A 144,179-nucleotide genomic window follows, 5' to 3' on the forward strand; every position below is an offset into this window, starting at 1 on the left:
ATTCTTCTATAAGAAACTAGACTCAATAAGCTTTAATTTAATATTTTATTCATCCTCTAATTCCATTTATATAATTTTTGGTGATTTTTCAAAGTTAGACTACTGCTGCTGTCCAAAACAGTTTTAGTGCAAAATGTTGATTTCCATTTTGTCCCAAATTTCACAATTCTTACAATTCAGTCCTTACTCAATTAACCCCTCAATTAAGATAATTTTCTCAATTAATATTTCCTAGACATTATAAGTTATTTCATAACTATTGAAATTCATAATTTCTACATAAAACTCTAACTTCAAACTCTTTTACAATTAGGTCCCAAACATTCACTTTCTATTCAATTCTTTCAAAAAAATCAGCATATAAACAATTTGAAGCTCTAATTACATGCCAAATCATCATATACTTCCAGCACATATTCATATCAACTTTCAATTTCTTTCATAGAATCAAAAACTAATAAATTCAACAAGTAGACGTAGTTGTAAAAGTCATAAAAACACAAAAATTTCAAGAAATAATCAAGAATTGAACTTACTTGAAGTAAAAATATAAAAAACCACCTTAAGGGAACTCTTCCATGGCGTTTTTTCTGATGAGAATGCAGAAAAATAAAGAGAAATCTAGATAATTCCACTTTAGTCCTAGCTTTATTAAGTAAATTTTGCAATTTTCTAATTTTTCCCTTAATTCTCCTTATTTTCTTGCTGATTTCATGCTCTTGCCGTCCAGCCCAAATATACCTTGGGTCTATTTTCCTTTTAAACCCTCTTTCTTTTATCATTTAAGCTATTTAATCATTTCCCACAATTTTGCATCTGATACAATTTAGTCCTTTTTGTTCAATTAACTATCAGAACTTTAAAATTTCTTGACGAAACTTTAATACTAACTTATTAACACTCCATAAATATTTATAAAAATATTTATGGCTCGATTTAAAATTCTCAAGGTCTCAATACCTCGTTTTCAATTCTAATTATTTTAGTATTTATTTTTAGTACACTATTCACTATTTCAAAATTTTTCCTAACTTCACATTTAACTTATGCTCACTAAATTAATAATATTTCCTAATCATTTCTCGGATTTAGTGATCTCGAATCATTGTTCCGACACCACTGAAAATTAGGCTGTTACACTGATACTCTGGCAATAACAGGTATAAGGAGTCCTTCGTTTTTGAACGTCCGGAGATGATTATTGTGGGCTACATATTAGTTTTGGTTTGAGTTGATGTTGATTGTCTCAGGTCAAGTGTATTTCAAAGCGAAAAATTACTCTGAGTGTTTTTCTAATGTTTATATTTTCCAACATCTTTTAATCTTTGTCATTTTTATATCGACAGATAAAAAGAAAAAGAATTAGGCGGAATTGAGCAACTTGAAGCGTTATATAAAAAAAAAGTAAATGTTTTTATTATACCTTGAATCTCATCTTACAAAGGGGTGGAGATTTTTTATATATAATTTATCCAATCAACTGGAATTGAACACAATTTAATCTAATTTGATCATAGAAAAATTAATGGTTAGTTTGGTTAAATTCAATTACTAGTCATTTACTAAGCGTACAATGTCAATTTACTTCATATTCTCCAATTGAATCATTCTAAGTCTCTATAGTTTTCAAATTTTGAAATTTCAATCTTAACACAAATGGTAGTCGTTAATCCATTAGTTGGATTTTTAGTAATTAATTTGTGGAAATAATAAGTTGACATGACATTACTCAGGTGATAATATATTTGCCATATTAGTATGGAAATAACAGGACTTAATGAATTTAACAATTATTGTTTGATGAGGACTAAAATTTTAAAATTTGAAAACTACAAAAACTAAAAATAACCAAATTAAAGTATATAGATTAAACCCACAACTTTTACAGAGTACAACGACGAAATTTAACCTAAAAGTTATTAATATTGGAGGATTTAGGTGGCCAATGTAAATGTTTCTTGGTTTGATATTTAAACCCTTTTAAAATAAAATTTTTAATTTTCATCCCTCAAAAATATTATAATTTTATTTCAATCTTTCCACCCAAAGTTATGTTCCTGGCTTCGTTCCTAATTAGACCAAAGTAATTAGCGAGAAAATGACTATATTATACATTAAATTACTACATATTGGAGTTACATATATATACACCATAAAACTACAAAAGAGCCTACTCTTCTATTTTTTTCATATCTTCAAATTACAGCTACACATAAACACTAACAACTCCAAAACAAGAAAAATAAAGAGTTGCCAACAGATTGATGACCAAAATTTAAGGCAATTTTCTATTTTACTTATTGGTATAACCACATTTCAAGACGTATTGAAGGAGAACTTCCAACTCCTCGTCACTTATGTACCCATCTCCGTTCCTATCAGCTTGTTTAAGCCCTCGGCCTGCTCGCCAACCCGGTAGACGAGAGCCTAAGCTAGCAAACGCATTCCTCAACTCATGTTTGCTTAGACGACCGTCTTTGTCGGTGTCGAAACGCTTGAATATGGCTTTCAGTTCGGTTACCGGCACGGGCCCTCCTTTCCTTAGGCATCGGCAAGTACTAGCCGGGAGATTTTTGGGTGTATCCTTAAAACGAAGCATGTTTTTGGTGAAATAGAAAGGAAAATTGTGTAGGGGAAGAATAGTTGCTTTGTGTTGCCTTAGTTTTGCTTAACTGAGATTATGTATATATAGAAGATTGATAGTTAATGAAAGTAGGGGAGAGCAAAGTTAATTTAGTATTTTTTTTATCTATCGGTTATCTGTTATTAAAATTCATAATCGAATCAATTAACTTAATCGACTTATATACAAAGGCGGCGCCTCTTAAAATGAGAAAAATAACACTTTTATCCTCTTTAAATTTTATAAAATTATTAGTAAACTATAAAATTGCATTTTAGCCTCTCAAAAATAATAAAATTTTAATTTAATCCTTTAAAAATTATAAAGATATAAATTAATACAATGATTGAATTACATTTTAACTCTTATAAAAATACATAACTTAATTCCACTTAAAAATTAATTTTTGGCTCACCCCTACTCTTATTTATATTAACTATTTAAATATATTTATAATATATAATAAATATATAATATAAGTCGGTTAATCAATTTAATCAACTTAACCTGTCGATGTTAAACCAATTTGGTTAAAATCATAAAGGTTGATTGATTTAAGTGTAAGAAGATGATTAATGAAGTTTATTAAGTATAAAAACCGATTAAATTGATCGACTTAGAGACTCAAAACGAATCTCGGAAAAAAAAATAATCATTTTAAAGTGATTCTCAAAATTTTTAGCTCTTTGAGACCATTGACTGATATCCTTTACTAATGTTGAAGAAATTTTAGTTAATTTTGCATCGTGGACTGGTAGATTCAAAGCAGAAGAGTGAGATAAAAGCCAATGGGAACTTTTGAGAGAAAATGATGGTTGAAAAGAAAAAGATGTAAATTAAGCTTAGTTTAATGCATTTTTTTATCTCTTTAGTATTAAACTTTTTATCCCAAAGGAATTTTTTTTGAGTGAAATGAAAGCACTTGAAAGGAACACAAGTGGGTTATTTTTGGAGATCATGCACTGATTCGATGCTCTATTATTATTGCACAAAGTTGTTCATTTTCTGTTAAATAGTATTATAACTTGGGAGCGAATGGGATAAGGAAGAAGTAGTGTTATATAATTATAATAAAAATAATCCGACTCAAAATCTGATCTGAGGTCCGTTATATAATTATAATAAAAGAAATTTGACCTGGGGTCCGGCCCTATATAATAAAATTCTACAAATATCTCAGGGAGATTGATTTCTTCTTCTCTACCTATGGACCAAAATCTCTTCCATCTTTACATTCGTTGATCCAATGTATCAATAAGTGGTTAAGGCATTTATTAGTAACCCAAAGACAAAGGTCCAAATACCTGATGTTGTTATCCCTTCCCAAAAAAAATAAAAAGAATATTATAAACTAGTTTTCCTTTATATCAATATTTAACAAATTTAAAAAAAATTAATTTTAACTATAATATGTAATTTTATAATTTTATTTTATTAAAAAAATTATAAATCTTTACAAATTAATTATATCCATATACCATATTTTTATGTCATTTATTTTTCTTTTATAATTATTTTTTCATGTCATGAAACCTAAGCTTGTCTAAAACAATTATTTATCCAAACAATAAAATTACAATTCTTAGTATTTTGAATTGATGTGTGGTGGGTGAAAAAGTTCAATGGGTGAAAAAGTTCAAGGATTGCAACACGGAGAGCATTCGTACACAAGACCATGTGGCACAAGGTCCTGGTAGTAGTGGGTCAAACGAAGTTTGTAATGAAGAAAGAAGAGGGGTCGAAGTTACTTATGTCGGGGCGTGGCCTAAGAGCTCAAAGAGGGCAATGGGGACATTGTCCTCCCCTAAAAAGCCATAGCACCCTCTTTAAAATGTACTTTATTATATTAAACCCTTTAAAGTTTTAAATTCTGCCCCCAAACCTATAAAAAATCACCAACCCCTTTTAAGGTTTAAAATATATATAAATATATTATCGAAACTTTTTTTTTTAAATCGGCTTTTTATTTTAAAATGAAAATGGGAGTCGCCACCAGTCCTTTTTATAAAGTGTGATCGAATCACCTTATAATATGATTGCTTTAATCAAAGATTTGATTTACTAAAACAATGGTTTTTTTTTGGTCTACAAAATTTAGGAAATGGGTTTGGGAGTCGGTTAGGCATGAGAAAGGATTAGCACCCTCGTTACGCCCAAAATTCGTACCTAATTGATTACTTGATGTCTTAATGTTGAAAATTAAAATTAAAAAAACTACAATCTCACTTTGCATGATGTTATTTTTAATTAAAATTACTTAAATAAATTAAGTTTAATGAAAAGGGGCCTTATTTCGAGTTAATTAAGAAGGAAAGATAGTATCTTGTAAGTTAAGACATGATCCCTCGAATTCTCGAAAACTAGAATAAATGTCATTTGATTGTTACCTAAATTTTCTTTTTTATTATTTTAAATAGGTTATTCAATTACTTCGTTTCTAGGGAAATGCCATACTCCGTAAGTTAGGAACACAGCTTCTCCGAATGCCAAAAATAACGAACATTGCCTCGATTTTAAATTTTTTTTATGCATTAGATAAAACAAATGTAACTTTTAAAATGAGGTATATTTAATTTATTTGGGCATAATGTAAAAAAAAATGATAAACATTGTGATAGCAAAATAAAATGGAATAATCATGTATGTAAAAAAAAATGAAATGGTGATTGTACAAGCCCAATTTTGGACCCAAACCCTAGCCCAATACATTAAAGAAAAAAAAGGGCAAAACCTAAAACCCTAGCCGTTCAACCACTTGCCCCTGTCCCATCCACTACCGCCTCTGCTCCACCACCGTTTGTCTGCAGCAACAATGGAAGAATAGATAGATATTAAAATAAAAAAAAGGAAATGAAATGGCTAAAAAAAGCCAAGCAAAACCATTGTAAGGGGGAGTTTTTTGGATGAGAAATAAAAGCAATATTTGATTTTAAACAAACAAGAATCAGTGATTCAAAGGCATGAAATAGCCAACCAAAAGAAAAACACTAAATCGGAAAATACATACCAAGAATCAGACATCTAAAGACCAAGGTGATTTCATTCTATACCTTTTCGGCTTCTTTCTTTTTTTTTATTTTTTTTCGAATCTCCTATTTGCATATATATTATAAATACATCAAAAAATATATAAGATAATATCTATAAAAAAAAGAAAAAAAAGAGAGAACTTTACCTTTTCCGGCAACCGTTCACGGTGGCCGGCGACTGTGCCTGCGACGGTGGAGCCCCGGTATCATGGTGGTCCGGCGACCAATCTCGGGCCAGAGAGGGGGCTGAGAGAAAGTGAGAGAGAGAGAGCATTCTCTGATTTTTTTTTAAGTGGGAAGTAAAATGATTTTTTTTGAAGATTTGTTGGGTTTTATAGGGTGTCAAAACGACGCCGTTTTGGCCCTCCGCGTAAAACGACGTCGTTTTGGGGTGGAGCGGGCCGACCCGTCCGGCCTGGGATCCGCGTGTTTTTGAATCGGATGGGTTATTTTCGCATTTGTCCCCTCCGGTTTTTCATGACTTCGCGATTAAGTTTTTTTAATTTTAATCTTACCCTGGAATTTGTCCCGCTTTTCAATCTGGTTCACGGCCACGTGCCACATTCTAAGACGGGAGGAATATTACATTTTCAGTACTTCTAAGTCGTGCTCATGTTGCAATTTGGCCGTTTCTTTTTTATTTCTTTTGAAATTCGCCCCAAAATTCGTTTTCGTTTCGATTTTCGTCCTTATTTTACTTTTTCTCCTTATTTTATTTTAATTTTAATATTATATATACTATTATATTTTATTATTATTATTAGATTTACTATTTATTAGCCTTAGCATTATTTTCACTTAATACTTTTATGTATATATATTATATAGCATTATTACTAGTTTTTTTTGTTTATTATTATTTTCCTAACTTTATATTATGTATACATTCTTAAATATTATTAGTTATATATTTTTATGTTATCATATATATACATGCGTCTAAGCTTATATTACATATATATTTTAAAAACTATATCAAGTACGTATATATTATGTATAGTTTTTCTTAAATATTATATTATATGTATTTAAATACTAATACTATGTATATATGTTTTCAATATATATATGTTTACGTACATGTAACGTTACTAATTTTCTTTTATTATTTTTAGTTTCTCCGGTACACATTGTCGTTTATATATTCTTATTATTTCTATATCTATTATTTATTAGTATTTTACTATTACTATTATTAGTATTATTTTTTAATCAATACTTATATGTATATATTATAAATATTTTAATGCTATGTAATGTGCATATCTTTAATGCTATATTATTCTTTTTTTTTTTTTACATATTGTCTTACGTATATTTTTAATAACCATATTATATATGTGTATATTTTCTAATACCACATTATGTACATATTATTATTATATCTATTTTTACCCTATTATATTTTATACATGTATACATATATACTTTTTATATATGATATTTTTTTATATATCATTATATTTATTATTATACTTATTGTTCTCACTATTGTTACTTATCATTTTTTACTTTTCTTATTATTCACGTCATTATTATCATTACAATTTTTTATTTTCTTTATTTTGTTACTATCGATATTAGCACCATTTCTGTTACTATTACTTTATTTAATATCACTATTATGATTTTTTTATTGCTATTATTATTATTTTATTTATTATAATATTTTATTTTTACTATTATTGTTATTATCATTACTATTATATTATTAGCACATTATTTTTATTATCTTCCTTATTAACATATTTTTACCTTTTAGCAACATTATTATTATTTTTCTTTTACTATTTTATATATCACTTATTTATTTATCGGTTTACTATTAAATTTCCTCTTTTTACTTATTCTTATTATTCTTGTTTATTTTTATCGTTTTTTATTATTTTTACCTATTATTCTCTTTTTAAGTTTCATAGCTTGTTTGCTTCTTTCATTTTTGTCATTTTTACTACTCATTTATCATTAGGCTTGTAAACATCATGATTTATGTCTTTTCGTCTTTACGAATTCGCGTTATATCATCCAATCCAATAATAATTCTTTCATAAAAGTAACATTCCCTATTTGGTAATTCGAGACAATCGAGCCCTAACTTACTGGGTTTCGATTTTTCTCCTTTAACCTAAATAACGGAATACTCTTTTAAATCGCGACATGAGTTTTGAAAAATGCTTATTCTCGGAGATACGAGGTGTTGTGCCCTAACTTACTGGGTATGGCATTTTGTTACCTCGAAATAAGATTTTTGCAAGTAAAGGCAATATTCGGTGTTCGAGAATTCGAGGAAACGTGCCCTAACTTACTGGGTTTCGATTTTCCTCGTTCACCTTAACTAACTGAATAACCTTTTGAAATACACGAATTTTTATATAAAAGGCAAGCTCGCTCTCGAAAATTCAAGATGTCGAGTCCTAACTTACTGGATGTGACATTTTATATTGTGAGACGAGAAGGTCCTTAACATTTGAGCACGTTCTTACAAAGAGAGATCGTATTTCAAAAGTCTTCCAAGTTTTCAATCTTCAACACTAAGACACTAATTAATCAACTAGGTACCAATTTTGGGCGTGGGTGCTAATCCTTCCTCGTGCGTAACCGACTCCCGAACCTGTTTTCTTGATTTACGTAGACCCAAATTGTTGTTTAAATAAACCAAGCTATTTATTAAAGACAACCACTTTAACGAGGTGACCCGATCACACCTAGTTAAAAAAAAAGATCGGTGGCGACTCCCGTTTCTTGTGTTCATTTTTGAAATCCAAGTCGATTCCCGTTTTTTTCAAAAAAATGGTTACGACAGTGATTTTAGTGTAATAAGCAAAAATAAAAAATAAAAAAAATAAAATAAATGAAGAAAATAAAAATTAGAAATAAAAATAAAAATAAAAGAAACATGTTGGTAATAACAATAATAATGTAACTATAATAGTAAGAAGAATATCGGTTTATAATAATAATAGTACTAATTATATCCTAATTATTATTATATTAATAACATAAAATAATGATAATAATAATAATGAAGGAAAAATATAAAAATATATAAATGAAGGGAAACGTAGATGACTTATATTTAAACATTGAAATAAATGGCACAATAAATAAATAAAAAAATTAATCGAATTAGGGATTAAATTGAAATTTGAGCAAAATTTAAGTCATAAATTGCAAAATAAATAAAGAAAAAGGAATAAAGGACCAGATTGAAAGTTTGGCAAAATATGATATCTGAAAATAAAAGACTAAAATTAAAATGTGAAAATAAAGAGGGACCAAAAAGGGCATTATCCCATCAACATCACACGTGTCCTTTCCAATTTGGGTCCACAATGGACGAGGGATTAAATCGTAAAAAAACAAAACAAAAGGGTAAAAATAGAAGCAAAAATACTAAGTCATAGGACGAAATTGAAATATGGCACAAAAGCGAGAGGATTGAAGTTGAATTAGCCCCTCTTTTTTTTCAGAAAACACTCAAATCCTAACTCTCGAGTCGGGTTGGACACGGGTCGCATTAAAACAATGTCGTTTTGACATCTGGACATTGGCCTGAAACGGTGTCGTTTCATGGTGCCTATTTAAACCCAAAATTTAAAAATAATAAAAAAATAATAAAAATTCATTTATGCTATCTTTCAAAAAAAAAACTGAAACCTTCCTCTCTTTTTTTTTAAATTTCGTCCCTTGGCCGGCCTTTGGCTCCGGCGAACCCCATGATGGCCACTGATCACCAGCGATAGGCTCCACCATCCCCGGTGGCCAAAAAACACCAAAAGACCCCGCTTTTGAGCGCTTTAACCTCTGGAGTCCAAATCTGAGGGAAAATTTCCCAAAAATCTTTCAAAAATCACAAAAGCCCCAAAAGCTTTCGTTTGTTTTTTTTTCTTTTTTGGCTTTCGAAAACCCTAAAAATTACCAAACCCTCCACCCACGGCGGCAGAGTGCAAGCGTTCTGTAAGTTTTTTTGAAATCTTTCTCTCTTCTATTTTTGTATTTTTTGTATTTTTTCTATTGCGTCCCTCCCTCTCTTTTTTTCAAAATACATCTCGGGCTTTTATAGCCGATTTTACAATATTATTTTTTCTTTTCTTTTTTGTTTTTGTCATACACTGTTTCGCTCTGCTACTTTTGTGTTTTCCTTTCTTTTTTACTGATGGTGTAGAGGTCAATGGAGGGGAGAGAAGAGGCGCATTTGTCGTTTTGGTGCAAGGCGACAGATGCGCTTCAGACATTGGGCAGCGAGTACACTGACGAGGCACTAGGAGCAGCGCCAAAGGACTGTGACAGCCCTATTCTGACCCTAGTCGGGAAGTGGTTTCAGGACCGCTAAACCAAGTCGCAGAAATAATTGAATATAATATTTTATATCTAAAATATGTGATCATGCATGTGTGAAATTTGAATGCTTTGATTTTTGTCAATTTGAATGTTTTTCTAAATAAAAAGGACTTATGTGAAAAGCTTTGAATATGTGTGTGGCTTATTTTAAGTGATTAATTATTGAATGATGCAAATAAGTGGGTTTGCATGTCAATTTGCCACTTTTAATGTTAGTGGCCGGCCATGATAGTTTTGATGAGCAAAATAAGCATATTTTATATGTATAATAATGAATTGATATTTTTTTAAGTAGTTTATTGATATATTCATTATTATATAGTTTATTGATAAAAATAAAATAAGAATTTGGTGAAGAAAACAAGAACTCATCTTTGTTTCTTCACCTAGCCGAATTTCATAAAAAGAAGAAGAGTGAAGGATGGTTTTGGGGACCATTCGGTCAATTGGAGGCAAATTTGAAGGTAATTTGATGTGGTTTTGTAAATTGTTGATGAATTTGTGTTTCTCTTTTTTTTTCTAGCGAAACCCACTTGATAAATTTAATTTTTATGAGGCATTTTAGATTCGGCCTTAGTGAAAATGAGTGAGGAAATTTGAGTTGAGGATAGAAGATAGTAAACGAATGTTCAATGGACAATTTGATACCAAAATTCATATGTTTATGAGCTTGTTTTTGGAAAGTATGTTACATGTGAGTGATTAGTTCATGAAGGGATTTTCGGTTATGTTGTTTTGTATGAGTAATGGATTGTTGAGTTCATGCTATTATGAATAAAATTGATTAATAGAGGCTTGAGATAATTAAATATGCATGTTGGTGGTAAGATGAGCATTCAGTTTTTATCATGGAAGCATAGGGAGCTTGTTAAAAGTTGAATTTTAGAAAAGTTAAATGTGTGTGTGCTTGTGCTAGTGCCGAATGTGCCTAGGGTGATTTAGCATTGAGTTTGGTGTTATATGAATTGAGTTTTATGGTTTTGGATTTTTAAGTGTTGTTAAATACTTTGAATAATATATATAAGTGGCTTTGATATGTGAAATTCGGCCAAGTGGTTATAAGCATGATTTTAGAAATTCAATGATATTCGGCCGATTTGAATAATTCATGGCACCCCAAGCAAATTAGTTTTAGATGTTAATAAATATTGAAATTATTTAAGCATATTACCGAATGTGATTTTAGTTAATGATTCGATTATGAGTGCTGATTTGTTTTATAATTAGCCGAATGTGTATATGTATACTATGAAGTGGTTTAGCTTAAAGAAAATTAAGGTGCTCGGAAGGTGATTGTCGTGGATAGTTTAAGTAATGGTAAATAGAATGAGTATGAATTTAGTGAGGACTTTGTGTGATAGCCAAATGTCTTATGAACTAATATGTGTGAATGGTATTTTGAATACATAAGATAAGATGGAATAACTGAAAGTATCATGAGTTAAGACTCGAATAAATTACTATGAATTTCTTGTAAATGCCGAATAGTGATTACATTTGGCTATGAAATTATGCTTCAAAATCTTGAATGTATTTGAAATCAATATAAGGAAATGGTATTTTAATAAATTATGTGATGAAATTACCGAATGAATTCTGAGATGAATTGTGGATTAATGTTAACAAGTAAGTGAAACTACTAATGTGATTAGGAAATTGAAGAAGGGAAATTGAGATATTAGTAAGTTCTTAAGTGTTTGAACTTTTGGAAATTTAAGAGTAAATTGTAATAGATCTGCTTGGGACAGCAGCAATAACGTGATTTTAGAAAATCACCATAAATTGTTGGAGTTGAGTTAGAGGCTAAAAAAATTATGTAATTAAAGCTTAATGACTCTAGTTTCAAATGAAATCAACGAGAACATATTTTGAATTCTTTACAATGAGAAATTTGATTCGAAGTGAATAGTGGTCAGATTAGTCAAACAGTGAAACAGGGGAAACTTTAAGACAAATCTGGTATTGATTGGCCAAACCAAAAATTTTGAAAATTTTATGGATGAAAGATATATGAGTATATTTTCAAGGAAAATTTACGGCACTTGATTTGGAGTTTCGTAGCTCCAGTTACAAATAATTTAATGACTGTTGCTTAGGAAGACAGCTTGTAGTGAATTTGTGATTATGTTGTAAACATTGATAAAATTGTTTGAGTTGCTTATAAGATATTGATTAAAACCATATGTGAATTTTGAATTGTGACGTTAGGAAATGATATATAAGTGATTTTGATATGATGAAATTGATGTACAAGATATGTATATGTGGTGAGGCCGAAATGGCTAATATTAAATGTGTGCAAGTTATCTGAAGGGCCTTTATGAAAATGTGTGCTACCTTATTTGTATAGTGAGGCTGAATGGTTACTTAGAAATGTAATATGGCTGAGTGGTTATTTAAATGAAAGCAAAGTATATGATGTATTAGCAAGTAATGATAAAAGCATTATCTTATATATGTGCTTGTGTATGTGGTGCGACCGAATGGGCAAGTGTGAAATGTACATATGTTTATGTGTATATAATGGGGCCGAATGACCAATTGTGAAAAGTGGGTATTATTACATATTTGATGAGGCCAAAGATAGTAAAAAGTATATAAAATAAATTGTGCTAAGATTGTATCCGGGCTTAAAGACCCGCAGGCTATATGCTGGAATTATATCCGGGTTAAATCCCGCGGGCTTTGTGCTGGTAATATATCCGGGTTAAATCCCACAGGCTTTGTGCTGGTAATATATACAGGTTAAATCCCGCAGGCTTCGTGCTGGTATTATATCTGGGTTAAATCCCGCAGGCCTAGTGCTGGTATTATATCTGAGTTTAAAGTCCCGTAGGCTTCGTGCTGGTGTTATGTTTGGGTTTTATACCTCGCAGGCCAAGTGTTAGTGAAATTGATAAAGTATATGACTACGAGATCCTATGCTAAGATGATAAATTGAACTCGTATTACACATTAAGTGATTCAGGTATGTGATATATATATTATATGTGAGATTGATCTGACGGGAATTAAGAATGTGTAATGAGAAGCATATGAAAAGATGTTGTAAATTCATATGTATATTTGTATATGTGTGCATTCAGTTATTATGCAAAGTTACAAGATAGTTTTCGATATGCTATTTAACTATGAATGTTGAAAGTAAGTGTGGGTAAGAAATGATACACTAGTGAAATTTGAAAGAATTAAAGTTAATCCGGAAGCTTGTAAATACTATGTTTATATGAGTTTGAGTATAAACGGAGTAAAATGATATGTGTTTGTGCATAATCAGCCAAATAGTATTGTACTCAGAAAGTGTTATGTGATTTCGAACATTTGGTTTGTTTTTAAGTTCAACTGTTTAAATTGCTTAAGACTTACTAAGCTTATGAAAGCTTACTTTGAATGTTATGTTTCTCTGTTTATTTTTGTAGATCGTTGACTCTTACTATTAGCTCGGGGATCGTCAGCACTTCGTCACACTATCTACTATTGTAGTAATCATGTGATTTGGGCTTAGCTTATGGCATGTATAGGATAGACTATAAATAGAATCATATTTTGACTATTGTATATAAGCCATTCGAATATGGCATCTTATGGAAGTTTACTTTTATAAGTTTTAACTTCGATCTTTGTTTGTGTCTATTAGTTATATAAATAAATGATCTTTTATTTAAGAAAAGGTTCAAAATTTTATTGTTCTGATCTGATTCCTAATTTCTGGTAACGTCTCCTTCTATTCCGGCGACGGTTACGGGATAGGGGTGTTACAAGGACACTTAAGGTTTCAGGGTTTTTGAATTAGTTTAGGTTATGGGCTTTAGACTTTGGGTTAGGGTTTTCTGTTTTAGACTATTTTGGTCTGATATTTTTTGTAAATAGACCTTTTTTAATTTGGACTTTAAATTTTTTATTTTATTTGGTCTTGGGCCCGGGCAAATTTGGGCCTTTACATATATTTTTCAAATCATAAATATATATGTGTACTTTAATTATTGAATAATTATATATAAAAGTTAATAGTAAAAATATATATAGTCAACAATGCTAATATAAGTTTGTCCCCTTAAGTCGTATTTTTGGATTGGGAGACCTAATGGGTTGCTTTTTGAACTCCTCTAACTCCTTAAAGGCAAGAAACTCCAAAGTGAGTCGAATAAAAAGTAACGAAGACTTTGGGGACCAACATCCAAGTGACAAGGGGATTGACAGAGAACCTTGAGGGGGTTTGCTGACTCCTTAAACTCCTTAATGGAAAGATTAGTGCTTTTGAGTATATAAGGGAGATGGTCCTAGGAAGCATGAAAGAGACGAGCAAAAAGAAAGTATGAGTGTTGAAGAAAGTTTGCAAGATTTAAGCCCAAGTTAGCTGTTGGAGGTCCTCGAAGCAAAAAGAGATCTAGTATCAGGCTATTGAGAAACTTTGGATGTTCCGAACTCCTCAAACTCCTCTTAGTGTGTGAGGGTATAATGGCTATGGTTCCAAGGTTACTTTGGGATGTGGGGTCTTAGAGAAATGTGAGACGTGACTTATGGTTTGTATGTGGCTACAAAAGCATAAGGACTCCTTAAACTACTTCTTGAACTTGAAAGAGGGGAATCAAGGTTAGCAAGCCACCATTATGACCCATACAAACTCTATAATCCTCGTTACCCCTATTATGTGACATACACATAGCATCCGCCACTTAGGTACTACATTGCTTATCCAAATCAACAAACCCTATCCACTTTCCCTTAGGCTTACCCTTACTATACTCTTGGGGAATAAACCTCTTAAAACCCAAACACCATCTCGTAACAATTTACATAAATGAAAGGGAAAATGAAGATTCTTGAGAGCAACTCTTTGCACAACAAAAATTGTACCAATAGTAACAAGAAACCAACCTACATACTGAGAAAATTATTAAAAAGTTGTGAGCAAACCAAAACTTAAATCTACTAGCCCCAACAAAAAGTGCAACATTAAGAAACTACTCAATCATTTTCTTCTCAATAATACATTACTATAAATCCTAACACACTCCCCATCAAACAAAAAGATGGTGAACCACTTAAGGAGTTCATATGTAGGTTTAGTGCGGCAACAATGAAGACTACGTTGGAAAATCATTTACTATGGATAGTAATTCATACAATTCATGTCTCATTTTGTTTTCTTCCACTTATTCTCAATTCATATTATGCAATCTGTTCAAAGTTACAGTAAGCTAGTAGAGGTACAGATAGGATATATAGAATAAGGGCTTAAATAATTTGTAGTTAAGTTTTGACTCTTCATCTATTAATTACAAAATTATTTAGTTATGAAGCCAATACACTAAAGGTACCAAGACTGATCTCCCCACTGTAGAAGCCCAAATTGCCCGGGCCCGATTATATCAAAACCCAACCAAACCTCTAAACCCACTAAAACCCTTAACCTATGACCCATTTACATCTACCCAAACCCATTACAAAACCCAAATATTAAACCCAATTCAAAAGCCCATTAAGTCCCCAAAAAAAAAAACCTAACCAAAAAAAAAACCTAACCCTCCAAAAAAAACCAAGAAACCCTAGCCACCTAGCCACTTTCCCACTTGCCCCATTTTTCCTCCCATTTTTGATATCCATTGTCTACCACCACCACCTACAAAATAGAAAAAGAAATAATAGAAAATCATGTAAAAGATGGCTATAAAAAGCCATTCAAAATCATGTAAGGGGGGATTTTACAAAGATTGAAAAAAAACACAAAAATCCCTTCAAATTTTGAACACAAAAAAAACATCAATAAAAAGGTTGCATCTTTTTTTCTTTTCCTCTTCTTTCGAATCTTTTTTTTTCTCTTTTTTTGTGTTTTTTTTCTTTCTTTATATATACATATATTGTTAAAAAAAATTTACCTTTTCCGGCCACCGCGGCGGTGGCCGACGACGGGCGGCGACCGACGATCGACCGATGACCGGCCCCCCTTGGTCGGATTTCCTTTCCCCCCTCCCTTCTCTCTTCTTTCCCCATTCTTTTTTTTAGGTATTTTATATATATTATGTATATATTTTTTAATGTCATTAGTTATATATTTCTTATGTATATATTCTTAAATACTATTATATACATATATATATATTTTAAATACCATATTGTGTATATATTATTATTACAAATTATTACTACTGCTAGTATTATTATAACTATTATTATATTAGTGTATATTTTATGTACATATGTATATATATATATTTTTGCACATATCATTATTTTATATTATTGCTGTAAATTTTTTATGTATATATTTTTTATGTACGTTTCTTAATATTTTCTTTTATTGTAGATATTATTATTATTACATACTTTTATTATATGCATATATATATGTATTTTTATGTACATATTATTATTTTATATTATTATTACCAAATATATCATTTTTCCTATTTTATTATTAGTACATGATTTGTTTTTATTTTGTAAATATCATTATTATTGTTATTCTAATATTCTAGTATTCCATGTTAATATTTTTCATTAATGATATCATTTTTTTGCGTCCTTTATCTATTTTTAATTTCTCACTTTAGGAATATTTTTTCTCATGTTTTAATTAATTTCAAAAATAAGGCAATGTACCGATTTAATATTAAGCCATCGATTTCATCGCTATGTTGGGTGAAATTCGTCGGCTTGTGTTAAAAAACGGGACACCCTTTCTAAAAAAAATCGAAAACTAAAAATTCTCATTTTTCAATCGGATCACGATTAAATATTATATTGAACTCGTATTTTTGAAAATCAAGTCAACACATGTTTATGATATACCAATTTTGGGCGTCGCGAGGGTGCTAATACCTTCCTCACGCGTAACTGACTCCCGAACCCCAAATTTTCTCTGGACTTTCATGTAGACCTTAATTTGGCCTTCTTTTTGTTTTAAAATAATTTTATTAGGTGTCCGATCACACCTATAAAAAAGGGTCGGTGGCGACTCCCTTTGTTAATAAAATCGAAAGTTGGTTTTCAAATGTTTAATAAATCGCCACAATTAGCGACCAAGCGAAACTAAATTTTTTTACGTCGCTACAGCTGGCGACTCCGCTGGGGACGCTTTTTGAGAGTCGAGTCGAATTAAACTCGCGTTGTCAAAATTTTCAAAGTTCCTTGTTCAAATTAACATTTAGTCGTGATCCTCAAATTTTTTGTTTTCAAAAAAATCATGCATTTGCATCGTGTTGTATATATTCTAACTTGTTTTATCCGGTTGTTTTTCAGCTTTAAATTTTTGTGATTTTAGTTTTGGTTTAGTTTTTTAAATAAAACGTAAAGGTTTGCAAGTTTCTCCCCATACACCGTGCACGTGCATTTTTGTTGCATAACATGAGCTCTATACCCGGGCTCCGTCCCTGTTAAGTGAAAGTAGATGCTACGCCTTCGTGAGTTAACTCGTTCCTCCGCACAGGCTAGTGAATACTTTCGGGTTACATATGACTTATGCTTTCGTGAGTTAACTTGTCCCTCCGCATAGGCATAAGTAAATGTAATCCCTCGAATTGATCTCGTAAGCCTATGATGGGCCATGACCGAGGCTCTGTACTAATTTTAGTAGATGACAGTGCAGACGATTCGAGTACCCATCTAGAACCAAAATCGCATATAGTGAACCATACGAGCCACCCAACTAGAGCCATGCCGAACCTCCGCTCGTTTAGTAGTCACCGAAATAAGTACACGGGAAAAACACATCTTACCTTCCATTTCTTTTACATTTGTGCTTTCTAAGCAAGGGAATCGAGTCCACTGGACCAAGTAGCTTAATTTGTTAGATTTTCCATAGTTTTCCTCTGTTTATATGTGTTGCGCTAACCAAGGTCGTTTGTCTATATTTTTATTTTTCATCATGCACCGAAGGCATCTTGTTAGGAAGGTGTTGATTAGAGATTGGTTGCCAAAAACGGGTTTCTAATGGAGGAGTCAATTATACGAGTGACCGAAACGTTGTGTACTACTCCTTTGATTAAGGAAATGCCTAAATAGGGGCTATTTTGAAATTAACACCAAATTTTTGCATATTCATTCATGACTGACATTCATTTGACATTCATCCATTCATTCATACATTCATTCATACATTGCATATCCCATACTCGGTCGCTGAAGATAAATATATAATTCGTAGTTGTAATACCACAAGACTGGAACCACGTCATCCGTATAAAACGCGCCGACAAACTAGAGTAATGGAGGCCGAATTCAATGAAAAGATTGAAAGGATGAAGAGAATTCAAAAGGAATTACAAGAGCAGTTGGCTAGGTCACAGCAAGAGACGATAGACTTAATGGTAAGATCACGAGAAGAATCGCTCGAACAGAAGGATCAAATGGCCAAGATGATAGAGATGATGTCAGCTTTAGTTAAAGGAAAGGGACCCATGCAGAGCCCTTACATTGAGGAATCTCGATCAAGAGTTAATCACAATCAAGACCCGCTCTATCCCCCCGCATTCACTCCACCACCCGCATATACAACACAAAGAGGGTATACTCAAGGGGAACCCACAGTCTTGGAACAACGACCTATGCCACCTGCTCCACCCACTAATCTGGGGCAAGAAATATTCGTGTCGAACCCAGGGGCAAGCCCTGCTGATCCACTAGTTCCAGATCTGGACGACCCAGCAGAGGTAGCCAAGTTGAAATTGGATAATCATGATGCAAAATATAGAGGTCTAGAGGAAAGACTCAAAGCAATAGAAGGCACTGAAGTCTTCTCCGCACTAGGTGCCAAAGAACTCAGTTTGGTACCTGATCTAATCTTGCCTCCGAAATTCAAGGCGCCTGATTTTGAGAAGTATGATGGGACAAGGTGCCCAAAAGCACATTTCATTATGTTCTGTCGAAAAATGACTGGTTATGTGAACGAGGATAAACTACTCATACATTGCTTTCAAGATAGTCTAACAGAGTCAACTCTTCGGTGGTACAATCAACTTAGTAGAGAAAAGATTCGATCCTGAAAGGACTTGGCGTCAGCATTTTGTGAGCAGTACAAGCATGTATCGGTATGGTGCCAGACCGTATGACATTGCAAATGATGGAGAAAAAGCCATCAGAGACTTTTAGACAGTATGCGCAGAGATGGAGAGACGTCTCAGCTCAAGTGGAACCCCCACTAACAAAAACGGAGATAATCGTTCTCTTTATCAATACTTTAAAGGCACCGTTTTATGACAAATTAGTAGGAAGTGCCACGAAGGATTTCGCGGATATTGTAATATCCGGTGAACTCATAGAGAATGCCGTCAAGAGCGGTAGAATGGAAGGATCAGAAGGCTCAAGAAAAGCAGCACCCGTAAGGAAGAAAAAGCCAGAAGCACACATGGTGGGAACTGTGAGTCGTTACATTCCCAATTCGTATCCTAACCAACCCCGACCTCGAAATTACCCACCTCTGAATTTCCATTATCCTCCTCAAACCCCTTACTACCAAACACCGCCTCTTTACTCTTCCTACCCTGTATACGCCACGAATAACCAAAGACCCGTCACCACATTCCCACAAAACACGGTACCCGCTCAAAGCCAGCCCAGAAATGAACCAAGACCAGTAAGGCCCAATCCCGAGAGACAGCAATTCACCCCTATTCCTGTGTCGTACGGGGAACTGTACCCAAAACTTCTGGAGAAGTAATTAATATCCCCCCATTACATGGCACACCTTAAACCTCCATACCCAAAATGGTACGATCCAAACGCTAGTTGTGCATACTATGCTGGGAATCAGGGGCATTCTACGGAGAACTGTCTTGCCTTCAAAAGGAGAGTTCAAGGACTCATTGATGCGGGCATTTTGCGATTTGATGGTACTGGCGGTACAACCGGAAATCCATTCCCAAACCACACCGAAGGGGATGTGAGCGCAGTAGGAGAGGAAAATGAACGGCAAAGTAGAAGATGGGTTTCTGAAATAAGAACACCTCTGCAAAAAATCTAGGAGGTACTAGTTGAAAAAGAGTTGCTCTATTGTCTTGACGGAGTATTCAAAGGAAAAGATGCAAAATGTCACAGTTTTTGTGAGCTCCATGGCGTTGAAGGGCACGACATTCAGTCCTGCGATGAGTTCAGAGGATTACTGCAAAGTATGATGGATAACAAGGAGATTGGGATCTTTTATAAAAGCGAGGAGGCCGATAGAGGAGAAATATGCGCTTTTGACAATCAATCATCAGGTTTCCCATATAGCACCGACCGACCGTTAATAATTTATTATGACGCGAAGAAAGAGCCGGTGAAGCCAAAAATGATAATCAAAGTACCATCTCCTTTCCCTTATAAGAACAATAAAACAGTACCGTGGAGATACGATGTTAATATTTTCACACCGGAAATTGGAAATTCCAAAGCCATAACTGAAGATGTGGGAGAGGTAGGTCATTTTACCCGAAGTGGACGGTGCTATTCTAAAGAAATTGAACCGGTAAAGAAAAGTAGTGACTCGAAGCAAAAAGGGAAAGCAGTGATGCACGAAGTCGAAGTCGAGTAAGAAATTCCACCCGTGCAAGAAACTAAAAAGCCTGTGAACGAGGAAGAAGCTCAGGAATTCTTGAAATTTATCAAGCACAGTGAATATAGTGTGGTGGAACAATTAAGCAAGCAGCCAGCAAGAATCTCAGTTTTATCTCTACTCTTAAATTCAGAGCCACATCGGAACGCTTTGCTGAAAGTGTTAAATCAAGCTTACGTAGCTAACAACATATCCGTTGAGAAGCTTGATAGGTGGGTAAACAATCTGAATGCGGACAATTTCATCTCTTTTAGTGATGATGAAATACCACCAAATGGTAGAGGTTCGGTGAAAGCGCTGCATATCACGACTCACTGCAAGGGCTACATAATACCGAACGTGCTCATCGATAATGGGTCAGCGTTAAATGTTATGCCATTGGCCACGCTTTCCAGAATACCGATGGATTTGTCCTACTTAAGGCCCTGTCATTCCACGGTAAGGGCATTCGACAGGACGAGGCGCGAAGTCATGGGAAAGATCGAAATTCCTTTAGAAGTGGGCCCTTACATTTATGATGTCGAGTTCCAAGTCATGGACATTACACCCTCTTATAATTGCCTTTTGGGAAGACCCTGGATCCATTCTGCTGGAGCAGTCCCATCATCCCTCCATCAAAAGGTGAAATTTATCATGGACGGTTGTTTGGTCACTGTCGAGGGAGAAGAAGACATTGTCGCATCTGTCTCTGCCGATGCACCGTACTTGGAAGTGAACAAAGACGCATTGGAATGTTCCTTCCGATCCCTTGATTTCGTCAATGCCACTTTTGTTGTTGAGGGAAACAGAATTCCGGTGCCAAAACTGTCGAGAAATACTAGAATGGGTGTCAAATTGACCGTAGGAAAGGGAGCTCGAGCGAGAAGAGGTTTAGGGAGATATCTGCAAGGAATAGTCAGGGCTTTAAAGCCAGTGTACCACAAAGCCCGATACGGTTTGGGGTTCTAGCCAGACATGCGTCAAAGAAGAAGACAGTGGAAGAAAGATCAAGAAAGAAGGATCGCAAGAACTTTGGGCCGAGAACCAGAATGGGAGCCCATAGAATACCCTCCTTTGTCAAAAACATTTACATCTGCGGGAATGATATACCCCGGACAGGATAATATACAAAGCACGCTGTTATTAATTGAAAGGGGTCTTCACAATATCAGTATAAATGTCATTGACAAAGGAAGTGAGGCTATTAAAGATGTTTCAACGATACGCCATTATCCTCCGGGTTTTATGTTGAACAATTGGACTGCCGAGGACCTTCTTGTAGTTTATAAGTCTTCAGAGTAATGCTCAAACATTAACATTCTATTGTGTCCTTAGATATAATAGAATTCTTTTGTAAGAGCTTGCATTCACTCTTTATCATTTAAATGAATATCAATGAAGATGCATTTTATCACGATCTTTTGCATTATCACTAATTTCATAATCATCTCCTCATTTCATAGCCTATCTATACATTTGCCTCATACCATGCCATAACATTTCGTTTGTTGGTTCCAATACTTGGATGCCCCTCTATAGTTTCCTTTTCCATTCAACTTTCAGGTACTCAGATGTCAACAGCATGAACAAACCCATTACGAGTCCTGAAATCGATTTTGAGAAGGCTGTTTGTTTAGGAGAATTCGAAGCCGAAGAAAATGCTGAAGATTATGTCTCGTCTCCTGAATTGTTAAGAATGGTGGAACAAGAGGATAAACAGATTTTGCCTCATAAAGAATCTGTGGAAACAATAAATTTGGGCACTGAAGAGAGGAAACAAGAAGTGAAGATTGAGATTTTTATTTCAGAGAGTACCAGGCATATTTTGATCACTTTACTCCGCGAATACAAAGATGTTTTCGCATGGTCATACCAGGACATGCCAGGGCTAGATGAAGATTTAGTGGTCCATAAACTCCCATTAAAGCCAGAATGCAAGCCCATCCAGCAAAAATTAAGACGGATGAGACCCGAAATGCTGTTGAAAATAAAAGAGGAAGTCAAGAAGCAATTTGACGCTGGCTTCCTACAAGCCTCCAAATATCCAGAATGGGTGGCTAACATAGTCCCGGTACCAAAGAAAGATGGCAAAGTACGAATGTGCGTGGATTACCATGACCTGAATCGAGCAAGCCCAAAAGATAATTTTCCCTTGCCACATATTGACACATTGGTGGACAACACAGCAAAACATTCATTGTTTTCTTTCATGGATGGATTCTCGGAGTATAATCAGATCAAGATGGCCCCTGAGGATATGGAAAAAACTACCTTCATAACAATGTGGGAAACGTTCTGCTACAAGGTGATGTCATTCGGGTTAAAGAATGCTGGGGCAACATATCAGAGGGCTATGGTAACGTTATTCCATGACATGATGCATAAAGAAATAGAGGTCTACGTCGACGACATGATTGCTAAATCCCGAGGGGAAGAAGAGCATGTAGTGAACTTTAAGAAGTTGTTTGAAAGGCTGAGAAAGTTTCAACTAAAGCTTAATCCAGCCAAATGTACATTTGGGGCTACCTCGGGAAAGTTGCTAGGCTTCATTATCAGTGAAAGAGGTATCGAAGTTGATCCAGATAAAATAAAAGTCATCCAAGAATTACCACCTCCGCGCACGCAAAAGGAAGTTAGAGGATTTTAGGGAGATTAAACTATATCGCCCGATTTATCGCTCAACTTACCAACCAATGCGACCCAATCTTTCGGCTTCTTCGAAAACATAACCCGGGAGAATGGAACGAGGAATGCCAGGTGGCCTTTGACAAGATAAAACAGTATTTGTCTAATCCTCCAGTGCTAGTACCGCCAATGCCGGGAAGACCATTGATATTGTATTTGAGTGTGTTCGATAATTCAATGGGTTGCGTACTGGGGCAACACGACGAGTCAGGAATTAAAGAAAAGGCGATCTACTACCTCAGCAAAAAGTTTACTGAATATGAGGCAAAGTATTCGTCCATAGAAAAATACTGCTGCGCTCTGGTTTGGGTAGCTCGGAGACTCAGACAATATATGTTGTATCACACGACATGGCTAATTTCAAAGCTGGACCCAATAAGATACATGATGGAATCGCCGGCACTATCAGGAAGAATGGCACGATGGCAGATCCTCCTTTCGGAATATGACATTGCCTATGTAAGTCAGAAGTCAATAAAAGGGAGCGGAATAGCTGACTTCTTAGCAACTCGAACGACAGAGGAATATGAGCCTTTAAGATTCGATTTCCCAAACGAAGACTTAATGTGCATCACAGAAATAGAATCCGAGTCATCAAAAGAGAAGTCATGGAAGATGTGCTTTGATGGTGCGTCAAATGCTTTAGGGCATGGAATTGGAGCAATCCTGGTATCACCAGTCGGGAATCATTATCCGTTCACTGCAAGACTGAACTTCTTCTGTACCAATAATATCGTAGAATATGAGGCCTGTATCATGGGGCTTCGTGCAGCTATCGAACAAAACATCGAGATCTTGGAGGTGTACGGGGACTCAGCCCTAGTGATTTACCAAATCCGTGGAGAGTGGGAAGTGAGGGACTCAAAATTGATTAAGTACAGCGATTTAGTGGCTGGATTGATCAAGGAATTCAAAGAAATAACTTTTCATTACTTCCCACGAGACGAGAACCAACTGGCTGATGCCCTGGCCACTTTGGCTTCAATGTTCAAAGCAAGTAGAGAAGCAGAAATAATGCCCCTCAAAATGAGCATATACGAGGTCCCTGCACACTATTGTAGCATTGAGAAAGAAGTAGACGGACGGCCTTGGTTCCATGATATCTTAGAATATATCAAGAATCAAAGGTATCCCGAACAAGCGAATGAGAACGATAAAAGAACAATTAGAAGAATGGCAGCGGGATTTGTTCTTGATGGGGATATCCTGTATAAAAGAGGAAAGGATCAGATGCTTTTGAGATGTGTGGATGATGTTGAAGCCAGAAAAATACTTGAAGAGGTCCATGAGGGAATTTGCGGAACGCATGCCAATGGTTTCAATATGGCCAGAAAGATCATGAGACTCGGTTATTATTGGCTGACAATGGAAAATGACTGCATCAATTTTGCCAGAAAATGCCACAAATGTCAAATCTACGGCGATAAAATTCATGTAGCCTCTTCACCCCTTCATGTCATGACTTCTCTGTGGCCTTTTTCTATGTGGGGCATGGATGTCATAGGGCCAATTTCTCCAAAAGCTTCAAATGGACATCGATTTATTTTTGTGGTTATCGATTACTTCACAAAATGGATTGAAGCCGCTTCGTTTGCCAATGTGACGAAGACTGCAGTGTGCAAGTTTTTTAAAAAGGAAATCATTTACCGATATGGTTTGCCTGAAAGAATCATTTCAGATAATGCCATGAATCTGAACAATAAGATGATGGAAGAAGTGTGCGAGCAATTCCAAATAAAGCATCATAACTCCTCGCCCTATCGCCCAAAGATGAACGGGGCTGTGGAAGCAGCCAACAAAAATATTAAGAAGATCATTGGGAAAATGACTGAGACATATAAAGATTGGCACGAGAAACTACCATTTGCTTTGTATGCATGTCGCACATTTGTGCGAACATCTACAGGAGCAACTCCTTTCTCTCTGGTTTATGGAATGGAAGCTGTGCTACCTATTGAGGTTGAGATCCCCTATCTGCGAGTCTTAATGGAATCAAAGTTAGAAGAAGCAGAATGGGTACAAGCTCGATATGATCAGCTGAACCTCATTGAAGAAAAGCGTCTCAGGGCAATTTGTCATGGACAAATGTACCAGAAAAGAATAATCACAGCCCATGACAAGAAGGTACGGCCAAGAGAATTCCATGAAGGAGAACTCGTGCTGAGGAAAATTCTCTCAATACAAAAAGACCTACGAGGAAAATGGGCACCAAATTAGAAAGGACCATATGTCGTAAAGAAGGCATTCTCAGGAGGAGCTTTGATCCTTACCGAGATGAATGGGAAAGAAGTGTTGAATCTAGTGAACTCAGATGCTGTGAAGAAATATTATGCTTAAGATGAAAACCCGAAAATGGCATCTTAAAAAAAAAGGGATCAAGGCGAAAACCCGAAAAGGGCGTCTTGATTAGTACAAAAAGATTAGGATGAAAACCCGAGAGGGCATCCTAATGAAACAAACCTGGCGGTCGAACGATAGGTCAAGCAATGAGGCTACAGTATTTGAAGCATTTCTGAAAGCTCGAAATCTTCTACGCAAGAAGCCGCGCTCGAAAAGATTTTTGATTGAGGAACGATGGAGAGTTCATGTGTTGAATATCTAGAGCATTTGTATCCGTTGAATACGATCCTTTCTTTCTTTTTGACATTTTTTACTCTCATTGGTTAACTTGCTTTGTTTGCCACATTTGAAATAGATGAATATGAAATATCATTTTTTTCCTACCTGACCTTTTTCATGCATCTCATTATGTGTTTATTTACATGATAAATGGTGAAATGACATACTCTAAACAAAAGAAATGTTAAGCATTACCTGGATGAAAATTTGATAAGCACAAGAGTCTCAAAGTAAGAACAAAGTTCAATCGGGGGCAGAAGAATGATATCTGAGAAACGTCGATTACTCGTGAAGCTTGAAGACAGGTATAAGGCCTGAAGAGAAAGTGGAGAATCAAAGCAATGAACACAGATCCTCAACAATCGTGGCTAAATGGACATACGACAAACATGCTTAAGGAGCACTACATAATCATGTAGGCATAAAAGCATTTAAGACAAACATGTGCATATCATGATAACATCATACATGGCATATACAGGTACTCCAACAGAGCAAGAAATCTTGAATGAGAGTCACACTGAATCAAAGGAAAAGACACCCGAATTCTACCAAAGGACAGGTTTTGGTATTTTGATGTTTTTAATTCATGCTTTTCAAGGAAACTCAACTCATATTGCGAGAGACGAGTTGAGCCTCAGGTCACGCTGAGGTATTTTCAATTTCTGTTTTCAATTTACGTTGTTCAAGAATCAACTCATATTGCGAGAGATGGGTTGAACCTTTTAATTTCTACTTTTTCAAAATCAGCTCATATTGCGAGAGGTGAGTTGAGCCTCAGGTCACGCTAAGGTATTTTCAATTTCTATTTTCAATTTACGTTGTTCAAGAATCAACTCATATTGCGAGAAGTGGGTTGAACCTTTTAATTTCTACTTTTTTAAAATCAGCTCATATTGCGAGAGGTGAGTTGAGCCTCAGGTCACGCTGAGGTATTTTCAATTTCTGTTTTCAATTTATGTTGTTCAAGAATCAACTCATATTGTGAGAGGTGGGTTGAACCTTTTAATTTCTACTTTTTCAAAATCAGCTCATATTGCGAGAGGTGAGTTGAGCCTCGGTTCACATGCTGAGGTATTTTCAATTTCTGTCTTTCAAAAAAAAAATTCAACTCATATTGCGAGAAATGAGTTGAGCCTCAAGACACGTTGAGGTAATTTCAATTTCTGTTTTCAAAATTCAACTCATATTGCGAGAAATGAGTTGAGCCTCAAGACACGTTGAGGTAATTTCAATTTCTGTTCAAAATGAGTTGAGCCTCAAGACACGCTGAGTCTTTTAATTTCTGTTTTTCAAAAATCAACTCATATTGCGAGAGGTGAGTTGAACCTTCAGTCACATATCGAGGTATTTTCAAAATCTGCTTTTCAAGTTAGTTTCAAAAAATCAACTCATATTGCGAGAGGTGAGTTGAGCCTTGGCTCACGTGCTGAGCTGTTTTCAATTTCTGTTTTTAATGTCTGTTTTTAGAGAGTCAATTCATATTGCGAAAAATGAGTTGAGCTCAGGATCACATGCCGAGTAGAGAATAAAGATTGAAGCTGATTGAAGACGTCAGATTCTGTCTCCTTAAAGTTGCAGTGGAGTTGATCGAGGGTATCAGATCTTGCCTTTCTGGAGTCGCAGAAGAAAATACCACAAACCTTATCTCACTGAAGCAATAGAAGAGTAGATTGAAGTTGTAGATCTCACCTTTTTGAAGTTATAGCGAAGTAGATCGAAGCCATACATTTCATATCCTTGAAGTTACATCGGAATAAATTGAAGCTACAAGGCGTATATCACAAGATGCAGTGGAGTGAACTAAAGCTACAAGATGCGGTGGACTGAAAAGGGACTAACTAAACAAGAAGAGTTCCAAAGCAAGTCAAGACCTAGCAAGACCGGGCAAATTTGGTCTTCCTTGAAAGTCTTTGCTCTATTATCGTTGCACGACAATGAGCAAAGAGGGGCAGCTGTAGAAGCCCAAATTGCCCGGGCCCGATTATATCAAAACCCAACCAAACCTCTAAACCCACTAAAACCCTTAACCCATGACCCATTTACATCTACCCAAACCCATTACAAAACCCAAATATTAAACCCAATTCAAAAGCCCATTAAGCCCCCCCAAAAAAAACCTAACCAAAAAAAAAACCTAACCCCCAAAAAAAAACCAAGAAACCCTAGCCACCTAGCCACTTTCCCACTTGCCCCATTTTTCCTCTCATTTTTTATATCAATTGTCTACCACCACCACCTACAAAATAGAAAAAGAAATAATAGAAAATCATGTAAAAGATGGCTATAAAAAGCCATTCAAAATCATGTAAGGGGGGATTTTACAAAGATTGAAAAAAAAACACAAAAATCCCTTCAAATTTTGAACACAAAAGAAACATCAATAAAAAGGTTGCATCTTTTTCTTTTTTCCTCTTCTTTCGAATCTTTTTTTTCTCTTTTTTTTGTGTTGTTTTTTTCTTTCTTTATATATACATATATTGTTAAAAAAAATTTACCTTTTCCGCGGCGACCGACGATCGACCGATGACCGGCCCCCCTTGGCCGGATTTCCTTTCCCCCTCCCTTCTCTCTTCTTTCCCCCTTCTTTTTTTAGGTATTTTATATATATTATGTATATATTTTTTAATGCCATTAGTTATATATTTCTTATGTATATATTCTTAAATACTATTATATACATATATATATATTTTAAATACCATATTGTGTATATATTATTATTACAAATTATTACTATTGCTAGTATTATTATAACTATTATTATATTAGTATATATTTTATGTACATATGTATATATATATATATTTTTGCACATATCATTATTTTATATTATTGTTGTAAATTTTTTATGTATATATTTTTTATGTACGTTTCCTAATATTTTCTTTTATTGTAGATATTATTATTATTATTACATACTTTTATTATATGCATATATATATGTATTTTTATGTACATATTATTATTTTATATTATTATTACCAAATATATCATTTTTCCTATTTTATTATTAGTACATGATTTGTTTTTATTTTGTAAATATCATTATTATTGTTATTCTAATATTCTAGTATTCCATGTTAATATTTTTCATTAATGATATCATTTTTTTGCGTCCTTTATCTATTTTTAATTTCTCACTTTAGGAATATTTTTTCTCATGTTTTAATTAATTTCAAAAATAAGGCAATGTACCGATTTAATATTAAGCCATCGATTTCATCGCTATGTTGGGTGAAATTCGTCGGCTTGTGTTAAAAAACGGGACACCCTTTCTAAAAAAAATCGAAAACTAAAAATTCTCATTTTTCAATCGGATCACGATTAAATATTATATTGAACTCGTATTTTTGAAAATCAAGTCAACACATGTTTATGAGATACCAATTTTGGGCGTCGCGAGGGTGCTAATACCTTCCTCACGCATAACTGACTCCCGAACCCCAATTTTTCTCTGGACTTTCATGTAGACCTAAATTTGGCCTTCTTTTTGTTTTAAAATAATTTTATTAGGTGTCCGATCACACCTATAAAAAAGGGTCGGTGGCGACTCCCTTTGTTAATAAAATCGAAAGTTGGTTTTCAAATGTTTAATAAATCGCCACAATTAGCGACCAAGCGAAACTAAATTTTTTTTACGTCGTTACACCCACTATATACCATTATGAAAGTTACAACTATTAAGCATTTGTCTAATAACCTTATCATATGTGTATTTCCATCATAGGATATCCTTGATCCCTTTGGGTTAATTCATTCACCAAATTTGATCCATTTTTATCTCATGGTTAGCATTGTATCTCCAGTGACGAAAATAATCATTACTCATACTAGTAATGGTTAATCATTTGTGACAAACAAATGACTTGAAGCCACGTTCCAATTTCATAATACATAGAATGTTAATGAGAGGATATCATTTACTTTTTTAATCAAGTTATGATTTTTCTATTGTGATTGAAGTCATGTCACTTGGAAGTCATGTACCCAACATACCAACCTTCAACCCACTATCATAAGAGCACAAGTTTCAAGTATATTAAAGTGCATGAGTTATATACACACATGGTCATTCACTTACTCAGAGTTTAGGTAAGTCACATTATAAACGACACAAATGAATAAAATCATAAATGGGCTCACGATAAATTAGTAAGAGCACGGATTTCTAATAAGTTAGGTACCTATGGCTTCTCCTTTATACCACTAGCATGCATTTCGCACACCCTCAACACATATTTCCTAATTTGACAGTATCTCCGACTAAATGCAAGCACGGGCATGCTCCACATCTCATCATAATGTTTATAACATGCGCTGTATAGGCAACGACTAACACACATTTCCTTAAGTCATGCCACTATTAAGTCAGTAGGCACAAATTCGAAATCCAATTTACTTTTTTCAAAACTTTGCCATCTTGCATTGTGCCACACGAGTCAAATATCTCGCCAAAGCCCTTGGTCTTAGGGGAGGTCACTTTACAATCCCCCCTCGACCAAAGGGAGAATTGTTACACATACCTTGCCAAAAGCCTCCTCAACCAATACCTACACCTTTATGTACGGACTAAATCATACTATGCAGCTATGTGACTTAAAATCATATTGCCAACCTAACAAGAAGGCCTGCACTACACTATATGAGTAATATAGGGCATGTGGCTTATAAATATTCCCCTTAAATACCTTTATGTAGTTAATGGAGCCAAACATAACTTTCCAACTTCCAACTCCCTCCGGTCTCTCAACTCAACTCATCCTTTTTTCCTCTTTCTCTTCTCCACAAAACCTATTGTTACTCTCGATCCACCGAATGAACTGTCCTTCCAACCTCCTTCATTTTCCTACAACCAATCAAATTTGTAGCAAACATTTGCTTCTTTTGAATAATTGAAATTCTTATAAAAAAAATTACTACTTAAAAACACAGTTGAGTTGTCATTTGCGTGCGAGCTAACAAATTAAAACTTTTGGTAAAGCTACCAAGATACGTATCTTGTTCTAAATTATTGCAAATTGATCATACGCTATAGCTTCCCTTTATTCTTTTCTCTATATTTTAGTCATTTATTCTTCATTCTCTCTTGTGAATTTAGGCATGAATCAAATGATTCCCATATTTTCAGTATATTTTTATTAATTTCTTAAGCATTATAACTTTTAATTCACTCAATCGGGTATGGAAAACTTGAGTGCCACTTATTGTCGTGCAAATATATTTATTAATATCTTTATACATCCCTTATGATAGTCAAGAATCAAGATGCATTTGGCATCTCAAATATCACTTCAAATATTTCAATCTTTTATCTTTTTGGAAAGTATCCGCAATAACAAGATTATTCAATTGCAAAAAAAAAAAATTTACTTTTTGACAGCTCCTCCTCAACCCATAAATAGAAAAATAATTCGTTTCAACGCACTCAAACTCACATCCTCCTGCATTGATAATAATATCCATACCAATCGAGCTAAGACTCAATCGACTTTTGAGATCCAGCTTTGATTGAACTTGCATTAGCTCATCCTAAAAACTTTATCAAAATACTCCTCTTTTAATTTTATAACTAATTTTATATATTTTAATTAAATTTTAAATTTTTCTAAGATTTTATAATTTGTGTTCTTTTTAGGTTTTTTTTTTAAATTAATGTAGTATAAAAACATATTTAATATATTGAGGTAGGTCAGATAGGAGTTTAGGGTTTTTTTTAGAGTTATATTTGAATCAAAAAATTGGGTTTGAAATGAGTTCGAGACGAAAAATATAAAAATAGGGTTGAAGTTGGGGTGAGGAATAAATCGTCAGTTGCCACCTCAATCTAAACCTTAAAAGAAAATGCATGTACTACTTTAAATTTTAGTCATAATTAATCAATACAAAACACAATAAATGAAAAATAAAAAGAACTGAATGAAATTTGAGAAGAACCGAACGAACGAACGAACTCTATGATGCATATTAAAGACTCGCGAATTATAATTTAATGGTGAAACTCTTATCTTGAATACTCAAGCATAAGAGATTACTATAACTAATGAGAGAAGTGCTCTTTTAAAAACTAAAAATTGGGGTTAAGCATAAGAGATTACTATAACTAATAAGAGAAGTAATTAAAAAAATCAGTCTAATTAGGCTAATTAATTAATCTAACTTTAGCGGGAAGATAGTGATAATCTTTCAGGTAGGCTCCAAAAGGTAAGGGAAAGAATATTTTATGCAAAGATAATTAGAATAAAAACTTAAATAGTATAAAAGTGGGCTTCTAAAGACAAAAGTGTTTATAGCATTGCTTCTGCCCTTTAAAAACATGGAAGGTGAAGAATCATAATCTATACCATATATTTTTCTTTATCTATATCTGTTATTAAGAGTGATTGAATTAGTGTAACTCATTAATGGGATTATAATTTAATTATAAAATTATTAAAAGCGATAAAGTAACAAATATTATATTAAATGTGTTGATTTATATTTTGATAAATCTAGAATATATATTGAGAATAGAAGTGTTCATGGGTCGGTTAGATCAAGTTTGGGTTTGGGTTCGGGTTCGGGTTCAGGTTAGGCTTATATATGATATTATCACACTTTATGCTTACCTAAACCCTGCTTGAAATATAAGCCTAGAATTTTTCTCAAACCCACTCATATTTGTAAATAATTAACCCAAGTCAATTTTAGGTCTACCCATATTATTTTTAAATTTTTTTTTGAAAAAATTGTATTAATTTTAATTTAATAGTTAAAAATTTTATATATTTTTCATTTATTAAAGTTTATTTATAGAGAACTTGGCATTTTTTATTGTTTACATATAGAATTATGGGATAAATCTCAAAACTATACATGAACTTTGGTTTAATGTGCAATTTTATATATAAACTCTGATTTTGTACAATTTTATACAAAAAATTTTGATTTGATTCAATGCTCACAAATTATTAACACAATTTGATATATCGTGATTTGATGTTTATATATTACATATACAAATAATTATATTTATCCAATATAAAAATAAACGGATGTACTCAGTTCTTCAAATGTATATTGTTGGGAAGAAAACGAACAACCGAAATAAAGCGAAAGCACAACCGGTGTTCTTTCTCTCCCTATAACTCCTGTCAAAAATTATGGCAAGCACAATAGCACAAAATATGTTCTCTAGGAACCTTAATCAACCACAAATCAACTAATGCAACCACAACAAAAATAAATAGAAACACTGATATTTTTACGTGGAAAACCCCTCTAAATCAAGGGTAAAAACCACGGGACTTTAGAGTCCGATAAAGAGCTCCACTATCATCAAATGTTCGACTACAAGATTACAATATCAAGCCTACAACAAGCATTCAACTCCGACAAGGCTAACAATATGTAATCTTTAGCAAAAGAGAGAATGAGAGAACATCACCAAAAACGTAGCTGCTGAAAAATGGGTATTTCCGACACTACAAGACTCGGATGAAAAATCAGACCGTACAAAGTCAAGAACACCTTATCGCCTAGCTGCTGTCCAAAAATCAGCTCAATCGAACCACGGATTGACCTTCGATCGAAGAGTTGATCACTGCTGCACCAAGCTTGAAAACTGATTTTTCTATTCTCTCTTTTTCTCCAACGAGCTTCAATCTCACTCTCTGTTTTTCTCTTCTTTTTAAACTGAAAATTTGACACACTCAATAATAATAGAAAGGCTCTCACACTTTCTGCCCACACCACCCGTAAAAGCCAAAATGAATGGCTCTCCTTTTTTTTTTGACAAATCCAAGAAGACAAAGACACTAAATATGTGGCAGAAAATATGGGTTTCCCACATAGTGGGACCCACACCTAACAAATCTCCCCCTCCAACTATGTGGGGAATGCCTCAATGCCGGAGGTCAAACAACATGCTTCAAACTTTCCTCTTGGTAAGGCCTTCGTCAACATATCAGCACCATTATCATTAGTGTATATCTTCTCAAGCTCTAACAGCTTAGCTTCAAGAACATCTCGTATCCAATGGTACCTCACATCAATATGCTTAGATCTAGCATGAAAAGTTGAGTTCTTACCAAGATGAATAGCACTCTGGCTATCACAGTACAGGACATACTTCTCCTGAGTAAAACCAAGCTCATGCACAAAATTCTTCATCCAAAGCATCTCCTTACACGCTTCGCTTGCTGCAATGAACTCTGATTCGGTGGTGGACAATGCAACACACTTTTGCAGTCTCGATTGCCATGCCACAGCTCCCCCTGCATAAGTGATTAAGTAACCTGAAGTAGATCTCCTCGAGTCAATGTCTTCGGCCATGTCTGAATCTGTATACCCAACAAGAACAGGTTTCTCATTGCCGAAACAAAGTTTCATGTTGGAAGTGCCACGAAGATATCTCATAATCCACTTCACTGCATTCCAATGCTCTCTGCCTGGATTAGAAAGAAACAGACTAACTGTACCAACGGCATAAGCCAAGTCTGGTCTCGTACAAACCATTGCGTACATCAAACTACCCACGGCTGAAGAGTAAGGAATTTTCTGCATCTCTTCCTTCTCCTTTTCTGTGGAAGGACTATGTTTAACACTCAATCTAAAGTGCATAGCAAAGGGAGTATTCACCGCTTTAGCTTTGTCCATACTAAACCTTTGAAGTACTTTCTCAATGTACCTCTCTTGTGATAACCATAATTTCTTGGCCTTTCTATCACGTGTCAATCTTATGCCAAGAATTTGCTTTGCTGGCCCCAAATCCTTCATTGCAAAGGATTTCCTCAACTCTTGTTTCAACTTCTCAATTCTAGAAGCATTCTGACCAACAATAAGCATATCATCAACATAGAGCAAAAGAATAATAAAATCATCACCAGAGAATCTCTTAACAAACACACAATGATCAGAAGTAGTCTTCTTGTAGCCTTGCTCCCCCATAACAGACTCAAACTTCTTGTACCATTGCCTTGGAGCTTGCTTCAAACCATACAAGCTCTTCTTCAATCTGCACACATAGTCCTCTTTCCCTTGTGCAACAAAACCCTCTGGCTGCTCCATGTAAAGCTCTTCTTCCAAGTCACCATGAAGAAAAGCAGTTTTCACATCCATTTGTTCAACCTCTAGGTCATAACAAGCTGCCAAACTCAGTATAGTTCTGATAGAGGACATCTTCACAACCGGAGAAAATATTTCTTCAAAATCAACCCCTCTTTTTCTGAGTATAACCCTTGACGACCAATCTAGCTTTGTATCGTGGAGATGAAGACTTCTCTTCTTGTTTCAACCTGTAAACCCACCGATTATTCAAAGCTCTTTTACCCTTAGGCAGTTTCACCAATTCAAAAGTATGGTTCTCATGCAATGATTGAAGTTCGTCTTTCATCGCTTCAACCCACTGATCTTTGCATTCACTCTCCATAGCCTCTTCATAACATTCAGGTTCTCCCCCGTCAGTCAAAAGAACATATTCATCAGGAGAATACCTGACAGAAGATCGTCGATCTCTGGAAGACCTTCGAAGTGGAACTGCTGGTGGGGCTATAGGTGCTTGTTGTTGATCATTCACAACATCATCCATGAGAGTATCAAAGTCACCTATAGTCTGATGGTCACCACTAACATCACCATGCACATCATCCTGGATAGGATCTGGTGAAGAGTCTAGGGGAACCGGATTTACATCGATCAAGTCACCACTACCTTGTGAATCCACTTTCTCTGTCTTATCAATGTCATCAATGGTCTGATCCTCAATGAAGACAACATCTCTGCTTCTCACGAGTTTCTTCTAAACTGGATCATAGAGTCTATAACCAAACTCACCATCTAGACCATAACCAATAAAAATGCATTGTCGAGCCTTGGCATCCAACTTGGATCTTTCATCCTTTGGAACATGAACAAATGCTTTACAACCGAACACACGTAGGTGATCATATGACACGTCTTTACCAAACCAAACTTTATCTGGCACATCACCTTTCAAAGGAACACTAGGAGACATATTTATCACATGTGTCACTGTATTCAAAGCTTCAGCCCAAAACGATCTTGGCAACTTTGCATCTGACAACAAACATCTAACTCTCTCAATCAATGTTCAGTTCATTCTTTCAGCTAACCCATTTAACTGTGGAGTCTTTGGTGGTGTTCTCTGATGTCTGATTCCCTGTCGCAGACAATACTCATGAAACGACCCTGTGTACTCGCCACCATTATCAGTATGAATGCACTTCAACTTCTTCCCAGTTTCCCTTTCAACTAATGCTTGAAACTGTTTAAACACCTCAAAGACTTGATTTTTAGACTTCAAAGTGTAAACCCATAGCTTTCTTGAACAATCATCAATGAAAGTCACAAAGCAAAGTGCACCACCATGTAATCTTACTTTATCGGACCACAAACATCTGAATGGACCAACTCTAGCAACTCTGATTTCCTATGAGGAGGATGGCTTCTAAATGAAACTCTTCTCTGCTTTCCTGGTAGAAAATGAGCACAATTCTTCAGTGTAGCATTCTTTAAACCCGAAAGTTTATTCTTCTTCGTTAAACAGCTAAGCCCCTTCTCACTCATGTGACTGAGTCGTTTATGCCACAACTCAGTTGAGCTGTCATTCAGTGTCACATTCACCGTCTCTCGAGAAGTCAAAGCTTGCATCAAGTACAAATTTGAGCTCTTCTTTCCTCGAGCCACAACCAAGGAGCCTTTAGTCAGCTTCCACTGCCCTTCACTGAAGGTGTTACAGAATCCCTCATCATCAAGCTTTCCTGCAGAAATCAAATTCAAACGGACATCCGGTGCATGTCTGACATCCTTGAGAGTTAACTTTGTTCCATTGTTACTCACCAAGCTAACATCTACCATACCAATAACCGAAACCAAACCATCATTACCCATCTTCAATACCCCAAAATCACTAAGAGTATAAGATATGAAGAATTCCTTCCTCGACGTGACATGAAGTGATGCACCAGTATCAATCACCCAACTAGTCTCGTCGCATGCTAGGTTGACCAAATTCTCATCACAAATAACTAACAGATCTTCACGAATAACAGTAGCAACACGCTCGGATTTTTCATCGTCATTCCGATCGTGTTTATCACCACCACCTTTGTTCTCTTTCTTCCACTTGAAGCAATATTTCTTGATATGACCTTTCTTACCACAATGATGACACTCAAGATTCTTGTATCTCGATCTTGACTTGCTTCGACTTTTATCTCTACCCTTTCTATCTTTGTCTCTGTTTCTCCCCCTGTTCTCGATAACCAACACCTCGGACTGTGATATAGAACCCTAAGATCTTCTTCTAACCTCTTCATTCAACACACCACTCTTAGCCAAATCCAAAGTAATAATACCCTGTGGGGCAGAATTAATGAGTGAGACTCGAAAGGTCTCCCAAGAGTCTGGTAGAGTAGCAAGCAACCAAAGTCCTAAAATCTCGTCATCAAATTTGACACCCATACCAAGCAACTGATTCATCACACTCTGAAATTCACTAACATGGTCAGCTATAGACATTCCTTCTTTATATTTCAGCGCCATCATTTTCTTCAGCAAAAACAACTTGTTATTGCCTGGCCTCGAAGCATACAAGCTTTCAAGCTTCTCCCACAATGTTCGAGCATGTGTCTCCTGATCAATGTGGTTGTAAACATTTTCTTCAACAAATTGCCGAATAAAGCCACACACTTGTTGATGCTCAAATTCCCATTCTTCATCACTTTTCGAATCTGGTTTTTGAGTAGTAAAGACCGGAAGATGCAAAGCCTTCACAAACAACAAGTCCTTCATTTTATTCCGCCAAAGTTGATAATTTGTGCCATTCAACATAATCATCTTGCTCGTATTAATTTCTATAATTATCTGACACAATAACCAAGCTCTGATACCAGTTTGTTGGGAAGAAAACGAACAACCGAAACAAAGCGAAAGCACAACCGGTGTTCTTTCTCTCCCTATAACTCTTGTCAAAAATTATGGCAAGCACAATAGCACAAAATATGTTCTCTAGGAACCTTAATCAACCACAAATCAACTAATGCAACCACAACAAAAATAAATAGAAACACCGATATTTTTACGTGGAAAACCCCTCTAAATCAAGGGTAAAAACCACGGGACTTTAGAGTCCGATAAAAAGCTCCACTATCATCAAATGTTCGACTACAAGATTACAATATCGAGCCTACAACAAGCATTCAACTCCGACAAGGCTAACAATATGTAATCTTTAGCAAAAGAGAGAAAATTGAGAGAACATCACCAAAAACGTAGCTGCTGAAAAACAGGTATTTCCGATGCTACAAGACTCGGATGAAAAATCCGACCGTACAAAGTCAAGAACACCTTATCGCCTAGCTGTTGTCCAAAAATCAGCTCAATCGAACCACGGATTGACCTTCGATCGAAGAGTTGATCACTGCTGCACCAAGCTTGAAAACTGATTTTTCTATTCTCTCTTTTTCTCCAACGAGCTTCAATCTCACTCTCTGTTTTTCTCTTCTTTTTAAATTGAAAATTTGACACACTCAATAATAATAGAAAGGCTCTCACACTTTCTGCCCACACCACCCGTAAAAGCCAAAATGAATGGCTCTCCTTTTTTTTTTTTGACAAATCCAAGAAGACAAAGACACTAAATATGTGGCAGAAAATATGGGTTTCCCACATAGTGGGACCCACACCTAACACATATAATTGAAACAAAATCAAATTTTCATGTATACATTTGAACCACAATCAAATTTTCATTTGTATAATTGCACCAAATTAAGGTTATGTATCCAGTTGCACATTGAATCAAAGTTCATATATAATTTTGAGATTTGTCCTTAGAATTATAGATTACTATAGATTAAATTTTCATGTGTTATAAATTACAAAATATAATATATTACAAATATAGAAATCGAACCAGGTCAAGCCAAGCTTGGGACTTAAATGTTTGAGCCAAGCTCAACCTATATTTTAAATGGTCCTAATAATTTTTTGTCCAAGTTCTTTTTTAAGCTTAATATTTTTCCCAAACTCTCCCAAATTTTGTAACGGACAAGTTTGGGCGAGTAACCTAACCCATAAATAGGCTTAATTGGGAATCATAAGATTTAAACTTATAACATCATAATGTTCACTATCTCAGTTTTACCATTGCAACCAAAACCTCATTTGGTTTTTATATTAATTTTTATAAATTTGTTACATGATTTTTTTCACTGACATAGTGAATTTTTTTATTTCACATACAGCCTTAAAAAATTGACATTTAAAAAAATAATATATTTGGTAAAAGTATCATGAAGGCCCTTGTATTAGGAGTTAGATTGCATTTTGTCCCTTTTACTCAAAAAGTGAGCAAATTAATCTATGTACATTAAACCAAAGAGCAAACTTATCCTTTTGTTAAAAATCCCATCTATTTCTACTATTAAAAAATTGGTCCCTGTAGGTCAGAATGAGATACACATAGCATGCCACATTTTTTAACTATATAAATTGATGGAATTTTTAACAAAAATGACTAATTTGCTCTTTGGTCAAACGTACAAAGACTAATTGCCCTTTTTTTTAACAAAAGAAGCAAAATACAATCTGACTTCTAGCACAAGGCTTCCATAGTACTTGTATCAATATATTTATATTAGAATAAGGTTATTTGTACTTTGTACTAAATTGTGGGATCAGTGCTTTTAAAAAATGGTTAAATTCTACTATTAGTCCTTGTACTATATGTATGTTATGAATTTAGTTTCTCTATTTTAATTTAATCATTTTTTAAAATTTTTAAAATTTAAGTCCAATCAAATGGTAGTTGTTAAAATTTATTAAGTTAAGATTTTCTATTTTCAAATTTTAATATGGTAAACATATTACCACGCTTAATGTCCTCACAAAAAAATTAGTTAATAGATTTAAAGCTTGTCATTTGCATCTAAATTGATGGTTCGAAATTTAAAAAGTACAAGGACTAAGAATAATTCAAGTGGAAAACATGGAATAAATCTACAACTTTATACATAGTATAGGACTAATAGCAAAATTTAACCAAATAATTTAATTGCTTCCATTTGAGTCATGATAAAAATTTAAAATTTTAATAGAGACTAAAATTGACCAAATTTAAGTATTTAGATTAAATTCAGCACTTACACAAAATACAAAGACTAAAAATAGAATTTCACATTCTTATAATGTAATGCAAGTGAATTAAATTATTGGGTTTCAATGGGCTTTGAATAACATTTCAAACCCATTAATGACACCAAGTATTGAGTTGGGATGAAGCCCATAAACTAGCTACCAAACAATCTGTTAATAGCCAATTGGACCTTAGAAAATTAAAAGACATTTCTACTTGGATTTATTTTTTTTTTATGTTCTCATAAAATGGAATTTATAAAAGTCTATCTCTGATCAGGTTGACAATCAAAATATATCGAGACTTAAAATTAGAATAAATCTAACAGGACTCTCATATAGTGAGATTGAATCTAAATATCTCAAAAATTTTAAAATTTTAACCTTATCATTAAATCAAAAAGGTAATTATCTAGAACACAGTTTATAGAATTTTTACAAGTGACTCAATTATTTATATATTAATTTTTTTTATATCCTAAATGGCACATGTTTCACTCTTAATCCGTTTGTGAAATATAAAATATCCCACAATGATAATTGTCATAATGACTTATTTATTCCTCCAACTCTATAAAAAGAAGTCATTTTAATCCTCCATTTAATTTTTTATCATTTTTAGCCCTTAAACTTGTGCTTTTTGTCAAATCTCCCCCAAAATAAATGAAAAAATTAACGTTTTATAACTTTGCTGACATTCCATTCACATGGATAACACATCAACATTTAATTATTTTTTAAAATTTAAAAATTCAATAAAAACTATTTTTAAAAATTAGAAATCATTAAATTTATTTAAAATTTATTTGTTATTTTTTTCTTAATTTTAAAATTTTAATTAAATGCTGACGTGTCACTTACATGGCAATCCACTTGTATGCCACGTCAACAAATTAAGAAACATTAACTTTTCCATCCCTTTTAAAGTGATCTGATAAAAAATACAAATTCAATAAATAAAAAAGGATAAAAATTAAATAAAAGACTAAAATAACTTTTTGTAAAATTAAAGGACCAAAAAAAAATCATTATTTCGTGATAATTTTCTTAAAAGCAAATACCTCATTGACAAAAATTGTTGAAATGCATCAATGTGTGTCAACGGTTTTGGTTGCCATACAATAACTAGTAATTAGAGTTCACAATTGTATTTCTTCAACATTAAGGAAGAGTTTGAAGAAATGGCAACATTTATTTCCACACATTGTTTGCAAAAAAGTACTCTTTTAAGTAAGTACATAATCCAACTTTTAAGTCCTCATAAATTATGCAAACCGACATATAACACCCCATCCCCTCCCCAAAGTACATTTTTCATCTCTCTTTTAATATTTTTCAGATTAATATCTTATTCGATACTTCAGTTCGACATTTTTTTATATAATATTTGTATAGGTACATATATTTGGCAAAAACTGTACATTTTAGTATTTAAAAGTAACAGCTTTAATTTATTAGTGTTTAATTCGGATTCTAGGATTGATTTGATGAAAATTCATAATTTATTAATAATATTAGTAATTAATTTTCATCAAATCAACTCTAAAGTTCAAGAAAAAAAAACATAACCATCAAACTATATTTAACAAGTTAAACAAATTCACAATTAACACTAAATCGTGAAAATTCAAACCTAAAAAATTTAGCAATTATCTTTCATCCTTGAAACCTGAGTTAAACACTAAAAAAATAATATTTATTATATTTGGGTACAAAAATGTATAACTTTTATTAAATACATGTACCATGTTGAAAAAAAAAACACAAGTATGAAATTAAAAATATATATATCAAATTCAAGTCCGAACTGATATATATTTTTGGCCGACTCAATAATTTTTGTATTGATTATTTTTAAGAAATTAGTCCCTTTAATTTTAAAATTTTAAAATTCAGGTTCAACTGTCAACACTATCTGTTAAATTGAAGTCCACTGCAACGTTATTTTTGGTCACATGGTTACCAAATATTTTTTTATTTTAAATTATCACACCAACAAATTTAACAAAAAAATTAAAAATATTAACAATTAAACCTAAATTTTAAAATAAAAAATAGAAGGATTAAATTATTAAAAATAAAAATATAAAAATTTATAAAAAAAATACAAAAACTTATAATAATTTTTAACCTATTTTTGTTTTCTATACAAAGAATAAAGTAATGGTGGAATCTTTATTTCCCAAATAATTTGACTATGTACATTCATACACCAAACTCCAATATTGTAATTATCAACAACAACAAGCTGGCATATATGCCGTGGGACATAAATATTATATATTTTAAAAATTGAAAATTGTACTCTTTACAGGCAAAGCCTTAACAGTAAGGTAACTAGTACGATTCAAATCAAGTTACACTTAGGTAATGAATACTTTGATCATCAGACCAATACGGGATTCGAATTTTGTACTTTTTATTATATTTAAATAATCGCCTACATTAGTTGAACTCAATTTTTTCAAATTTTTTTTTATTTTTATGATTGTTTATTAAATTATCTTTAAAATAATAAGGGATTAGTTATGACAATAACGATGGCCAACCTAAATGATTCATTAAATCATTATATTGAATTTTTATTTGTTTAATAAAAAGGAACAAATTGCCAATACGAAAGCATATGCAGCTGGTAGAGCCAGTCAATTAGCATATATATATAGGTAAAACTACTATAGAAGTCCCTATATTAAGAATCAAATTATATTTTACCCCCTTAATTCAAAAAATAGATAAATGAATTTTTGTACCTTAAATCAAAAGGCAAATTGGTCCTTTCTGTTAAAAATTAGCGTAGTTGACAAAATAACAAGACGGTTCCACATGACATGCCATGTATATCTCATGATGACGTATAGGGACCAATTTATTTATTTTTTTAATTCAAGGGCCTCCATGATAGTTTTACCAATAGATTGTATAAGTTAAAAAATTTTTTTTTTTATCTAACGGCTAAAAGGGACATCTTCATTTCATGTAGGAAGTTGACAGGCCAACCAAAATGGTTGTTGGGGGGGCCTGTTTAAACTACCCTAATTAAGAAATTCATATTATAATTATTCACTTAATTAAAAAAATTTATCCGATAAATGTTAAAATTACACGTAAATTTTAGTGCAATATGATTTTTTGTAATTATATATATAATTTTGATTTTATTTTATTTTTCACAAATCACTGACACCGTTATATCGACATAAAATATTTTAATTTTTTGTATACTATATACATAAATAATTATATTTATCTAAAACGAAAATAAATAGTTTATAAAATATGTACAATTAAAAATAATTACATTATATATTAAATCAAAATTAGCATGTAAATTTGAAAAAATAAAATTAATTAAAAAAAGCACATTGCAGCTTTTTAAATAAATCCTAAATTATAAAAATAATATTTTATAAATGATTATTAAAATTATATCTGATGATGTATGAAATTATTGGCCAATATGATGGTAAGTTAGGAACTTGTGTAGAGAAATTTACATTTTCATCCTTTAATTTAACATAAACTTTATTGTGTCACAATCGATTAATTTTTATCAAATTACATCATTTAATTTTTATTAGTAACAAGAAATTCTAATAGAATGATGACACGTGAAATGCCAATAATTATATATAAAATAAATAAATCTCATATTTACATTAAAATTATTTAACGAAATTAACATAAGTGACAATTTTTATAATATTAAAAGTTTAAAAAGAAAAAAAGAATATGTTAGCCTGATATTTAGAGTGTTCACCGTTTTATATGTGAAATTTACCCTTCTTGTAATTAAAAAAAACCAAAAACTCATGAAAACTAAAGGAAACGACATATGGAGGACTCTCAAAATAGCCGACTTTCATTTAAATTTTACTCTAAAAGTTTCACGTACACTTACACTTCATTAAGCTCTCTAACCACTACACCCCACTCAGAAAGAAAAAACCCTTTAATTTTCTAGTCAAATCAAAATAATATAATCCATTATTGTTCCTTATTTTAAACTTAAAAATCATCATCATAATCATACTTGCAGATACATATATATACATATATGTATATATTGAGTTTGCACTGAGGTAGGCAGTATTGCTTTGTTTAAACATGGTGATGGTGGAACTAGGTGTACTAAAAATAATGAAGGCGCCAACACTATCAAAAGCTCTGGTTATTAGGATCAACCTTGTTTTCATTGCTTTCTTTCTAGTCATCTATGCTTCTCTTCTATTGCAACCATCTTCTTCTCTTTATTTCCAAAATGCAGCATCTCTGGTTAGATGCTCATTTCGTGAGTGCCATCACAAGGTAAGGTGAGCTAACTCAATATTATATATATATATATATATATAATCTGGTAGGAGCAAATCACTGCCACGCACACACCACAAGCACGTAATTCCAGCAACTTGAATCGAAACCCACGACGTGGGCTATAAGGGGCGAAGCTAGGAACAAAGGCAAAGGGAGGTAAGCAATTACCTTGGCCCCTCTTAAAATGATAAAATTTTCATTTAACCCCTTATTTTTTTATGAAATTATATGTTAGTATAATAGTAAAATTGTATTTTGCCCTCTCAATGATTTATAATTCATCTTTGGCCCCCTTTGTAGCAATTTTCTGGCTTTGTCCCTGGGCCAAGTCAGAAAATTGTTTTAGGAGGGGCCAGAGATGAATCATAATTTTGGGAGGCAAACTGCAATTTTATTATTATACTATTTAAAATTTCATAAAATTCTAAGGGACTAAATAAAAAATCTACCAATTTGAGAGGGGCCAAGGCCACTATCTGCTCCTTTAGCTTTCGCCCCCTGTTGTAGAGTGAACACCATGATCATTAGGTCAAAGATGTATGTATTAGATTCATATATATATATATGTATGTATCATGTTGTATAAGAGTAATTGTTTATATTGTGTGATACTTTTGATTTGGTATGTAGTTGGGAAAAGGGGTGAAAATGGAGAAAATTTTGGAGCCAATTAAGAAGAATTTGACTATGTTAGAGGTACCAAGTTTTATTGATGGAGTTGGTGGAGGGTTGATGATTGGGATGGTGAACTTTGAAGGTGATCAAGATCTTAGCCAATGGAGAAAACACGGTGAGACGATCCCAGTCCATTTCGATCGAGTTCCTGAGGCTCTCAAATGGCAAGACTTGTTCCCTGAATGGATTGATGAAGAGGAAGAATCTGAGGTACCAAAGTGTCCCGAGTTCCCAATGCCAAATTTCGATAAGTACCCTAACATGGACTTGTTAGTGGCTAAGCTACCATGCAAGTACCCCATTAATGGATGGTCAAGGGATGTTTTTAGGCTCCAAGTTCATCTAATAACAGCAAAAATGGCAGTCAAAAATGGGAAGAAGAAGAAGAAGAAGAAGATCAAAGTGGTGTTCACGAGCAAATGCAGGCCAATGTTGGAGCTGTTTAGGTGCAATGATTTGGTAAAACAAGAAGGGGATTGGTGGTACTACGAACCAGATGTGGAGAAATTAGAACAAAAAATCGGATTACCTGTTGGGTCATGCAAGTTAGCTTTGCCATTATGGGGCCAAGGTATGATGATGATCCTTTCCTAGCTTTCAAATTTCCTATGGTGTGTTTAAAAAACAGATAATGCAACATTTAGTCCTGAAACTTGACAATTTCTTCCAACTTGGTCTCTGAATTTTTGTTTGTCTATATTAGTACCGAAACTCGGCAACTTTTCTCAATTTTAGTCCTATGAGAGTATAAGGTTGTCACATGAACAAAAAAAATTAAACAAAGTTGTCAAGTTCCATGACTAATGTGTACCAAGTAAAATTCCAGCACTAAATTAAAAAAAGTTATCAAGTTTAAAGATTAAATATTAATTTATCCATAAAAATTATAGCAATTGAGCTTTTTTTTTTTTATTCCCTCTAAGTTGTTCAACGACAAAAGTTGGGCGATGAAAACGAGAGGATGAAGAAAATAATATGGGTTTTAAGTAAGGATAGGATTGAATTAATATAAGTAGTAGTTGGGGTAATTGATGCTGATATATATACTTAGGAAGCTTCAAATACCAATTCTAAAATTGACTTTACTTGCCATTGACAAAGTGTAAGGCATGGAGTAGTTACGATATTTAATTTCTCGAGTTAATTTCATATTAATTCAATTAAAAAAATTATTTAAAATTTATTTTTTAAAAAGATAATAAATATTAATATAAAATTATTTCATACATTGTTTATGGAATTTTTTAAACTCCATAAGTAAGTCGAGAATGTGACAAGCGATGATTAAAATATTATTCAAACGATGCATGGGATAATTATTTAAACATTATTATAATATAAAACTTTTTTCTTTCACCCACATTGTAAGTATGTGGTATAATTTAATTTAATACATTATTTTATAGAACTAAATTATAAATTTTTTGTGAGTAAGCATCATAAATGTTACGGACAATTTAGGTTGGATTATTTCAGATTTTAAAAAATTTAATTATTTTATATTCGAGTTTAGATCAATTAAAGTATAAGTTATTTGAGCTGAGTCATAACTCAAATCATTTAAAATTGGGTTGTTTTAAGTATAGATAAAATGAATTAAATTTATTGACTTTTTATAATTAACTAAAATAGAGTGGGATGATACCAAAGTTAATTATTCCATATTTAATAACAACAAAATGAATCAAAATTTCAGGTAACCACGAAGAATTCGATGTGACCAAGATAAAACATACAACGAACCCCAAACGTGAAGCGTATGCAACCGTACTACATTCTTCGGAATCCTACGTTTGTGGTGCAATAACCCTAGCCCAAAGCCTCCTAAAATCCGGCACCAACCGCGACTTAATCCTCCTCCTCGACGACTCCATCTCCGAACCGAAACGTCACGCTCTCGAATTGGCCGGTTGGCGTCTCCGTTTCATCAAAAGAATCCGAAACCCTCGAGCCCAAAAACACACCTACAACGAATACAACTATAGCAAGTTCCGACTATGGCAACTAACCGATTACGAAAAGGTTATCTTCATCGATGCTGACATCATAGTGTTAAAAAACCTCGACCATCTTTTCCATTTCCCTCAATTGACGGCCACCGGTAACGACGTTTGGTTATTCAATTCAGGCATAATGATAATCGAGCCATCGAATTGTACGTTCAAAGTTTTAATGGACAAACGTGACGAAATAATTTCGTATAATGGTGGTGATCAAGGTTACCTTAACGAAGTGTTCGTATGGTGGCACCGGTTGCCGAGGAGAGTGAATTTTCTTAAGAACTTTTGGTCTAACACCACGGCGGAAACAAAGATGAAGAACCAACTCTTTGCGGCGGAGCCACCCAAGCTTTATTCCATTCATTACTTGGGGTTAAAGCCATGGCTTTGTTATAGGGATTATGACTGTAACTGGAACCGAGAGGATCACCATATTTTTGCTAGTGATGTAGCTCATAGAAGATGGTGGAAATTTCACGACGCCATGGATGAAAAATTGCAGAGGTTTTGTGGGTTAACGAAGAAAAGAAAAGCGCAATTGGATGCAGATAGGAAGAAAGCTAAAGAAATTGGGTTGAAAGATAAGCATTGGAAGATCAATATTAAGGATCCTAGACGAAAATATTTGATGAAATAGAAAAAAATTTTGAAGTTTTTTTTGGGTTTGATTTGCTTGTATAGGGAACATATTACAAGATCATGTTTTTGCTTGTAATTTTATGTGTCGATGACTCTACCATATTATCTGTACAAATATTATCTTGCAGCAAACGAGTTATGGTATCATCCATTATTCTTGATCCGAAGTTACAAAAATTGCAATGAAATATTGACTTCATGATAACATATTGCTCAGTGCGAATCTTTGGATTAAATTTTGGATCTAATAAATTCTAAACAATTTTAGGAGTTTGTGAGAATATTTTAAGAGAAATTGGGTTCTAATTAAATTTTTGTGAGATTAATAAGAATATTTAAAATTTTGAAGGGCCTATTTAAAATTTTCTAAATTTTTTTAAGGAAAAATAAAAATTTTCCAAAATTTTGGCCACCATTACAGTCGGCCTCTGATATTGCATATCTCACGAGTTTGAACTTTTAGGTTCTAATTACTTCATCTTCAAATAATTTTGAGTTTAAATTGTTAGGGTTTGAGTTTATTTTGAATTTAATTATTGATCAAATAATTTAAGATGATTGACTTCTTACTTTCGAAATGAATTGACCAAAAATGATCGAATCAAGGATACTATGATATGATCCATTCTTTATTTTCTAGCTAATATAATGAAAATTTTTCATTGCAAAGATGAAGTCAAGATTTTTTCTTTTATAGGCTGAAATTAAATTATAATAAAATGTAATTTTTTTTAAAATTATAGGATTGTAACTTTATAATTTTTAAAATTAATTTACATTTTACTAATTTAACTATATTTTAATTTATAACTTTTCAATTCAAATTTTAAAAGGGCTAAAATATGCCAAGTTAAAAAGTTTTAATGATTGACACTATGGTAACATATTGTTTAATTTTAATCCAAATTTAAAAATTTGATTAAACTCAATCCATTTTCACTATAAAAAAGTTGTCAATTTAAAATCATTTAACCTAAAATCAAGTCCAAAATAAACTCAAACCTCAACAATCTACACCCAAAACTATCCAAACTCAAATTAAGCAACAAAACTCGTAATAACTCAAATCTCAAACCCAAATTACTAAAACCTGAAAAAATAATTCCAATCATTTGCTGCCAAAAACCAAATATAATGTTAATAAATAAATTTGAATGAAGTTGTTTTCACTAGCTAACTGCTCTTCTCTCTTTGATTGCTAGTCTCAACCACCTGAAGATTATTGTCCTTGTGGAAGGTGTATCACATGAAATTTGATTATTTAGGTGCATGCCAAAGATTTAGAGATAATGGTGATTATTCAAAGAATATATGATATATAATAGTGAATTATATAGATTTATGTAGGTACACCTAACAAAGCCTAATATATATTTTTATGTGTATTTTTGGGCCCATGGAAACCGATATTAGATAATGCATAGTCGATACAAATTATGTAATTTTTTTATTAGTATCAACATGTCACAATAAAAAAAATAAGACTAAATTGATGTAATATACAAATCTTGAGGGTTAAAGTTGATATTATGTCAATTTTAAAACTAGTCACATTATCTTTTCATTGATAATTAGTAGACCTATTCATAGGTCGAGCTATCGTTTCAGGTCCGCTCGAAATTTGGAAAGATTTGAGTAAAAATATTAAGCCCGAAAAATGGGCTGGAGAAAAAAATTAAGCCTATTTAAAATGTGGGCTGGCTCGGGTTTAGCCCGGTCTGACTTATTTTTAATTTTATAATTCTTTATATTATGTTATTTTTATATATTATATAATTTAGAACATATTAAAAAAATAAACACATATAAAATATATAATACTACTCTAATGTAAACATTAAAATAATGTTAAGATGACTATATAAAAGACTTCAATAAATAAAATAAAAATAAAAATTATTAAATATTAATATAATATAATATAAATATTTTTAAAAAAATTAAAAATAATATGGGCGGGCCTAAAATGGATTTCAATAAAATTTTAAGCCTATGTTTCGAGTCGGACCAAGTTTGGGCAAACATAAAATATATTAATATCATACTTAGACTCGACCCGAATCTGACCCAACTCAACCCATGAATATCTCTGACGGTTGGTGACAAAAAAATTTTGAATAATTGGATAATTATTTTGATAACTACCATTTTTTAATTTTAACTCTATAATTTACCTAAAAAAAAGGTAAATATTATTTAAAAAAACAAGCTGAGCTGAGCTAAGCCGTTAAAGGCATTTAGCCTTAGCCGAGAGAGTCAGCGGTCAAAAAAGAGAGAAACGAGGTTGGCGCGTGTGTTCTGTTATTCTCTCCGTTTTTCTCTACTGCTTCCTTTTTCTAATTTTAGCGCAAAATTTTCCCCACCCTTAAAATTTTTTTTATATTTTTATTTTATATTATTAATAATAATTTATTTTTAATTTATTTTCTCCCTTTAATTTTGTGACCTTAAATTTTTTCAGAGATCATTAACATTTGCTTCCTTTCCAATTTTCCTCTCCTTGTTTCTTGTTGAATCTCGGTATGTTCTTTTTCTTTTTCTCTTTTCGTTTATCTATCTTTTTTTTTCAAGAAAAAAAAGGAATTTATTAATTAGGTTTGCATTAATCTCTGTTTAATCTATGCATTGATTGTGAATTAAGTGGAAAATCAAGTTTTTTTTTGTTCTTTTTTTGCCGTGGAAATGATTCAGAAGAAAGCGAAAGTCTGAGAATATTTTTTTTTTTAAATTGATGGCGGTTGAGTTGGATGTGTCGATTATAATGTTAATTCGTCTAATTCTTCAATCGGCCCCTCTACTTTTTAGACTTTTGACATTAGTCTTTTTTTTTGCATTAATCTCTGTTTAATATATGCATTAATTATGAATTAAGTGGAAAACAGTGTGTATGTGTTTTTTTGGCCGTGGAAATTATTCAGATTGCGAAAGGTTTTTCTTTAAAAGGGTTAATATATAATTTGGCGCCTAAACTTATCTATTTGCATTTAGTTTGTCCTTGAACTTGTATTCCATCCACTAGGTTGGTATCACCGCATTAACATTGTTAGTTGTGCTAAAGTGACACTATTAGCCAATACGGTGATGCCACATAATAGCCTCTCAATATGCCACCTGACAAACATAAATTATAAATATAAATAATAAATTATGTTTTTCACGTGACATTCTAAGAGGCTGCCACATGACACTATCAGATTTATTAAAAACGTCATATCAAAACAAACTAACAGTATTAGTGCGAAGAGACCAACTTGGTTGATGAATACAAGTTCAGGCACCAACTAATGGAGAAGTTCAGGGTTCAAATTTTATATTATTCCTTTTAAAAAAATTGATGGCGGTTGAGTTGGATGAATAGATTATAATGTTAATTCGTCTAATTCTTCTCTCAGTACCTGTATTTTTAGACTTTTGACATTTAGTCTCTATTTGCATTAATCTATGCATTGATTGTGAATTAAGTGCCAAATCGTGTGGGTTTTTTTTGTGCCGCGGAAATGGAAGCGAAAGCTCTGAGAATTTAAAAAAAAAATGGCGGTTGAGTTGGATGAGTACATTATATTTTATAACCTTAATTGGTCTAATTCTTCGCTCAGTCCCTATACCTTTTAGGCTTTTGACCTTTAGTTTCTATACTCTCTCTACTTGTTTGAATTTTAAATCAGATCTTTGAATATTAGAATGCCATGAAGCTCTATTAACAATGTTATCAGACTTTAGTTTCTAAAACTTTTAAATCAGACAAGTAAAAAGACTAAATTACTGGAATTTAAAAAAGAGAAAAGGGATTAAATTTCAAAATTACAAAGAGTACAGGGATTAGTGTCATAATTAAACCACATCGATTTAAGTAATTAAGGTTGCTTTCTTGATTTAGTTTCCATTTTTGCTCTGCTAAAACAATTGAGTATCAAATTAACTATGGCTTCTTATTTAATAGATTAGCTTCCTTGGTCTGCTGTGTGAACTTTTACTTGCTTTATTTCTTATTCAATTCTCTGTTTCTTGTTCAGCAATTATCAGGATTAACAAATCTCTAGATTATATAATTTTTCTCATTATCTCAAAAATGTTGTTATGATTAATGTTTCGTTGGGGAAAAATAATAATAAACAAACTTTTTATTTGAGAATACTAGCAAAAATCTTTAATGGGATTATTCTTTTGACATTTTAAGAGATTTGGGTTAAATTTTGGAGGCTATGTTTCTATTTTTATTGAAAATTTTGAAAGAAAGTTAGCCTGAAAAGGGAGTAAACTTAATGTTCTTTGAAATTTTTGGTTCATTGCTTAGTATGAAGTGTTTGCTGACTGAACCTTTAGTTCAACATTCTTTTTTTTTGGGTACAACTCACACAGTCCAATTCGTGCAATTTGATCCCACAATGTGAGTATAGGATGAACACCCTTGGTCAATGGGCCAAACGCTAGGTTCTTAATTAAACATTTATAGCTGATAGGAGATGGAATTAGGAAAATGTGTTTGAGATTGTTGTAGCATTACATATTGTGTGATTTATAATGCTTGGTTTTACTTGAATACTTAGCACCTCACATATAGTTGCTGGTTTGCATACAGAGGATTTCTGAGGAACAAGATGGGATTAAGCTGTGATGTTTTCGTGTTCTTTTTTCTCAGTGTCGCTTACACGGTTTCTGTTTTCTTGGTTTCAGACAACTCATTCGGAATCATCTTCGTCCTCTCTAAATACTGACCAGTTGTTGAAGTTCCAACAGTTTCAATTCAGTAATGGAACAAAATAACCTGACTATCATTTGTTAGTAATGGAAAGTTCTAAACCTGCTTTTTCACTAAATCCTTTCCATAGCCCAACTAAAGGACCGGAAGACTATTCAACTATGTCAGTTGGCATCGGTCAAACTCAGACAGATCATCAAGGTAGACTAATGGAAGATTTCAAGACTCAAAATACTGGTTCTCTTGGAATTTCACGTAATCATCTTGAGAACATAATTCCTCATCATGGTTCTAGTCCGAAGCATGGAGGTTCTGATATTGACCTTTTAGTATCGCCCCGTGAGCTTGCTTTACCCCCTATTGCTATTGGATCTCGACAATATACTGAAGATACCAATTCTATTGTTAGTTCTTATATTATGAATGGTAGTAGCAATAACATCATTTTGCCACCTTCTTCAAATGAAGTTAAATCGAGTGAGCTTGCCGTGCCACATCCTGTTGAATCTGCTCGAGATACTTCCTTTGATTCCAAAGGTAATAAATACACGACATCACCCACCAGTCCTACTCAACCCCATTCTGCGGCCAACATTGATATTTTGCATGGACAGAAGAGCCAAGGTCATGATTCTCTTTCGAATTCTCATTCACTGCTTGATGGAATTGGTTTATCTTATCCCGAGGCTGACCGTTCTAACGAGGCAGAAATAGGAGATGATAAAACCGAAGATTGTGTACCCCAAATCAAAAATCTTATGCTCCCTCATCAAAGGATTATCAATTCTTCTGTTGAATCTCCAAGATTCATTAAGCAACTTTCTTTTAATAGAATTCATATCGATACAGCTGCACCTTTTGAATCCGTTAAGGAAGCTGTCTCAAAGTTCGGAGGAATTGTTGATTGGAAAGCTCATAAAGTGCAAAGCATAGAGGTAAAGCTTTAGATATGTTGTTTGTCATGAAATTGTGATTTTGTTGTCTTTAGTGACCATTGTGAATTTTTGTGTGTCGTAGAGACGTAAGCTTGTAGAACAAGAACTCGATAAATTACACGTTGAGATGCCTGAATATAAGAACCGGTTGGACGAAGCAGAAGAGGATAAGTTTAAAGTATTAAAGGAGCTAGACAGCGCGAAGAGATTAATAGAAGAACTAAAGGTGAGTCTCGAGAGAGCACAAACTGAAGAAGATCAAGCAAGACAAGATTCTGTACTTGCCAAGCTAAGGATGGAAGAGAGGGAACAAGGGATTGCCGATGAGGCTAGCATTGCAGCAAAGACACAGCTCGAGGTTGCTAAAGCGAGACATGAAGCAGCGATTGTGGAGCTGGCAACCATTACCGATGACTTGGAAGCACTACGGAACGAATATTCTTCTTTGATAGTTGAGAGAGATGTCGCGTCTAAGAGAGCTGAAGAAGCTGTTAACGCTTCGAGAGAGGTTGAGAAGACAGTGGAATACTTAACGATTGAACTGATTACGACAAAGGAGTCATTAGAATCGGCACATGCTGCTCATTTGGAAGCAGAAGAGAAACGGATTACGGTAGCTATGGCTCGAGACCAAGATACGCTCCAATGGAAGAAGGATTTAAAACAAGGTGAAGAGGAGTTGCAGAGAATCAATCAGCAAGTGAATTATGCAAAGGAGTTGAAATCGAAGTTAGACACTGCTTCGGCTTTGTTACTTGATTTGAAAGCCGAATTATCTGCTTATAAAATGAAGGAGAAAACTGATGGACACTCGAACGATGAGCTACCAACGGAAATAAAACTTGATACCGATATGCAAGCTGCAATTGCTTCAGCGAAGAAGGAACTTGTAGAGATGAAGAACAATATCAAAAAAGCCAAAGCGGAAGTCGAAACTTTGAAGGCGGCTGCTAATTCATTAAAATTGGAGCTTGAAAAGGAAAAGTCTAAGCTGGAAAGTACTCAATCGGAAGCCGCCCTATTACAGACAGAGAAGACACCTGCACCGCTAAAACCACTGCAGGAGGCTACACAAGAGGCTGAGAAGGCAAAGTCGCTTGCTCAAATGACTCGTGAAGAGTTCATCAAAGCAAAGGAAGAAGCAGAGCAAGCGAAAGCCGGAGCAAGTACTATCGAGAGTAGGTTACTTGCCGCTCAAAAGGAAATCGAAGCTGCTAATGTTTCGGAGAAGTTAGTTTTAGCTGCCATTAAAGCATTACAAGTGAACGAATCGGCTCAAAACATCGGCAATGCGAATTCGCCCCAAGAGATAACAGTTTCCTTAGAAGAGTATTACCAGCTCAGTAAACGTGCATACGAAGCCGAAGAAAAGATCGAAATGAGGATGGCAGCAGTCCATTCTCGAATCGAAGCAGCTAAGCAATCACAATCGAAAAGCTTGGAAAAGCTAGAAGAACTAAACAAAGAGATGGCCGAAAGAAAAGAAGCACAAAGAATCGCTACGGAGAGAGCCGATAAGGCCAACGAAGGTAAGTTAAAAATAGAGCAGGAGTTGAGAAACTGGAGATCTGAACACGAACAACAACAAACAGACACGGAACCAAACCACGGAGAAAACATTCCACCAAGTACGGAGGAAAAGAAAGAAACCGATGACACTGAGCCTGCACCTCCACCTGTGGCTCCTACCGCTAATATGAATGACACACCCCCGGAACCAAAACCAAAGAAAAAGAGAAAGTCGATCATCCCAAAGATATTCATGTTTTTGTCCCGAAGGAAATCGAAGACCTCGTAGGTCATCGACGAAGCCACTTTGTTATGTTTGCTGCCGTGATTTCGCCTCCCATTTTTTTTAAACTGGATTTGTCACAGCTGCTAAAATTTTGTTTACGCATTGAGTGTAAATTCTAGTGATTATTTTGATTTACCATAAGGTTTGAGATTAATAAAGATATTTGGTTCTATATTTTGCTATTTTCTTGAAATTTTCATAGAGGTTGGATTCGGGTTGGGTTTATACCAATAAAAATAAGTATCTTAAATCTTTTTTGGTGCAATTCATACACCCTTAACAGCAATATATTACCGATATGCACGCATCACAAGCAAGTAATCCTTACAACTCGAACCAACGATGTGAGATGTGGGATGAATACCTATGACCAATAGACTGAATACTGAGGTTTAAAGTTTTTTTTTTTAAATACATGTTATTTTTATATAATAATATTTTTAAGTTAAAACATGGACCACTTAACTCGTAATTAAATTAGTATCACTTAACTTGTAACACTAAACTCAATCACTTACTTCCAAATGGTAATAGTAAAGTTTATACAAGTAAAATTAATTACTTATCATAGATGGTGGACGGGCAAGTTTCATGCCTATTTCACCCCTATTGGGGGATTTTCGACTCCTTCAAGAGTCATGAGCACAAAGTCGACAAACCCCCAAACATATTCAATATTGTCTTCAACCAGAATTGTCATCTAACTTTGACAAGAACTCGAATGTCTTATGCAATAAGTTCAACAAAATGAAAACATCTAATCAATTGCTTGAGAGGCAGATTGTGCATCCCGCACGATCACTTATCAAAGAAATGTAGACATTTACATTTGGTGGTAAGGTTTGAGCCCATACCTTACGACATAATAAGGCGCTTGTGTGCAACTTCACTACCAAGTCAACACCGATCGAGAACAATACCAAGAAATCCTAAACACACCCAAATATAGAGAGCAAAATACAAATATTGATATCAATAACAGCTTCATTTAGAATTAGAACTAAAACACAACAGTAACAAGTGATAACATAAGGAGTTACACAATAGAAAATGCTAGCAAATAAGGAAATCACTAACAGTCTTTATCCAGATAAAACTTGCAAACAACACTTCAATCTAACAAGGAAAACAACATTTTAGAAGGCTCTAAAATTGCAGTCTCGACTTCTTCAATTACATTTGGAAAGCGACCAAATAAAGGAAGAGCATGCGTTTATATGAACCATGTCATCAGCGCCTGCTGGATATGCTGAACGAGCTGACCTTTAGTGGGGTAGCAATAACCAGTGGGGCTTCAGGTGAATCACTGACTGCAAATTTATCGTGCATGAAACGACTGTCGACAATAGAGTCATCCTTAAGGACTATCTTGTAACAATAGCAGCTCTTCAAACCCTCTTGATTATGGTAGCATTCATGAGACCCGTTCTTCACTTGTTGGAAGTTCCATATGACACTAAACTTGCCTACCGTTGCGACCAGATGACGCTCTTGCTTCCCATTCTCGGTAACCTACATTAATGTAAAGTAACACACATGGCCATGGTTAAAAATTTTATTCATTGAACTAAGAAAAACCACAAAAAGAGTAGTCATCATCGGAGTGGAAAAACGTGCGGCAAGGACAATAGCAATAACATTGGTCAATTATCTATTAAGCGACAATGAGGTCTTTAGAGACTCTTTTCCACTCTCACCTAGCCATCCATCACAAGTTTATTGCTGTAATTCTACGAAACTTAAAACCGAAAAACTTGTCTATAGAACATTTTAAGGATAGGGATGTCACTCGAAAGGAACAGTGATCGAATACCGCAGACATAAATTGAATTTTGAGGGACTAAAGCAGCCTAGGAAACAAAATGCAACTAAATTTGCTGGATCGTATCGTATCAAATCCGAGCAAAGCAATAAACCAAATAACTCTACATACAAAACCAACAACTAAGCTCTTGATACAAAATTAGATGGTAAGTTACTCGAATCTACATCATGGACATTAAAATGAAGCTAAGCAGCTAAAAGCACAAGCAATAAGGCAGTATATAAATGACAGGGTAATGTGTGCTTACCCATGAAAACTGAGCATTACGGAACTTGTTATTAACCCCAGCTAGATGTGAATCGAGCGGAGTCAACTTTAACAACCTCGGAGCCGCTACCCTGTGTCCCATACGTCCATTAAACCCAGTCTTTGTCTTACCGTCCTTGTCAGTGAAAAGGGTGCAGATAAGGATCAAATATGTATCAGTTGTGCCCAATATCCATTTCCCATCAAAGGTAACATCGACATGAGTGATAGGTGAACCAAGACCCGGGAAAGCTGTCTTTGCCTGTCTCATAGAAGTGATTGAATATAGCCTAATCTTCCCATCAAGTGACCCTACAACAATAGAACCATCCCCTGTTGTTGCAAAGCATTGAAAGTTAGTCCCTCTTGAAAACTGATGCCCTTGTGTCCAATTCAAAACTGGGGTACTAGTAGCAAGATTCTGAACTATCCCGTTTCGATCTCGCATATCCCACCTGCAAAGCCGATTATCGTCGAGTCCTAAAAATGTTGCCCCCGATGGATCCAATTGTGCTCCTTTGCTATCATTAGCAATATCCCTCATTGTAATTTCAGTTCCATCTTTCCCGAACTTCCATTCAGTAACAATCTTCCCAGTCTCGATATCTAGCTGATGAAGCCCTGTTGTATGAGGCTTCCCTTCGGTTTTAGGACTCATTAGCAACATGTTCGTCTCGGCTCTCATTAAAAGTGCCTTCCTCGGCGTTGAATGCACCGAATTCAAACCACTTCTTTGATTTCCATTATCAAAATTAACATAAACACCTTTACCTTGAATACCATGAGTGAAATTCTTAACAACTTGAATACCTGAATCACCAACCAAGAAACTATTATCCAATGCCCCTAAAGCCAAGCTTTGTATCCCTCCATTCGCGGCCTCTTCGAACTCCTCTCTTAGATCTTGATTCGCCCTCACCGGAGTCGCTGACCGTGGACTCTTAGAGAAAGCATCCTCAGCGTCTTCCCAAATAGAATCATCAGCTGCTTCGGGATTTGCCCACCCAATAAAATCTTTCCCATATACCTTGACTTTATTAGCATCATTTGATTCCATCTTATAAGTATTCTCAAACGAACAATCATTAAATTTGCTAACAAAGCTCTTATACTCTTCATCACTAAAAAATTTCATTGCCCAAACACCTTTAGCTACAAAATCAACCCTACGTTGATCTCCAAAGCTTTTCAACTGCATTTCAACCCCAACTTTCACTCTAATTTTATTACCCACTTTCAGAACCCACCAAACATCTCCACTTTCTTCCTCGTTTTCGCTTTCTTCACCATCTTCCGCTCCATCCTGACCGTCGATCTTAGCCGTCTTGATGAAAGCGTAAGATGTTAACTTCTCGGAAGTAACCCATTTCGCTTTAGGAGTGTTGCCGCCGATGTGAAGGTAAAGCTTCACGGCGTTTTTGAGAGATGGGTTTGGGGTGTTGGATGTTGGGTATTTGAGTTTTAAAGCTTCCAGTTTAGCCGCTACTTCGTCGAGAGACGACGGCGTTTTGGGTCTTCGACCGGAAGAAGATCTTTCCGGCGTATCGTCTTTGGAATCTTGGTAGTTTTCTTCTTCTTCTTCGTATTCTTCTTCATCAGAGTCGGAAATTAGCTCCTCGCGACTGTGAGAGGCACCCATTATTGCTGAAAAGAGGATTTGGTAAATGGGGGTTTCCTTTTCTGGGATCTAATGAGAAGAAGCAAAATGGGGTTAACAATGAGCGCCAATTTTTGAAATTCGAAATTAGGGGAGCCGCTGATTTTATTTGAGGCCTTTTTTCGTTTCCCACGTTTACTAGGGTTTTGAAAAAAAGTTTAATTATGTCCAAGTCCTTGATACTATTCAAACTTTTGAATTTAATTTTCTTTTTCAAGTATATTTTTATTTCAAGGAATTTATTTAAGAAATTTTTTTTAAATGGAAAGTATTGAAGGAAACCTATTTGGTTGAAATTTTTAACAACTTTTAGAAAATGAAAATTAAAAAACAATGATATTCGAACTAAATTGACTAGTTAAACAAGTTTGACCCAGAACTAGTCAAAGTACCGATCCAAAGAATGACATTGAATCGGTTAGATTGAGAATAAGTATGAATCGGATGAATTGATGGTTGAATCAATTTTTTTCTATTTTTAATTTTTTTCAGATCAATAAACCAATGGCTTGATCAGCTTGATCGTCAGTCTAGTTCTAAAAATATTGGTAACAAATTGTTTTTATTATTTTCATTAAAAATATTTTGTAATACCGTAAATAATAAGTAAAATAAAGGTTTTCTTTCTTTAAATATGTTGTAATAAACTTGAATTTAATAAAAAAATAGCTAATGGTGTTAATAATTAGACTTATTTTTTAAATTAAAAATAATTTAACTAAATTCTCTTAAATAAAAGTAACAAAACTAAATTTTAAAATTACGAACAATAAAATTATTTGAAATATATTCAAAGCATTGTGTCAATATATATATATAAAATTAAAAATATATATAATTTTATTTATAAAATTTAATTCAATTATTAACATTATTAATATTTTTCAATTTATTTATTACCATATATATTTATTTATTTCATAATAATTAATGATTGGGTTAAAATTTTTAAATTAAAAAATAAGGAGAGAGTGAGAGAAGGGTTAGCAAAGAGCGCCAATTTCGAAAATCGAAATTATGAGTCCTTTATTTTATTATTAAAAAGGTTTAATTTTTCTCCGGTACTTATACTTTTCGAACTTTTAAAATTTCATCCTTTATTATTTTTTAAGGAATTGATTCTTTTACTTGTCTTATTTGAAATCTAAAATCTAATTGGTAACATTGATAATGATATTTTTAAGGAGTTTATAAGTATAATTATAAATACAATCTATTATCACAATAAATGTCCCAATAATAATTAGAATCAATTTAATAAAAGTATAATCGAATATTGACTCGATTAGAAAATGACTAAAATGTTATTAATTTTATAAATTAAATTGTATTATTGTGAAAGTATTTTTATTTTTATATTCTTATATAAAATCAACATAAAGTCACGTACAATGTAAGATTTGAATTTAGAATGCTATGGTTTTTAAAACTTCAACTCTGTCATTTTAATCAAAGTTTCATTTGGTTATTACATAATTTTTAATAAATATAATTTTACATAATTTTTCACTCCACATCGTGAATGTGACATAATCTATTCTATTTAAAGTTTTGTGCTTCTTTATTTAAAAAAAAAAGTAAATATATAATAAAAATTCATGGAATAAGTGGTAAATAAGAGGGATTAAATTTAAATTTTACCAAAATTGAGAAATGATACAAAAGTGAATACTGAAATATTACAAGGACAAAATAATCATTTTTCAATGAAGATCACTATCATGATATTAATTAGTAAGAAATTATTTCAAAACATGATTGGTTAGAATTTTTATTTTTATTTTATTTTATTTTATTTTATTATTAATTAATTGAGATATTTGTACGGAACAATGAAGAGATTTCTTCATGCGTCCCGTATACATGAAAAAGTTTTTCATATCTTAAAATTTGATCCATTATCATGTAATTCCATCATTTCTTTCAGATTTCTTGGAAATTTTCATAGGCATCAAAGAAGAAAAATGAAGTAGAGATTCTAGAGAGTATGATCATCAATTTAGAAGCAAGAAAAAGTAGATGAAAGTGAAGAAAATTGGAAGAAAGAGAAGGATAGTCATGAATTGAAGAAGAAAAGGGAAGAGAAGCAAAGGTAAGGAAATTCTCGATAAAAGAGGTAAGTTTTCGTATTAGTTTTATTTGTATTTCAAAGAATTGAATAAGATATGTTATGATTGGAATGTATGATATGAATTTAATCAAGATGGTACGAAAAGTAAGTATTTTTAGAACGAATGATTATAGATATTAAGTTTTTATGAGAAAAAGAGTAATATGATTTGTGTCACGAGAAATGTTAAGGTAAAGACATGAAAATGCTACTAACATATGAATTTATAAGATTAATTGAATATTAATCAAAAGTATAATGATTATATACACTCAATTGAAAGTTAATGCAAAGAATCATGGAAAAGTAAATATTTTCACTAAAACAATTTTTGGACAGCAACAGTAGCTCCACTTTTAAAATTCACTGAAAATTATAAAAGACGAGTTAAATGATGAACCAAGTAATAAATTAAACCTTAATGAATCTAGTTTTGTATGGAAGAAACGGTTTAAGCAATGGATTGTAGATTACGAGATAAATAAATTTAAGTGAGACAAGATCATACTGATTTTGGGTTCCCCTGTTTTGACTTTGAAAAAATCATTAAAAAAATGTGAAAAAAAAATATGTAAGTGATGAAATTTATATGTATAAAATTTTAATGAAACTATTTTCAAAAGAAACAAACAGAAGCATTATCGAATTTTGTACTAAAAGATAAATAATTTTTAATGGAGAATGGTCAAAGTTGTCTAAAAGCAAAACAATGGAAGATTTGAAGAAAATACTATACTAATTAACTTATTTGAAAATTCTAGAATTTATATGATAAAAATTCCACTGATTCTAGTTTAAAAAATAACAAGCGGGTATTGATTTTGTATTTTGTAGGCTAAGATATAAATAATTTAGTGAGTACTACTCAAGTAGACAACCTTTTTAAGAGTATACGTGTAATCAGTGAAAGAATAGTTAATGTCACACATAACCATACTATATTAAAAGTTAATTACATACATACATACATATGATTCAGAGGAGGAAAATAATAGCAGGGATGTAATACTAAGAAATTTATATAAGAGATGTTTAAATGAAATTGATGAGACGGGTAATTGTTATATGATGAATTAATGAAGTATTAATTGATAAGTTGAAGTATTATATGGATTTAAATTGAAAATGATGAAAAGTTTTATACGATACTAATTTTAAAGCATTGTAAAGTTAAGTGAAATTAAAGTGACAAGTATAATGAATAGTGATTTTCATGAAAATTGTTGCAATCGATTACCAAATTATTTGATATAATGGATTGAAATAGTCTGAGTTGCTTTCGGAATGTAACATGACATCACACATTTGTATTCGATAACCGGGTTGGGTATGAGGTGTCACATTTATACATAAAAAGTTATCATTTTTTTTATTTATTTGAAAGTTAGTCCAATTGTTAACACTATTAGCATTTCTCATTAAAGTTTGCTCTAATATTAGGTTTGCTTATTGTGTTCATAACAATTTGCTTCTAAAGTTGATATGCTTCTATAGATGTATTAGCAACAGATTTTGATTAAAAATACTAATTGTATCAACAATTCGATTAGGGTTTTGGCATTATTGTCAAAGTAAGAGGATGTAGATTCAAGCACGCTGAAGCGCATTTATCTTCCTATATAAGGGTTGGAGAAGGGTTATGAATAATTTTAGACATTGTATAAAAAAACAATTGAACTAGAGTTTTTAAATAAAGAAAGAAACAAAACTTGATTCAAGTAGCGAGACTAGCAACATATTTTAATCTAAAGACTCGCCTCTCTTAGATCGATACAAAAATCAAAACCCTACAAATACATTTTTTATTTTCATAATATTAAACGTGTTCCCGTAGCAATCTATATTAAAAAAAAAAAACTTTTGCCAACACGTATTGATTCATGTGGTTAAAAAATTGATATCCCTTAAATAAGGATTCAAGTTCGAATCTTATGAATAGAGAAAGCAATATTAAGAACATTTTATCCTCTGTTTAAGAGTTCAATCCTACTTGATTATGAATTTAATCAGACAAATAATAATAATAATAATAATGATAAATCATCCAACAAAAACATATTAAGTTCAACAAACAAAAGGTTATTATTACAACCAAATCATTCTAGTAAAATAGAAGCTTTCACACATAGTATAAAGTAGTACATATAAAGCAATGATAATGAAAAAGATTCATACATATAGAGGCCTCCATGGTTCACACTTTAGCTTCATCTTAGTTCACATCTTTGCAGGCTTTGGGAAATGTCAGGAGTGAATTTCTGAGCTAAACTCAAGCTCCCTTTTATCCTCATTAAACCCCAATACACATCAATATCACTTGGATTAAACAACCCCCTTAATCCTCATTAAACCCACTACTATGGTTTAGGTTTTTAAAATTTAATCATTTTGGACTTTTAAATAGACAGGAAGAAAAATAATATACGAAAATGACCCATTTGTTATAATATTCATTGGTACCACCTGACCAACCGGTGGCACCATCCTACTTATTCCCCTAATCATGGCTCAATCATCAGTGTTAAAAAAAATCAAATTTTTTAATGGTGCCATCTGACACAATGGCAGCACTGAACTGAAGTGTAATTATACAAAACGTTAAGGAACCTGATAAAATAATTACCATTTTTAGATTGGCTGAAAAAGGGGTGTCGCATATGTCCGCATCAAATTAAATGGTTTTTAACATTTGGTCTATTTGCATGTTAAGTCTGTGCCTTTTTTAAATTAAATTTAAATATCCCTTAAAAATATAAGAAAAACAAAAATAAACCCTTCTCTTTTTTTAAAAAATAATAAAATTTAAAAATTGTATAAAATTATTATTTAAATTACCTAATCAGGTCCCTGAAAGTTTTATATAATCACACTTCAGTCTGGTATCGCCACTGTGTCAGGTGGCACCACTAAAAAATATGATTAGGGGGAAGGGGGTGTGGTGCAGCTAGTTGGTCAGGTGACACCGACGAGTATTGTAGCAAACATTTCATTTTCGTATATAATTTTTCCTCTAGCCTATTTTCATAATTAATTAATATTTTTAAGTTATTTATATAAAAAAAGTTGACATTTTACTTTGGGATAAGAGAACATTTAGTTATTGAACTTAACGACTTTTTTCCAACTTAATTCTTAAACTTTTTCTCTATCCACATTTGCTCTTAAACTTTCACTACTTTTCTCAATTTTGGTCTATGTGATGACATGGCACTTTAAGATTGTGTCAAATTATCGCTTGACTTTTTAGGTGATAACGTGGCATAATATCAATGTCACTTGGGAAAAGTTGCCAAGTCCCGAGACTAATGCGGACCAAAATAGTGTTCAAGGACCAAGTTGAAGAAAGTTATCAAGTTCAGAAACTAAATATTATTTTTTGCTTATGATTTTAGGAATTTAATCTCTCTCTACTTGTCAGTTTTAAAAATTAAAGTCCAACTCATACACTGTTAACGGACTTCCATTAAATTTGAAAATATGTGAACATTTAATAATTAAAACTTGCTTACGTGGATAATTTAACAAAATCCCATTAACATTGTTTTCGATTGGGTTTTAATTTTTAAATCAAATAAATAAAAGGATTAAATTTTAAAAATCCTAAGAGTAGAGAGACCAGGACATAATTAGACCAAATAATAACAATAATAGAGGATAAGGATTAGGGATTGCACCTCATAAAAGCAACCTGGGGATTCATCTTCCCAGTGGCAATCTCAAGAAAATCATCATCCTTGAATGAAAATATAACATCAGGCTTTCCCCCTTCATATTCACCTAAATTTCAAGAGACAATACTATGAACAATTATTGCAATATTTTATATTTATAAGACAAGAATATTGGGTCTTAGTGTATCAAAATTTAAATTTTACAACTGCAAATTTTAATCGAGAAATCGAAAATCGATCTATACTATAATGTTCATATAAATAATGTCCAAAAATCTAAAACTAAACCGAAATCAATCAAAATATTATGGACGATTTGAAAAATCCAATGTTTATTGGTGGCCAAATCGATCAAACTATTGATTTTCGATTTGATTAAATCGACTACCAGTCCAACAATAATTAAATAAACAAAAAAATTCATAAAATTAATAAAGAAATAAAAGATTATAAACGAATTCAACTGCCGATTTTTTATTAATTCTAAAGAATTCGCTTAAAGATCAATTCAATTTGTCCGAAATGATATACCGATCAAATTCCAACAATACCGTAACTAAATCCAACTCCTTAACTTAAAAAAATGATGAGGGGAAAGTTCTAACCTTTGATAACATCTCCTTTCTTGAGATCAATAATGTAAGTAACCTCATCAACCCCCAATTTCTGAAATTCATAAATGAAAACAAGTTACAATTAAAACAACAACCCATTTGCCCATTCATCAAGTGTGTTTACTTTTAAATTCACAATCGAATTTTTATCGAATAATAAGAATTATCTATTAGTGGTGTGTGATAACCATTTGCTTCTACTGATCCTGTATAAATTATAAAAAATAAAAAATAAAGGTGAAAAGGATGGACCTTGGGGGGCAATATTGAGTTGGTAAACAAGACCAATCTTCTTGGTAAGCTCTTTACCAGCATCAGTTGTCAAATGAAACTTCATCATCTCAAGCAGATTGTCAGATTTCAACTCAGCCATTTTTGTTATTATTTGCTCCCAAAAAATTTAAACAAAGGAACCCCAACAACAAGTGTAGGTTATGGCAAATTGGCCTTGGGTTTGGCTTTATTTATGGTTGAAAACTTTAGATTCATTGATTTTTTTTTCCTTACAGGACAGTGTTTTTATTTTATGTACGAATAAGGAAAGAAAGTCGTTAGCCGTAGCTGACAAAATTTTTTTTTTACAGGTGAGGAGATAATGTAATGTTACTTGACAAATGACACATATGTCAAGGAAAATTTTGGAAAATTTGTTAAGATGTTATGACAATCGACATATATTTGAGTTTTTTTCTAAATTTATTTCGATTTAGGTTTGTAAACACGGGTTATTAACAAGGAGAAAAAGAGGAGAATGAAAAAAAATTTCGAGTTATAGAGAGAACGTGCAAGGAGAGGGAGTAGGATAAAGAAAATGCTTCAAGGTTGTCCACTTGCTATTTAACAATACAAAAATACCAGTTTACTCTTTGATCTAATTTGTAATAATTAATTTATCTATTTTTTTAATAGAGAAGACAAAATGCGATCCGACTCCTAATACAAAATCTTCTATTATATATGATAATTTAATTACTTATAGTATACCCATATCTGTACTCATAATGACATCATATTCTCATAATCATATAACCAATTATTGGAATCTAGAGTTCCCCATTGTTAACATTATGATTAATGACAGACAATTTTAATGGCAAACAATCCAAGTGGTGCAAGTTTAGCACCCTAAAGTTGACTTTGAAAAAGTGGCATGGGATAATTTTTTTTTGGTCCTTGAGATAATGGGTTATTTATTGTTTGGTCCTTGAACCTCAACTATAAATAGGCCTTCTCATTTTTCATTTCAACCATCCCAACCAATCTTTCTCTCTTAGTTTTCTCTCTTCTCCCATTTGAGAATTCTTAAGGAATTATATTTGTTTGTAATATTTTGGAGATAGTAAAGTTATCATCTAGCGTTAGTGCCCGAGGACGTAGGTATAATTAACCGAACCTCGTTAAAACTCTTGTGTTTTTTCTTGTCCTATTTTTCTTTCAATATTTGAGGGTATAATAGTAGTATTTAATTGTGCTATTAAATTATTATAGAAGGAATATTCTAACTAAGGAAAAACTTGGTATTTAAGAGATCCTTATGATCCACCTCTCTTCCCTAGGAATTGAACTTTGTGTGATTTTTTAGTACAATAATTTACACGCTTCCGACCCTATTGGAATTACAAGTGGTATCAGAGCCGAAGGTTAATCGTAGTATGCTCTGTGGTTGCAGTTTAAACTGATCTTCCACATCAAAAAAGATTTCCTTAGGTATATTGAAATATTATAGAGAAGATGGACGGTTTAGGAGCTTCAACATTGTCCATGTGGACAAGACCGATAATTGCAAATGCAAGATTGGCCGTGGAGATCTTTGATGGCACGGGCCATTTTGGTATGTGACAAAGTGAGGTTCTAGATGCCTTTTTCAGCAGGGTCTAGACATTGCCATTGATGAAGAGAAACCAGATGATGTATAGGAGAAAGATTGGAAGGCGATCAATCGATTAGCATGTGGCACAATTCGATCATGCCTTTCTCGAGAGCAGATGTATGCTTTTTCAAAGGAGACTTCTGCAAATAAGTTGTGGGTGGCACTTGAAGAAAAATTTTTGAAGAAAAACAGTCAAAATAAGCTCCACTTGAAGAAAAGACTGTTTCGCTTCACTTACGTCCCAAGTACCACAATGAATGATCACATCACCAAATTTAATCAGTTAGTCACTGATTTGCTAAATATGGATGAGACATTCAAAGATGAAGATTTGGCTTTGATGCTGTTGGGGTCACTTCCTGAGGAGTTTGAGTTCCTAGAAACTACTCTACTTCATGGCAGGAGTGATATATCTCTGAGCGAAGTCTATGCGGCCTTATACAGTTATGAACAGAGAAAGAAGGACAAACAGAAAAACTCAATCAGAGATACAGAAACTTTAGTAGTCTGAGGTCGTTCATACACTCGGAAGAAAACTCAGAAAGGGAGATTAAAGTCAAAGTCCAGACTTGGGAAAGATGAATGTGCCTTTTGTCATGAGAAAGGCCACTGGAAGAAAAATTGTCCAAAGCTGAAGAATAAAGAAAAAGCTGCTGTAGATGCTTGTGTTGCAAAGCATGATACCAGTGACTCTGAACTATCACTGGTTGCATCATCATCGTCGTTCCATTCAGATGAGTGGATATTGAATTCGGGTTGTACCTATCATATGTCCCCTAACCGGGAGTGGTTCTCTGATTTAGTAGAACTAAATGGAGGAGTTGTTTATATGGGCAATGACAATGCCTGTAAAACTGTTGGGATAGGTTCAATCCAATTAAAGAATCAATATGGATCAACCAGAGTTCTGACTGATGTTCGGTACGTGCCCAGTTTGAAGAAAAATCTCATCTCATTGGGAGCCTTGGAATCCAATGGTTCAGTTGTTACTATGAGAGATGAGATTTTGAAAGTGACATCTGGTGCACTTGTGATATTGAAGGGCACCAGGAAAAAATAACTTATATTACTACCAAGGTAGTACAGTTATTGGAGCAGTCGCTGCAGCTTCCGGTAACAAAGAATTGAACTCAATGCAGTTGTGGCATATGAAGTTGGGACATGCCAGCAAAAAATCCTTGCAAATTCTGGCAAAGCAAGGATTGTTGAAAGGTGCAAAGGCTTGCAAATTAAAATTTTGCGAGCATTGTGTTCTGGGAAAGCAAAAGAGAGTGAAATTGGGCACTGCTATCAATAATACAAAAGGTATTTTGGAATATGTTCACTCAGATGTGTGGGGGCATTCCAAAACACCTTCGTTGGGAGGAAAACACTACTTTGTTACTTTTGTTGATGACTTTTCCAGAAGAGTTTGGGTGTATACCATGAAAACTAAGGATAAAGTGCTTGGAGTTTTTCTTAAATGGAAAACTATGATCGAAAACCAGACTGGCAAGAAAATCAAGCGGCTTAGGACGGACAATGGAGGGGAATATAGAAGTGGTCTGTTTTTCGATGTGTGCCAAGAGTATGGTATTGTTCGACACTTCACAGTTAGGGATACACCACAGCAGAATGGAGTGGCAGAGCGTATGAATCGAACATTACTGGAGAAAGTTCGATGTATGTTGTCTAATGCTGGGTTGGGTAAGCAATTTTGGGCTGAGGTTATGACATACGCTGGCCATCTTGTTAATCGTTTGCCATCATCTGCATTAGAAAGAAAAACTCCTATGAAGGTATGGTCTGGAAAACCGGCTACAGATTATGATTCCTTACATGTGTTTGGATCCACTGCATATTACCATGTGAAGGAGTCAAAGTTAGATCCGAGGGCAAAGAAAGTCCTCTTTATGGGAATCACTTCTGGAGTGAAGGGATTCCGTCTTTGGTGCTTAAGCACAAAGAAAATGATCTGTAACAGAGATGTTACCTTTGATGAATCTGCCACATTGAAAAAGGTAGCAGATGAAGATATTCAGACTAGTGATACTATGCAGCAGGTGGAGTGTACTCCAAAACAGGTGTAGTTTGAGCAGATGGGGATTTGCCCAGATAATAAGTCTAATTCTCCAGCCATAATGGAGGAATTAGAGGTTGAAGAGGTTCTGACCCAAGAACCATTAAGTACACCAGAACCAGTTGCAGTTGCAAGGCCACAGAGAGAAATTCGTAAACCTGCTCGATTTACTGATATGGTGGCCTACGCCCTTCCCGTTGTTGATGATGATATTCCTATCGTTTATCAAGAAGCAATGCAAAACTTAAAAAGTGATAAATGGAAATGCGCCATGGATGAAGAAATACAGTCTCTCCGGAAGAACAATACTTGGGAGTTGGCGCAATTACCGAAAGGTAAAAGGGCAATCGGATGCAAGTGGGTATTCGCAAAGAAAGATGGATCTCTTAGCAATAAAGATGTTCGCTACAAGGCAAGATTGGTAGCTAAAGGCTACGCTCAGAAGGAGGGAATTGACTACAATGATGTATTTTCCCCTGTTGTGAAGCATTCCTCCATTAGAATTTTGTTGGCCTTGGTAGCACAGTTGAATTTAGAGCTAGCTCAACTTGATGTTAAGACGGCTTTCTTGCATGGTGAATTAGAATAGGAGATCTATATGACTCAGCCCGAAGGATACACAGATGCTGGTGGTAGAAATTGGGTTTGTAAGCTGAACAAATCACTATATGGATTGAAACAATTCCCGAGGTAGTGGTACAAACGATTTGATAGCTTTATGAGAAGGCAAAAGTACACAAGAAGCAAATATGACAATTATGTGTATTTGTAGAAACTGCATGACGGATCTTTCATTTATCTACTCTTGTATGTTGATGATATGTTAATCGCTTCAAAGAGCCAAAAAAAGATAAATAAGGTGAAGACTCAGTTGAATCAAGAGTTCGAGATGAAAGATCTAGGTGAGGCCAAGAAGATTCTCGGCATGGAGATAAGTAGAGATAGACAGAGAGGCAAGCTTTGTTTAAATCAGAAGCAATATCTGAAAAAGGTATTACAATGTTTTGGTGTAAATGAAAACACAAAACATGTAAGTACCCCACTTGCTTCTCATTTGAAACTCAGTGCTCAATTATCTCTGAAGACTGAAGATGAAAGAGAATATATGGCGAAAGTTCCATATGCTAATGCAGTTGGGAGTTTGATGTGCGATGGTGTGTACGAGGCCTGACATTTCACAAGCTGTTGGAGTTGTGAGTAGGTATATGCATGATCTTGGAAAAGGACATTGGCAAGCTGTGAAATGGATTCTACGGTATCTTCGAAAAACCGTAGATGTTGATTTAATTTTTGAACAGGATGAAGCACTTGGTCAGTTTGTAGTTGGATATGTTGATTCTGACTTTGCTGGTGATTTAGATAAACGTCGTTCAACTACGGGGTATCTGTTTACTTTTGCGAAAGCCCCAGTGAGTTGGAAGTCTACCTTACAATCTACAGTAGCAGTGTCTACTACAGAGGCAGAATATATGGCAATTACAGAAGCTGTTAAGGAGGCTATTTGGCTTAATGGATTGTTGAAAGACTTGAAAGTTGTTCAAAGTCACATTAGTCTATATTGTGACAGTCAGAGCGCTATTCATTTAGCGAAAAATCAAGTCTATCATTCAAGAACCAAACATATCGACGTAAGATATCACTTTGTGCGGGAAGTCTTTGAAAAAGGAAAAATTCTACTTCAGAAGATTCCGACAGCAGATAATCCCGCAGATATGATGACCAAGGTGGTAACAACAATCAAGTTTAATCATCCTGAGAATTTGAGCACCTTCAGGTGTATGGCGCTCGAGAGTGCATTTGGAGGCACTACAAAAGATAGCTTTATCGAATTTGGGGAGTTGAAGGAAGTGTGTGAAGATGTGATTATCCTAATCAAATCTTCAAAGTGGAGATTGTTAACATTATGATTAATGGCAGACAATTTTAATGGCAAACAATCCAAGTGGTGCAAGTTTAGCACCCTAAAGTTGACTTTGAAAAAGTGGCATAGGATAATTTTTTTTTGGTCCTTGAGATAATGGGTTATTTATTGTTTGGTCTTTGAACCTCAACTATAAATAGGCCTTCTCATTTTTCATTTCAACCATCCCAACCAATCTTTCTCTCTTAGTTTTCTCTCTTCTCCCATTTGAGAATTCTTAAGGAATTCTATTTGTTTGTAATATTTTGGAGATAATAAAGTTATCATCTGGTGTTAGTGCCCGAGGACGTAGGTATAATTTACCGAACCTCGTTAAAACTCTTGTGTTTTTTCTTGTCCTATTTTTCTTTCAATATTTGAGGGTATAAAAGTAGTATTTAATTGTGCTATTAAATTACTATAGAAGGAATATTCTGACTAAGGAAAGACTTGGTATTTAAGAGATCCTTGTGATCCACCTCTTTTCCCTGGGAATTGAACTTTGTGTGATTTTTTAGTACAATAATTTACACGCTTCCGACCCTATTGGAATTACACCCATCTATAGCATTTCCGAGGCTACTTTCTGAACACAAAAGTTCATGTCCTTTCTCCGTAGGCGTTTTCGAGGACCGGAATGGCAGGGCCGTATATCAACTGGCAACGTTCGCTAAATGAGCTGACCAATCGAGACACAACTTCCTTAAAAAACATGGATGCCACCTGTTATAGACATCAAAAGATCAATGGATGTTAAACATGTTCACCATGGTCATGGATAGCACGGGTAACGATCAACTGACCCCGCTAATATATAAGGGCATTACCTGCTGGTAAAGCGGTGACTGGAACTTAAAGTCAACGAGAAAGTGAAGATTGCAAGTTCCTAGAACTGGTCCGGGATTGAATTCCCATATGTTTATCAAATGATCGAAAATGGTACTTTCTGATACAGTAGACTTCAAGGGACAACATACAGGGTCAGATCATCAGTATAAATGGGTAAAAAAAAATTCATCGACAAAAAAGAATGTCGGTTTTAATAAGTCACAACTACAAACAGCAGCCTCGGACTATTCATTCTTCATGAAGTATCTATGTCCAACACATGGATATAGAGATATGACCTCTAAAGATCCTCCAAATATATGGAAGAACGTAGCAAAATCTAATCATACCCATGTTAGATACTCACACCCAAATCCGAGATACATAGCTCAGAAGAGCTCAATGCATTCTCCAAAGGTATGGCATGACAAACAAAAAAAAAGTTCATTATAAGATGATTGAAATGGCAAATGCGGTCAGCTGAGTTAGTTTTGACTAGAAATACAGTGCTTTCTTTCTAAAATTGGGTCATGGAAAACAGTTATTGTTTAATATTTCGGGGTTGGGAGTCAAAGAAGATGCATGCAGCTGTCCCATTGCTTCATTTCAAGTTCTATATGTCTGTTACAACATAACACGAAATTTAGAAATGAAGTCCCTGTAAAAATCCTCGCTCATACGGTCACTGGTGTATAGCTCTCGTATCCACGGATTTCTGAAGTTCATATTGTAATATACTATAGGATGCACAATATATTCATCTTCGATATATATCAAGTAACACAGCTTATCGAATTTTGAATCTGTACATTCAGCACATTGCAAAATTTTCAAGCATTGATACACAACATCTTAATACGATAAAGCATTGATAGGCTGATATCATCAAGTCATTGAATCACCGAAAACAGAACAACAAACAAGCAATGACAAGGGCTAAAGTTACCTTTACGAACTTCGGTCTGCTTAATACCACACGAGAAACATAACTCTCGACGAGAAACTTAAAGCCGATCTCTAATTCAGCATCGAACGATCCATTGGGATACTGTTTAAAATATCAGACTGTTGACACCAAGGAACGAATCCATGGTATAAATCAACAGCTGCAACCACATCGAATAATTGCTCCGGCGAGTAACTAAGGATCAAACATAAGTCACATGTAAGTTTTCCAGTATCCGCTAAGCAAAACTCGATTCTAACTGACTTAACCCATGGCTTTCAGTCAAGACAGTTCAGTCACGTCGATTATGACTACAAAACTTAGCAGGTTTTAATATTGAAATAATAGTAAGTTTAACCCTCATCGTTTATACATTATGTTAATTTAGTCTTGATACTTTACATGAAACAACAATTGAAAAATGTAAAAAAAAAAAGAAAAGATTTTTAATAAATTTTATATTACCCCATAATAATCTTTTCCTCGTGAACTTTTGATAAAGCGCCGCCTTCTTCACCGTCGCCACAACCTAAAAATCGTCTCTTTTGGAGAGTGTAACGATCGGAAATTTTGTTTGATGGTACAAAAGAATCCTCCTTGGGTGAAGCGAGTAACGGGTGAGACGATAGGGTTTCGGTGCCGGAAATGGTTGAAACACATCGGATTTGATCGGAGCTCCGGGAACAACCTCCGTTGTTGGCGTTTCTAACGAAATGGGTAATCCTAATTCTACGGGATATTAGGGATCCGACCGCCTTTGAGGTCGAAGAAAATGGCGGCATTGGTTATGAATTAGGTGCTTGGATTTCTGGGAATTGGGAACTGTTAAGGATAAAAAGATCAAAGGAATTGGAATAGAATTAGAAGATGAAGGAGGAGTTTACTGTAATGTTATTCATTGTTTTGAACAATGAAGCAGATTTCTGGGACATGGTTCCTAGTTCCTACATCCACCGCTAAGCTTGTCATTGCATTGAATTGTCTAACATATATCATAGGATTTTTTTTAATTTTAAATTTATTCTTTTTATTTTTAGTTTTTTAACTTTGTTTTAATAATTGTTTTGGTGAAAATATACCTATAGTCTTTATATTTTTCAAAAATTAAGAATTTAGTCCAAGTACTTGTATTTCCAAGAAATTAGTCTCTCTATTTTTTGGATTTCAAAATTCAGGTCCAACTGTTATTATTGTTAATTTATTTTTTTAAATTCAAATTAATTACAATTTTTTTAATTACATAATTACCAAGTAAGTAGTTTTTTTTTAATTTTAAAATGTCACATGAACAAAATTAACAAAAAAAGGTGTTAAAATTAGGCTTAAATTTTGAAATCTAAAAAATAAAGAGATTAAATTCCTAAAAATAAAAATATAGGGGCTAAATTATTATTTTCTTTAAAAAGTGATAAGAACATTTTAAATTTTTTTAAATTATTGATATAACATTTTGAAAATAATAATAAAAAGTACAACAATTGATTGAGTCTTTAACTCAGTTAACATTAACATTGTTGTCGGTGCAAGAAAGCGTATTATCCTCCTAATTTAACAAAATAATTTTAATAGTATTTACAGTTAAACCTAATTTTTGATATCTGAATAATAGAGAGATTAAATTTTAAACTTACGAAGATTACAATAACTTATCTTTAGCTCACTTAACATTTTTACCTGGTAAAAAAAATTACAATAACAGCTCTTGTACTAAAAGTTACATTTTGCTTCCTAAATAATTTTTTTACGCTAGATTAAAAAATAAATTAGACATTTAATTTATTATTAAAAACTAATCATTATACACATAACGTACCGTATATAATTATTTAATTAATTTAATTTTAAATTATTTCATTAATTACATAAAATTTTAAAGAATAAATAATTTTAAAATTTTAACAAAAAGTTAATTAAATCCTTTCGCAAAAAACACACTCAATCAATTCCTTAAACACGTAAATTGCACTATTCCCATCTTTAATCGTTATTGTAATCTTACTAATAATTTTTATTTAAGCTCTTAAACTTTCAAATTATATCAATTAGACCCATTAATTAATTGAAAGTTTTCGTATAAATTGATAAAACCATTATTGTATGACCTCTATTTGCATTATCTATATACCAATCAAAACCTGCAAAGGTGTATATATATTATTACACTACCACAACACTATATATATTATACCACATTCATAACTCAGACAAAAAGTGAGAATAATATATATACAAAAACAGAAAGAACATCAGCAGACCGGCGGCGAACGTCCTCCACCGAAACTACTACTAATATGACGCACTTATTATATTTACAAGAACAAAAAGTAACATTAATTATAACCCCATATCTCTCCGTCTTTCTCGGCACCGTCCCAGACATTATCGACAAAAATATTCAGCATTCAAAATTTAACTTATGTCACCAAAAATGAACTCTATGGAGTCGGGTTTGCTGTCGGTATCAGGATGGTGATTACAAAATTTCCTTTTTCGAAACGAGCCTTACCGGTGGATGCTCGGTGGGTTTCACCTTATGGAACAACCTGAAAACATAATGAGAGAAATGCTTTGATGCTTAGGGACTAAGATAAGCGACTATTGGGTAATGTAAATAGAGGATTAATGGTATTAAATTTTACCTGATCATTACATGAAGCATCGGTTACCCGGGTTTTCAGCTTCTTTGGGTTGCTACATCCTTTTCTAGCCTTTTCACCTTGTTCCTCGTCGACAAAGTTCTGATCCGACACCTCTGCAACGAATCAATGAACCTTCTAAGAGTTTAATTACTTGTGCAACAAGTAATTCCGTGGGTAGACATCGTGCTAAACGAATATTCATGTATGCCCTTAGTCCATAATGACACGAAAGCCTAGAACTCGAAGTTATTCTCAGTTTCAAAACAAATATCCCATCCAAAGCTGAATGATATGAGATACCGTACGAGTATTTGTAAGCTCGAATAAGCATTAAACTTTGAACTGTATAGAGAGGGATACTAATCATAGTATCGTATAATAGATGGATAACCAAGATTACTTCAACTGACACACGGAGAAATAGACCTTAAAAGTCAAATTTCAAGCAAGTCTACTATTGGATGAGACTGCACGCACCAAAAACACGTATTTGAGACGAAATCTACATGAGCAGACCAAAATGTCTTAAATGCATGTTCATGATATAGAGAATGGCATGTGTCAAAGTGCTCGAGAAGCAGATAAGAATTTGCTTTCTTCACATTTACATTGTTTGTTTTTACCTTTGGATGAAGCATTATCTTGAAGACTACAGGAGGCTAAAACACGAGACTTAGACCCGGATCTGAAATGCTGGATCCAAGGACTTGCCACGAAAGAATGAGAACAGTCTCTTTTATTCAGTTGGTCTCTTTTATTCAGTTGAACTCCAGGTCTTTCAAAATTGATCTTCTTCCAGCTACCGCCTCGAAGGACCTTAAACTGCAATAAAGATGGGAATAAGCAATAAAACAAGATAGCATATACGGAATAGAGACAATCTCCCATCATTATTATTGAGGGATTTCCACCTCTTTCGAGAAAAGTCTTCGAAGTGTCGTCCACTAAGAGCTGACAAATCCCTCAATACCTAAGGGGTTTTGTTCCGTAACTCTGCTCACAGAAAAGTTTGCAAAGTGTCTAAATGTCATATATGCCCTTTGAGGACAAGGATAGGAGCACCTCAGCCACCAAGGAAACTGCTGGGATTTGAACCTATTCCTCAAAATGCACGAACGACGCTTCGCAGACTTTTCTGTGAGCGGAGTTCGGAGACAACTCCATGGGAGACAATTCCAGACATGTTAAGGGGTCCACCAGCTCGCAACAAACAAAAATTCCAAGACTTCTCAAGACGTCCACCGGGAGCTAACCAACCCCTCAACAGTCCAAATTTGTCCTTAAGAAGGTTTCGTCTCCACTCATAGAGAAGTTTGCAAAGTGTCTAAATACCGTATGTGCCCTTTGAGGACAGGATTGGGAGCACCTCACACACCAACAAACAACACTTCCAAGACTTCTCAAGACGTCCACCAGGAGCTGGCAAACCCCTCAACATGTCCAGACTACTGAGACTAGTACCTATGGGGATTTTATCTCCTAACTGTTCACAGTGAAGTTTGCAAAGTGTCTAAATATCGTTATGCCGTTTGAGGACAAGGAGTGGGAGCACCTCACCCACCAAGGAAACTCAAGTTTGCGCTTGGTGGGATGCGAATCCATACCTCAAAAGACACGGACGACACTTCTGCAAGCATAGTTGGGAGACAAAACCCCCAAGAGACAATTCAGGACGAGTTAAGGGGTCTGCTAATACTTCAAAGACTTCTCCCGATAGAGTCAAAAACAATTCTCAATAAGCAAAGATCAGTTCCAAACCTGGCCTGAAGAGATACAATGTGTTTTCCTTGACGATTTCGATCCGGGCGATTTCTCCTTCGAGTTACAGCCAAGGAAACTCATGGAATCATATAACTGGTTAACAAATGATGCTTCCATGGATTTAAGGTATAAACTATGTTTCTCATCCGTCCATTCAGTAGAGGTTGATTCTGACATCATTGAATCCTGTTGTGTTACCATTAACACCCATAATTAGTAAGCTCCAAAAACCAGAGTATAAAGCAATTAAATAAAAAATATATAAAATTAAAGAGACCACCATTAGAGCCAACCACATATACAACTTGCATCAATACTATAAAATAGGCCTAATTCTGAATTTCATCCCTCCACTTTAAACTGAAAAAATAGACCCTCTACTTTAATTTGTCAGAACAACAATCAAAGCTACTCAAAAAAGATATAAATTAAAGAAAAAAAAGGTCATGCATGATTGAAATTGATAATAAGTTACCATCTAAAAAGATTCAAAGTGTGAAATTTTCAAAATTTAGCTTATAAATCACTTAAATTTCCAAAATTTACTTCCTTTAAACCAAAAAAAAAACCCATCACTGAAATTCATGCATAAATCAATAAATAAAAATGATCTATGAAAAAGAATAAGAAGAAAAGGGAGGTACCAAGGTTGAATTTTGCTCATCGCGAGCTAACTCGGGTGAACTTTGAAGAGTCAACTCAGGGGCCGAAGCTTCTGAACTCGTCTGAGACTCAACTCTTCTAAAACCCTCCATGCAAAAAAATAAAAAGATCCACTGAGTTGAGAAGATTATAGAATAAAATGACAAATTTTTCTTTTTCTTTAAGGAAAAGAGAAATAGTTGAGAGAGAATATAAGGAATGGAAGGTAAGAGATGATGATGATGATGATATGAAGGGACAAAAGAACGATACAGTTGTCATCGCTTTTTACACGTGTCATGGGTCCCCTCATTTTGCCACGTCATTTCTTTTAGGGTTAGCGACTACGGCCCTAGATATTTATTGGCTTACAAAATATCTAAACTAATATCTACTCCTTTTCTATAATTAAGTTGAAAGCTAGAGATAAGATTATTATAAGAAAATATTAACACTTAATTGCATCAGGCATCCTCAAACCATACTCCTTATTTTAAATTAGACATTCATTTTTAAATTTTTCTTAATTTTATCTTTAAATTATCAATGTCATATCAATAGAATTACTCATAATTCCTCCTCAACTTATACTTATAAATAGAAAGATAATATAATTCGATGCACTCGAACTCATGTTATCCTATATTGGCAACAATATTTATGCCAATCCACAAAATATATTCTTAATTCTTGTACTTAAATAAAAATATAAAAAATAATTTATATTGAATAAAAATTATATAATAATAAAAAGCAAGATATTTCATTAAAAATTATATAATAATAAAACCTAACGAAATAAAATTTATTTTATTCAATATCGCCCACCAATATTAAAATCTCACCTCCATAAATATCAAGTGGGAAAAAAAAAGGAGGGTATAGATAAGGTTAGTAGTTTTATAATTTAAATAATGTTAATTTTTTATTAATAAATATATTTAAAATTCTATATTAAGTAATATTAATAGTTCACATGTACTTTTATGCTAATAAATAATATTTTTTCTTATATGACATGTCAATAAATAATTTTAAAAATATTTAAAATTCAAAAAAAATATGAAGTACATGTAAACTGTCATTCGAGCTACCATGTTTAAAATTTTAACGTCTTAAGTAATAATTTGGTCAAATTTAAATTTTTAAAAAAAGTTGAGGCCAAATTTAAATAATAAAAAAAGGTAAATTAACAAAAAAAAATATAAACATTGAATATGTCTTAAATCTTTTGAAATAGTTTTTGAGAGATTAAAATTTAAAATATTAGATATTTTAAATAAAATATGAGATGATAATTAAGATAATTATGAAAGATTGAAGCTAAAATTATATAAAAATGGAGGTCCTCCTAAATGGTGTACTAAATTGAAAAGCATATCATATTTAAGTGGGAACATTCTTGCCTTGTAATGTCAAGCTATACTAATGGGACTACAATTATTCTTTAAATCGATTAAATAACTTTTCAACAGAAAATAATTCTTACACAATTTTTCAACGGAAAATAAGAAATCTCATATCACTATGCATCTTTAATAATAAAAATAATTATTCAATAAATATCTATTTGAATAATTATAACTATTTATTATTAATTAATAAATATCTATTTGAATAATTATAACTATTTATTATTAATTAATATAATTTTTGGTAACAAGAGACGTAATCATAAATAGTGAAAACTCTTAATTCATTGTAAAGTTATTTGTAACTATTAAAACACTATATATTAAAAATGCCACATGCTGCCATCTTATTGGTTAATACAATCAATTTTTTTAACCCCCTATAAAAAATTGAACCAAAAAACCATAATAAATAGATACCAAATTGGAACAAAAAAAATTACTTACAAAAGTGGAACAATAAGTATATTTTAAAAACCAAATCATGAATTAAGCCATTTTTTATTATAGCACACGTACAATATTTATTGGATCATAATTCAGATACGAAATTAAACATTAAAGTCAAACTTAAATACTAAATTTGAAAAAAAAAACTTCAGATAACAATTTGAACATTGGAACACCAAATGATTTATTAACCCTTATAAAGAACAACTTTACGATATCAGTCATAACATCCAACAAAAACGATCTCTCGTACTGATGCAACAATTGTTTCAACGACGACTAAAAAACGTGCTACCAATCGTGTCTTCTTCACTATTTTTAATGGACAAAAAAGGGTCACAGTTTGAAGGGAAAATTAACTTCTAGTAAAAAGAAAAATTACAGTCAAAATGGATTGAACATAATTTGGGCTTTACAGTAGCTCTTATACAAATCATAATCTTTTTGGAGAAAAGAAAAAACAAGGATAGTGGTCAAAGATGATTTGAATTTTTTAGCTGACCTTATTTATGTCTCCAAGCAGCAGTTCTTGACAAAATTCAATCTCAATATGATATTTCAACCCCTTTTTTGGGTGTTGCAAAGTGTGTACCTGAGATGAAACTAAGACCACCTATGCTCACAGACGCCGACAATGGAGAGCGCTCGGATTCAAGTTTCCTGCTCCTGGTCGCCTTCTGGCATTACTGTTTCTTGAAGATCTATTCGACCTGTATTAGTTTAAAGGAATTCAGGATCAAATATAGTCTGCATTTTCCAGCTTTTTGCAAAGATTAGGTAATGGTTCTTGATCAGGACAAGTTTAAGATGGAGAGGACTTAAAACACTTGCAGATACAATCTATGGCAATGGAGAAAGACTTCGTGGCAAATTAAATTATGATATATTGCTACCTTGTAAAACAAAATAGAGCAAAGTAGATGGTTTTTTATGCTACTTGAGGCATATATAGTAACTAATATGTGAAGATGCATTATTTGGTAAAAGTACCATGGAGGCCCTATACTAGAAGTCGGATTGCATTTTGCTCCTTCTACTAAAAAAAATGAGCAAATTAGTCCTTGTTTAGATTAAAGAGCAAATTGGTCCTATTAAAAAAGATCAAAGATGCCAGTGTTCACCAGTACAAATGGATGAAATTTTAAACAAAAAAGACTATTTGCTTTTTGATTTGACAAACAAGAACTAATTTGCCTATTTTTTAAATAGAGAGAGCAAAATACAATCTGACTCTTAGTACAGGGGTCTGGTCTCTACAGAACTTTTCCTTGCATTCTTTGCATCAATTGGCAATAGGCTATACTCAAAAACGATAAATCAAATAATAGTTTTCCGTGTCTTTGGGAGACTATTTCATCAATGTCCTAGTATTCTCCAATGACAAATACAAACGTAGATTACAAAGCTTTTTTCCTCGTGAATTCATGGATCATTCATGAATATATATATTATCATACCTAGCAAGGAAACGATAGATGGGACTTTTGAAGGTCCGTTAGATCTCATGTCAGTACCTGCAATGCATATGAAAATTAGATTTCCAGGTCCAGAACAAACATATTTGAAAAACTCACGATGCCATCATAGCATAGTACATATGCACAGTCACCAATAAAATACAAGAAAAAAAAACAAATCCATAACTACTGAGCACTAGATCTGTAAAATGAGAAAAATATGCCCAAGCTGGAAGCAACTTTAGCCTCCAGTGAAAATAAAGCACTAGAGCTTATAAAGTATAGCATACCTGAACTTTCAAGTGACTTAACGACGTCAGATTTCTTAAATGTAAATCCTATGAAATTGTTATCTTTTGACGTCAACATCTGCATCATTGAATGAACAAAAACATATCAAAATGTTTCAGAATCGGTCTAGTATAATGTAGTACCACGAGCTTTACTAGAAAGAAAATGAAAATTGGAGCAAAAACGGCCTTTACCTTCCTCCAAGGTCCCACTTCTGGTATTGAGGAAGGAGGGCCATCAATCTACCATAAAGCAAAGATGCAGTAAAATTAGTTTCACAGTAAAAAATTTAAAGGAGTATGTAACCCAGATTCTTTAGCATTTAAAGTACTCACTTCAGGAAACTTCTCAAAATTTTGTGTGTCCAAGTCTCCAGTGACTGTCGGCTTATATGCAGCTTCAATCTCATATAGCTTTTCCCAAGGAACACCTTTGAACCATGGATGTGCCTGATAATTTCAAGACTTCAAACTTGTAATAAAATAAAATACTAACAAGCTCAGCCTGAGAAAGTAAACAATCTGATAGTAAAACACTGCATAGCGGCCACAATTAGTTTGTCAATGTACCGAATTAAGATCTAGCAAGAAGTCTTCTGTTGAGAGAAATATGTTCACTTATCGTGGATGTGCAAAAGTATCATTCAAAGGACTTACCTTCAATTCTTCCACTCCTCTGGTGCCCAGGCGGGTTTCCACATCACAGAGCAGGTGACATATTAAATCCTTAGCCTCGGGGGATATTTTTGGTTCCTCAGGGAATTTCAAGCAAGTCCTCCAGTTGACAATCTGTCCAAAAGAGAAAGATTACTATATAGGGAACAGAGGAGGCTAACAAAATAACTAAGAATCAAAAACTAGGTGCTGAGCACCTTGCGGCATGTTATCCGAGGATCATCAGAACAAAATGGAGGATAGCCTATGAGCATCTCATACATGATTGCACCTAGAGACCACCAATCACACTCCATTCCATAACCCTTCTTTAAGAGAACTTCAGGAGCCATGTAATCAAGGGTTCCAACAGTTGAATATGCCTGCATAAACCAGATGTTAGCTGGTACTGAATGCAATGTCATGCCTGCTCAATAAATGAAACAAATGTGAAATCCAAAAAGTACAAAAGTTATTCACGAAAGATAATACCAATGCACGGCGGTTCCGTTTCCATTGTTGTAGTTGTTCTTTTGGCATCAACCAAGGGGGTCTTGCAGATCCTGACTGGACTTCAGCCTCATTGGTGTCCTGAGAAGTTAAATTTTCATCTTCCAACAAAATTGTTGAATACTTGTCATCTAGGGGTTTACACAAGCCAAAATCTGAAAGCTTCAAATGCCCATTCTTATCTAGTATAAGGTTATCTGGTTTAATGTCCCTACAGGAAAAACACGGTTAATAGTTAATATCTACACAGAGACTTTCTAGTTTCAAGTACTTCATTAGTCTGTCAAGGTATTTCACTATTAGTCAAGACTCTCTCATTAATTACAGTGCACACACTGGCATACATTCAAGAAAAACCACATCCTGCCACTGACCCACATCGAGACATACACCCATAGTAATCTTAGAAACATGTTACTAAAACATGATCAAGAGTAAATACCATCAAAGATACTTTTCTAGTTTCAAGTCCTTTACTAGTCGTCCTCTATTTATTCTGCAATTAGTCAAGACTCTGCATGCATTCAAGAAAATCTAGGTCCAGCCACCAACCTACATTGAGACATACACTTAGTAATCTCAGAAACATGTTAATAAAACAGATTACCTATGAATATAATTGTGTTGGTGAATCGAATGAATAGCCAAAATGCTCTCTGCTACATAGAAACGTGCTACATCTTCTGAAAGAATATCTTCCCTCATCAGTAGTGTCATGATATCACCACCAGGTAAATACTCCATAATAAGGTACAAGAAGTCAGAATCTTGAAAAGAATAGAACAGCTTTACAATGCATCGGCTATCAACCTCAGCAAGTAAGTTTCTCTCAGAACGAACATGCTCAACCTTGAAACAAAGTAAAATGAAAAATAAGGATAATGATTTGAACTTAATGTATTGGTTTCATCATGATCCACCAAGAAAATCTATGAGCTGGTCTCATAAAGAGCCTAACCATTCCAAATCAAATGGAATTAAGATTTTTTCCATGTCAAATCTAATATTTTCCAGCTGCCTAAATCCATTTATACCATAGTACCAAAGAAAAATCAAAGCACGTGATCAAAGAATTGATATAATCAAAAAGGTTACTTAGGAGGTTACCTGTCCACGACTAAGCATCTCCGATTTCTTTAATTTTTTCATGGCAAAAATCTCTCCAGTACTTTTAGCACGACATAACCTAACCTGCATTTGTAACATTGAACCAGTAGTAAGTGCCAAGCCATCTACATTTGCAGATAATTCTAAAGCAGAATGGAAACAAGTTAAAAAATCCCCTATGAGTTAAAAATATCACTGAAAATGTTAATCAAGGATCAAGAGCTTTAATACAACAAACATTCGAAATATACCTCGCCAAATGCACCTTTTCCAATCACAGTCAATTGTTCGAAATCATCGATTCCTACTTTACGTCTTTGCAGCCTCATATATTCAGTTTCTCTCCTTTCCAAATTCCTCATCATCTCCTCTTGTTCTTCACTTGAAACCTTAGCTTCCTCAGCCCTCCTTTGCAGTGCTCGCCGTCTTAAAATGAACAACAATGAATGTCCAATAAAACTAACATTTTAAATTCTCAAAAGAACACGCACAACAAATTCCATCTAACCTAAACCATATCCACCTATTAAAATCCTAATTTCAATAATTACCTAAAACAACTAAATTCAACAAAAATATCAAATCAAAAGAGCAACACATGGATACTGTAAAGGCAACAATAATTCGGAATTACCTCTCTTTACGCTCTTGTAATCCTTGCAGGTAATTCTTATAATGATTCTCAATGAATTGTTTGGCGGCGGCAGCTTTTTGCCTTGTTACCGGCGAAGAAACGGAGACATCCGGATCCAAATCTAAGCCTCTACCTGCTTTCAAATTCAAAGCTCCTAATCTTACCGTCCCATCTCCACCGTCCATTTTTTCCCTCAACGAAATTCCAATCGAAGCACCAAATACCAAGCTTCAACTTTCAATTAAAAGAAACAAGTTCTACTACTAACAATAATAACAATTAAAAAGCATTTCAAATACAAAAATAATAGAAATAATAAATGAAGCTTGATCGGCAGTCACAGTATCGAGGAGAGATCTAAAGAGCTGTCACCTGTCAGTTGTTTGTGAAAATGACTCAAAGAACATTAAAAATAATAATAATTATAAAATATGAACTGGCAAACGTTAAGGCTTCTTCAACGAGTGCCTTGGCACCAGCCCGCCAGAATATTCTGAATCTATAAATAAAATAATTTATAAATGGATTTGCATTTCAAGGTTTAAAAAAAAAAAAAAACTGCTATTGTTTCCTTCTGTTTGGAATTTGAATTTCGTTTTCATGGCTTGAGTGTACTCAACGCCATCGATTTCATTGCATGAAATCCGATTCCTGGAAAAATAATTTAATTAATTCTCTTTTTTATCGTTTTTAGACCGAAACCAAAAAGAAAATGAACGAAAAGAACAGAAAATATTATGAATTTTACGAAGTGGCGACGATCTACAGTGTCGGCGGAGATCTATAAAAAGACGAAAGTCGCGGTGAGGTTTATAAGATTTTTTATGAGGCGTGATGTGTACGCGCTTAGATATTAATTCAACGGTGAAATGAATTGGCAATTTGACAATTTGACTCTCTTTTTTTTCTTTGAAGTTTCAATTTGACAAATTGTGGTGGAATGAGGTTGTTTTCCACTTTAGTATGGTAAAACATCAGCTTGTTAGAAGCAAGAATCAATGGGTTTTTTTAGCTTCAAATAATAGAATATTTACTATTAAACTTATATTTTAAAATATAAAAAAGTAATTTTAAATCTAAGAAGAATATAAGGTTAAATAAGTAATATATGTCAATTTTTTAACTGGTTAAATAAATTATTTTTCTAATATTTAATAAAATAAGTCGATTTTAGAGAAATTACGTAAAAATACGTCTAGTTAAACATGTTAAGAAAGCGTGTCCAACTCATTCACTTCAAAATCAACTTATTTTCTTAAACCTTAAAAGAATCCGTCTATTAAAACAATTACAAAAATCAACATATATTATCTATTTAGCGAGAATATAAAGAATTTATATGATATATTTTAATCTAATAATAAATATAATTATGGTAGAGCAACAGTGAAAGGAGGTCGAGGCAGACGCGCGTGGATTAAGCGTGTGAAAAGAAATGAGGGGATAAATTTTTGTGTAACTCGCCACGCATCAATTTGACATGGTCCGGGCTAGTCTCGTGCGTCAAAGGTGCTTTGATTTAACATAAACTTGCCACGTGGCTTCTTAACATGGGCCCCCTGATTTCTAATATTTAATCAAAGGCAAAATTATCGTGAAAGCATTAATAATTTGATTAGATGCTTAAATTAATGGTTTTGGAATTTATTTTAGCGCTCAAATTGGCATGAATTATGGGAAACAAACAAATACAAGTCACCCACTAAACTGGATTTGAGATATTAATTACCAAATCAATTTGTGGGCTACCAATAGATTCAAGAATATTCTATTCTTATGAAATTAATGTTAAAATAATAGGTTAAATTTTGGTGTTAAGATTTAATTATTATTTTATAAATTCATTATTTTTGGAGTAATAATAGTTGTGAAATAAATGAAAGTAAAAAGAAAATAATGTTAAGGAAAAGATTAATAAGAGAATGAAAAGTAAAGTAAATTTAACTTGATTAGTATGAATATTATTACTAATAACGGGAATGTGGGTTTGAATACACTAAAACGTACTATTCTCCTATTTATAAGTTGAGGAAGGACTATGAGTAGTTCTAAATATTGTGCTAAAAAATAGCAGATATAATCAAACTTATAATGAGATTATTTAAAAAAGTAAAAAATAAAAAAAATGATTAAATATAGTAAATTTTTACTATAATAATCATTTCTATAATAAAAAAATAAAGAGTTTACATGTTAAAATTTTCGCTAGCTTTTCACAATTTGAGGTAACTAAAACAATGACATTTTGAAGGAAAGCAAATGATATTCAATTCTCTAACTTTTACTTACCTAATAAAAAAAAACTAATCAAACAAAAAAAAGGAATATTGATTATTGATCCAATTCGTTTATCATTATAAATATTGTCTTCGCCCCTATTATAAGATTATAAATTTATCTCTATTATATCGAAATAATTTAAGTAAAAATGAGTTTAAGCTTAAGTTCAAACGAACATAAAAATTAATGTTGAATTAAGTACGAATCAAATATCAAATCTGAAATTTCGAATCAAATTAGAACATAAGTCAAAACTTACCACTATTTGAATTCCACATAGATGACACCCAAATGGGTGTCAATGTCCTTAAGCTTTTGCCTTTTTATCAATAAAACTTGCAATAAACACTTCTGCACGAGGGACAACAAAGAAGATGCTTATATAGAGTTCAAGATAGTCATTAATGGACAACAAGGGACATTGAAACCGGTGTATTTGATCCTTCAATTGTTTTAATATCAAATAAAAACATACATTCTTATGGTTATTGGTCACATTCTCTTTGAAAAGGTCTCCATAAATATTCACATTTTTTATAGGTTAAAATACATTGTTAGTCCCAATATTTGTAAAGTTTTGATATTGTCCTTGTACGGTAAAAGTTAAAAATTTAATCCTCTTACTTTTTCAATTTGGAAATCCGAGTCCAACCATTATCGTTATTGGTAGTTTCTGTCAAAATTTATCAATTTAACATGTTTATTTTCTATCAATTATACGCCATATTATTTTAAGATAACCTAATTAAAATTCTAAATTGACAAATTCAGACAGAAAATATTTATGATTTTAATGACTAAATTGAGATTTTTAAATTAAAAATGTATGAGGACTTAATTTTTAAGTTTTTAAATCTAGTGACTAAATCTTAAATTTTATCAAAGTAGAGGAACTAACATAATTAAACATTTTATTTATTATGTTTTGCAATGACTACCATATAGAGAGACCAGGCTCCACACTCAAACATGTTGTGGGACTCAATATACTAACATCTATCAACCCATCGTATATAGTTATACATACCTCATCAAAGTGGAACCTCGCTTACAAATGGCACCTTGTCGACTTAATCTTCACCGGCACTTACATGATCAACATGTGGAGTGTTTCTAGCCTACCTCGCCAAAGATATGTACTAAACATTCTCCTCACATAAAACACGTATGGAAATTCATCAAGTACACATTAGTTTAATCACAATCGAATCATCAAATCCATCCATCCCATTGTCAACTAGTTAGTAGGGCTAACATGTCCCTTAAGAGCTGACCACAATAAGATCAACAAAAACATCCTCTCTAATCTCTTATCCTTTTGATTTCTCTACTCTCTTTAACCTCTACCTCAAACGGCTCTTAGCACACCTTAAATGCACATATGCTAATAATTTATAATTATAAATAAATTTAAACAATATTTAAAACCCATGCAGATTGAGTTTTAGTTCAATTCACATGTGCATTGTTGTCAATGCAGGAATATGTGGGTTTGAGTGTGTTGAAGTGCATTATCCTCCTATAATGTGACCAAATAATAATAATCTATTATCTATTTATACTTATTTTAAGTCATTTATTGAGTTAATTTTACGGGTCAACTAAGTATAAATTCAATTATAAAATTACAAAAGTACCCTTTCATATACAAATTAAGTCATATTTTACGAGGACATTTTTTTATCTTTTCAACATAATAAATTTGACCATAGTAAAGTTTGAATGCAAAACACTATGCATAATAAACAATTAACTTTACTGTTATAACCAAAACATCAATTTGTTTTTATGTGAATTTTTAATAAATTTATTTGTTACCTGTTTTTTTATCGTCATTGCGAGTCTGACATAATAAATTAATGTCACGAGTCAATTGAACATTAACTTAATTTAAAAATAATTAAAATACTCTAATTATCATAAAGTAATGAATATTATCATAAAAGTATTTTTGTCTTGTAATGTTCTTAGTAAAATAATATTATGATAGGACTTTAACTTGAAGCACATAACTTTTTAATTAATTATTTCAATTAAAATTTTACATTGTTTTAATATAATTTTTTTATAGATATAATTTTTTATCAATTGTGCCATACAACTACTAATAATATGTCAAAGCATTTGGGAGGTCCCTGAATCACATGGATTGGATTAAATTAGTCTTTTTATTATTAAATAGATTAAATTATCCTCTATACTATTGAAAAGATTAAATAAGTCTAAATTATAACAAAATTAATATTTATTGTATAAAAATATCTTGAAAATTATGTTTCTCAATTACAATTTAATTCCAAACAATAAATTTCATTTACAAGACATAAAAAATTAAAACATTAAATTTTTTAGACAATAAATGTAGAATTTTTTCCAATTTGGCATTATTCGATTTTTTTAATAGTACAACAATTAAATTGACCCGTTTAATACTAGAGGGGCTAAATTGATACCATCTTTATAATACAGATATCTCTTAGGAATTTCACCACTAATAATAATACAAGTATCATAAACATGAAAAAGGCCTAACAAGAGATTGGGCCTTAACGGGCCATAACCGGCTCAAATTAAAAAAATAAAACGCGCCTAGCTGGACAAAAGGGCGCTCTCACCTTTGTTATCAGCTAAGATTTTTTTCCCTTCCAATGGCAAAACAATCTTCATATTTTTCCTTCACCTTGATAATGTGACGGTTAAACTCTCCCATTTCTTTCTTCAACAATACTTTCGAAACTCGGTTAACTCACTGAACTCAACTCACCATGGCTTCGATTCTCAACCCCCCGCCGCCGCCTTACTTTCACCTTACCTCTTTGCCTACCTCCGTTTCTTCCTCACCGGTGATCTTATCTTATCCTTTCCTCAAAACGACGTCACTTCAAGTTCGGTTTAAAGCGTTGAGGACCTGGTCCGACGGCGGGAAAATCGGGAGCCAGGAAGCTTACGGCGCCGATTTCTTGAGGAAGCCGAGTACAGTGCCGAAGAAGGACAGTGATGGAATTTTGGAAGAAGAGGAAGGTAGTGAGGGAAAAAGAAACAGAGGTCAATGGACTGATTGGGAAGATAGGATTTTAGAGGACACCGTGCCTCTTGTCGGCTTTGTTAGAATGATTATTCACTCTGGAAAGTAAGTGTTTTAATTTTTATTGGCTTTATTTTAGTTTTATCTAATTCTAAAAGAGAATGATTATTCTAGATATGGAGCTGGAGATAGATTGAGTCCAGAGCATGAAAGGACGATTTTGGAAAGGTTGCTTCCTTACCATCCAGAGTTCGAGAAGAAAATTGGATGTGGAATTGATTACATCACTGTATGTTTATTCTTTATTTTATTTTTTTGAATTTTGATCTCCGGAATTATTATTATTGAAAGCTTGAAGCACTCGAATGAGTGTTGGAAACGTGTGTCTGCCATAGTATACTTTTTTTTCTCCAAGTTTTTCAATATATTTGAAGATCATACATCATTTGAATTACTTGCATATGTACTGCACATAAATACTTTTAGGTTGGAAACTTGGATTTTAGATTTAGAATTTGGATTTAAAAAATAGAGTGAACCGAGTAGTAAACTATTTGGAAATATAACATTCATGATAATTTCTCAACTTCATCTCTGTTAGATGCTTATCTAGTAATGAATTCGAAATTCTTAAAAATATTTTTGGATTTGACAAATCTATACTTTTATACCTTTCAAATATATATTTTATTGAATTCCAACTAATTTGTCCGTAACATATGCATTTCATTCTTACCATTTACATAATAATGAAATCCAACTCCATGTTTTCAAATTCATGTTCCTAAACAAAGCATTTGGAAAATATAGCTAACCAATTTAAGTATGTTATGGAATTTCCTCTTCTTTTGAGGATGCTGAAATTTTGTGTTGTTTTTGTTAACAACTGCATATTCTAGTGTTAGTTAGTTGGATGTGACCTCTTTGCCTTTTTAGCTAGCAGATAAGAAATGGAGGCAAAATAGAGGACAATTGTGCTTGTTCAATAGTAGTTAACTGCTCAATTGATGTACAACATTTTTGTGAATTCAAGCTTTAGTTAGAAACATCAGACGCTAATCTATTGTTAGGAGTTTATACTCTTGAATCTGGAATCCTGGATATTGATATTTTCTACTGATAAGTCGTTCTCCTTTAGTTTTCCCCGTTCTTTTGGTCTCTTTCTTTTGGCTTAATACCTAATTTGGCCTCTGTACTATAGTGAAGTTCTCACTTTGGCTCTTTTACTATTTTTTTTCGGTCACTTTGCCCCTTTACTTTCATTCTGTTCATCATGTTAGCCCCTTGACCATTTCCGTTAAAAAAAATCCCACATTTTCACGTGCTCGCCCCTTGATCTCTCCCTTTGGCCTATGTGGATAGTGAAATTCTGACTTTGGCCCTCCACATGTTCGCATTTGATTGGCTTAAATGGCCACACAGGATTTTTTTTAATGGAAATGGTCAAGGGGCAAAAGTGATGGACGAAATGGAAGTAGAGGGGGAAAGTGACCAAAAAATAGTAAAAGGGCTAAAGTGAGAATTTCACTTTAGTACAGGGGGCAAAACAGGTGCTAAACCTTTCCTTTTCCAGAATCATTTCTGTTAATGGTTCATAACTTCAAAACTGTTTTCTCTAATTGTTTTTCCTCCTTGGCTTTACGCATTTTTTGATGAAACCATGCTAAAACTGTTGTTTTCCATATAACTTTTGATACCTTTGCACTGGAGGTGATCGTGGGCTGTGCTTCATGTAGTGCACCCGACGTGATCAGACATGTTTGGGTCCTTTTTCTGAGTTATTTTCCGGTTGATTTGTTTGCTGGAATATTCATCTGTTTTCTTGTTTTCAGACATGTGAAAATGTGCATTTACAATTGCTTTCATCACATTGATCTGGATTATGCCAAGGGGATTGCACTTGATGTTATCGGTCAACATTCTTTCTTTAGGCTTACTCAGTTACTTTTCCACTCACCACTAACGTGGATAGCGTTGCAACTTGAACAGATCACTGTGGTCCAAAAGCCTTTTTATTTTCACCTTTCAAACATGAATTTCTTCAGCATGTGCATCTTTTTAGAATTTAATGGCTTTTGTTCTTCTGGGTGATTGGAGTGATGGAGGACTTAAACTGCAAGACCAATGAAAGGACATGCAAAAATGGAGGCGAATTAGCTAAAGGAAAAGAAACCTCTTAATTAATTAAAACTTGCTTTTAGGGTTTACACTAGTTAAATTAAGTGGTACCATGGCCAGTTTGACTAACTTGTTTTGATTAAGTAAATGATCTGTGCTTCTCATATTTGAATCACAGGTTGGTTACCATCCCGACTTTGTAGGCTCGAGATGTTTGTTCATAGTTCGAAAAGATGGAGAACTGGTTGACTTTTCTTATTGGAAATGCATCAAGGGCCTAATCAGAAAAAACTATCCTCTATATGCAGACAGCTTCATTCTCAGACATTTTCGACGGCGTAGACGTAGTTGATATGGGTAATACTCTGAACTTGTCAGCAACTTTTATGTCATTATATCCTGAAGATCTTGTGAATTTTGTTCTTATTGTTTGTAATATGTCTTATTTATTAGCTAATAACATTGTAGAAATTAAAGCAATTATTGAAACTTCATGAAAATTCAATGCCGGACATAGTTTTGAGAAAAAGATTATATACACAAGTGCTGCTGAATGAATTTACTGGTAGCTTGTCTAAGGCCAATGTGGGTTTGTCAAGGAATAGAATTTTGCAGTCTTTGTTTGTTGTTTTGCTACTGCTATTTGTCTCGTAGTATAACATAAGCACACACAAATGCACACCCATATACTGCTTTGGCTGCTAAACTTCTGCAGTGCTTATTAGGTTAAAATATGCTCCAAGTCCCTGTATTCTTCATACGTTTGGAATTGAGTCCCTGTACTTCTTTTAGGAATTTAGTCTCACCACTTTCCAAATTTCGAAATTTAGGTCTTATTGTTAACATCATTAAATTTTTTTGTTAAATTCAGGTTCATTACAACATTTTTTTTGGTTGCATGGCTACCAAATGAGTATTTTTTTTTTCAAAATGTCATACTAGCAAATATAACTGAAGATTTTAAATAGTGTTAACAATTGGGCTTGAATTTTAAAATCTGAAAAGTAGAGGGACGAAATTCCTAATAAATGAAGAGCATAAAGACTTGGGGCATATTTTTAACCTGCTTATTATTTAGGTCATTTAAATGAATCTAGATTGTGTATAGCTGATGTCAAGATATCAATCTTTCTGTTATGAGAAAATGTATTTTCTGTTAGAGGACCTTCATTGATGGCAGATTTATGTTGGTATGCACTTGCCTAGATTGAAGGCAAAGGAAGAGGAGAGAAGTAGACTCTCTAACCTCTTATATGGCTGCAGTTTTCGTGGTTTAATAATATGAATGAATTGAACTGAAGCGAATTACCATGGACGATTTGAAAAATTCAAAAAAATGATTGAACTGAACCAAACTTACCCTTAGATGTCGGCAGACTTTGAACCAGCAACCAGTTGCTTGCATAGTTTTTAAAATAGGATTTTGTTCGAAGAACGTGGTTACGGATTCCCAATTGTAATATCTATTTTGGTGGTATCCCTGTTTGTGGAGGATGTCTCATTGGACATAGGTAACCAAGTTCCCTACGAGGATATTATGGGGATTTGATTTATAGTACCATTCAAATTTATCTCTCGATTTTGAATCGGTTGATTTTAAGTTGAGTTGGGTTAATTCGGGTAAATTAATTTGATTTTCAAGATTTTTGGATTAATTTCAAATTTAGATCATTTTATGTTGAGATTATTTTAGATGTAAGATATTTGAGTTTTAAGTTAATGCACTATTTGGGTTTGAACTTGATAAGTGTTTTCATGTTAGGGTTTGAACTATTTTTTATCTTGATTTTTGAATTTGACAAATATTCTTGCATTGGGTCCTAAAATTTTTTTATCCAAGTTAATCCTTACTTGACAATTGTTTTCACATTAGGCTTGACTTTTTCTTTGTTCAAATTAGTCCCCAATATTTCTTTGAAAAAAAATTGGACAAAAAAAGTAATCTCAATGTGGAAGCAATTGTAATTTTAGTGAATAATTTGGACTGAAAAAATTTTAGAATAATTATCAAATGTAAATCTCGATACGAGAATAAATGCTGAACTTAAAGAAATTAATTTAGCTCAACAAAAAGTTCAAATTTGAACGTGCGAATCATTGCCCCAAGTTTATGCTCCAAAAAATAATTAACTCTTGAGTTTGTTTTAGGTTGGATGATCTTGGTTTTTGTCATTTGAGTGCCGGATCGGGTATTTTGAATTCAGTTTATTTTTAATTTTGGTGGGTTTGATTTGTTAATTTTTATGATTAAATTAAATCGGATTTAATTAAAAACTATTCAATTCGAGTTTCACTCTTTTATAATTAATTGATAGATATCCAAAACAGTTCGGTCTCTACTGCTTGCCCTTCAGCTTTTTGCGACCTCGATCGGCTCTCATTGCAGCAGATCATTGCAATGCAAATCACCCTAATAAGCCATTTATATTTTTAAAAATATTTACACTCGTATTAACTTGTGTAGAAATAAATTTTTGACAAATTTAAAAGGTAAATTTCATCAAAATTAATTAACTATTAATAAAATTGACCACTTTTCTGTTTTTAAAGATTCAGTTTCAACAAGACAATAATTTCTTAAATGAAAATGCAAGAACAAATAAGAAAAAAACTATAAATGAAAATAATTAAGAGCTCAAAATAGGCAAGTATAAATCGATGTTGGTTAGTATACTAGTTCATAACAAGGTAAAAGATTGATGATTTATGAAACGGTATAGATTGATTGAATTGGATTTAAATATTGGTTAAACTAAATTTTATATTTATTTTATAATTTTATAAAATTTTTAATAATTTATTTTATAGATCAAAAATGGAGTGAATGTATTTGAGGGTGGGATCTGATCAAACTAGTCTTATTATTATTGAATTAATTAATTTAATTTTTATATTATTAAAAATAATTAAATAAGGTCAAATTAGAATAAAAATAATATTTATTATTTAAAAAAGTTAATATTTTTAATTGTTTATTTTATAGATGAAATATTTTAATTTAAATGAAAAATATTTTTAAGATATTATTCGTACAGGAAATATTATCGCATATTTATTTATTTTTAATCGTATAAAAATTAAATTAATTATTAAATGTAACTGATTTCATCTAGTCGGACTTACGAGGTACTTTACCCTATCAACAAATATAGCGTAGAATCGTTTTAAGATTGTAATTGGAGTAGTTGGCGTGCTATAAAAGTTCAAAGCCAACCGGAGAAGCTGTCATCGTGTAAGAAAAGCCGGAGATTTTGGGCATCGAAATGGACACAATCGAAAACCAAGGCGACGCTCCAGCTATCAAAGCTTTGGGTTCTCTCTTTAAGCTCACTCAAGTTCACTTATGGTTTATTTCTCTCCCTTTCTTACCCATCTTTTTTTTTCAGCTAATAATTAGATCAAATTTATTCTACTTCGGTAGAAAGATTAACAGTTTAGTTAACTTCAACTTGTTCACTAAGCAGGGATTATGGTTCTAAGGAGATTCGGGAATTTTCTTTCTTATTATCCGACACCATTGTAATTTTCTTTTCTCTATTTTTTTTTTCGTTTGAATTTTTTGGGAAGGGTTACCCTTTAATGTGTTTGTTATTGTTTAAATGCAGAAATCATGTACAAAAAATGATAAGAACTGCTCAAGCATTTCTCATGGGAGCTGTGGCAAGTGTTTTGTGATTTTTTTTTGCATTTTATTATCCTTAGCTATATTGGATTTAGTTTTGTTTATTTTAAGTATTGGTAGTGAAAATTGGGATGAGGGCGTGCATATATACAGTAATTTTATTGATCAAATGCCTTCTTATGTTAGTTCAGATTTCAGTAGTTCAGTAGAGGATATTGAATTGGCTAAAGAAATGGATGCTTTGGGACTTCCGCTTTCCTTCCACACCAACAAGCAGGTAAATTCAAAGTCCCCCTAGTACTTCCTTTTTTGATGATTTTCTAAATTACCTGTAAACCTGAACTAATTAAATTTGATGATATTATGTACTTAATTGTGCTAGAATCCACAATCTCCGAGTTGCTGCAATAGCAATGCTTGAATAATTTGAAATTTGGGTTATTGGTTTCCTGTGTAAACATTAGAGGAACCTTTTTTTGAAGTAGAACGATGGTCGGTACTTCTTTTTTGACAATTTTCTAAACTACCGTAAACCCAAAAGATACTACACACTTAAGTGTGCTCAAATCCACAAGCTCCAAGTTGCTGCAATAGCTATGCTTGAATAATTTGAAATTGGGTTTTTGGTTTTGCTGTGTAACATTAGAGGAACCTCATTTTGAAGTAGAACGATGGTCGGAACTTCTTTTTTGGCAAATTTCTAAACTACTCGTAGACCCCGACTAATTAAATTTGATGATATTACGCACTTAAGTGTGTTCGAATCCATAACCTCCAAGTTGTTGCAATAGCAATACTTGAATAAATTTAAAATTGGGTTATTGGTTTTGCCGTGTGACATTAGAGGAACCTTATTTTGAAGTAGAACGATGGTCGGTACTTCTTTTTTTGACAATTCTAAACTACCTGTAAACCGAAGCTAATTAAATTTGATGATATTACGCAGTTAAGCGTGCTCGAATCCACAATCTCTGAGTTGCTGCAATAGCAATGCTTAAATAATTTGAAATTGGGTTATTGGTTTTGCTGTGTAACATTAGAGGAACCTTATTTTGAAGTAGAACGTCGGTCGGTACTTCTTTATAGAGGCTTATTGATGATTTTAATATTGTGGCAGACAAGTAGTAAAATGACTGTTAGCAGAAAGAAGGGTACACGTCCAAAGCATTCTAATCGTCATAAAGATATTGAAGAAGTGATGGAATTTTCCAAAGTGAGTGAGATGGAGATTGAATCTCCTATTTTTCATGATAACTCGAGCAGTTCTTTTTGTGAATCATCTTATCATGATGTTGCAGTGGGTGTTGATGGATCCCTATGCCTTGATCATAAGCAAGAAGATTCAACAAGCTTGGTTGGGATGGAACAAAACAACGATGGGATTTCTGACCTTGTGACTAATGATGCTCGGGAATGTAACTTGGCATGGCAGAGTGATGTTGTGTCTAAGGATGATGATATAAATATGGTGAGCTCAACTAGTTTAGGTGCTGAACTTTTACAAGAATATTGCTTAATGGAACCAGGTATCGATCATTGTAATAACGAAGAAGATGGAAGCTTGATGGAGAACGAAAAGGTTGAGAAGGTTTGTACTTGTAATGGCACTCAGCAGCTACTTGTTCCCAAGTCATTTTCTACAAATTCAGAAGGGCTTGATTCTGATTGTAATGACCATACGTATGGTGGTGATTTTGGTGATTGGAGGGTGTATTGGGACTCTTTCTACTCAAGGAACTACTTTTATAATATCAAAACTCAAGCTTCTACGTGGGATCCACCCCCGGGAATGGAAAATCTAGATGAAGTGGCTATTGACTCCATTGAGAAATCCATAGATGGTGGATTAGAGAAGCTGGTATCTGATGAGCTTTCAAACGTGACTGAACTTGCTGCTGCTTCTAATTTGACAATACCTTCTGTAAGCAAGAGTTTTGAGCTTGCTGGTGAACATTGTGAGACTAGTGACTTTTGTGATGGTGAACTTACATCAGAATTAATATCAGATGTCCAGGACAATCTTGACAGGTTATTACCTTCTTTTATCGCACATAAGTTTCAGGTTTAATGTAGGTCTGCAGTTGTTTTTCTGAAACTGTGATTTCACTGCTTCTTTTGCATGATAATGGCCGAGGAAACATGCTTTAAACAGTTTGGTTCTCATAGCAGATATGAAGCATCTAATTTGTTTTATGTGCATATGTAAACTAACCATATAAATACAAAATCAGTAGTTCCTAGCTTTAATTGTTTCCATTCTGGGTCGCTGAGGTCTTAGTTTTCTTGCAGTGTGACCAAGACACCCACTGAAACAATATCTGATGCTGACGAAATTGTTCTAGAGACTGTTGCTTTAGCAAAAGATCAGGTGGATACTGAGCTTGTGGCTGTGACTAGGAAAGGGAAAAAGAAAACAAGAAAACGATCTCAGAGGAAGTTATCTCGGGATGATGAAGGTTTATACAGCAATTTTTGTTCTCCTTCCTTTTTATCTATGAACTCGTTTTAACTCACTGTGTTTTTGTTCCTTTTTACAGAACTTCAATTTCAAGGAATGTCCGAGGAGCATTCCGCCATTATTGGTAAATATTGGTGTCAGAGATACCTACTATTCTCCAGATTTGATGATGGTATTAAAATGGACGAGGAAGGGTGGTTTTCTGTAACTCCAGAGTCTATAGCTAGGCATCATGCATCCCGTTGCGGGAGTGGCATTGTAGTCGACTCTTTTACTGGAGTTGGTGGGAACGCCATTCAATTGGCCCAGAGGTGAATACTATCGAAACTCTATTTCCCCTTTGCTCGGTTTGGTGATATTAATTTCCATTATTTTCTTGTAACACGTGATTCTTCAGGAGTGCACATGTTATTGCTATCGACATTGATCCAAAGAAGATAGATTTTGCATACCAGAATGCAACTGTCTATGGCGTCAATGACCAAATAGACTTTGTAACCGGAGATTTTTTCACTCTAGCACCTAAATTGAAGGTACCGATTTTAGCTTATTGCATATTATAGTTTTGGTTCTTACTTTATATGGCAAGTAATTCTATTCCGTAAACCAACCATGCTTTCCCAAGGTTTGAACTCGACACTTTTATGTCAATAGGTATCCTTTGCAACTTTTTAGTTTTTGATACATTAGAGATAATTAGACTTTGAATAAGATGCTGACTAGTAATTTCTTGGGTTAAAACACCTGGTAGGTCCCTGTATTATAGGGACTAGATCTAATTAGTCTTATTATTAAATGGATCAATTTAATTCCTATACTATTAAAAAGCATCAAATAAGTCCAAATTGTAATAGAGTTAACATTTACCGTGTGAAAAATGTCTTGAAAATTATTCTTTTCATTTGCAGTTCAATTCTGACCAAAAGATTTCATTTACAGAATGATAAAAACTTTAAAAATATTATTTCTGTTAAACAGTAAATGATGTTTTCTAAACGGTAAATGTTCTCTATTCCAATTTGGCCTCATTGGGTTCTTTATAATAGTACAGGGACTAAATTGATCCATTTAATAATAAAAGGGCAAATTTGATCTGATCCCTATAATAGAGGAACCTCTTGGGTACATTCACCAAACTTGTTGACATCCATGTATTTGTTTCGTGTTGATAGGTGTCTTTTTCGATGTATTTGTCTTGGTTTTTTATTTGATTCTATAACTTTTATCAACCACGTATCTGGTGCCGTAGGCAGACACTGTCTTCTTATCTCCTCCTTGGGGAGGTCCTGATTACGCTAAAGTAGAGATATATGACCTGAAGACAATGCTGAGGCCACATAACGGGTACTTGTATTTTCCGATACTAAAATGTTTCCCATTTATTTAAATTTTGTTTTTGGCGTCTCTTAATAGTTGTCTTAATTCCATTTTGATTACTCTTCCGCAGATATTTCCTGTTTAACGTTGCGAAGAAAATTTCCTGCAGAATTGTCATGTTTCTCCCTAGAAATGTAGATCTTAACCAATTGGCTGAATTGTCCCTGTCTGCACAGCCTCCTTGGTCATTAGAGGTAACTGTAAATTTTATTCATTAGTGCTCTTCATCGATATATATACTCTTAGTAGGTTACCACGGGATGTAAGATAGGAGATTCTTGATGTGTTCATTAGATATGTTGACTAGAGCTATGATGTTCGGTTTACAGTTGTTTCTTAGGGTCGAACTTTCTCAATAATCTCTAGCAAGAATAAATCAGGCCCATAAATTTTAGGTGATTAGTTGACGTAATCAAAATTGAGGTCTTTGTTCTAGCGAGCAAGTTCAATCCTTGACAGCCTCGGTTGTCTACTTACTAATTTTCCGGTTTGTGCTTTATACACAAATCCGTTTTTAATTAGGATTTGTACATATTATTCCCAGTTTCCTTTTCCAATTCTAGTTTTGCAAAGCTATATATATAATCATATTTAATAGTTTAGACGGGTAATCGTTCACTAGCTTTATTTTCGGCTGTTCAATCTTTTAGTTTCTTGTTGCTCAAGGTGAATATCTTTGATCTTAGGTCGAGAAAAACTTTTTGAATGGCAAGTTGAAGGGGATAACTGCTTACTTCACAGATACGGCATTTGAAGGACAATAAAATCAGCAGTTATCGATTTAAGTGACGAAGGAGAATGAGGTCAGTCTTTTATATATCATAAGCTTGTTGATTCCCTTCACCTCGACCCCAATTTTGATTATGTCGATGTCGGAAGTAATGCTAGTGCTTTGATGTTCTCTCTACAAAAACGAAAAACGTAACTCACCGACAACGTAGCCACCAAGTTAGTCACCTTATGACTTACGCAGCTGTATATTTATGTCAACCGTGGAATAGATATAGGGTGATGTATAGAGACTATATGCCTTGGACAACATCGGAAAGCTGACAATCTTGTGTCGACCATTCTGTCTTAGTTATCTGATTTATGATTAGGCGAGGATATTTTCATCTCTTTATGCCGGTTTTAACAACCGGCCATCCTCATCCTTCATGTCTTCAGCCACTCAGAAGTAGTTTTGATGCAAACTCAGAAGTGGTTTCATTTGCATTATTGTTTTAAAATGGTTAAAGTACTTGGGAGATCCCTGTATTATAGAGATTGTATCAAATTAGTCCCTATATTATTACAAAGAATCAAATAAGTCTAAATTGAATCATATTTAACATTTGCTGTAAAAAAAAAATCTTGAATTTTTTTTCCAATTGCAATTTAATTTCAAATAAAAAGAGTTCATTAAATGATATAGAGGTTAAATTGATTCATTTAATAATAGAGGGGTTAATTCGATACGGTCCTTATAATACAGTGATCTCCTAGGTAATTTCACCTCTACTATAAAATGTGAGCAGTTTAGTTTTAATTTTCAAGCAAATAGTTAATATTATAATTAGCAGTAAAGTTGAATATTAAAAAAATGTTTTATCGTGTTTTAACGTAATTTAAAAAAAAACAATAAGTAATTTATTAACTATCGTGTTTTAAAAATGTTGAATTTTACTTTTATTGCTTCCAAAACCCGAGATTAAAGATCATGTTATTTTCGAAAGTAGGGGTGTTTAATCAGTTGATTCGATTAATTGTACTTTTATTAATTTGGTCGGTTTTCGCTTTAATTTAACAAAATTAACATGTTGAAGTAATTCTTTAATAAATAATTCTATATATGTAGTTAAAATGATCAAATTTTGATTAATTTCGTTAAACGAATTAAATTAATCTAGTCGTGAAATATTGTAAAAATTCTTTTGTTAATCAAATTGGACTATTTAATGATTAACCAAGTCGAATTAAATTTGATCGGTTAATTCAGTTAAATTAAAATAATAAATAAATGCCTCTAATTAATAGCATAAAGACTTGCAAATTAGTTTAACTTTTTTTAAAAAAATATATCTCTAATTGAATAATATTATAAATTAACTTAAGATCTATTAAAATAATTTAAACTTAAAATAAATCTAAATCAAAATTTTCAAAACCTCATTCCAACTATAATTTTGTTTAGTTTTTAAATATTTTTTTATAAATATATTTTTACAAATTTTTTTCATTCATATCCCTCGGAATGTTGCATAATTTAGTACATGTGAAAGTGCGTGTGTAACAGATGGATGCATTAATTATTGACTCAAAATGTGGGGTATTATTGTGCAATTGTTCTTAGAAACTCTCCTTTGTGTTATAAAATCGCCATTCGCCCAAAAAGAGGAGTTGGGTACATTACTGGTTTTAAAGTGTAATCATATTAGCGGGTTGAGATTCTACTATTCATCACTCGAAGGATTTAAAAAGATTTAAAAGATTTTTTATTGAATAAATTATATCTAGGGTTGCTAAACAATTAATAAATTTTACGTTTTAATCACTTAATGTTAAAAATGTTATAAATTGATCATTGGATTATTTTGAAATTTTTCATTTAAATTACTAAACTGTTAAAATCCCTGCTGTATGACTTTCTCTCTTTGTACAACTTGCACTAATTGGAAGCTCTCTTTCTCTTTTACAATTAAGTTCTTTTCATGAAACAACTTTAAATGTCTCGAATATGCTAACCAAAATTCAAATAACTTTCTTCTTCGATTTTTGACACTGTTTGTCAAATTGATTTGGATCTAAAGTATATTCTTCTACTTATTGATGGGTATAGATTTAATGTACTAATCATCGAATCGTTGCTTGGAGCTTACTAACCAAATTTTCAAGAAAAATAAACTTAACATCGTATTGACTTATATAAAAACTTTCAGATAGTTCAATAACTTAAATGAAAATTTTTGAATAATTCAGTGATTAATTTGTAATTTTTTAAAGCTGAATGATCAAAATGTGAACTTATCAATAGTTTAATGACCTTGAGTGTAATTTACTCTTATAATTTTTTTAAAAAATAAAATAAAAGGAACTCATGAGTTTGAGAATCAATTATGAAGTGCTTGACGTGCAAATTGTATGAAGTGCTTGAGCAAGAGATGCATGCATTAATTGTTGAGTCAAAATGTGGGGTACTATTATGCAATTTATTGTTATGTTATAAAGAGGCATTTATGTTATAAAATGGGCATTTTGCTAAAAAGGGTTTTGGGGGGGGGTCCATTATTGGTTTTTAATGAAACAAAACCTAACCTCACTGACCAATAATAATAGCATGCATTCTGAAATTGGTGAAGCCTCACGTGGGTTACTGCAAAAACAGGACCAAACTGACTAAAAACAAATAGTTTAAAAGCCTTGCCTTTCAACTTTCCCCACAGAGCCCAACCCTCACAAACATGGCTACTTTCTCACCACTTACCAATGCATTCATTTTATTCAATTTTGGTAATCTGACTTGTCCATTTTCATTCCATTTATCACTTATACATATGTCAGTTATATAATACATATAATTGTCTGACCGATTGAGTTTTAATTTTATTAGTATTGATATTGTTGTTAGTGTAAGAGGACGTAGATTTGAGTATACTGAAACACGTTTCTTCTCCTATTATATCAACTTAAAAACTTTCAAATACTTTCATAATTGAATTAGATTTTCAATATATACATATGGTTGTTCAGGTGCTTGATCCATCAGCAAAAATCATTGCACATATGCTTCAAGAGGCTTGGAAATTACCATCTTAGATAATTTCACTATAAATGGAACATTGAGCTAGTTGGTCTCACAACAAAACCCATTGTCTATGCTCGTTCGAATAATGCTTATCTTGCTCCCTTAAATATATCATATGAAGTCGATTGAGATTTTGTGGGTCACTCGATATATCTTACATTAACTTAAATCTTTTACCTAATAAGAATGTTGCCACTCCTCAATATGGAAACAAATAATTGACATTTGCGTCTTAAATAACAAATAGTGCTCAAATACCACGAATATATGCAATAAATACAATTATATTCGTTACAAAAATAATCACTTACATTGAATAAGAATATAATATCAACATATCTCTTCACCAGCTCGCTGATTGAATTTTCATCTCATCTAAATAAAGTCCTTTATGTAACAAGTATGATAAATGGGAAATGTTCTTTTTGCAAACATGTGAGACTTTGTTTTCGATGGGATGAGATAAGAACTCGATATTCAATGTGCAAATTAATACCCTTGTCAACATACCATAAACTCAACACCAATGAGTATCAAGGTTCAGCACATTGTAATTTGCAATACTTTTCTTGACATACAAAACATGAATTATACAGTGATCCAACCATACTTTAAACTAGACACCCATGTATGTTGAAGTGGCCCTAAAAAACCTATTCCTTGTATTACATGAGTCGGTTAATCCAACAAACAAACTCAATCAAAAGGCATTACCTTAAACTCGACACTCATGAGGGTTAAGATCTTACACATTATACATAGTAATACTTTTCTCTTAATGTATAAGATATAGATTTTATGATGATTTGACTATACTTTTAACTCGACACCTATAAATATTGAGACTTACCTTTTATTTTTACATATTCAAGTAAAGGAAGGTGTAACACCCCTATCCCGTAACCGTCGCCGGAATAGGACGAGGCGTTACCAGAAAATTTGGAAGCAGATCAAAACAGTAAAATTTTGAACATTTTTTTTTCTTTTTCGTGAATAAAGATTGTTCATTTAATTAAATTTCTAAACACAAACAAAGATCAAACTTATAACTTATAAAAGTAGACTTCCAAAGGATGCCATATTCGCATGGCTTATAAACAATAGTTATGATATCATTCTAATATAATATATCCTATACATGCCATAAGCTAAATCCAAATCACAAGGTTTTCATAATAGTAGATAGTGTGATGAAGTGCTGACGATCCCCGAGCTGGTAATCAGAGTCCACAATCTATAAAACAAAGACAAAAGACAAGCGGAGTAAGCTTACATAAGCTTAGTAAGTCTTAAGTAAAACGATAATTTTGCAGAATCAAATTCAATTATCATTTATCACTCGATTTTTCTAATCAATGAAGTCAATCTAGAGCTCCATAACGAACTATAATTTCAATAACCACATCATTTAGTTACCACAAATTATTTCATGATAATGACCAAAATGGTCAAATATTCGTATGCTCACAAGGCACACTTAGCTCATAATTACACTCCAATCTAAATGCCTCTATTATAGTTTAATCGAATACATTCTTATGGCATAACACATTGGCCAAATGTATCATAGTCAAATGGACTGTGGTCACATTTGCATTCATACACTTATTCACATATGCATCGCTTTGTATACTTTTGATCTAATCCGAATTGAAAATCACATACGAGTACCTGATACATACCTGGCCAACTTAATGTACTGAACATCTTTAACTGTCGTTTCATTACTAAGCCTCATCGTCTTAGACCTTGCAGAAACCCCGTTTAACAATATCAAGAGATCTCACCATTCCGTCAAATAGTTCAAACCTCATGCACGCATATATAGTTTATCTATTTCTTCCAAATTTGATTCACATAGTCTTTCGCATCTAGAAACCTCATATCTACTTCTAATTCAATCAATCAAACTAAAACATAATACTTTTACCACGTTTAGTTTCCATATTTAGAAGCACATAGTAATATCATAATCTATCATGAATAGATTCATAGAGTCACTACTCATTTAGCATAACATATACTCTTTCAATAATCATAATCACTTGCTCAAACGTACTCGTTTCATGCACATACATGAATATATATATATAAAACTTAATTCCTTATTTCATAATCGCATCAAAACTTTCGAGTATTTCAACGTGGCATGTATTGAATTACAGTATGGGTACGCAAAGAACCAAACATAAACCTTATCACACATACGTAGGTTGACAAAATACAATCCTTCCCTTGCATTTGTACATCTAGCCGAATATAATTTATTCTCAATTTATAAGGCCTTTTTGGCCGAATATGCACAATTACATATATAAATCTTAGCACATACTTTTCTTTACTTAAAGCTCATACGATAAATTTAAATCAAATACTTTGTCATACTAACAACCATTGACCGAATAGATTATTCCCTTATTCAAAGATATAATAATCATTCCCACATATGTATCGTTCTTTAATACTAATAATTCATCGAATCGTTGGCCGAATGTACACGAGTACATACATGAAAGCTTAGTATATACTACATTATACAAGCATACCAAGACTGATTAGGTCATCCTCATTTTCGCAATAAAATAATCAATCACATATACATTTTTCTTGAATGCTAGTGATTCACTTTGAGGTAAACTTACAAATGAGGAGGTAATATGTATCTGAACATCTTAAATGTATAGTACTTACTTGATGGTAGCTCACTACGAACATTCAAGATCATAATCTTACTTAATTCACCAGCATTAAGCCTGCGGGACTTTAAACCCGGATACAATCCTAGCATGAAGCCAGCGGGTCTCTAACCCGGATACAATCTCAGCACAATTCATTTAATAAATATTTATATTTTTACTAACTTTGGCCTCATTAAATATTTAATATTGCACACTTTTCACAATTGGTCATTCGGCCTTATCACATATTCACTTACACATATATCACATTTCACATTCGGCCTTATCACATGTATGCACTATCACATTCATCACATTGGCCATTCAGCCTTATCACATATACACACTTTCACATTCATCACATTGGCCATTCGGCCTTATCACAAATACACACTTTCACATTCATCACATTGGCCATTCGATCTTAAGCTAGATATTACACCTTGTCATTTTATTTCGTCTTAGGTACAAAATCACATTAGTAAATTGATTCAAATACATAAAATTTTCCATTCGGCCTTAGAACATATCATGGCCACATCATATTTTTCAATTTAGCCATTTCTATAATAGTATCCATTAATCAAAACTCAAAATAGGTTTAATTACTTAGAGACTTACCTCGAATGTCGTCGAACGACTACGGATCAGCTATTTGGTTAGTTTAGCTTTTCCCCTATCCGAATTAGGCTCCTTAAGCTCTTGAGCTTAATCTAAAACAAATTTAACTTATTAAAATCCCATTGTGCTTGTTATGGCCGAATACCACAAGAAATTTAATAGGCCATATAACTACTTTTAGCTCAATATAAAATAATCGTACACATATCTAATCACCTTAAACAAATTACTAAGTATTATAGAAAATCAAAGCATACTCATCATTAGCCTTATTCGGCCATCTCAATACGTTCTAAGTGACCATATGTATATACGTCTATACTAAAGTGCTTTACATTAATAACACCATATCAACAATGTATAATGCCGACCCCTTTAAACCAATTATCCATACAAATATTATTTGTACACAATTCCTTACCTAAATTTCACATTCGGCAACCACTTAATCAACTTAACAAATTTTTTATACTTCAAAACCACAAGTAAATATCATAATTTGTATCATTACATCGATTAAACTAAATCATGCATTAGCTTTTAGCACATTCGGCCATTAAAGAGACAACCCAATTAACATTCAAACCTTTTTAAGCTTAGATTTCCCAAGGCCGAATATCACATAAAAACCTTTAATACACATGCAAAGTTTACACTTTAACTAATTATACATATACTAATAAACCGAATATTATTTAAACAACCATTTGAATAATTCTTTATCACATGTTCACAATCGGCATAACCATGTTACAAATTCAATACATAAAAATCTTCTTATCCAAGGCTATATTTGACCTATATGTATTTTCTTTACAACCATTCATCAACAATTAAGCACATGTTTAATGGCCGAATGCACATACCTCTTACTCATTCTTAACAGAATTTTTTTTTATCAAGCTTCCATTTCCACTTAACTACGAACCATTTAAAACAATCAATATTTTACACATTGTCGAATGCATATATATATATTCATCCAAACTCATAATTTCACAAGCTTAGTCTCATTTAATGACTACTTGTTCATCAAGACATTAAACACATCATGCATAACATACAAAGCATCCTTAGCCAAAAAAATACTATCACAAAACTTCCTTGGCCGAATGTCATCTTTTTCCATTAACTAGATTTTGCCATTGGCTTGCTTCAATACTTGAGACCACTCAAATAAATATTCAAACTTAATCCTTCATTTCATTTCTCATTTTAGCACATATTCGGCTAATATATAAATATATGCTATCAATTTAATTACAATTATAAATTTTCAACTCAAACTCATTCTTTACCTCGTCTTTCACCTTAATTCAAATTCGGCAAATATATAAACATATATTAGCAATTTAATTATAGCATTCCACAATTAAGCACAAGTTTCATACTTCACTTTAATTGCCGCATACAATTTGCTCATTTTAATCACCTATAACCTCACTTAACAAAATTCCAAAAACCACATGCACTCATTTAACCACCTTTTTATTCATCAAGGCAATTAACACTCAATTTATAACATATTGTAAATTCACGGCCGAATGCATCAATATTTTAATAAACAATAATTTAGTTCAACTCCCCATTCAATTCCTCATTCGGCATCCGTATAATTACAATCTAACATTTAAAATATAATTTCCAAGAACTTGGCACAACCTTACTTTACACTTTAATAACCGAATGAAATTTTACTCAAACTTGCCCCTCATAGCAAATTTAATTAGTCTATCCTCATCCATAAACACTTATCATCAAAACATTCACAATCTAATCCTTGAAGCCATGACCGAATGCTTTATGAAATAAATTCACAAAAATTAACATATGGGTCATATTGTGAGCTTCAAAATTAACAACATTTTGCAAAAATTAAAAATAAAATACATGAAATCTCACCTTAATTCCCAACACCAAGTAACCGAGTGCCTTTGGTGTTCTTTCCTTTCTTTCTTGCTTAGTTACGGCAATAAGAGAAAACAAAGAGAAAAGTTTCTTTGTTTTTATCACCATTCTTTTTTATTTAATTCATGTTTTCAAATTATAAACTATTAAATATTATTTACTAAATATGATATACACATAATGCCAAAATCATAACATCATTACCATCCACTAATGTTAAAAGTGGGCCATTTGACATGCAAGTCCACAATTTTAGTAATTTAACATTTTAATCACTTGGACATTTGCCTATCATATTTTTAAAATTTCTCAAATATGTCCTTTTTAGCTAATTTCACATCCAAATGACAAAATTAAAATATGAAATTTTTACACATACTTATTCAAAAATAATAAGCATAGAATATAACAATTAATTATTTTTTTGACTCGATTTTTGTGATCCTGAAACCACTTGTCAAATTAGGGGTGTCAGAGAAGGTGGAATGATTTGCAATAAAGTTTTCAGTTGACAATTTGGGTATAATAAAATTTAAAGGGTGGAGTAGAAATTTTGGTGTGGGAATGGATAGAGAAAGGAGAATTTTCATTTGTTTGTGCTATGATACGTCCTTTTTATGTAATAAATAGCTCTGAGTATTGCTTTTCCTACACAAAATATCTTTGTTAGATTAGAAAGAGAATCTAAGAAGAAAAATAAAATAAATGGTTGGCATGTGTTTGCTTTCTTAAGTTAGATTGATTAGATTGAAAATAAATTAATAAAAAATAATTAATTGAATTGAGATAAAAATTTATTAATGTAGTGGTTGAACAGATTAAATCGGGTTTTATATATATTTTTTAAAATTTTATGAACCTTTTAATAGTTCATTTAATTGGAAATGAACTGATGATTGGATCAATCAGACTGAAAATTAGTAGCTTGATCGATTCAACTATCGGTCCGAATCTAAAAACATTGGTTTAAATTGGTATTAAAGTCACATTCTGTTAATCAGCATAGTCTAATGGTGTTAAAAAACCTGACTGGTATTGGCCTAATTAGAACACACTACGGGGCATTTTTAAGTAATAAGAATTCGACACATGGCACTTTTAAGCAATTATAATTGGACATGCTGTGTTTGTATGTATTAAAATTAAATATATATAAATTCTCAAAAAAAAAATCTAAAAATATATAAATTTAAAAATAAATTGTAAAATAAAAATAATTAAACATTTTTTTAAAATTATTGTTGACTTTGACCACTGTTGCTTGGTGTTGATTTATCGTTGATCACTGTTAATCGGCATCGACTATTCAAATTTTTTGTTGGGGTTTTTCACAATTTTAAAAAAAATTGGTACTACAATATTTTAGGGTTTATATATATATATTTTTAATTCTTCACATTTTATTGTAATTTTTTATAATTTAACTAAAACTCTTAAAATTTTTATTTTTTTATTTTTTTTAAAAAATAAAATTTATATATATTAAAAAATAGTTCTAATTGGTTGAATGTAGGGGTGAGTATTCTATTGAGTTGAGTAAAAAAAATTTCGAGTTAGTCGAGTTGACGAATCCTATTTTAGCAATCGAGCTCATTGTGAATTTTTTTCGAATCGAATAAAAAAATTTTGAGTCAAGTTGAGTCGAGCTAACAAATCTTACTATTTATACTTAATGTTGCGTTTACATGGATCGATTATTTAACTAGTAGAAGAGGTATAAGATTATTTAACTATATAAACAATATAATGGGTTTGCCTTTTAACTTAATAAGTAAACATTTACCAAAACAACGTAGTTTTGCCTTTTTTTATTCAGATTTTTAGATAACTCGAATTGTGTAATTCATATTCGATATAAACCGAAAAACTTAATTTTTTAATCGAGATGATCCGAATAACTTGATTAACTTAAATAACTCGAATTATTTAATTTAAAATTTAAATTTTTTATCAAAATTTTCAAACTGAATCGAATTTTGATTACCCCTTATTGAATATACCAAAATATTTTAGTCAGGTCAGTATATTTATAGTGGCTTCACGATCTTTCCACTAATGATTTTATAAGTTTAACATTAAAAATATTTATATTTTAATAATCACACATCTTAGGTTTTTTATCATTACAATAATTGTTCCACTCCATTAAGATATTCATCATCTTAGGTTGTATATCGGATTAGCTGAACAGATTAATTAAATTGGAAATCAGTTGGATGAAGTAATTGGATCAAAAATCGATTAGGGTATCGATTTGGAAAGGAATTTTGAATTGATTGACTTGAAAATTGGTACAATTTTTTTAAATTTTTACTATTTTTTAAATTTTTAGTAATTTGTAATTAAATCAATTGAATCTACGGAATTAATTAAATCTATGAATCAATAATTTAATCGATTTGACTATGGATTTAAAAATATTATTTTTTAACTGTTGAAATGCCCCTTTATGTCAACCGAGAAATTGAGAAGATGATAGCTCCATGTAATACGCCACATTTTATGGGTGGGACCAAATTGTCAAAAAAGGAAAAATTAAAAGTGATTTGATTTGATCACCACCACCCCATAATTCCTTCAATTTTATTTTATGTCCAACTAAAAAACATTATATTCTTTTCATAATAGCTGTCCTTAAATACTAGGATGACTCAGTTTTTTATGGTTAAAATCTGCCAAATGTACTTATATTCTTAAAAAAATTAAAATTTAGTCCTTGCACTTTTTATATATTTTTTAAAAAAAGTAATAGTGTTAATAATTGGACTTAAATTCTAAAATTTTAAAAGTACAGGGACTAAATGACATTGTAATAAAAATGATATTTTGAAATAAAAAAAATTCACTTGGTTGCAATGTAATTAAAAAAATAGTATTTAATTAACCTAAATTTAGCAAAATATTTTTAACAGTGCTAATAATTATATCTGAATTTTAAAATTTAAAAAATTGAGAGATAAATTCCTGGAAATAAAAGTATAAAGACTAAATTAGAAAAAAAATCTTTATATTTAAATAATACTAAGATAGATGCAACTTAATAAGTAAATGTCTTTAAAATAGTAGCAAAATTAACAATAAAATAAGAGTTATACAATATCCAAACAATAACAACCAAATAATAGCAATATAATAGTGAAATGACAGTAAAACAACAATATTTTTTTTTTGCAAATTTAGATTGATCTCAGGCCAAAAAAGCTTGCCCGAGGTCTAACTCATTTTCTAAACGGGCCTTAATTTTTTTGTCAAAACTCATTTTTCAAGCTTATATTTTTACCCAACCTCTCTCACCTTTCGAACAGGTCTTTGGGCTGGGCACACCACGTATCACTGCTTGGTTATTCCATCAACCACACTTATTCTTAACCATATAAATGGATGGAGTTTTTTAACAGAAAAGACTGATTTACTCTTTAAATTAACATATAAAAACTAATTTCTTTATTTTTTTAATAGAGGAGATAAAATAGGCCTTCATAATCGTTTTACCAAAATTCTCCTCAAATGGTCCACTTACCCTTACTTATTTTATTTATTGAAGGACCCTTTTTTTGGTACTAATTTGTCTTTAACACGACAACAATAAATACATAATAATATCACCCATCCATTTTTCCTTATCAATAAAAGGAAGCCCAAAGTCCATATTACCCTTACAATTAAAGAAAAATACTAAATAATTACGCCCATAACGCATGTTCTCTTTCACATATTTGAAGTTTAGATCATGATTTAATATCATTTAAATTGAATTATGTAACACTTTTAAAATAAAATTTGATTATATTGGAAATATTGCATGTGAAGAAGGTTAAATAAGTAATTGTGATAGTATTATGGTTATATTATAAGTTGAATTGTATTTTGTCTTATTTACTCGAAAAATGAGTAAATTAATTTATGTACATTAGAACATTAGATCACAAAGCAAATTAGTCAAATTGTTAAAAATTCCATCAATTTTTAATATTAAAAACTGGTTATATGTCATATATAATTTGTCTAGTTATGCTACCAGTCAAGCTAATTTTTAAAGGTAAAAACGAAAGATTTTTTTTTACGGAAAAGATCAGTTGACTCCTTGATATAACCTATTGAAACTAATTTACCGATCTTTTAAAATATAGGGGTTTTTATGATATTTCACCAATAAGTTCAGTGAGGAAGATTTTCTATTTAACTCGTAAAATTCTGCTGTACGATCAGAATGAAAGTCAATATATTTTATTTCCTCACATGACATCCACTTGAGTTTAAATTGGTTAAATGAACAATTTTTTTTATTTTTTTTATTTTAAAGACGGAATTAAAAGTAAGGACTAAGTTTCAAATAATGAAAAAGCAAAAGCACTGAGAGCAAATTAATCCATAAATAAATCATATAAGCAGACTAACAATAGGCGACATTTGAAGAAGAAGAAGAGAAGCAAGCTTAGAAGAAAAGAAAAATGGCGGAGCAAGGGTTTCAAGAACAAAGCTCCATTGGATCAAGTTATAGAGCTCGGGATGCGAGTCCCGACTCAGTTATATTCACTCCGGAATCCAATTTCAGCCTCTTCTCTTCAGCTTCAGCTAGTGTCGATCGCTGTTCTTTCGCCTCCGATGCTCACGACCATGATTCTCTAGCTTCTGAAATCTCTTTAGTAAACTTCAAAATTTTCAACTTATCATTCTATTTTTTTTCCATTCTTGTTTATTTCAAATTTTCATTGCAATGCATAAGTAGAGCAAGCTGTTAACTAACAATGTGCATCGTGATCGGTCATTGTTGATTAATTTGCGTGCTATTTTTTAAATCTGATTTAAGTATTTTGCTATTTTTAAGAGAAAAGGGAGAAAAAAGAGGAATAGTGTTTTTTTTTTTTGCTTCTTTATTTCAATTTCTCAGTGCAATGCATGAGTAGAGGAAGCTGTAACAGTGTACATCGTGATCGATCATTGTTTATCAATTTGCATGCTATTTTTAATTTTTTTTTCTCTTTTTAAATCTGATTTAAGTTTTTTTTTGTTACTTTTTAATGAAAAAAGAGGAATAGTGTTGATTTTTTTTTCTTCATTTCAATTTCTAAGTGCAATGCATAAGCAGAGGAAACCGTAACTAACAATGTACATCGTGATCTATCATTGTCGATCAATTTGCATGCTATTTTATTTTATTCTCTCTTTTTTATTTGTTTTTTTAATTTTTTTTAAGGGAGAAGGAGGAAAAAAAAAGGAATAGTGTTGATTCTTTTTTTTCTTTAATTCAATTTCTCAGTTTAATGCTTGAGTGCATTGCGTGATCGATCATTGTTGATTAATTTGCATGTTGTTTTCTTCATTATTTGATTTGATTTTTAATCTTTTTTCCTGAAAAAAAGGGGCAAAAAAAGAGAGAAATAGTGTTTGAAATGCTATATTTGTTTGCAGCATTTGGCAGGACATGAAAGAGGAGATCAAAATGAGAGTTTGAGTGGACCAGATCCAAATACAAACAAAGCTAACGCAGTCCTTAATCACAGTCGTTTCTCCAGAAAAGGAGAGAAAGTGAAAGGTGCACGCAAATATTTTTCCCCTTTTTATCATTACCATTTTTCTTTAAAGTTGAAACTGAAAGCAACGAAAGAGAACAAAATGTATTTCAAAATTCACTCCTTTATTTTTCCCCTTTTCACTTTTAGTTGAAAAAGATGAAAACGATACAGTTCATGTAAAGGACGAAAATCAACTCATAGATTCAGCAAGAAACTCATTCTCTCTTGCTCTTAAAGGTACCCTTTTAGTTTCTTTCTTGAAATTGTTTCTTTTACCTTAAATAGTTCTAGCTTCATTGTTTTGTTGAATTGTTTTTATATAGATTGTAAGGATAGGAAGATTAGATCTGAAGCTTCACGAATACCCACTTCATTAGATCTAAATAATGTCTCAGCTTCGTCTCCACGGTTGGGGACTATGAAGAAAAGCTCTGTTTCAACACGGAAATCGGGTGCCTTTCCTAGTCCCGGGACTCCCAATTATCATCAACACAATAACTTGACTGCTGGGATGCAGAAGGGTTCGAGTTCTGAACGTGTACCATTGCATAACAATGGTGTAAAGAGGCAGGGGAATGTTGCTGGGGTGTTGCCTTGTAACAATGGAAGGACTTTACCTTCAAAGTGGGAAAATGCTGAAAGGTGGATTCTTAGTCCAGGGGATAGTGGTGTGAAACAATCTGTCATGCATCCTCAAAGAAGACCGAAATCAAAGAGTGGTCCACTTGGTCCTCCTGGGGCTGCTTACAATTCTTTGTACTCGCCTTCGATGTACATCCTTGACGGGGTTAACATGGGGAATTTCATGGCTGGTTCTCCTTTCTCAGCTGGTATAATTCCAGCAAATGGTTTGGTAGCTCATTCTCGTAGCCATGGTGGTGGGTTTGCTGTTCGAACTGAGCCTTGCATGGCCCGTTCTGTTAGTGTGCATGGATGCTCTGAGGTCGTAAGTCCACCATCATTGCGTTCTCAAGGTACATATCTATCCTTATGATACAAAATTCCTCCGTTCTATTAAGACATAAGTTGCTCCTATTATGATAATTTCTAAGCCTACTGTACGTTCATCAAAGATGCAGATGAAAATCTTGACACGGTCAAGGATGCAGCCACTGATATTTCTCGTACGGTTTCAAGAAGAGACATGGCAACCCAAATGAGCCCACAGGGTAGCACTTGCTCATCACCCAAAGAATCGGCTTCTTTCTCTCTCTTCACCCCATCTCCTCTACCTATCATGGAACTGCAAAGCATCCATGCCTCTAAATCAGAAGTGAGAGATGTACAGATAGATGAAAGAGTCACCATGACTAGGTGGTCAAAGAAGCATAGAGCTGGAAACACTGCGAAGAGCTCACAAATCGTTGATGATTGGAGAAAGAAAGCTGCTGACACTCGTACACCAACCTGGGATGTGACTGAGACAGCAAAGTGCGTTTCTAAGTAAGATGGTTTTGCCTAACCATAACCAACGTATTACTTTAATGGAGCACATAGCCTATTTAGATGAAAAGAATTTTCGGAATGTTCATCTTTAGGTGCCAAAAGTTGACCGACAAAAATCAGAGAACATAAATTGAAATGCTTACAGAACATATTTGATCAATGTTCATATTTTGACTTCTTTCTTTCACTTTTGCAGATTCGAAAGAGAAGAAGCCAAAATCACTGCATGGGAGAATCTGCAGAAGGCAAAAGCTGAGGCAGCCATAAGGAAACTAGAGGTTGCTTTTTACTTGCATACTTCTCCATTTACAATTGAAGTAATTGGAAAGGAGATATTTAACGAAAAAGTAAAAAAACCGTATGATACTTGTCTTGAATCATTTTGGATCCATTTATCTAAAGTAGAATATACTTTTTTAAGGTAAAACTGCTAAAAAACCAACGATGTTGATTGCCAACTCAATAATCTGTGGCAAAAAAGAAACAGATCTAGCATGACCTGAGAACTTATTATTGTCATCATTTCTGACATAACAATGTGTTTCAGATGAAGCTGGAAAAGAAGAGATCCTCGTCAATGGATAAGATAATGAATAAACTGAGATCAGCTCAGAGGAGAGCCCAAGAAATGAGAAGTTCGATGTTATCCAATCAGTCCCATCAAGTTACAAGGACCTCCCGTAAGGCTATACCGTTCCATGGAACCTCATTGACTGATTGCTTCACCTGCCTTACTTTCTAATGCCTCGGTTAGCTATCTTTACCCGTTCAATTGGGCCTGAAATGCAAGGTAACTTATTATGCTCGCAACCTCTGTTTCTTTCCGAAATTTTTGCTTTGCATTTTTCAAGTAGAGAGTTTTTGCAAAAAAAGCATTAACATGACATTCACTGAGGCACACCCCTTGATAAGGTTTAACCGTCTCAAGTGACTGAACCGAGCAATGTTAAGTCCATTTGGTTAGGTCTGTTAAGACTTAAGTCAGTTAGCCAATTGGTTAAAGTATGAGGTTAGCTGATTAAATTGTTTTTGTGTTTTCTTAATCGAACCAATCGATTGCTTTCCCCTAGAGACCTGCAGCCTCGAAGAAAGGGGTTCTAATGATTTGAACTCCAAATTTATTAGATATCACCTCTTAAAGAGTAATTCCCTGAATCAATTGTGCTAAAACTGGAATTTTAGCCTTCCACGTAAGCGAGTGCTTCAAGTCTCAGTTATCTGGCATTTTAAACTAGTGCTTCAAGTCTCAGTTATCTGGCATTTTAACTTTCGAACTTATGACGAACAAATGACAAAGCACATGATGATTTAGGCTTACATTGTTTCAATCTTATATCTCTTACCAGTTTGAAGAACAAAAGACCAACCTGGAGATAATATATGAATAATATTGTACAGGAAGCAACTATTATACTTGAAGCTAAATTGGTTCACTGCAGTTTGTGCATGTCCTGGGACTTCAAGATTTACTGCAAGTATGTCTAATAAAAACCCTTGAATGCATGCATGCATGTATGTATGCATGTATATATATGATGTATATGTATGCATGTAATCAACCTTTTAAGTTTCTTTCCTTAGTATGGCAGCTTGCCTTGGAAATGAAAATAGCATCTTTTTTCTTTATATAAAATTTTCTCATCTATTTCATAGTAATTTTACATAGGACTTAGATGTTCCATATTTTGGGCCTATATCTATATTCATAAAATGCTAAATGGGCCTACTGTTCACTCTTAAGAGTATATTTGTATTTCTCATTTGTGAGAAATTTTCGGTTCAAATTATGGAATTATGGAATGAAATTAAATTAATTTATAAAAGTTTGTTTTTTTTCCCTTCTCGTTATTTGTTCATTTGCTATTTCGCTGGTGGGTTAATCTATAAAAAATAGTCACTTTTGTTTTGTTTTTTTCCCTTCTCGTTATTTGTTCATTTGCTATTTCGCTGGTGGGTTAATCTATAAAAAATAGTCACTTTTGTTTGTCTCAGATTACATTTTAATCACTTATGTTTGAAATGTTACATTTTAGTCACTTACATTATCGTTTTGTTATAAAGTTATCACTTTACCGTTAACTTTGTTACCTCCCAAACGTCAGTCTTACGTGGTAGTTCAAATGGGTTTTAAATGTCAACTTGAATGTCGAGTTACTGAGATGAAAATAAGTTTTTGATTAAATAAATTTAATTTGGATTGTCACGTATGACATTCAAGTTGTCATTTAAAACTTATTTGGACTGCCACATAAAATTGTCGTTAGGGAGGTAACGGTAGAGTGACCACTTTAAAACAAAACGATAATGTAGGTGACTAAAATGAAACATTTTAAACATAAGTGATTAAAATATAATTTGAAGCAAATAAAAGTGACTGTTTTTGTAGTTTACTCTTTTTTTAATTTCAACAATTAAGAATTAATTTTAAATCAAAACATATGTATTTCTAATAAACAATTTTCAAAACATAATGTTTTTGAACCCAAGTTGTAATCTGGGTTGGAATCATTATTGAATAAAAAAACCATAACAATTTTCTCTTTTACGTCTTATGGTGATGGAGTTGGGTTGGATGCAAGATATTTGGGCTTTGAAGTTTGGTTTAGACTTTGAATGAATCTGCCAGAAGAACATGAGTTATATGAGAGCGTCGGAGTTGGTAATCCGAGTGCATTCTGATGTAGAAGTCAGTGGGGAATTTAAAGAGAATGGAGGAAACTTAGAGAATAAAAAGCACAGTAACGGCAAGATGGGGAAGATGACGAGATTGAATGAGATACCTAGAATTATACCTTGACCGGAGACGGACTTGGGGATCAAGATTGAGAATTGGTTAATTCTCGTTGTCCTTAACTGGTTAATTTGGCAAGGTTTAAAGTTTAAACTAATATTGTTTGAATCGGACCAAAGTTAATCGGGAACCAATCATGGTATCAGCCTAGAGAAAGTCATTAGATTAGTTGATCCAGAAATCAGTACGGACCGAACAAAAAAATTATTTGAATCAATATTTTTTTAATTTTTTAGTGACTTATTTAATAGAATCCGATGAGTTAATCGAACTGGTTAAATCACTGATTCAAATTTGAAAATATTAATTTAAATCTTGAATCATATAACCTTAATCTCATAATTGTGTGAAAACTATGGACTTCACAATGTTTTTGAACCTCATATGCCATATTGAGGCTTGATCCTAATAAGTATCTAATTGAATCTTTTTGAGACATAAATCCTAAAAAATTCAATTAATAGCTCTAACCAACCTTTCAAGAAATAATCTTTGACAAATCAAAAGATAAATAATGGAAGAAAACGAAAATAAGATGGATGATGGAACGAAAGTTTCAATAAAAATAACTAATGGTGATGAAAAATCGATGTCCTATGAAACCTTTTGAAGAATGATTTTCAACAAGCTCCACAAATGGCTCTAACCAATCTCTTAAGGTCGCACCCTAGTAAATTGGAGGGTGAAGAGTTCTCCCACGGCTTTTAAATCAAGAAGAAAACCTACTTATAAAATAAACAAAAAAGAAATCTCAATCAAGATATCTTTATAATCTATAATGAATAATGAATCCCACGGCTTTTAAATCAAGAAGAAAACCTACTTATAAAATAAACAAAAAAGAAATCTCAATCAAGATATCTTTATAATCTATAATGAATAATGAAGAGAACTTCATATAAATTTGTTAATTACATCAAAATAAAACCCTTAAATATAATGAAACTCTGATTAATCTATGTATGGCCCAAATTTTGCCCGGGGCCCAATAAACCAAATAAATAAATACTAAACCCAAACCTAATACCTAACCCTAGCCCAATTAGCCCAATACCCAAAAAAAAAAAGAAACCCTAAATCACCTAATCTCACTACTTTAGTTGCATTGATAAGTGCAAATAGCACTTCTCCACCACTCCATACCTGCAAAAGAAGACAAAAAAAGGACAACAAAGAAAAACAATAGAAAATGAAATTCTTTGTATTTTTTTTTCTTTGGATTTTGGGCTATAAAAGAGCCCTATGTTCATTGTAACAAGGAGGAGGGGGGATTGGGGAGAGGAATCTATTGTATTTTGGAGAGAAGAGATTTTTTTTTGAGATTCAAGAGGGGATTTTTCTTTTTTTTGAGATTCAAGAATAAAAAATCAGTATATCAATAGCAATCAAAAAGGTTCAAAGGGTTTCATTATATTAACTCCAATCGTAGTAAAAAATAAGAGATAGAATCAAAGCTGCGCGTTTTGGGTCAAAGGACTATTGTCCGTTTTAGTCCTTCCCGGTTATTTGCGTGTGCGAATTAATCCCCTCTTCTTTTATTTATGACGAATTTGCCCCAAAATATTGCTCTCAGATTCGATTATGTCCTCCTTATTTATATTATTATGTTTGCATTTATCTCTTATTTCATTCTAATACTAGTATTATTAGCACTTCTATTGTTTTTACTATTAATTAATGTATGTTTATTATATATGTACGTATGTACATTTCTATATATAAGTATTATTTTTATTACGTCATTTTAATATTACTATTATATCATATTTACTTTCTGCATTTTATTATTATTATTATTATTATTATTATTATTATTATTATTATTATATATTAGTGTATATTTTTATGTACATATATGTATGTATATACTTTTATATATAGTATTGTTTTTTTAAATTTAATATTTTTATTTGCTCTTTGTATTTCTATATTATTATTATTATTATTATTATAATAATATGGTAGTGTGTATTTGCATTATATGTATATATATATTGATATATAGTATTATTTTTGTTTACTTTACTTTAATATTATTATTACCTTCATTCCATTATTATTATTACTATTATTATATTTTACTATCATTATTTTTCATACGTATATATGCTACTGTTTATATTATTATTACTATAACTACTATTTTTTTTTTACTACTCTATTATGTGTTACTAATATATTATTACTACTATTGTTACTGTTACTATCATCACTTGTTATTCTCATCACTATTATTATAATTTATCATTGTTACTTATTATTTTACTATTATTATCTAATATGTCATCATTATCATTATTTTCATTATAACTTAATAGATTATTATTATTATTATTATTATTAGCACTACTTTTATTACTATTATTTAATATATTATTTTTACTATTATCTTCATATTGTTACTATTACTATTATATTATTAGGTTATTATATCTTTTACTATTATTATTGTTGTATTTTTCTATTATTGTTATTATATTTTCCTTTATTTTTGTATTTACTTATACGTTATTATTTTATATTAACTAATTTGATAACTATATATTTTTTTAGCATATTTATTTTATTTACGTATCATTACTTTTATTATTATTTCATCATCTATTCTATTTATAGTTTTTTTTTTAAAATAATTTCAAACATTTAGCTTATTCATTATTTCCCTTTCTTATTATTTATTCGACCCATTTATTTTACCTTCGTATTTATCGTTAGTATTCATATTTGTGTTTATATTTATCCTGTTATAGTTATCAATTTTTATTTGTTATGCATTCTTTATTATCTCGTTTCATTACGAATTTAGGTTTTATCCAACCCGATAGTGATTCTTTCACTGAAGTAAATATTTTGTATTTGGTAATCCGAGACAATCGTGCCCTAACTTACTGGATTTCGATTTTTTTTCCTCACGTTTAACCTAAATAACGGCATATTCTTTTAAATCATAATACGAGTGTTAAATAAAATACTTACTCTCTGATATTTGAGGTGTTGTGTCCTAACTCACTGGATATGACATCTTATTACCTCGAGATAAGATTTTTTTTTGCAAATAAGGCGATGCTTGGTGTTTGGAAATTTCGAGAAAGTAGTGCCCTAACTTATTGGGTTGCCACTTTTCTCGTTGAATTCGAATAATTAAGCACCTTTCTAAGTTTTTTAAAGGTTTTCTAAATGCAAGCCAGTATCTTGGAATTTCAAAGCAATATGTCCTAACTTATTGGATATAGCGTTTTGCTGTTTCGAGATAGGAATTTCAAAAAAGGTTAACTTAATGTCAATACTTTGACGCGAGTGAATCCCAATTTTCAAAGTTAAAATATTTTAAAGGGGATTACATCTTAAAATTTTTTTCTTTTTTAAATTTCCGTCATTAAAGACATTGGATAATCAATTAGGTACCAATTTTTTGGGCGTTACGAGGGTGCTAATCCTTCCTCGTACGTAATCGACTCCCGAACCCGTTCTTTTATTTCGTGGACCAAAACTAATTATTTTAGAATAAAATATTTTAAAGGTGATCCAATCACACCTAAAAAGATTGGTGGCGACTCCCGTTTTCGTTTTTTAAAATCAGTTCCCATTTTTTCAAAACTCGATTTGAAAATGGTTTCGACAATCTAAATAAGAAGCAATTTTAGTAGAACTAAATTTTCTTGTTAACTAAGAAACTTAAAACTCTTACACAACTTTAAATACTTAAAAATATCCTAAAATTCAGAATAAGTAAATAATAAAATAATAAAACTTAATATATACAATATTGGGCTCACATATAATAAAATTAAGCCTAAAAGTTAAAACTAATATGATTTAAACTCGAATTAAAGTCTAAACCTCATAATTTCCCATAATAATCTTGTCAAAAAATTCTATTCACGAAGTCTTCATTAAAATAGTCATAACTTAAGTTCCCAAACTCGAAATTGAGTGATTTAAAGTGCGTTTCAAAGCTAAGAGATAGCTCTTCAAACGTTATGCAGACATCTCAACACATAACTGTTTAGATTCCATCCAAAAATTCACCGCAAATTGACTAATCTTTTGAGCTTGAAAATTGACAGCTTAGATGAATATTTTTTTGCTAAATTTCACCTTATCCATACATGCATCATATCCAATTTACCGTATTACAAATTTAATTTGCTAAAAGAAAAGTTATTTTTAGTTACCAACTCTATAAAAAAAATACTTTGTAGTAAATGAGGTTGCTCCATAATTAATTCTTAGAATAGACCTTTTGGAAAGAAGATATAAAGACAAAAATGGACACATTTCATCCAAGTTAAATACAATGCCCTGTGTTCACCTAAAAAGGGATATATATATATATATAACCTTTGGACCACCAATCTGTAATAAAGTCAATTAGGAAGGGTGGAACCTAAGATTGATTTTATTGGTAAGGTTAATTTTTTGAGATTGAGCTTTTAGGTTTGTGTTTTAGTTTATATAAATTTTAAATTTTTTAATTTAAAATTTATACCATATATTTTATATTTTGTAATGATTAATTATGCTATAGTGATTTAAATACGTTGTATGGTTAAATGATATAATTTTACTTATATTACTTCTTCAAAATAAATATTTTTAACACACTACAAATTCCCATTAAGCACAAAATTAGGTTGGGGTTGCGACTGACAGTACAGACCATACAACACAAGTTGAATCCGTAAAAAACTATTCTTCTTCTATTTAGCTTTGATTAGAACATGGTTTTTCTCAACCCTTGAATAGATGTAGTCGAAACTCCTCTTATATCATTCATTTTTCAACATTAGTGAATTTCTCCTCATTTGCTCGTGGTTTTTTCTCAAAAGAATTTTCACGTAAAATCAGAGTGTTCTTTTCTTTTCTTTTTTTTATTGCTTTGCAATTATTCTACCTCTATTATCAGCGTTTATTATAACATATTTATTAAAAAAATAATAACATACATCATCAACTATATCATCCTTTATGAAATCAAATCCCTTTTCCAATCTTATCTTCACTTATTAACCATTGAAAATTTTGCTTTCACATCTCTGGAAGCAACCTTTGGGGACAAAATTTTCCATGATACATCCCACCCTTCAAAATAGGACAAATTGTTAAAGAATATTGTCCCAAAGGATTAGATTGTTCCATTGGAGGGGATCTTTTTTCCTCATTAAAATTCTAATACGACCAGCCAACCTACATATTTTAATGTTCTGTTTTTCAGACCAAATAATGTCATCTGAAACTTGGTTGGCAATATTTCATTATATCATCTAGAAAAATTTTCTTTTATATCTCCTTCTCATGTACATAAGTCCCTAGAGTGAACAATGTCCACGATGACAAAAGGAGAAATATTAATAACAAAATTTTGGTTTAAATTATATTTCGATATTGTCAGTGTTGATAAATATCAGGGGCGAAATCAGAAAATTTGTTTAGAGGTCGAAATTAAATTATAATTTTTACAATAGTAAAAATGCACTTTCATTTTTTTAATAACCTATATATTTTTAATTTTTAAATGATCAAATCAATTTTTTATCATTTTTAGGGGGATAAAATGCAATTTTACTTTTACTAATTTAAATTTTTAAAAATTTCAAATGGTCTACATAGAAAATTTTCTATTTTAGGGAGTAAACTCATACCAGCCTTTAGTTTCGCCCCAAATAAACATTGAAGTATTAGAACTTTGAGTATCTAAGTAGAGGTGAAGGGAAGGGAGGCAATCGCTTTGGCCACTGCTAAGATGTAATTTTGATGCTTTAGTTTTCAGAAATTTAAAAAGATATAAGTCAATATAATAATAAAATTGCATTTTAGCTCTCATAAAAATATATATTTTAATCTTGACTCTCCAAAATATTTTTTGCTTCACCCTTGTGTCTAAGTTTGAATCTTACTATACATAAATAACATGTGTGGGTTTTTTCTAGAATTATTTGGGTTTAAATCCCACAATGCGTGGCGTGAATCATTGTCAAATATATTTTGGTTTTTGACTAGTTGTGTTTTGTATTGAGTTGATTCTAATACTAACTAATTAGGCATGTATTACATAAATTTCAATAATAAATAAACTAGATAATAGCCTATAGGAAAGCCAACCATTTTACAATCCAAGTTTAATTTAAAATTCAATTCATTTTAAGGACAAAGTTTAATTACATCAGAAATCCTCAAATTATAGGTTAAATTTTAAATTGGTCTTAAAATTTTAAAATATTTTAATTAAATCCTCAAATTATCAATATCTTTCCAATTAGGTCATTTAGTTAATCATTCCATTAACTTTTCCATTAGATGTCAACTGGTGAGACAAAACTAATTGCGGCATGCGCCTCAAACATGCAAGTGTTGCAACTAGATTTTTTGAATCATTCAATTAGAATGATTTGAAGTTTAAGGGTTAATTTGAAATTTGACCTATAATTTTGAGGACATTACGTAAAATTAGCCATTTTCTATAAAAATAAAAAGGAAATATTATTTTGAATCCAAAATAAAAGAAAAATCTTAAGTTTTTGGTATAGCAAAGATATTGTTTGCCACGATATTTCATTGCAGGATATTAAAAGCCCATTGTCTTAAAAAATACAGCATAGTTAGGAATAGAGGCGTTTGTGGGACAGATCATGGCTCAGTTTCATCAGTTTCATAAATTCTTACATGTTTTCAGGTTGGTTCTGTCCCTTCATTTCACTATTTAAAAAATAATAAAATAATAAAAATTATATTTTTAATTGATATTTAATATATTTTTATAATTAAATTTAAATTTTAAAATAATTTTTTATTATTTAATCTGAATTCGGTAAGGGTCGACTCAGGTGTGAAAATGTAGGAACTCAATGGGATATATCACATGCTTTTTTATCCAATTATTATAAATTATTAATTATGTTTATATATTACATACAAAAATAATTATATATATCCTATATAAAAATAAGTTGATGTATTTATTTCTTTAAATGTGTATGATTGAATAAAAATTTAAGTTTCATATATACATTTAAACCACAATCAAAGTTTAATGTATATAATTACACCAAATTAAAGTTCATATATTAAACTACATATTAAATCAAAATTCGAGTAAAATTTTAATTGACCCTAAACACATAAATGATACAAATTTTAAATGACTTAAACCTAAAATCATCGTTATCCGAAAAGATTTTAATTCAAATTGATCTAAAAATTTTAAAACTGAAATTGATTCAACTCATATTCACTTATATCAAAACCAACCCAATCTTCCTAATGGATATTGGATAAATTATAGTCAAGGTCATTAAAGTATTAGTAAATTTATGTTTTGGTCATTGAGCTTTAAAAAGTTACAGAATGGTTATTGATCTATTTGAAAATTTTCATTTAAGTCATTGAACTATTTGAAGGTTTTTATTTAAATCACTAGCTGTTAACTTTTTTTATAAATTCGGCTAGTAAGCTCCAAACAACAATTTGACGATCGATATGATGGATTAGTATCCATTGACAAGAAGAACATACCTTAAATCTAAGTTGATCTTACAGTCGGTGTCGAAGATCGAAGAAGAAAGCTATTTAAATTTTAGTTCGTAGATTTGTGACGTTCAAAACTATTTCACAAAAAAAAAATCTGAACTGTAGAAGAGAAGAGGATGGATAGGTTTCGATTGGTGCAAGTGGTGCGAACAGTAAAGGCCATAGAACAACGATTTTAACAACAAGTGACTTAAATGAAAATTTTTGAATAGTTTAATGATCATTTTGTAACTTTTTGAAGTTGAATGACTAAAATGAAAACTTACTAATAGTTTAGTGACCATAGGTGTAATTTACCCATTGATATTTCAAATTAGGAGGCAACCAATTTGCATCAATCTAGCTAACATTGCGCACTCATGTCTTTGATTTCTCATGCTTCTATTCAAAGCTAAACTAGAAAAAGTTTGGAGCATATTTATGGAGTTTTTTTATTAGCTTATTGAATTTATTGAATTTTATATATTATAGTTTTGAAAATAGACAAAAAGAAATATATGAGGAAGAGGCTAGTGGTACAAACTTTCAAATAATTTTCATTTGATTATACATATGAAATTTAAATTATGATTCATATGTAAATATGAAATTTTGTTTTCGATTTATCTGTACATATTTTAAAGAAATAAATACATATATTTATTTTCATACCGGATTAATATAATTGTTTGTGTATGTAATATATCAATGTCAAATAGTACTAATTCGATAGTGTTGTTAGTGATTAGTGAAAATTGAATTAAATAAAAAAATTTGTATATACCATTAAATCAAAGTTCATATATAATTTTGATATTTATCTCAAATCACACCTATAACAAAGTTGACATCTTTTTCTTTGATGGTAGTATTACCAAATTATTAAAGCTCACATAGATTATTTTGAATACATTATCAGTGAAGATTTATTTTTTTGTAAGATGATAACAAGAGTTTTTTAAAGTATATTTTTCACTGACAAAGTCGTTACTTTTCACAGATAATATATTAATAATAATAATTTATAATATATATATAAAAACATGAACTTAAAAATACTTTTCAACTAACAAAAATATAATAGTTTGAAAGAATGAGTAATCCCAAATTTGTATGGAATAAATAAGTTTAAAGGTTTATATATATATATTATTTTGAAATATATCAATTGAGTTTTCATACTAACCCATTCACTTCAAAGATGAGCACTTGACATTTAGACTTGAGCTTGGTGGGGCAATTATGTTAGTATTATTTTACCAAGTCTTATGTGAGGTATCGAGGCATTGATTATTGCTTGACTTATTTATTGATAATTAAGGTGTGAAATTGTGAAGTCATGAAAGATGACTTGATTTTGACATCAAAATAGTGTTAAAAAAACATGTTATTTAACATGTTTTTTCTCATGCATTGGAAATCGTGATATCATGTGTAACATCGTGTAAGATGTTGAGATATTGACTATTGTCTAATTGATTTACTGGTGAATCAGGATGCTTTGCCACGTTTCATTAATAGATAAATGTTGACTATGAAAGGATCGAATCCTTGACCACTAATTAAGATAGGAGAGACTTAACTTCTGTGATTACATTGGCCAATCTTTTTTAATTTTCTTTCATAACATATTATTTATTATATTAATAAATTAGCAATAATAAATTTTATTAATATAGTATTAAAAATTATATGAAAATATGAATATTAATATTAATTACTAAATAATTGTTTAGTATCATAAACTAATACTACCTGCCTTTTTTTTTTTGAAATTAGAGGAGTAGATAAGTTGAAGGAATATTTTAGATTAATATAATAAAAGTATCATATTGATTTAAAATTTTATATACATAATAAGTATAAATATCTTAATATATTTGATAATTAAAATTTTAAAATATTAATCATATAAAAACTTACATCAGTGTAAGTTTTTTTACTATTGCATTTTAAAATATTATGTTTATTATTACCTTTCAAAAAAAATTATGTTTATTAACTAATTGTTATTTAAATTAATGCAGACTACAAATGACAATACTAATGAAGAGATAAAAAATCATTTTAATTGATAATGAGATTATATTAAAATATTTATATTTTATTCAAATTACTTTTTAAATTTTAATTTTAAATTAATTCAGATAATTGAACTTCAATGATCAAACTAAAAGATTGAAATGTGAAACCACTTCATTTTTGGCGAGTAAATATGTGCTTTTTATTTTTTGGGCTTAATTGGTACTTGAACTTGAAATTTCTTAAGTACTTTGTTACATGTGCTTTAATACTATTAAAATACAATAATGTGATACAAACAACCAATAATATGATGACTTGTAGTAGCCTCATATTATGACACGTGATAAGTATTGATAAAAAAAATTAAAATATTACATTTATAAAAAAAATTCATGTCCAGAATGAATCTGAGCAAATAAATATCCACAAGTGTCATATACAAGCCTAAACCCAATCAAATGCAAATGCTCACATTTCCTTGGTAGGTGGTCATGCGCCACGCACAATCTGTCTTGATGCAATGCTCCCACTCTGTTGAACTCACCACCTCTTCCAATAGCCTCAGACACTCGGGCTCTTCACAAAGTCAAGATGCAAAACCTCGGTTAGAGACAATACCAATCCATTGAGGGGTTTGTTAGCTCCGGACAAGTCACACTTTCAAAATTTCTCTCAAAAGAGTCAGCCTTCCCTCAACAATGACAAATTGAATTATATAAATTAATTTTATTTTAGATCTCACTCGAATAGCTTTATAGTTATATAAAAATTAAAATTATAAGATATATTTATATAACTAAATTGATATTAAAAAAATTATTATTATATTCCATATATTAAATCTCACTTGGAGTACATTTTAATTTTTTCACTAAAAATTGAATTTTTTATATTTTATTTCTATCCTAATCCTAATCATACACATTTTTATTGTGTGCATTTTATTTTTTTAATTTATATAAGCAATAATTTTTGGGTACAGACTTTATTTTTTATTATAATTATCTTAAATTTTAAATTCATTACAGTTTTAAATCCAAGCTATGCACACAATATGTTAACTAATAATAAATTTGATAATATATATCATTTAAAATTATAATTATAGTCAAGATAAAATGAAATTAAAATAAATTAAAATATAAAATTCATAATTTTTGTTCATAATTTATTTAAATAATACAAGTATATTTTTTATAAATTATTTAATAGTACTATTATTTCTAATTTCAATGAGGAAATGAATCATATATATTTTATATTACAATGTCCCAAATAAACAAGTGTCGTTCACATTACAATTTTTTGACACATGACACTCCTCACTTTAAACATTTATTTTTAACTTTGGGTAAATTACTCTTTTACTCCTTACCTTTTTAAATTATATTGGGTAATTTACTTTAAACATAACTTAAATATTTACAAGACCTGTTGTTACTGAGCATAGCAGGTGAAGGATGCAGAAGAGAGGAGAATGGTTGCTAAGAAGGCCAGTTCACCCAGTCGAGGCGGAGGATATGGAGAACAACAGAGGAAAAAGTTTGAAGGTTGAGGGCTAGGAGAATCATGAGAGAGTATAGGCTTAGTATTCTTGAAGGATCGATCCCCTCTTCATCATTCTAGGGGATATTTATAGGCGAGTGTCCCGTGCAATATGGCGTTTAATGTGTTGGATTTGCCATCTAGCCATCACTACAGAGCACGTGGGAGGACATCTTCGATGCGACGAGAATGTTTATGACAAAGCAAATATTGTCCTCTCTTTTGACTTATTTATAATTACTTTTTCCATAAATTAACTTATTTGTTAGTACACAATTTTATAATAAAACATTGAGATATCTATTTATTATAATATGTCCAATCGAAATTTCATCGATTTATTTTAATAATTGACATCTCTATTTATTATAATCATTTTAATAAAATATTTCCAAATTTTATAATAAAACATATATTATATATACTACTAATATGTATTTAGTATTATTAATTTTTTATATTAAAATTAAATTTACATAGTTTTTATTTTTTTTATTTAAAAACAATTACATTAACAAATACTATTAACCTGCGTATAGTAAGATATATTTCTAAATATCCTATATAGAGAGAGAGTGACACGTAGGACAGTTAGTTGACCACGTAGATTTGTATATCACGTGAAGACGTGTTGCCTTTTCCACCGCTTTGTCAGTCTTTCACGTGGGTGTATTCGCCTTGCATTACCTTCTCGCTTACGCTCAAATATTTTATAGATTTCTGCACTCTTAGAAATTTAGAGTTTAGTGTTTTATTTTTACTTTTTTAAGAATTTCGTTTTTATTTTATTTTAAAATTTGGATTCAATTATAGATGTGATATTTTGAAATACAAAAATATTTTTTTAATAAATTATCAATGTAATTAAAAAATCGACACTGTAATAAACTTGAATTTAACAACATAACTTTTAATGAATTTGAATTTTAAAATCTAAAAAAAATAAATAAACTAAATTTGTAGAAATAATAATACAGATATTACATTTCAAATTTATGAAAAATTAAGAGATTTATGACATATTTTAACTTATATAAATATATTATTTTATTTAAATTAATTTAATTTAAAATTTATATTACCATTCCAAAAATATTTAAAAACTATACTCATAGTTAGTATAAACAAATATAACCATAATTTTTTTAATAATACACTAAATTCAATTGATTAAGCTTTACCTTAATTAACACAGTTACAATTGTAACAACCAATACAATATGGCTTCGGATGTACTTAAGAGCGTTTTTTTTCTATTTATAAGTTGAGAAATTATACCTAAAAGGAGACATTTTATTAAAAAATAATACATTAAATTTAAATCCAATATCTTTACATAAATAACAATTAAAAAAATTCTTAACATCGATTTATTAAACATAAGTAATTTATAATATATCTTCAATTTATTATAAACTTATCATAACGAGTCAAATGAGACCAATTAATTTATAAGTGACATTAATATAAACTTATTATATCTTCAATTTATTATAAACTTATTATACGAGTTATATGCACCATTAATAAATAATAATATGAAAGTGACATCTTATCATTAAATAAAATTAAAAAATAACGAAAGATTTATAAGTAAATATTAATAATTTTATTTAAATATAATTAAATAATAATTTATTATAAATAAATGAAATTTTGTTTGTTATATTAACGATAGAATTTAATTTCACAAATAGGATTGAAATTTTGTCTCAACCCTACTTTAAATTATAATTTTTCATCGCCAACGTATCAAATAATAATCCCAAATAAATACTATAACTATAAAACCTAAATATGAGACCTTAGATCCTTAATATAGGATCTTAAACCATAAACCCAATATCCTAACCCTTGAGCTCGATAACTATTAGTATTTATTTATAATAGTTAAAAGTATTTAATAATTAATTTATATTTAAGTAAAACTGTTAATATTTTATATATTATTTAATGATGAGGTGTGATATTATTGTTCACTGATGATTTATAAAAGGCATACACCTAGTGTGCATTAAATGTTACTCTTTACTTCTTTTTGTATAACCCATAGGTGTATCCATGTGAAACCAATGTTGTTCGGGTTGGAAAAAGGGTGAATTTGAGGAAGAAAATTACTATTTAAGTTTGTTATAATATGATTAAACTAAAATTTAATTTATGATAAAATTATACTTTGACCTTTCAAAATGAAAAAATTATGTTTAGTCCATTCAAAAATGATAAAAATGATGAATTAATACATTATAAAATTATATTTTGATTTCTCAAAATTTTATCGTTTAATTTTGATCCTCATACAATTTCTCTTTAAATTCGCCCTTGAGCCAAAGATAATATTGAAATAAAGCCTAATAATTTATTGTGTCATCATTTGGCCGCAAAAACAATCTACATGTTAATGGTGAAAGTTCAAATTTTGTAAAAAAACAAAAATTCTACTTACACCTGTACAAGCCCAATTGATAAAATAATCAGATTATTGTAATTTAATTTTTAAATAAGATAAATAAATGAATTAAATTCTTAAAATTAAAGGTAAAGAAAGTTTATACTCTTTTATTATTATTATTTTAATGATTCGATCATTGAATATTTTAATATAATTATATTTATTATGCATATAATTAAATTATTTTAATTTTACATTAATGTAACTGGATTCTTCCCTAATTTCAAAAGTTAAAGAGCATGGGATTGATGCTAGAATAAGACCATTAAATAATGAATGTATAATTAAGAAAATTTAGATGAAGATGAATCGTACGTCTAGCTTCATGGGAGAAGATGATGAGGTTTAGAAGGGTAATAATGAGATTGGCTTTGAGCAGTGAGTTGTTGTTAATGGGAATGTAAATGGTATTGGAATTCAAACAAGATTGGAAGAAGGGCTACCTAGCTCATGCCAGGCGCAATGTAGTGAACATTGATTTAAGAGAAGGTGGTCAAATCTTAAGTGGATGTGAAGTTCACGACAATAGAGATAGCTGAGGTGAATATCTCCAACACACGAAGGGATTAAGAGAAATAATGTGCCTGATCTGGTAAGTTACATGAAGACATTGAACGGATATGATAGGGACAACCATGAAATTGAATTATTGCCGGTAGAGTTGCATGGTTAGGGAGTCAATACCTATTTTATGAAAAGTTTGGAATTCAGCTATCCAGTCATAGATTTCAACTTTGAATAGCAACACAAGATGGATTACATGAAAATCAATGATCAGTTTCCTCCTTGAACATTCCATTTAAAACTCTCTAATTAGAAAAAAAGATTGAGTTTTTTATACAAGTTTTACACTAAACGTCTCCAAATTGTTGAACACCATCATTTTGATGTAATTGAAACCCTTTCCCCATGGTAAAAAAACTCCCACCATTTGACATACCTAAAGGAAACCCTATCCCACCACCGCCAACGGCGGCAGCTCTTTCCAGTGATTGCACTTGTGTTTTCAAGAACTTAACGTAATGAATAGCTTCATCCAACATTGAAGCTGTATCCATTTTAGTCCCACCAGGGACCAATCTTTGCAATATCCTTATTCTCTCACTGATCCTTTCTCGCCGGTGCCTCGCCGCTACACTTTGTGGGTCTTTAGATATCTTCACGTTCCGTCTCTTCGGTGGTTTGACCGATTCAGGGTCTATATGTATCGGTTGCATTGCTGCTATTCGGAATATCATTTCCCTCATTGCACCCATCGAATTCTTCTTCTGTAAACCGGGACAAAAGGCGGTGGACGGTGGTTGAACCGGCGTTGAACCGGTGATAAATGGTGGGTTTTCGACGAAAGTGCTTGGACTTGCAAGGGGTAATTGAACGACGTCGTTGTAGATATTATACTCCGCTTGCATCATCATCGTCTCCATCTGGTCTTGTGTTGTTGCAGACTTTAAATGATCAATTTCCATGGCTTTTTTTTTTTGGTTAAAATCAAAAAGAAAAAAAAAGTCTATAATTTTGATCCAAAAGAAGAGGAAATTAAAAGAGTGTAAGTGTTTAAAAGCAGAGGCTTGAAATTGATAGGCAGAGAGGGATGGCGAAGATAATAGAGGAGAGTGTATAACTATAAGACTATGGGGTTCTATCAGAAAATTTGCGGTGAATGAAAAACATAAATACAAAAAAATTTAATTAATACCAAAGGGGTAAAATATTAAATATAAGGAATAAAATAATGATATATTGGGAACATGCTATCAATCTAGTGGATGACTATATATAACACCAACTTGTTGAATATTATTTAAAAATAAATATCTATATTATCGTCGGATACCAACTCAGTTGATAAATTATCGATAATTTATTTATTACCCATGATAGAATTTAAATCTATGACATAGTAGACTTTAATGTTTTAATAGAGTCTTTTCAAATATTAGTATCCTATCAACCACATGAGTTAGGTGAAATGGTAAGGGTTCTTTCTTATTTTAACCAGTGGTCGAGGGTTCAATCATTAGTCTTGGGTATTGAGTAATTTTAAAATACGTGATCAGCATCAACCCTCTTAATGGGCCTATAGAATGCGGAGAATTAGTTACTGAACTCGTTCCGATTGATACCTTGAGAACTAAAAAAAATATTAGTATCCTACAAATTAGGTTTTTCTATACTAGTAGCTAGGGCATTCAACATTCATTTTAATATGAAATGAAACATATTAAAACAAATAGATCAAAATTTAAACACGTGTATATCTAAGGGCGAAATTAGTAATTCTTTTGGAGGGGTCAAAATTAAATTAAAAAAATTACGAGAGCCAAAATGCTATATTTCATTGTATGCTTAAAAATTTATAATTTACTAAATCACAAATTTATCATTTTAGGGGGTCAAAATATAATTTTTTATATATTGATTTATATATATTAAATTTTAAAAAAGTTAAAACACAAAAATTTTATTTTAAAGAAGCCAATGCCTCTACCTGCCTCCTTTTAGTGCTAACCCTTGTGCGTACCTATTGCGTGTATAATTTGATGTGTTTGTTATAGATACAGACACGTTCACATATTAATGTGTTTTTTTTAATAATTCCGTTATAGGTTCTGATTATATTTTTTTTTCTTTTTGAGGCAATGTTTAGAATTACCCATAGTCCCTCCTCACTTATAAATAAGAGGATAATGCACTTAGCGCACTCGAATTCACGTTCTCCTGTATTGACAATAATGCCCATATCAATCGAATTAAGACTGAACATCACATATTAATGTATTTTTAAATATGTTTCATGTTAGATTCAAACTAACAGTTAACGTTTAAATTAATAATTAAGCTGGCAAAAAAAACTTTATGTTGATAAAATACTAATACTTTAATGATTCATTTGAAATAAATTTGAGTTTAATCCAATTAAAATTTTCAAAAATATCATCAATCGTTTTATTTCTAGTGTCAATCTATTCACACTCTTTTAAAAATCTTAAATGAGCTTTTTTTTTTGTTTTCTTTTTAATTATGGGACAACATCAAACACCAAGAAGCATGCTTTTATCTCTGCACAATTAAAAAATTAATTGTAATCAATGATCATTTTATCAATAAATTAGACATTTTCAATATATTATTGTTGTGTCCTTTTCTCCAGATTATATACTATATATGGAAAATATGTTTTGCACTTGTCAAAATATAGTATGGAATATTAACCAAATCAATGTTCATGTGATCATGATGGTATTTAATATAAAATTCCTATCTTAATACATATATAAGCTTTAAGCAATTAGGTTGAATAGTTTAATAACTTTTAATTTTAAATATAATTAAAAAATTAAAAAATTGATCTAAAATATTAAAATTTTATTTTAACCAATATGGGTTGATACCTATCGGTATAAATTGATATTAACTATAATAGATTGAAACATATTGAAATCGATAAAATCTACCAAATATAGTCTACTTGGTACTAATTTAGGACCAGAACAATTCAATATCAGTATATGGTACCAACTATCATGGCTAGGGCCCTTTTTGGTCCCTTTCTTCGTTCAAAGATGAAGAGTTATATGGGTAAAGGCCTTCCAAAATGTTGAGATTTATGATTTTCCCCTTTAAATTTTTAGAAAATTCTCATTATACTTTTAAAAATTAATTAAACTCATTTAAAATATTTAAAATTTTCATTAATTCTACAAAAATTTTAAAATTTTTAATTATACCCCTAAATTTTTTAAAATAAATTCTCGTTAAACTTCTAACGTTTTTGAAAATTTTAATAAATTTCTCAAAATTTAATCTCAAAATTATTCACTACTTTCGTTCTTAATTATTTCTATAATTTGAATTTAAATTCTCCTTTTAAACGTGTAATATGATTTAACATTGCATCCGCACTTTAAAACTTAAATAATAATAAAACCAACAGTTCAAATGACAGATGTCAGAAAACCCACTAGAGCAAGACCCCCTTTAATGAGTTTCATTAACCCCGTTGTGATGGTGGTGGGTGTAATAAGTTGCCAGAGGGGATGGATGCCCAGGTGGCGCTGGTCCATTGTTGTATGGCCCTATTACTGTATTATTATCCCATATGTTTCTCCCCATTTTTATTTGTTATCCATTTTTTATATTAAATTTACCATTTAATTTATTTACTTTAATTTGTGATATTTTGATATTTACAATATTATTAATTAGTTGAAATAAATAACACTATTAATTAATTATGTTAAAATATTGATATGATTTTTTTCTTAAAAACATCACTTTCATCGTATCATGCTAATATTATTTTTGTGTTCAAAGGGTGTTAAAAAAATTCATGTCTACAATTTATTTAGGATAGTTAATTATTTAGATTAATTAATGATATTATAAAAATTAATGATCAAATTATGTCTGAAAGTTCTAACACGATATTTGTAAGCTAAATAGAGTAGTGCTAGAAGTAATTTCAATTGCTTCAATCACTAGTGATGAACAAAGCAAAAAAACAATAAACACTCGATATGTTTATACAATTTGATTTCTCCACGTCTGCAGGGCTTTACCTAGAGAAATAATTCACTATTTTAGTACATCGTACAACAAATTATTACTGACACTAACACTCACCATATTAGGATCTCCCTTTTGCACCTAGGATCAAGTAACACACTTGATTTTGCATTCAATCTTCAAGGAACATGAATAATTGCTCTCAATTTAGTACATTACTTATACAAGTCTCCTTAATTTATAATAAACCGAGATTTGCTAACATGCTATATCAAATTACAATAAATCTTCCACTAAAAAAAATAAGATAATCAACTCTTAAAATATCTTCATTAAGTCTAAGATAGGTTTTGAATCCAATTCAATCTCTTCAAAATAGGAAAGTCGATTTCCTTAATCCAATCAAAACCAATCTCCAATATACATTTAGATATCATAGATGGACATGCATATGTCCAAATTATCAACAAAGATGATAATAGAACGATTTTGTTACTAACATTTTCCAACACAAAATATGACATGTTTCTGAGCTAAGCAGTACTAGATACTAATGAGCACTACTTCTTGATACTGCTCAAAAACTGCCTTAACAATGTCAAATTAAAGAATAGAGATAAAATTCAAAATTCAAACACAATAGAGGGACCCAAAATCATAAATTGACCTTTAATTTTATCTTCTCTTTTTATTTTATTATATCATTATTAATACAGCCGAAACAATGAATAATGTCAGCTGTTCCTCTCACTCTCTCCGTTGAGAAAAAGGAAAACGCTTTCCGAGATGGATCAGGTTTCCTTTCTCACGCCAACCCTCTTTCATCAATGTTTTAAAAATCAATGCTACAACAGATTAAATTATTAATTTTTTTAATTGATTTTATCATCTAAGTTAATTTTTAATTAAGTCTTAATTCGATTGACATGTGAATTATTATCCGTACAGAGGACGTGAGTTCGAGTGCGTTGAAGCGTATTATCCTTCTACATATAGGTTGGGGAGGGAGTTTGAATAATTCTAGACATTGTGACAAAATGAACAAATTTGATCGTAACCTATAATAATATTTTACCATTTTTGGAGGCTAGCAAGCCGATGAAGTTGAACATATTTACATAAAAAATTATTCATAACTTTTCTCAACTCTTAAATATGAAGATAAATACGTTTCAACGTACTCAAACTCATATACTCTAACACTGATAATAATATCAATGCTAATTAAATTAAGACTCAATTGATAAAAAATAAAATTTACTATATACATTATCAATACATCACATATTAATTCGTAATATAATTTTTTTATAAAATTATTTGTATTATAAATAATTCACATATAAAAATGAAACATTTTTGTCACAGAAAAATGTTCCTAAATGTACACACAAAAATATACGATGAGATGATCCCCAAAAGTGCTACTAACAAATTGGAGATTTTTTTTTCTTTATTTATTGTTTTTCTTGTATTATTTTTATTTTTTCGATATGATGTACAGCTTAGATTTGGCTGTTTTTTTTTTCTTGAGTTTGGTAAAGCTTTTTCTGAGAATAAACCTTTACAGGTTTTTCCTTAGCAAATTGAGATATTTTTTATTCATTCATGTAAAATTAAAATATAAATAATCAATCAACCAACTTGACATTTAATCCTTAGGTTAAATTATTATTCAGGGTTAAACTTTTCAATTATTTTTATATTGGAATTTAATTTTTTGGTTTAAATTGGTGTTTAAATTTTTTTAATTTAAGTTAGTATCGAAATTTGACAATTATTGTCATATTAGTCTAAATTAACTTGGATAAAAAAAAGTTTAAGCCTTAATGTGATAATAATTGTTAAGTTCAAGGATTAACTTGGATAAAAAAATAGATCGCAAAAGTAGTTGCCAAATTCAGTCCCAAAAAATTATTTAACCTTTTAATAATTTAACAAAGGTTTTAAATTCGAATTGAGCTTTAGCTCACTTAACTTACTTGCTATTGTAGTAATAAAGAGGATATAAATTCAAATATGTTTAAGCATAGACTTCTTACTATTTAAAAGTTTGAATTATATATAGAAGTAGATATTATATAAATAAAAATTTCGAGTTGAATTCTATTTAAATATAATATTAAAATTTTCGAGTTTTTAATCTTGATCAATTTTCTTTTTTCTTTTTATTATCTTCATTTAGTATTGTACTATCCCTTGGATTTTGTATTGCTACTCTATTTAGGCAACCCTTTTTAGATGTAGTGTGTGCATACGTGGTTAGTACTTACACTAACACACGATAACCACACACGATAGGGACATAACCATGTTGTAAAACATATTTTTGTGCCTTGAGTAGTAAGTTGAGTAGTAAGTTGATTTTGAATGAGATTAAACATTTTCAAATCAATTTTGGGCTTGAGTTATTTAAGGTGTTTTTAGAATTGATTAACCAAGTTTGATGTTTGAGTTTTCTTAGTTAAATTATTATGGCTTAAAATAACGATATTTTAAGGTTATTGTTAAAATTTTAAAATTTTATCAACTTGTTTTATCATTACGCATTTTATTAAGAATTCACAACAATAATTTGTGTCCATGTTTTAAAGTTATTGTTAATATTTTAATATTTAACAATAATTTATTTTATTGTTATGTATAAAATTAAAAATTCATAACGGCAAATCTTATTATTAAAATTAGTATCTTAAAAATTAAATTCAACAACATTTCTTTTGAGTAATTTATTGATTATTCACATGCAAAAGCTGAAAAGGTTACTAAAACATTTCATACATGATAAAGCTTTTATTGGGAAGGTATCCTCACACACACATATGTATATATATGTATATGGCATACATTGTCAGTCACAAGTAATATCAGGAATTAATAAGACATGTTAATTTTTTAATGCTGTTTATGGAATAAAAAAAATATTATTAATGTAGAATATATTAACTCTATGTATATGCTTACTATGTATATGTCACAATATATGGCGTGTTTAGTTATTAATATAATAATACAAGAAAATATTATTTATTTAATGTTTATGAATTAAAATAGTTAAGCATAAACTAAAGAATAATTAGTTCAACCATAAAGTATGCACCCAATCCTTTAATCATGTGGATGAGGGTTTGATTTTTGCTCATGCAAATGAAGCATATTTTATAGCCAATCATTTACTCTTTTAGATAACACTCACGTTAAGTGAATTAGTCATTGCTATTGGCGGTTGATACTGGGCACTCATGCCATCTATTTTTTCTCTCTATTTTTTTACATTTAGAAAAATGATTAAATTTTAGTTTTGGTCAAGCTATTATGCCTAAAATTGATATTTGATTCTTATACTTTAATTTTAACGTAATTTAGTCTTTATATTTTTTATAATGTTATTAATTAACTCAAATAGTTAATATTGTTAACTTTTTGATTAAAATATTGTGGTTATATATAATTTGAATGCCCTTTGTGTCTTAAAAATTGACATGTAGCTTCTCATTTTTATTAGGTTTGTTTTTTTTTTTGACATTATAAGACAATGGTTAAATTTCAATTTTGGCCTCTAGACTATGCTCAAATGTAATATTAATTTATTATTTTAATTTTTAACATAATTTGGTCTCTCCACTTTTATAATGTCATTAGTTAATCTAAATAGTTAATATTGCAACTATTTCAATCAAAATACTAAAGTAATTTTTTCTCAAGAACACTATTTCAATCAAAATTATTTTATTATGACAAGTTTGAAGAGGTGTTTTTAAGAAAATAAATCCTAATAAGAATTTTCAACGTTATTTTTATTATTACATGACTACCAAGTGATTTTTCTAAAATTTAAAATGTCGCACCAGGACATTTAATAGTGGTAACAATTAAACTTGAATTTTTAAATCCTAAAAATAGAAAGACAAAGGGTGTGCTTGGTAGGAATGAGCAAAACTCGAATCAATTCGAAAAAATTAATTTTTTTCAATTTTCAAGTTAACCGAATCGAGTTATTCGAGTCCTTTTGGTTTTTTTGAACCAATGTCTTCTAATGTTTAGATGATTTTACGTACAAAATTTTCGTTGTTTGGTAAGTTTTCCTAAAATTATTTTCTAGAAGTTGTTCTTAGTGAAACAACCACAATATAAGTTTCTTTATTATAAAATATTATATTAGCATTTCCTTTAATCAACAGAAATTTATTTTTTAATAATAAATGTCATATATAAACGTAATATTATATAAGAGTGAATAGTGATACATTAGAGTTAGAAATGAAGCTCAGCATGATTTAAACAAATACTCATATTTATATAATTAAAATCTTCATATTTTATACTAAAAAATATTTATTATTAAATACTTACAAATTTCAATATATATTATTAAATTATTAACAGAAATATTTTTCAATAATATATTAGGGATATTTTTTAAAATTTAAAGTTGTTATTGTTAAACTTTGTTATTAAAATAAATATTAAATATTAAATATTTTATTAAAATAATAAATTTTATGAATTTTATTAATAATTTATTATATTATTAAAAATACATATTCAGGGTATCAATTTTATTAATAAATTATTATATTATTAATTTTATTAATAATCACCTGAACTGTGTATAATAAATACAGTTAAATCAGAACTCATAAATTTTGAAAATAAATTTGAAGATTTTCAAAACTTGGAATTATCTATTCCTCATTGACTCTTATACAAAACGAGTCATGAGGATCTGAAGATGAATGGAAGTAAAAATTTTGAAATTTAAAATTTTGAAAATAAAAAATTGATTTGTTTTGAATTCAAATTTTAAAAACAAAAACTTAAAATTTTTAAAGTTTTTGTGAGAAACTTTGCTCGAGAGAATTGTTGGGTAAATTGAGCCGATGTATTGAGTCGTGCCATTTATTGCCAAATTGAGAGCCTTTTATAGAGGGTTCTTGTCTCTTTACAATGCCATTGTTGGGGAATCTAATCTCTTACATTATTACAAATTTTTTTTTCTCGCCTTACACAATTTATTTTCCAGACTATTATTACAATTGTAGAGAATATATTCCTTGAATTAGAAAACTTTTGGAATGAATCTCTACTGTGTATCTGTTTCTTTTCTTTTGAGAATTTTTGCAGAGAATTGTTATTGTTGATCTCCGTCTTTTCTTTATAGAGAATTATCACTATTCATCTCCATCTTTTCTTTGCATAGAATTATTACTGTCCATCTCCGTCTTTTGTCTTCCAGAAAACATTTACTATTTAGCTTTCTAGAGACATAATGCTCAGAACCTTGAGACTCGCTTGGTATTAGAGCCAAATACAAATAAATCTAAGTTTTAAAAATTTTTAAATTTGTTTTCAATATTTTTGAATTCTGATTTAACTATCTTTATTAATGTATTATTATTTTTGCTAAGTATTGATACACAATCCAAGTAGTTATAAGTTAAGTGTGTTAAAGATAGAGTATCTTTATAGTCAATTTTAGTAATTTAGAATTTTTGATAGTAGAATCCCTTGTAGGAAATATAAAAACAAAAAGATGTTTTCTTTCCTTAGGAGAACCAACTTTTTTACAACCTTTACCTCCAATCATTCCCAAGAGTGTGACCAAACCTTCAATAACACTATCAATGAATAAGAACATTACAAAAATGTTCCCCAAATGTGTGATAATTGGACTCTTCCAAGAGTTCCAACAAACCAAAATTCTAAAAAAGCAATGTTTGAAATTTTAAATGTCTTTTGTAATTATGTTATAAAAACAAAAGGAAAAAGTTTACCTATCTGTTTTAGGGTTGTTATTTTTCTAGTTGTTTGTGCTCTGTTTTGGAATAGTTTGGTTGCTTTTGATTCCTTGTTCGAATTGGTATGAGTTGGGTGATCCCAATACCTTTTCCTATAATCAATTGACTGAGCAAAAAAAAAAAAAACAATTATTAGAGAGAGTCGTTATCAATAAACTTAAAGAACAAAATTATGAATATATCTATTTTGGACTAGTCCAAGAAAGTTAAATAGTAAAGATCCCTTGGAAGATAAAAGACGGAGATAAACAATAATGATTCTCTGCAAAGAAAACAGAAGATAAATAGTAACGATTCTCTGTAAAGAAAATATGAAGATGAACAATAACGATTCTTTGTAAAAATTCTCTCAAAAGAAAATATGAAGATACACAGTAAAGATTTCTTGCAAAAGTTTTGTAATTTAGGGAATATATTCTTTGCAATTGTAATAATAACTTGGAAAACATCAATTGTGTAAGGTGAGGAAAAATATTTATAATAATGTCATGAATTAGATTCCCAACATGGATGTTGTAAAGAGGCAAGAAAGACTCTCAATTTGACAATAAAAGATATAATTCAATTTTTCCAATAGTTTTCTCGAGCAAAGTGTCTCTCCAAAAACTTTCAAAATTTTAAGTTTTTGTTTTTAAAAATTTAAATTTCAAATTTATACTTCCATCCAACCTTAGATCTTCACGACTCACTTAATTATTTATATTTAATAATATTGAATATTATAATATTCTATTATAGTATTTTTAAATATTAAATAAAAAAATTATTAATAATATAATAGTATTAGGCTGATTCAAGTTAATTTTTATATAAAAATAAAATTACTTATAAATGAGTTTTTTTACGAAAAATGACTTGTGTTTTTAAAAAGGGTAATTTACAAGAAAATTGGCTTATTTTCTGTTGACCAAGTTGTTTTTCATGAAACAAACACAAAAAAATGCATAAAACATTTTTTGTAAGTTATTTTCCGTGAAAAAAACGTACCCTGAGTTAGAATGATAAAAGACAACTCATCAACTCGATTAACTCGGAACTTTTTTACTTGGTTCTACTTGATTCGGTCGAATGCTCACCCTTTGTGCTTGGTTGGCCGGAAAAGTGGAAGGATTGAAGGAGTGAGTGGAAAAGTGGAAAGAAAATAAATTTGAGTGTGCTCGGTAGGGCAGAAAAATGAGAGAAAAAAAAAGAAGAAAGATGATCATTTTTCACCCTAATGCATAAAAATCAAAATATTTATAAAACTGGTCCTAATTTTTTTATTTTATTTCCTTTCACTTTTCAAATCTTACAAGCAATGATCTTTCCTACTGAGCACACTTAAGGAGAAAAAAATTATATTTTCTACATTTTTCTACCCCTTTAAATTTTCATCTTCCAATTTTCTTTCCATTCTACTAAGTAAAGCCTAAATTCCAAAAAGAAAATAAAAAAATTAAGAGAGCTAAATTCCAAATGTATAAAGTATATAGGGACTTAAAGCATATCTTAACCTTCAAATTTTACTATGTAATTTTTGGCAAAATTGTAATAATAAAAATAATAAAATATTGTTAGATGATATATGTATATGTATATATATTACATTTGATTTAATATTGAGAAAGAAACATAAATAAAGAGACATGCTATATGCAACAAGAGGTTAGAAAAGATAAATAATTTGTTGTTGGGTTTCTTTTACTTTGCATTTCTAACATTTTATTAAAATATACCTTTATCTTCTTCTATTCCCCACATAACATAACTCTTCTTTTCTCTTTTTATAATGCTTTTCTTTATATTAACTTTGTTTTTTTTTATATTCGTCTTATTATTTATGTTTAGAATTCACCATTGTCTCTTTTAATAATATTATTTTTAATATTCGAATTTATATTCTTTCTTTAAAATATAATACATTCAACACTTATTGATTTTTCTCTATATTAATTACCAATTTATATTTAATAATATAATAACATTATTATTTTTATAATAACATTTATTATTTTATAATATTTCTTACTTCTTCCCACTTCACCAGCTCCCTCATCGGGAATTGCATAGGCAGCAAAGTTCAGTGAAGCAAAAGAAAGAAAAAGTAAGATTTATTATTTTATTCAATATGGTCCCTACTTCTACTTCTCTTTGTTTACATGATTCTCAATACATCAATTACGATCAATTATTAGCATGTAAGCTGAATAAATTATTAATGAATTTGTATGTGAATTAATTATAAAAAAAATGAAAAAAAAATTCGTGTTCCAATCTTTAATTACTATGACGGATGGTCGTGAGTGCATATTTATATTATGTAGTCTTACTTTATACGATTTAAGTTATCACTTTCATTAGGTAGGTGGGACAAGTCTTATATTAGTTACTTACAATCCATTACATAGTTTATAGCATATTCAACAACATCTTATATTAGTTACTTACAATCCATTACATAG

General features: G+C 31.6%; 10 protein-coding genes, 2 long non-coding RNA genes and 1 pseudogene across 32 annotated transcripts; 5 read left to right on the forward strand and 8 right to left on the reverse strand.

Annotated features, from left to right (window-relative positions):
* Window positions 1-5,246: 5,246 nt before the first annotated feature.
* LOC121230277 (uncharacterized) lies at window positions 5,247-5,959 on the reverse strand. Its single transcript, XR_005928239.1, has 2 exons — window positions 5,799-5,959; window positions 5,247-5,424 (listed from the first exon to the last, which is right to left on the reverse strand). It is a non-coding gene; the product is annotated as an uncharacterized lncRNA (long non-coding RNA).
* Window positions 5,960-44,002: 38,043 nt separating this feature from the next.
* On the forward strand, window positions 44,003-47,776 carry LOC107910230 (UDP-glucuronate:xylan alpha-glucuronosyltransferase 2). 2 transcript variants are annotated; one of them, XM_016838015.2, is made up of 3 exons: window positions 44,003-44,251; window positions 44,888-45,503; window positions 46,629-47,776. In XM_016838015.2, the coding sequence occupies exons 1-3, from the start codon at window positions 44,051-44,053 to the stop codon at window positions 47,567-47,569; spliced, it is 1,758 nt and encodes a 585-aa protein (XP_016693504.2). In that variant the 5' UTR covers window positions 44,003-44,050; the 3' UTR covers window positions 47,570-47,776. The 2 variants fall into 2 exon arrangements, with proteins under 2 accessions (XP_016693504.2, XP_040970738.1); XM_041114804.1 differs by having other exon boundaries at window positions 44,123-44,256.
* Window positions 47,777-50,004: 2,228 nt separating this feature from the next.
* LOC121230278 (protein WEAK CHLOROPLAST MOVEMENT UNDER BLUE LIGHT 1) lies at window positions 50,005-55,174 on the forward strand. The gene is made up of 3 exons (XM_041114805.1): window positions 50,005-50,091; window positions 52,246-53,205; window positions 53,288-55,174. Exons 2-3 carry the CDS (start codon window positions 52,357-52,359, stop codon window positions 55,001-55,003), a joined length of 2,565 nt encoding a protein of 854 aa, XP_040970739.1. The 5' UTR covers window positions 50,005-50,091; window positions 52,246-52,356; the 3' UTR covers window positions 55,004-55,174.
* Window positions 55,175-55,966: 792 nt separating this feature from the next.
* Window positions 55,967-58,829, reverse strand: LOC107910228 (protein CYPRO4). The gene is made up of 2 exons (XM_016838012.2): window positions 57,073-58,829; window positions 55,967-56,512 (listed from the first exon to the last, which is right to left on the reverse strand). Exons 1-2 carry the CDS (start codon window positions 58,708-58,710, stop codon window positions 56,231-56,233), a joined length of 1,920 nt encoding a protein of 639 aa, XP_016693501.1. The 5' UTR covers window positions 58,711-58,829; the 3' UTR covers window positions 55,967-56,230.
* Window positions 58,830-62,851: 4,022 nt separating this feature from the next.
* Window positions 62,852-66,213, reverse strand: LOC121230280 (sterol carrier protein 2). The gene is made up of 4 exons (XM_041114806.1): window positions 65,376-66,213; window positions 65,115-65,175; window positions 64,513-64,615; window positions 62,852-63,116 (listed from the first exon to the last, which is right to left on the reverse strand). Exons 1-4 carry the CDS (start codon window positions 65,436-65,438, stop codon window positions 63,083-63,085), a joined length of 261 nt encoding a protein of 86 aa, XP_040970740.1. The 5' UTR covers window positions 65,439-66,213; the 3' UTR covers window positions 62,852-63,082.
* Window positions 66,214-71,431: 5,218 nt separating this feature from the next.
* Window positions 71,432-73,950, reverse strand: LOC107910226 (coenzyme Q-binding protein COQ10 homolog, mitochondrial-like; annotated as a pseudogene).
* Window positions 73,951-74,926: 976 nt separating this feature from the next.
* LOC107910225 (cold-regulated protein 27) lies at window positions 74,927-78,021 on the reverse strand. The gene is made up of 5 exons (XM_016838010.2): window positions 77,771-78,021; window positions 77,124-77,312; window positions 75,989-76,187; window positions 75,366-75,478; window positions 74,927-75,269 (listed from the first exon to the last, which is right to left on the reverse strand). Exons 1-5 carry the CDS (start codon window positions 77,879-77,881, stop codon window positions 75,258-75,260), a joined length of 624 nt encoding a protein of 207 aa, XP_016693499.1. The 5' UTR covers window positions 77,882-78,021; the 3' UTR covers window positions 74,927-75,257.
* A 1,762-nt stretch (window positions 78,022-79,783) lies between these two features.
* Window positions 79,784-85,197, reverse strand: LOC121230281 (serine/threonine-protein kinase tricornered). Its single transcript, XM_041114807.1, has 12 exons — window positions 84,283-85,197; window positions 83,900-84,074; window positions 83,649-83,732; window positions 83,149-83,390; window positions 82,524-82,752; window positions 82,250-82,414; window positions 82,035-82,166; window positions 81,714-81,827; window positions 81,573-81,620; window positions 81,378-81,456; window positions 81,088-81,144; window positions 79,784-80,340 (listed from the first exon to the last, which is right to left on the reverse strand). Exons 1-12 carry the CDS (start codon window positions 84,465-84,467, stop codon window positions 80,282-80,284), a joined length of 1,569 nt encoding a protein of 522 aa, XP_040970741.1. The 5' UTR covers window positions 84,468-85,197; the 3' UTR covers window positions 79,784-80,281.
* A 3,957-nt stretch (window positions 85,198-89,154) lies between these two features.
* Window positions 89,155-92,210, forward strand: LOC121203083 (protein DCL homolog, chloroplastic). The gene is made up of 3 exons (XM_041114808.1): window positions 89,155-89,692; window positions 89,762-89,876; window positions 91,884-92,210. The coding sequence occupies exons 1-3, from the start codon at window positions 89,328-89,330 to the stop codon at window positions 92,055-92,057; spliced, it is 654 nt and encodes a 217-aa protein (XP_040970742.1). The 5' UTR covers window positions 89,155-89,327; the 3' UTR covers window positions 92,058-92,210.
* A 2,601-nt stretch (window positions 92,211-94,811) lies between these two features.
* On the forward strand, window positions 94,812-100,283 carry LOC107910222 (trimethylguanosine synthase). Of its 5 annotated transcripts, none has more exons than XR_001687546.2 (11): window positions 94,812-95,051; window positions 95,170-95,224; window positions 95,311-95,365; window positions 95,519-95,604; window positions 96,445-97,355; window positions 97,617-97,783; window positions 97,865-98,096; window positions 98,183-98,318; window positions 99,039-99,129; window positions 99,272-99,356; window positions 99,849-99,966. XR_001687546.2 is itself a non-coding variant. In XM_016838005.2 (11 exons), the coding sequence occupies exons 1-11, from the start codon at window positions 94,969-94,971 to the stop codon at window positions 99,924-99,926; spliced, it is 2,022 nt and encodes a 673-aa protein (XP_016693494.1). In that variant the 5' UTR covers window positions 94,812-94,968; the 3' UTR covers window positions 99,927-100,283. The 5 variants fall into 5 exon arrangements, 4 of the variants coding, with proteins under 4 accessions (XP_016693494.1, XP_016693495.1, XP_040970743.1 ...); XM_016838005.2 differs by having other exon boundaries at window positions 99,035-99,129; window positions 99,233-99,356; window positions 99,849-100,283; XM_016838006.2 differs by having other exon boundaries at window positions 99,035-99,129; window positions 99,849-100,283.
* A 3,576-nt stretch (window positions 100,284-103,859) lies between these two features.
* Window positions 103,860-108,204, reverse strand: LOC107952827 (uncharacterized). The gene is made up of 3 exons (XR_005928243.1): window positions 108,148-108,204; window positions 106,246-106,337; window positions 103,860-104,180 (listed from the first exon to the last, which is right to left on the reverse strand). It is a non-coding gene; the product is annotated as an uncharacterized lncRNA (long non-coding RNA).
* A 4,156-nt stretch (window positions 108,205-112,360) lies between these two features.
* LOC121230282 (uncharacterized) lies at window positions 112,361-116,938 on the forward strand. 16 transcript variants are annotated; one of them, XM_041114819.1, is made up of 8 exons: window positions 112,361-112,799; window positions 113,566-113,689; window positions 113,817-113,906; window positions 114,065-114,643; window positions 114,743-115,112; window positions 115,312-115,393; window positions 115,663-115,905; window positions 116,462-116,938. In XM_041114819.1, exons 1-7 carry the CDS (start codon window positions 112,605-112,607, stop codon window positions 115,855-115,857), a joined length of 1,635 nt encoding a protein of 544 aa, XP_040970753.1. In that variant the 5' UTR covers window positions 112,361-112,604; the 3' UTR covers window positions 115,858-115,905; window positions 116,462-116,938. The 16 variants fall into 16 exon arrangements, with proteins under 16 accessions (XP_040970753.1, XP_040970754.1, XP_040970756.1 ...); XM_041114820.1 differs by having other exon boundaries at window positions 116,514-116,938; XM_041114822.1 differs by having other exon boundaries at window positions 112,374-112,799; window positions 114,749-115,112.
* A 15,274-nt stretch (window positions 116,939-132,212) lies between these two features.
* LOC121230283 (transcription factor HEC2) lies at window positions 132,213-133,092 on the reverse strand. The gene has a single exon (XM_041114827.1). The coding sequence runs from the start codon at window positions 132,898-132,900 to the stop codon at window positions 132,286-132,288; it is 615 nt and encodes a 204-aa protein (XP_040970761.1). The 5' UTR covers window positions 132,901-133,092; the 3' UTR covers window positions 132,213-132,285.
* Between the last annotated feature and the right edge of the window lie 11,087 nt (window positions 133,093-144,179).

The sequence above is a fragment of the Gossypium hirsutum genome, chromosome A06 (assembly GCF_007990345.1).
Source record: "Gossypium hirsutum isolate 1008001.06 chromosome A06, Gossypium_hirsutum_v2.1, whole genome shotgun sequence".
Lineage (NCBI taxonomy): Eukaryota > Viridiplantae > Streptophyta > Magnoliopsida > Malvales > Malvaceae > Gossypium > Gossypium hirsutum.

Coding starts and splice junctions, on each gene's coding strand:
- LOC121203083 (XM_041114808.1), top strand. CDS start 89,328: ATGGCTTCGATTCTCAACCCCCCGCCGCCGCCTTACTTTCACCTTACC. Junction 89,693..89,761: donor ATGATTATTCACTCTGGAAA/GTAAGTGTTTTA, acceptor TGATTATTCTAG/ATATGGAGCTGGAGATAGAT. Junction 89,877..91,883: donor GTGGAATTGATTACATCACT/GTATGTTTATTC, acceptor TTTGAATCACAG/GTTGGTTACCATCCCGACTT.
- LOC121230283 (XM_041114827.1), bottom strand. CDS start 132,900: ATGGAAATTGATCATTTAAAGTCTGCAACAACACAAGACCAGATGGAG.
- LOC121230280 (XM_041114806.1), bottom strand. CDS start 65,438: ATGCTGGTAAAGAGCTTACCAAGAAGATTGGTCTTGTTTACCAACTCA. Junction 64,616..65,114: donor GAAAGGAGATGTTATCAAAG/GTTAGAACTTTC, acceptor CTTGAAATTTAG/GTGAATATGAAGGGGGAAAG. Junction 63,117..64,512: donor CCCCAGGTTGCTTTTATGAG/GTGCAATCCCTA, acceptor TGAGGATAAAAG/GGAGCTTGAGTTTAGCTCAG.
- LOC107910222 (XM_016838005.2), top strand. CDS start 94,969: ATGGACACAATCGAAAACCAAGGCGACGCTCCAGCTATCAAAGCTTTG. Junction 95,225..95,310: donor TCTTATTATCCGACACCATT/GTAATTTTCTTT, acceptor GTTTAAATGCAG/AAATCATGTACAAAAAATGA. Junction 99,130..99,232: donor ATGCTGAGGCCACATAACGG/GTACTTGTATTT, acceptor ACTCTTCCGCAG/ATATTTCCTGTTTAACGTTG.
- LOC121230281 (XM_041114807.1), bottom strand. CDS start 84,467: ATGGACGGTGGAGATGGGACGGTAAGATTAGGAGCTTTGAATTTGAAA. Junction 84,075..84,282: donor TTACAAGAGCGTAAAGAGAG/GTAATTCCGAAT, acceptor GTTCATTTTAAG/ACGGCGAGCACTGCAAAGGA. Junction 83,733..83,899: donor GAAAAGGTGCATTTGGCGAG/GTATATTTCGAA, acceptor TTACAAATGCAG/GTTAGGTTATGTCGTGCTAA.
- LOC121230282 (XM_041114811.1), top strand. CDS start 112,605: ATGGCGGAGCAAGGGTTTCAAGAACAAAGCTCCATTGGATCAAGTTAT. Junction 113,690..113,816: donor AAAAGGAGAGAAAGTGAAAG/GTGCACGCAAAT, acceptor TTTCACTTTTAG/TTGAAAAAGATGAAAACGAT. Junction 114,644..114,742: donor ACCATCATTGCGTTCTCAAG/GTACATATCTAT, acceptor CGTTCATCAAAG/ATGCAGATGAAAATCTTGAC.
- LOC121230278 (XM_041114805.1), top strand. CDS start 52,357: ATGGAAAGTTCTAAACCTGCTTTTTCACTAAATCCTTTCCATAGCCCA. Junction 53,206..53,287: donor ATAAAGTGCAAAGCATAGAG/GTAAAGCTTTAG, acceptor TGTGTGTCGTAG/AGACGTAAGCTTGTAGAACA.
- LOC107910225 (XM_016838010.2), bottom strand. CDS start 77,881: ATGGAGGGTTTTAGAAGAGTTGAGTCTCAGACGAGTTCAGAAGCTTCG. Junction 77,313..77,770: donor ATGAGCAAAATTCAACCTTG/GTACCTCCCTTT, acceptor GTAACACAACAG/GATTCAATGATGTCAGAATC. Junction 75,479..75,988: donor AGATAATGCTTCATCCAAAG/GTAAAAACAAAC, acceptor GATTCGTTGCAG/AGGTGTCGGATCAGAACTTT.
- LOC107910228 (XM_016838012.2), bottom strand. CDS start 58,710: ATGGGTGCCTCTCACAGTCGCGAGGAGCTAATTTCCGACTCTGATGAA. Junction 56,513..57,072: donor GTAATGCTCAGTTTTCATGG/GTAAGCACACAT, acceptor ACATTAATGTAG/GTTACCGAGAATGGGAAGCA.
- LOC107910230 (XM_016838015.2), top strand. CDS start 44,051: ATGGTGATGGTGGAACTAGGTGTACTAAAAATAATGAAGGCGCCAACA. Junction 44,252..44,887: donor TTCGTGAGTGCCATCACAAG/GTAAGGTGAGCT, acceptor TTTGGTATGTAG/TTGGGAAAAGGGGTGAAAAT. Junction 45,504..46,628: donor TTTGCCATTATGGGGCCAAG/GTATGATGATGA, acceptor TCAAAATTTCAG/GTAACCACGAAGAATTCGAT.